General features: G+C 38.5%; 3 protein-coding genes across 10 annotated transcripts; all 3 read left to right on the forward strand.

The window, feature by feature from the left end:
• Positions 1-845: 845 nt before the first annotated feature.
• Positions 846-63,584, forward strand: KLHL2 (kelch like family member 2). Of its 7 annotated transcripts, XM_074905711.1 has the most exons (15): positions 846-1,013; positions 3,970-4,095; positions 8,550-8,656; positions 13,220-13,341; positions 36,311-36,473; positions 50,565-50,674; positions 52,088-52,204; positions 53,178-53,327; positions 54,301-54,418; positions 55,067-55,264; positions 56,028-56,129; positions 57,049-57,177; positions 61,368-61,508; positions 61,671-61,814; positions 62,462-63,584. In XM_074905711.1, exons 1-15 carry the CDS (start codon positions 991-993, stop codon positions 62,488-62,490), a joined length of 1,779 nt encoding a protein of 592 aa, XP_074761812.1. In that variant the 5' UTR covers positions 846-990; the 3' UTR covers positions 62,491-63,584. The 7 variants fall into 7 exon arrangements, 6 of the variants coding, with proteins under 6 accessions (XP_074761812.1, XP_074761814.1, XP_074761815.1 ...); XR_012633609.1 differs by lacking the exons at positions 61,671-61,814; positions 62,462-63,584 and adding an exon at positions 58,078-59,686 and having other exon boundaries at positions 61,368-61,481; XM_074905716.1 differs by lacking the exons at positions 846-1,013; positions 3,970-4,095 and adding an exon at positions 10,344-10,462 and having other exon boundaries at positions 8,569-8,656.
• Positions 63,585-64,739: 1,155 nt separating this feature from the next.
• Positions 64,740-73,769, forward strand: MSMO1 (methylsterol monooxygenase 1). Its single transcript, XM_074905718.1, has 6 exons — positions 64,740-64,877; positions 66,442-66,747; positions 67,771-67,919; positions 68,796-68,922; positions 70,980-71,134; positions 72,779-73,769. Exons 2-6 carry the CDS (start codon positions 66,493-66,495, stop codon positions 72,984-72,986), a joined length of 894 nt encoding a protein of 297 aa, XP_074761819.1. The 5' UTR covers positions 64,740-64,877; positions 66,442-66,492; the 3' UTR covers positions 72,987-73,769.
• An 8,128-nt stretch (positions 73,770-81,897) lies between these two features.
• On the forward strand, positions 81,898-137,148 carry CPE (carboxypeptidase E). Of its 2 annotated transcripts, none has more exons than XM_074905719.1 (9): positions 81,898-82,248; positions 119,918-120,114; positions 121,945-122,112; positions 123,058-123,175; positions 124,164-124,358; positions 130,947-131,086; positions 133,373-133,472; positions 135,808-135,926; positions 136,324-137,148. In XM_074905719.1, exons 1-9 carry the CDS (start codon positions 81,948-81,950, stop codon positions 136,420-136,422), a joined length of 1,437 nt encoding a protein of 478 aa, XP_074761820.1. In that variant the 5' UTR covers positions 81,898-81,947; the 3' UTR covers positions 136,423-137,148. The 2 variants fall into 2 exon arrangements, with proteins under 2 accessions (XP_074761820.1, XP_074761821.1); XM_074905720.1 differs by having other exon boundaries at positions 81,900-82,248; positions 124,164-124,346.
• The last annotated feature ends 7,031 nt before the right edge of the window (positions 137,149-144,179 follow it).

Below are 144,179 nucleotides of genomic sequence, written 5' to 3' on the forward strand. Positions count from 1 at the left end.
AGAGGCTACTTAAGCAAACATTAAAACACAACTCAAGTACTTAATGCTCAACGTCAGCGACGTTTGCGATTGTATGACTAAAGACAGGAGGGCACCCGGTCTGAGCGGCACCGCCGCTGCTTTTCCGCGGGACCGGATCGAATAAAAGCGGACGAGATCCAGCGGGCCACGGGGAGCGGCGCGCCGGTGCTGCAGCCCCTTCAGCGGCAGCGGCCCTCTCCTCCGCTCCGAGGCGCTTCGCTCCGGCCCCTGCGGGAGCTGGAGTCAGGCCGGCTCCGGCCGCCCCTCCATGGCCGTGTGGCTGGGGGCGCATCTTCTCAAGGAGGAGACCTGTGACCATTTTTTTGTTTGTTTGTTTGTTTGTTTTGTTCTGAAAGCAATGCGTCCTGGCTCCAGGGCCTCGAGCAGGTGCGTGTCCCCACGGGAGTGCCCCCAGCCCTCACCGCGGTGCTGAGGACACCCTGACCTGGGCGCTCCGTGGGCCGTGTCCCTGCGCAGGGCAGCTCGGGGGGGTGGTGGGGTGTCTCCGGCCCCGCCCTGAGCCACCGTCCTCCTGGGAGGGGGAGGGCGCGCACCGGGTGTCCTGGGACCGAGGGGCACCGGACCCCGGCTCACGCCCCTCGAAGGCCACGCCGCTTCCAGCAAAGGGCAGCGGCGCCATCCTCCTCTTCCTAAAGCCCCGGGACGGGGCAGCCTGCCCGCCGCGGGGACCGGGGCAGCCGGCACCGCCTGCAGGGCGGCCGCGCCTCGCAGGGGCCGGGCGCCCCCCGCCACCGCCGCCGCGCCTGCGCGCAGCGTCCCGTCGCCGCCGCCGCCCTCCGGCGGGCGGGAACCCGGAAGTGGGCAGCGCCGGCGGCTCCCGGCGGGTAGCGGGGGCTCCGCCGGGCGGGCGCAGCCGGCACCCCGCGGCGGGGGCAGCGGCGGCTGGCATGGTGCTGGCGGCAGCGCGCCGCGCCCGCGTTGCACGGAGGAAGCCTGAGCGGAACCGCGATGGAGATGCTGCTGCCGCCCGTGTGAGTGCGGCGGCGGCGGGGTGGGCGGGGAGGCTGCCGGGCTCCCGGAGCCCACCGGGACGGCGGAGCGGTGCGGAGCGCTGTGTGATGCTGGGGGGGCGCGGGGCCGGGCCTGCCCGCGTAGCAGCGAGCTGAGATGCTGCGGCGCTCCGCAGCGCGCCCGCCCCGGCCCCCTCGGCACCGGGAGCGAGCGGTGTCCGCGGGCGGGGGGGGGACCCAGGCCCGGCGGCGGCGGCGCGGGGCTGCGCTGGCGGGAAGGCGTCGTGTCGGCAACCCGCTGGCGGAGCCGGTGTCTGGTGCCCGCCGGGCTGGGGCTCCCGGGGCCAGCGCGGCCGCCCGGTGCTTTGGAGCGCCCCGTCGCGCCTCTGCCGCCCGCTGCGGTGCCCGCGTCGGCGGGGCGCCGGGTGCTGGGGCGGGCGTGGGGCTGGGCCGCGGGGGAGCGGGCGCCGGGCGCCCCGCGGGTGGGCGGGCAGGGCTGCCGGCACCCCCGCCCCGCCGCCTTCCCGCTTGCGGGGACAGGCTGCTTTTTTTTCTCCCCTCCTCCCCCTCACTCCTTCTGCTTCCTCCATATGTGGTCCCAAATTACTCCCAGTTTGACTCAGCAGTCATGCTCATCACACTCCCGGTTCTCTGGTTATTTAGTTAAGCGTCTTTTCCAGTAGCAGCGCGCTATGGCAAGCCACGTATTTCCAGCTGCGCTTCAGTTGGGTTCATCCAGTCTTTCACATGCTCCAGGTCAGCGTAGCTTCATCCCGCGCCTTCAGGAGGTAGTTTTCAGGTACGCTGTGGGTGAGGCTCTTGAGAACAAACCCAAAGGAACCAGTTGCAGACAGCTTTGACCCAACTGGTGAAATGATAAGGGAGATTCCAGTAACTTCAAGCAGACTAGCAGTTCTCAAAACAGAAGGCATATAACCGGCAGTTTTATAGGCTTCATTACCTTAAAACAAAGTCATCCTTTGTGACAAACTAATGAAACTTCAGCAAATGAATTTATGCTTCATAGGAATTCCTCCATCTGTCCAGGTTGCTTGGCATCTCTATACGGGTAACTCTGACCACTTTTTATTCTTGCATATCTGTTTGTGATGTGTATATAGTCTGTATGCATATGCAGATATGTACACATCAGTATCGGTTGCATTGCTTTGGGATGTAAAAAGAAAAGGGCCATAGCAGAAGTGTTCTTATCTTGGACTTGATAGGTCAGTGGTATAATTGAAAGCTGTGTCTCTTCTTCACAGTTAGTCCTTGGTGTTTTGATTGCTTCCTGAAGTCACTGATTTATGTGTATAATTTTTTTTAAGCTGGTAACTACATATGTCACATAATCTAGAGGAGTAATATTCAGTCTAAAAGAGTTTGCTAAGTAGAATTTCTTTTTTTCTACCTTCATACAGCAGCATGTGTAAGTGCTTTATAACATGTAACTTGATTTTTTTTTTTCTGATTGATGCAAAATTGCTGTCTGTTACTTGGCCTCTTTCAGTAATGAGCTGTATCATATTCAAAATTGAGCATGAAACTTTTAATTCATAGCAGTTTCATGGCACAATATGGTAAGTCGGTAGTGGTTTGAGTTCTGTAGATGGACCCTACTTTGTTAGCTACTGTTTTACAGAGACTTTTTCTGTTCCTTTGTTTCTTGATGCAGTTTTATGCTGTTTAGCTCCAAAATTTTGTAGCTAGTCTTGGAATTATGAGAAGTGGAGCCAACTGCTTTGCCTTATGTGTTGTTTTAGTGCAGCAGAATATAGAGTTCTAGGTTAAAAATCTTAAATTACATTGCTTTTTTCTTTTAAGCTTCTTTAGACATGCCCAAGTAAAAAGTTTCAGGTATGGTAGAAGAGAGGCTGGAATTACGGGAGTCAGTGCACATGTTCAATTTGACTGTTCTTAGCTAAAGCAAGTAAGATTGAGTTTTCACTTGAAATCAGATCTCTGATGTACTAGGATCAGTTGCCCCCCTGAGTGACTTCAGTGACTTTGCTTATTTCCAGCTCAGAGGTTCGGGAATAGGGTTACAATAGTGTATGTGAAAACATCACTGATGCGAAGCATTTTGTAAGTACTGAAACAATGTAATTTGCCTTGTAAGAATAATGCTGTGATTGTAAACACAAAACTCATTGGCTTGGCTTGGCATGAAAAACACACTTGCTGTTTGGACAGCCCTAATGACCAAGGGGTGTACATAATCATTTTTCTGCACAAGTTAGTGTCTGTAGAATTTGGGTATTTCTTATAGAAAGAGATAATTGTAGATGAATGATTTTTCACACTAAGTTGTTCTCTTGCTATTTGGGTGGGTTTTGGAGAGTAAGAAAAATTAAGAGGTTGATCACTTTTGCTTTTCAAAACACTGAGTGGATCTGCAAAACTACCTAGTTTTTCTCATACTCCTACGTCTCATGCTGCTGCTGGGGAAAGCCTGGACAATTACAGTAGTCATCATGTGGTCTTCCTATCAGAGATGAACTGGAAGCTGCACGAACCAAGAAGGGATGTCCTGCTGAAAGGGCAGAGAGTGGCTCTTGTCTTGCAGGTGGTGAAGACATTGACAGACCAGGGTGATGGATGCTGAGTTCTGCCATCGATCTTTACAGGCACCGGGCTAGAAGTTTCGAAACCTCTACTTCTCCCGTCACTTCAGGACTTACTGGAAATATTCTAGGGCATCATCTTCATGTTTTCCTTACTGGAGATTATTGTTAGCCCTGAGTGCCTCTGTCAACCTCACTGGTGTTGGTCACTAACAATGCTTCCTTGGGAATTCCACCTACTCCTCCACACTGTTAGTAATGGGGAAACCAAAATTGCTTGGAGTAAAAAATAAGTTGAAGTGCAAATCTTTTCTTCCTTCCCAAGCTGGAGGTGGAGAAAATAAGAGTGACAGAACTGGAGATTAGACAGAAACCTTAACTCTCTTCCTTTTTTTTTTTCTCTTGCTTTCCAGATGTACCAAACTTTGCCATCAGAAGCCCTTGGATCTGAAAGATGATAACACCGAAATTCACTGTCCTGTTACAGTAAATCCATGGCACATGAAGAAAGCTTTTAAAGTTATGAATGAATTAAGAAGGTATTACTTCACTGTATACATCTGCCTGGAATTCATAATATGTTTTCACTTTCACTTGCATTTATTAAGTTGTTAATAATAGTTTGTTTATTAAGAACATGCAATTCCAGAAGTGTAGCTGATGATAAGAATTAAATATCCAGTGAAGTGATAGCTGAATGTTAGTTATGTGATGATAGCTGCAATGTGTGCAGTATGTTTTTGCCCCTCATAAGTTAATCAAAAGTAGGTTTATGAGACTTGAAAAACACTTAGGGGTTGTATATAAGGAGCTACAGTTACTGATCCTGCCTTTTATAGAGTTGATCCTGGATGAATGAAAAGTAACTCTAGTTGAGCCTAAGGCTCTTTGTATGCCTGTTGTTCTTTTTTTTTTTTTTTTTTTTTTTTTTTTTTTTTTTGTGGTAGGCTGCAAACTGGAAAGATGTTAAAATTTTCTTGTCTGGAGGCTTAGGTCACAGTCTAACAAATGTAAACCAATTGACAGTATGCTTTCATTACTTAGTTATATTCCTCTTGTCCCCAGGGAGAAATTGATGAATTCCCAAATCAAATATTCAAAGTAACTTTTCTCCGTAAAGTTTTGTAAAACTTTGAATGATACTACCATCAGTTTCAGCAAAACTGAGAGACTGGTGCTGATGCCTTTCTTAGCACCCATAGTGATTTATTTTCTACATACGAGTAGGTGAGATGGTGTTGAAAACTGTGACAGCTGGTAATTAGAGCTCACAACTGAGCTCTGGTAATTAGGACTCGCAACTATCACTGACAGTAATTCAGCTTTATAACTAACAGCAACAATGGAGAAATTAAATAAATAAACCACTTCTGTAGCATAGACAATACCCAAGGGTGTGAAAATCCTGTAGTCCTTTTTTATTTCCCATATAAGATGAAAAACTAGAGAGGCTTTACCTGAAAAAAAGATAGCAACTGATACCTATTAAAATATGCCTCTACCTTTGTTCTTTGCTATTCCATATGGGTAAGTCTTTATACTGTGGTAGATACTGTGATCAGATCAATGTATTTATCCGGTTGTGACAGTTTGTACTGTACTGGGAGACTGGAGAAAATCATATGCTGACTATAAATGACTTAGAACCAGCTCTAAGTCTTCCATAGTCTGAAGACAATGGGATAAGAGCAGAGACTATTTTTCTAGTATGTTAACAGCGTAGTTATCTTATCCTGGAAGGACTGATACTTGTTGCTTCACCTTACTTACGTCCTTGGCTTTTTCAAGGATCCCAGTAACCAGATTCTGTGTCGCATGGGGTGTAATAGAGCCTAGCTAGAGCCAGTAGCCATGACTTCTGAAGGATGAGCAAGAGTTTAGATGAAGAAACAGTTTCCCACAATGAATCTTACAGCAGTTTCAGAAGTCAGAAACGTTAACCTGCATTTTCTTGTGTTGTGAATAAAAGATATGTGGTCTTCCAGAGTGCATTGTTGATGGCTGAGGATTATTTTCAGAACATACTTTAGTTTCCATGGTTACTTAAATTTGAATTGCTGTAGAAGCAATTTCTTACATGTATAAATAGTTAAAGTTGGAACAGGAGCAGTTCCATGCAAACCTTAACTGTATTTCTTACTAAATAAGGTAGTTGATGCAGCAATGTTTACTGTTTTAAGCTGGGTACAGCTTATAAAATGGTAAATGCTAATTAGATGAGATTATAAACATTAATATTTGCATTTATTTGTTGGAAATGATAAACCGAAATATTTAAAAAATGTTTCAGACTTCATTACTCTAAATGAAGACCTAACATTAATCAAGTAAATGATATTTTTGATTTTATTTGACTACATTTTTAAGGTGGTTTCTGTTTGAGTTCTTTTCATTAGTAGCACAAGCAGGTAGGTATTTGCCAGAGGCAAATATACTCTCTAGAAAGTGGATAACTACTGAAGAAATCATCTGCTTAAGCATCTAAAATACATTTATTTTGGAGTGCTCAAGTGTGAGTTTATAGTTCATTTTTGGCTGCTGTCAAGTTGCCTGGTTCTATTAGCTCATAAGAGGGTTTTTGTGTGCCTTGTAATTTTGAAAAATTTGAGTAATTTTGTCCTTGGTAGTTTTTGTCATTTCATTACTCACCATCACCTCAACACTGAGTCAGAGAGATCATTAGGATACCTAATTAGTTCTTGACATATGAAGAAATTACCCTCTGATGCCTATCTTTCTTCTTCATTATAATTTGCTTTTATCACAATGGAATTTGTCCTTACCTATATTTGTTAAAATCCTCATTCTTACAAACTAGACTTTAACAAATTCTTTTGAAGGTGTGGGTGATGACCTTTCTCTATATAAACCAATGAAGAATAACCTGCAAGCTGGTGAATGTCACTATTAAATATATACTTTTTTGCCCCCCCAATTTCTCGTTTTCTTATTTCCTTTACCAAGATGGTGTACCCCCCATGGCTCTGTTCATTCAGTCACTGTATACAAGCAAATTAGTACAATAATTTGTACTTCAGAATGCCAGCTTTTCTAAATGTTCTGTCCCCAAAAAATAAAGGTGCTGAGTTGCTGTGGAAGCCACAAGATGCTTGCGGCAGACTACATGAATAAGTTTATAAGCTTGTTTATTTGGTAGTTTATTTAGCTTGTCAGCTTTGTAGTAATGCAGAGCATGTTCATTCACCTAATGCAGTTCCAGACTAGAGATATATCTGGACTACCTCTAAGTTAATATGTCTATATAGGTGTAATGTAACTAATTAGCTGGAGCTTTGCATTGATGTAATTCTGTTGCTTCTGGCTTCATTGTTATCTTTGGTATTTCTGTGCAGCTAAGTATAAAATGTTTTGCTCATGTTGTCAGGGTAAGTGCAGGTGTCTGAAAAAGATGGGTAGCTGATGACCTCTTATGTGCAGCTTTCTGTTTCAGTTTTTGTATAATTAATGTAATGGTTGTTTTCAAGCTCCTCTGAAATGTGTGTTTCATCTGGGTATGGTCATTACCTTACACATCTTTTTTGATAATAGCCATATGGCAGGTTAACTTTAGGAGATTTAGATAATTGCTGTAGGTATTAAGAGCTGAAAGAGGGGAACCCTTCTAATGCCAGGGTTGCAATATGGCCCCAAAGGTTAGTTGTGGCCATCAAAATTTTTGGGGTGTGACCTCTGTGAGGCCATCTTACTCAAAGAAATTGGAGGATTTGCAGAGGTTGAGAGATTGAGGAGTTTTCTTTGGACTGAGGTGAATATATGGGCAGTTTGACTGAGCGTTCTAGCTCTGTCAGAGCAAAATGCAACTGCTCACCCCCAGTCTCTGCTACAACTCTGTGCAGTAGTTGCAAACTATCAGAAAGTCATCACTTGAACTACTGCAATTTGTATTCAGGAAAGGTAAAAAATTATCTTTTGAAAAGTACTGAGAATAGAGATCACTGGATTGATGTATAGCTCTAGCTCTGACCACAAGGAATGTGTTCTGTTAAATTGTACTTTCCCCTCTTCCCTTTGTTGCCCTGGTTCTGAGTTTCATGGATTGTATGTTACTTCTGCAGGGACAGAAGAAGGAAATAAAAGGCAACTGTGGCTGTTTAGATACTGGGAAATTGCAGCCTTTTGGTGCTGTGGTGTGTTTGTTAGTTTTTTTTTTTGTTGTTTTTTTCCCCCCCCTCCTCTTTCCATCTAGAAAATTGGATTATAAAGAGTACATAGTGTGGTGGGTTTGGCTGGAAGAGGTATATCCAATAGCTGTAAACAGCATTGGAAACACCTGTAATAGGAATGATTATAAATGAGATGTTATTTTATTGCCACAGAAGATGGAGGAAATACATATTACAGTCACAAAGGACAGGAATGCAAATGGATGTAATGAAGATAAAATCATCAGGCAAGATATGAAGTTAACCATAATAAATTCTAAACTGGTCAGAGTGGAAAAAATAGTTGCTATTGTGTGCATGGGCTGTGTATGAAAAATGCTTGAAAATATAGAGATGGTCAAGTAGTGATTTTGAACAATTAAGTAAGCATGAGTTTCCAGTGTACTGTGACACAGGCATCACAACTGAAGTCTGGATTCTTTGTTATCTGTAAAGTCTTTTTGTTACCTCAATTTTTTTAGTATTTGTGTATATCAAATACTTTTTTTTCTGTCACAGTTATTCAAAGAGGCTCAGACATGTGGTGAGAAGGTTTATAAACTGGGCTGATACAAATTTTGGTTATTCAATGCAGAAAACTTCTGTGCAAGAAGTCACAATCTAGTTGTTTGATTTTTAGACAGTTCTGTGTACCCAAGCACCATCTGTAATCTGACTAATAGCCATGTGGTTGTGTAATGCATTTAAAAACAATGCTTTGTCTGCTGGACTCTCTTGAGGGCATGGGAAAAGAAATTGTGTGTGATATTATATGCTTTTCTGTTGTAGTTCACTTACGTGAAATTGCCTTCTCTGATATTTCTAAATAGTCAAAACTTGCTGTGTGATGTGACGATAGTAGCTGAAGACATGGAAATTGCAGCGCATAGAGTTGTGCTAGCCGCCTGCAGCCCCTACTTCCATGCCATGTTTACAGGTACCAAATGTTTCAATACTTAATATGTTCTAGTCCAGTTGTATGAATAAATTACTCCTGCTTTTTAGGATCTTGTTTAATTTTTAGATAAACCAATAGGAACATTTGGGTTTCTTAATGAATTATTTTTGCAGGATACAGCAAGGATACACTGACAACTTATTCTTCATTAGTATGATGAATGTTTTAAAAAAGTCTCATTCATTTAAACAAATTTGTGTTAACTAAGCCAGGAATGGTAAAGTTGTTATACTCTTTAAGGCTCTAGTAATTTCACTTGTCCAAAAGAAGGTTAAAATGACTTTCATGTGAATTTTGTAGTAAATTATGTCCTTAACAATTACTGCTGCTATGTTCTTCAGACCCTGAGTACTCTAGGCTTTTAGTAGATACGAAAGCTGTCTGTGGCTTTCGCAGCCTATAGCTGGAGTGTATGTTTCGATATTTTTAGGGTTATTCTCTGTGGCATGTGTACTCTGCATCATTGCCACAACTTTTCTGTGCAGGCTTGATTCTGCCTATGCTCCCTCTGTGCTGGCCAAGTTACGGCTTTGTTGCTACAACAGGAATGCTGAGGGCTTGCAAGGCTAAGATAGGTTCAGGTTCACAGGAGCCTCCAGCTGAATTCCTGTGCTGAGGTTTAATTCCATAATGATTATAAATCACATCTGAACATCATGTGGAATTCGGTGTCAAAGTGAGAATGCTACTAAATGTATGTTAAAATTAACTTCTGAAGTTTTGTCTTTCTCAAATCTCGTGCCAGTTCAATAGTTAATGTTGACTGTCTGAAATTAAAAGAATTCTTTGCAACATAGTGTGACTACCAGCTCAGGTGGAGGCAGAAATGTGACTCTTGATCTGCCAGTATACAAGCAAATTGGAGTTTTAATACTTTAATTGTACGCAACTGGAAGATTGATGAAGTTTGAAGTACTGTTGTGTCCTGGGGAAGCAGCTGAATATTCTTGACTTTATATGCAAATATTTTGACATGACCAAAGCTAGAAATGGAGTCACTACTAGCAGCAACAATACTTTAAAGTTGTGTGTAAAATTAAATATCTAATCCTCTAGTATTTCTTCGAGTTTGCATTTGTGGTTGAGACAAACATTCCAGGTGACTGATAGATTCTTTCTTAATTTTTACTGCTGACCTTAATGTTAGAATGAAAACAGCTGCTTCTACAGTTCTTTTCATCACCTTAGTAACAGAAACACAAGCCTCTTACATTAATTCTGTATTAAAGATTAACTGTTGTTGACTGTCACACTGAAAATATTCATTATTCAGAGTATCGTTTTATATTATGCTTTTTGTGTCCAAGACATTTCTGCTTGCCTTGACTACTCTTTCTTTCTGTGGAGAAGTTTATTACCCATTAGGAGTGCCAGTGCAGCAGTGTCTGTGGACACTCTCCAGATGAAATCACTGAAATCTTGGTTCTTTCCCTGCTTCAGTCCCTTTAAAAATTTTTTTGCTTATTTTATGTTTTCAAATGTAGGTGGTCTTTGACCCCCAGTGGTATGGGAGGTGGGAAGGCTCACCTGAGTAATGGGTGGGAAGTGTTTAACCTGTACATCTATGGCAATGTTTGTGTAGTTGGTGAACCAAATTGGTGGGAGTTTAAATAGAATTCAGCTGTGGCTTCAAGAGTTATCAACAGATTTTATATTACTCTCATAGGTTGCTTTCAGCAAGGCCCAGCTGTGGTGTTGGTGCATTTCAGCCATTCCCCAGAGAAAAAAATCCTGAAGTTCATCATAATTGTTACCTCCATGAACCCTGCAATTTACACTTCTCAGGTGGATTTGTATTCTCATCCAGTAATCTGCAAGTTCAAACAAGCAAGTTTGATCCCTTAACCAGCTACAACCAAATGGAAAAGTATCTTCCTCCATCCAGAGTAAAACAGTGACTGAAAAGACAGTAAAACCAAATTGCACATTTATGCTTCAGGGTTAGTTCTTGACTAGAAATTAGAAGCTTATATTTAGATACGTGTTTGTAGGTTACTTCCATCTTTCTCGGAGTCATTAGTTACTGACTGCTATGCAGGCCGGGATATGGCATTAACTGAGATCAAACCCTCTGCCTGGGGTTTTTTTCCTGTTTGCACTTGTAATGATAGAAGTAGATGTATTAAATATCCATAAAGAAAAAGTTACTGCCTTTTGAAGGTACAAAATTTAGTAAGTTAGTAACAATTGTCCCATAAATGGCAGGGGGTGGGGGGAAGGATGAAACATCTGGGACTCTGTTACTAGGGATAATCCTTCTTTATACAATGAAACTCTTTAGAAATGTGTACAGTGATCTGAATTAAATACACTGAAATGTTTAGAAGAAAGGATTATAAAACAACTGTTAAAGGGACACTTCACTGGCTGTAGGACCTGGCTTGGGACACTTCACTGGCTGTAGGACCTGGCTTGGGACAAGGGTGGCCTGAGTTTAATTTTATCTTCTGTCATGCCAGTTATCCTTAGAGAATTACCTGCTCTCTTTGCTTCCATTCTCCATTAGTAAAATTCTGCTTTAAAAAAATAAAGAAAAAGAAAAGCCTTCCTTACATTACTTTGTGAGGAACCATAAGCTTTCTAGATAGCTTTTTTGTAAGTTCAACTCAATTAGTACTCTGCTTGGGAGGTTGGATCAGCTCAGCGCTTTCCTTTCTGTTCTCAATATGCTTTCCTGTCACTAACAAATCTGAGGAGATACAGTAGTGCAGCTTCACGGTCATAAATTGAATTCTTCCACAGGTTAAAGTCTGAACTGAGACTGCCTAGTGAGGGAATCTATGGTTTCCTGCATGTGATCTGTCAAACAAGTCTGGATCACGAGAGGACTGATCTAGAATCATAGTAAGACTACATGTCTGTTTAGCATGAAAGGTAGAAGCAAGTCTTTGGTCTTGGGGGGGTTTTTTTTGGTGTATATTCTGGGCTCTGTTGTTAAACAGAGAAAGTGCCTATCCATGGCTCTAGAAGCCTTGACACAAAATCTGAAAACAAACCTAATGTGCTGGCAGAATATGAAACTCTGCTCTCCCACACACACAATTTTCCCAAAGGACCACCTCCACAGCAGCTTGCATAATAAATAACTTGAAGTATACATGCTCTGAAGATCAATAGGTTTAATCTGTGTCACACTAGCAGTAGAAACTTGGAATACCGGACCCTACAGAGAACACACTGCAACCACCCTTTAGAGGTGTAGGGAAGTGTTTCAGAAGAGCTGGTAAAAAGAGAAAGTTCTGTGGGGGCTGGATTTTGCTGGTTTCTGATGTGGTTCTTCATCAGTGCTTTCTAGAATGCTAGCAACCTGTGCTGCCATTAAGTAGTAGCATGTTGCTGTAGATGGTCTTCTGCACTCCCTATCACTCAAAGGGTTGATTTAAAATGCCATTCCTCACCCTTCAGCTCAAAAAAAGGCATGAATAATAGTAACAAATTTCCCAGTGATGATCCCTTTGCCAAAAGCACTGAGTAAAATGCACTTGTCTGGCAACAACCCTAGAGACCACCGGATAACAAACAATGAAAATGTGTATGTACTTCATAAGGAAATACCATCTATGGTCAGCATCATCTTGTTCAATGCCCTATCCTGTCATCTTCTGCTGTATACATTAAATTTGTTACCTCATCAATACCCTTATCTCTAGATGCCTAGGGGAAAGAAATAAGGATACATTCCATATAAAAGAATAAAAAAGTGATGTATCCAGAGATTGGGATATAGTCTTCCAAAGTCAAAGTTTATATATCTACCAACATTGTAGTTCATGTTTTGTTTCCCAGTGCAAGTCAATGCAAAAAGAGTTAAAAGTCTGAGATGACTAGATGTGTGGTTGGTAGTTATGGAGAAGGTTATAATCATTACTTCAAAATGTATCTTTGGACAATTATTTCAGGTATAAACAAAATGATACATTTTGAGAAACATATTTTAGAAGGGGAAAGCTATTTTGCAGGCCTTCCTGTGAAGATCAGCTGTGGCATATGGCCAGTATGACAGCCTCCACAAAATGAGATCCAACATTTTCCCTTGCTTACCATTTTATCTTAGCTTGAGTTTTAACTGTTAAATCAGATCTGTAACAGAGGTGAAATTGCTAAGTAGACAAGCAAAGAAATATGTATGTTAATTATTCTGTGGGGATATAATTTTTCTTATTTAAATAAAATTACTACAGGCTGCATTTGGTATGCTTCTTTAAGAAGTTAATAAAGCTAGAGTATATTAATAGCTTGCTTTGCCAGCAAAATGTTTCTGTATGCATTTGAAGAGTCTTATTTGGGTCTGATAACTATTTTCCTGATACTGTACACTGAAGAAAATAGGTTACCTGCAGTAAAAGTATTAACCCAGGTAGCATTTGCATGATGGTAACAGCAAAGTCTGCGTTTTTCATTGGAGGAAGGAAGGAAGGAAATTGAGTTGTGATAGTAAAACAACTTTAATAATAACTAATCATACATGAAGTTCTGCTGTTAAACTTCTACGTTTGTGCTGTATTTCTGTCTTATTTTACTTGACTAAAACTGTATTTGTAGGTGAGATGAGTGAAAGCCGAGCAAAGAGAGTTCGAATAAAGGAAGTTGATGGCTGGACTCTAAGGATGCTTATTGATTATATTTACACTGCTGAAATTCAAGTTACAGAAGAAAATGTGCAGGTAAGAGTGAGAATATTTTTGCAGCAAAAGAGATCTAATGTGCAAAATACACATTTTGTCAGTGTGGTTCAACTCCAACATGGAAAATCTCATCTGCAAACTGGAATTTTTTCAGACCTCGTGCTTACAAAGCAAGTAGCCATGCTGTTTAAATTCTGGGTCAAATTCAAAGACTAGTGGAGTAAATTAAGAGTCAGTTAACTTTAATGGGCTTTGCAACCAAATCTTATGTAATACAATGAAATAGATGGTCTGCTCTGACTAAAATTAATGCTGTCAGCCACCTCTGTACCACCCCCTCTCTGATACTTTAGTGTAATTTACATAAACAAAGTGGATTTGCTCCTAAATGTGAAAACATGTTCTCCAATTAAGCTGTTCTGTTTGTTTTAATATATTTTTTCCCCCTGCTAATCTGCAGAATAAAACACTTTCTTCTTCTCAGTCTCCGTACCTTGCCCGTGGCCAGTTGTGCAGAAATTTTTAGCTACTGCTCTTTTACTTTTCCTCAAATCAACCAATATCTGGCATGAAGGTTTTGCCCATCCCACATATCTAATCAGTTTTTCTAATCAGCTGTACCTTAAGCTGAAGCTTCAACAAGTTTAGAAAACATAGTTTCCTGCCCTTAATATTTTCTAACCACAAATCCTGAAGATGGACAGAGTAGATATTCCTTTCACTACCTTTTGAGATTTGGCACAGATGTTTAGTAAGTTTAAAACTAGTTGCATAACAGGTGATATATTTAATTTTTATGTTTTTCTTCTTGCTGCTATGCCCTTGTTTCTGCTATTGCCCAGTGCCAGATTACTAGGAGTTATTTCACTGCTTTTGCAGGGGACAAAGCAGTGTTGCTGTTATTTGGCATTGAAAATTTCTGTTGTAATTGTATATTCTGAAATCATTGCTTTTATCAGGCATTAGGCTGAAATTAATAGCTTTTTATTGGCTGCTAAATTCAATGGAGTCACTGCTAGTTTTAGCTATGTTTGACTGAAGGCCTAGAAATGAGAAATATTACCAACTTGAAACAAAATATCCAACTACTAAACCTTCCATAGCTTAGGTCATACCATAAATCTTTTAATTTTGCAAGATTAATTTCTTATCACCAACTTCTTAAGGAATTGTTTATTTCTGATCTGATGATGGGTGTATGTAATAAAAAAGCTGACTGAAATTGTTTTATCTTGCCACTCTGGTTGCACAAATCTCTATATCGCTGTGGAAGACTCGGGACAAAATTCAGAGGTGTCAAGATTCCCTAATAGACTTCTTTTTGCTTGGTCATACTGGTTTTTCATCCTTAAAGTAGAATATTCTGTCTTGCTGACACACCTTAATGACCTTAATCTTGTATTTTTGGTCCATAATATCAGACTGCACTTAATAGGCAGCCTCCTGTGTTTTGGCTGTAGGTGCTGCCTGGGAGGATGCATTTTAGCCCATTGTTGGCAATGCTGCCTCTTCTGTGTTTATTGGGGAGGAAAAGTCAGTGTTATGTTTCTTTCTCACGTAGGAATCACTAAAGGCCAGAAATCTCCAGGTTTAAAGCTCCTGAGTCTGATAGGGCTTTCATTTTCACAGCTCCAGATTATCTGTCTGAAGATATGTCTGATGATGTTGGGATGGTAATATAAATAATGTGGCCTGGTGAGTGATATTACAAGTTTGTGGTTACTTGAGTACTGAGAAGACAGTCAAGCTTTTAAGTGGATTTTGATTTATTGCCATATAGTCCCACTTTAATGTTGATACTGAATATACTTGTAATATGGCTGGTAATGAATGTAAAGCTATTCTTATTTTGTCACTTTCATCCTTTTTGCATTTATTAGATATGTAGTGTTTATTTGCATTAGGGCTAAACCAAACACTATGGATAAAAATGAATACACTGATGCAAGTTCTTTTCCTTAAGTTTGAAAGCCAAGGTGGGAACATTGTTACTGTGAATTTCTGAAAACTTAAAACCTAGCACAGACTGTCAGGCCTTAGTTAAAACTATTCTCTCCCTAAATGTGTTGCATGCTCTTGAGATTAATTCTGGCTCTCAATTTCCTGTCTGTATGACAGGAAAAAGTATTGCTCAGAGGTATTGTCGAATTTCAGTAGTGGTTAAGAATTTATCTTGTAGGAGTGCAGAACCATGAAAACCTAAGATGCTCTGTAGTATTGTCTCTCAGCTTGTTTATGTTTATGCAAATATGCTAAACTGGAACTTCAGTTTCTAGGTAGCTGGTTATGAATCTTACTCTGATACCCTTCATGAGATTTCAAGTACATTATTCTGTCTCTTCAGGTTATATATACATCATAAGAATAGGTACTGAACTAATTTCTAATATGTGATACTATGTTTGAAAAGGGCGTGAGCACTTCATGTTTAAGTAGTGTAGAATTACTAAGTACTTTTTGGTATTAAAATAGCTATATTATATATTTATGAAAACTAAATATAAATGAATACTTAATGGATAGCCAAGCTCCCTGGTCTTTCTTAAGGGGCAGGTTAACTATGAGCTGCTTCCATTAGTATCTTACTTGATCTCGATGTGGACAGGAGACTGTTTCTTTACTGTGCTTTTGCAACTTCTGAGTAAGAACCATTCATTTCTACTCCACACTGTTATGTTCTCACTTGTATGTTTTTAGGTGGGGGGGGACATAGAAAAGTCAGTGTAATCAATGATTGAGGAGAAAAAACCATTCATTTAGTGCATAAGCTATCAACATGGGAGGCCCTCAGCACTGGCTGTTATCACTACATTAGTAAAATACAAAAGAACGTTTGTTATTTTTTTCAGTTCTTGGTTCAATAGGTTCCTGCCAGCCCCCAACAGTAAGATAGCTGGTATGCGAATGTGTACATTCATGGTTTTCTTCTAGTATTTGTCCTTCATTTAGAATGAGTTATTTTATCATTCATCTCTAATGGCATCCACTTCACATAGTGCTATACCAGTGGTTCTACTATATTTATCTATTATGTCAAGTTTTCCTGTGTTCTCATCTCACTGCTCCTTTTTTTTTTCCCCAGAAATGAAATTAACTGTCAGACTTAATGCAATATCACATTTTTCATGTTTTAAGAAGGGAACATCAAAGTTAATGTTTTCAGAAGGCAAATCAACTTTCTTGCACATCAAATTTTTTCAATTTCCATATAGGTATTAACTACATGCAGTGCACAATGTGGGAGAGTTAGTTACTATAAGAAGCTCATGCGTGAGTAACTCTCCCACACTATGCGAATGCATTTCAGCACGTATTTAGTCAACTGTATACCTAGGGCCTCTGCTGAGCACAAATATATTGGAGAAGACATTCCTGCATTTATTTGTGTGCTGTGGATTTATTAATGGGCTTTAGAGGTCAGCCAGATACTGGGTGAGTGGGGTGTGATTGGAGTAAACATGGTATAAAGTTGGTTGTGTTCTGTTTTGATTCCCTGCTGCAGTTCTCTGTTCCTGTGGTTGTGCTGATGCAACTGTTTGCTGAACTGCTTTATAAACCAGATCACTGAGCTTCTATAAAAAAACCAACAACACAACACTTCTCTTCCCTCCAGCACTTCTTTTTTGAGTTATTCTTAACTTGGATCACTTCAAGGATCTGGTTTATAACATGGACCTGACAGTGGTTGTGTTCACACAATACTTTTGGGTTAGTGTACTGAAACGTGGGAACAGACACCTGTGTTGGCAGTGAACATTTCCCTGCTGCCTGGGGAAAACATTACACATAGCTTCACTTTGGACCTACTGATAAATGCGCTCTCTTGCTTTTGATCAAGCAGTGTGCACAAGAAATAGCAGAATAGGAAAATCACAAATAATGGTATTTTTACAAAGCTGTCCTGGCACATTTTTCCCTTTCAAGAATGTTGGTAGGTGTAACCAACACAAAGTCCAAAATCCTGAAGAAGATCCTTCTTAATATGTATCATTTTTTGTGTTCATTTTCTGAAATTACTGAAGAACAATGTTTGCATAGTAATAAGCATATTATAAACACATGAACACACAATATGAATGCATCTTTCCTTTGTAAATCTTGCTGTTCATGCAGATTGCCATCTAAAGTATAACAGACACTCTTCTATTTGTATGGTATCATGGGGTGTGGGCATAAGAGTTGACAGCACATTTGATTTGAGGTGCTGTCAAAACAAGGTCCAAAAAAAGCAACTCATTTCCGTAAGAAATCCTCAAAAAATAAAGATTTTCATGTTGCCCACTTTCTACTAAAGCAGTCGTTCTACAGTATGGTTGAACTGTTTGAACAACTTTGCAGGGTTGTTGAGTCCTGAAAAGCCCTCTAGCTTGGAAATGAGCAGACACCTCACACCAAAACCCAGAGAAGTCCCACAGCTTATGAAAACAGATGTGTGCTTTTCAGGATGGTCATCTTCAAAATTTTGTGGCATGACCCAAAAACAGTTGGATAGGCAGGACTGAGGGTATGTTAAGGGAGCACAAAGGGAGAAGGAATGAGAGGTTACAGGGAACACCATAAAAGATAATTGCTGCTGAACTCTGTAAGGTGAAAAAGTCAGTGACTGAATGCATCTAGTCTTGCCAGAGCACAGTTAATCTAACAGTGGAAACTTTATAACAATCCTCATGTAGTTTGTTCCAGTTTCTGTAATAGCTTTTATAGTTAAAAAGATAGTATTTGAATTAAATCTTATTGGGTCTCTAGACCAATTTCTGGTACTTCCTCTGCTGTCTTGTAAAGCAACTTGTTGCTGGTTTTGCTGTAACAGTCATATGTATTGAAAGACTATTCTCATTCATATAACTTTTTTTTTCTTTAGACAGAACATTACAGACTTTTCTTTGGAGGCAATGCTTTCTAAATGTTTTACCATTCTTGCTCTTCTAGACATTTCCCATTTCACCTGTATACACATTTTTAACATGCAGTAGCTAAAATTGGACCCAGTAGTCCATTGAGTCCATTGAGGCCTCATTAATGCAGACTGGAGTGAAATTATTATCCTGTGAGTAAAATACAAGGTTTGTTTCTTTGTCATTGAGTAGGCTCTTTTTTCCAGCTTGTCAGACTTTATCCTCGAAAGTAGTATTTTGTGTGTATGAACTGGTGACTACACTAGCAGTCTTTATATGAGTTAGCAATGCTGAGATGTGTAAAGAGCATAAAATATGTTTTTTGAAACTAGTTTGATTTTAGATACTTAGGATGTTTTTCAAGAGTTTCTAAAGCCTAGCAATTATACCTTTGAACACTAAAGAGCATCTCTCTTCCCTTCTTGGATCAAAAGATGCCTCTCACCTTTTAAAGGGGTATGTTCAGTTTTGTTTATGAACATAGGAAATTTTGTGGTTTAAATGGGGTAGACTCTTATATTTTAGAACCAAAGGCTGACTGTCTTTTACAAATGTGTGATTGGGCATCATAAGAGGAGAGAGTTCATTTCAGTACTTGAACAGAGATGTGCATTCTGTGTCCTGGAAGTAAGCCTGCTGCTGTGTATGTGGGTGGAAGAGATAAAAGAAATATTTATTCAGCTGAACTGAACGCTGTGAAGGTTTCACTGAATCTTATCATACAGTAGGTCCTGTTTAAACATAAAATTGTATATATATTTTATATATAACTGCTTTGAGACAAAGTAATGCTGAAATTGCTTCCACAGGAACTTGGCTGTTCTCCTTCAGAGAGCTTATGAAAGAGATGCCTGGAAAAAAACCACTACTCTTGATTTAGGATCCTAAAAAGGGCAGGAAGGGAAGAAGTTTGATCTTGGTATATTTGCAGATGTGCCTCTTCAATCACCTCTTCTTTAAGGACTTTTTAATACTCAGGGGAAGTGAAACAGCATAAGTGAAAGCATATTTTGAAAAGGGGAAGTGCTAGGTAGACTGGATCTAGGCAGTTACAGACTTATTGGTCATGATTAACACCTCATATGTCATCAAGAGACCAACAGATAATTAATATAGGTCCAGTACTTCCTTAGTTGTGCACTCCACTGAAATGCAGGGCTCCTTAAGAAGAGTTTATCCTGATTTAATAGAAATCACTTATTTTCAAATAGACTATTATACACTAGACAGTGCAGTTTGGTGAAGACAGTATGGGTAATGATAGCAATTTTTCTGGCTGGAAGCAGTCACAATCTTCTAGCAGATGTGGGCAACTTAATAGAACCATTACCGCTGTACTACACAGGTTAAATTCAGCATCCCTCAAGTTTGCAAGCTGGTTATTGATAAAGGCCTTTCGTTTACTTTTATTTGCCTCTATTTACTGACCACGATTGCCTGGTTACAGCATTTAAAAATAATTCTGCAGAGAATACTTGTATTTCGCGCTGAAGTCTTCACTATATTATTAATTGAATATAATTTTGGGTTCCTAGGTGTACGTTTTAAGCCAGTGGGTTCCCCTCCCATTTCTTTGTACAGCTATCCTCTTGCATCTCCACAGTACCTGGACAGCCACCTACAAGTTTTTCATCTTGCTTTAGCTTCCAAAGTCTTTCTTGCAATATGTGGCTGCTTGCATGTTTGATGCTGGAGACAGAATATTGGCCCATGTGAGTATCCTTTTGAGCTGGTTTCTTACTAAGCTCTGGATGCTCCTAAAGAAGAATGAAGTTAAATCAGACAATACCAACACTACTGAAGATAAGTGATACTTCTTTCATTTTTTTCCCTTCTGGAGATAATTTTTTTTGAAGGAATGAGTTTAAGTTATGACTCTTACAGTCCCTAAAAAACTGGAGCAATATTGCACTGATTTCAGTGTCGATAGCTGCAGTAGATTTTTTTTTTTAAAAATGAAAATAGCTCTGACTTTACATTAAAATTTATAAATACCATTGACAGCATCTTTAGAGCTGAAATCTGTGAATTTCTATTTCCTGTGATTTAAATTTAACTTGCCAGAAACTCTCAGCAAAGTATCCTGGTGCAGCACATCATTTTTTGGACAGACTGTTAGGGCAGATCTTCATGAAAACTATACAGCTATTTTTCAAGCTGCTTATAGTTTTATTTTTCTGAGCTGATACTGCATTCTGATACCCAAACAATCTCCTGTAAGCTTAACATTTTGGACAGATTTGGCCGATGACAATTGATACATTTCCTCAAAAATGGATTTTCTCTACATAGAATGTTAGGTAACATGAAATATTAAATTGTCATACTACATAATTTTTCAGCATCATTCAAACAAAAATGGTCTTTGTACTGTGTTCTGATGCCTCATATGGGCACAAATGACATTTTGTTTTGATGTTTTGACCTGTTAGGACTTGATAATCACCTTTCATGCCACAGCAACTTGTCATATCTGCCCCTGAGGCAAGTACATGTGTCTCAATTTTTTTTTAGTTGAAGGGTCAAGTTTTAAACCATATACCTGGGCTCTTTTATTACTTCTGTGAGTTTCTGTAGGTAGATGATAATTTGTCAAGATACAACTTTTACAAATGAGGTACAGGTACCTCATTTCTCATCAGGTAAAAGCAGGTTATGCAGTCACAGACTAAATTGTAAGCTGCATTAATTTTTAGATGAAATACAGTTGTAAAAGATGAGTAATTAACACTGTTGTCTGTAACTGCTGCATTAAGTATTGGACCAGGCACTTAAAAGCAGGGTTAAAATTCAGGAATGCCAATACAAATGTTTCTCCTCCGTCCTAAGAGCGCTGAGGCATTTGAAGACTATGTGGTGCTTCCCAGCATGCAGAGCCATGCAGCTTCACTGGTGATTCTCTTCACTGTGTTTCATGGGTTAAGACCTTGTGAGAACATTTTGGGAAGTCCGAAGGGAGAAAGGTTGAAAGACAGCTGTATGTGTAGAGATCTTAAAGACAGAGGGTATCTCAGCTAATGCTTTCAACTTTCTAATTGATATGACAGTTTTAGTGTTCTTTTAACAATCTTTTATGAGATAATTCTTGTAAAATATTGGCAGACAGCTCCTCCCTGCCTTTAATATATGATGAGTAAGGTGCTAACTATTGAACCCTGAGGTGACAGGTTACAATCCTGCTTGTTTCTGAGGGAATTAAAGTATTTGTCATGATCTTTGACTCCCTCATCTTCCATATCCTCCACTAGTGGGTGCTTGCTGGACTCAGGTTGATCTTGAAACCATCATATTTTCACCATCATATTTCAGCTTATCACTTTTTGCATGGCCTTCAAGGAGACCTAAAACCTTCTGTCCATAAACTTATTTTTTTTCTTTGCTAATACGTTTCAGGCAACTGCACTAATTCGTGAAAGCATTTTTCTTTACAAAAAGTCTTTTATGTAATAGAGCTGTTCAGTGTAAAAGCTAGTGGTAGTTGGTGATCATATTTCCCTGACACAGATATTATTAAAGCTTTAGGAGGAGATGGAATTCTTTATTGGATAGTGTTATGGACCTTTAAAAATAAACAAGTCTTTGGTCTTTCTGCTCATCTCCATTATAGCTGCAGTGGCATAGCTACTAAATTCTGGAAGTTCTTGCAAATTCAGAGTCATTCAGGTTAAAATGTTTTAATAAACTGGCTCATCCTAATGACTTCATGATTAAAACTGAATTAAAAAAATCAGTTAATCCTGATGTGTGTTGAAACCGCTGTTTATATGGTAATCCAAACTTTCACTTTTATTCTTTTATGCCAGCACAGTTCTAATAATATTAGGGGCTTACTGACACTGCAGAGAGGTACTTAAATCCAAGCTGACATGAGTTTCATTACAAACCCTATTCATAGAAACATGTTTAAGTCTTACTGGGCAAGAATTTAATGTTGGACTAAACAGCTTTATAGTATACTGCTTGATTATGTGGTGAAAGAGTACCAGTGGAGTACCACTGTGTTTTGCTGTCATACATATTTTATATATTAGGCCTCAAGCAACCGTCTGGTTACCCCTTTTGACCCATTTTTTTTTGTATTTGTGACAACAGCTTTGAGGATTTTAATAATGTGAGGGCACAACTAATATGTGGCTTAGCTGGAGAAGAGTCAGTGGCACACTTGAATTTACAGGCATTGTGAAACATGTCAGGCAACAGTAAATGATCTGATTTTTTCCAGTGGAATAATCCTACTATGCATTCTTCATTTGCTTATGCATGCCTGCCTGTCAGGAGAGTGAGTGTAGGAGGGAATGGAAAAGAGGAGTGTGATCTTTCTAAAGGCATATTTTATTACCAATACAAACTTCATTAATTTGTGCTTTAGGTGAGTAAGCTTCACATAAAAGAGCTGCTGACCAAAATACTAAGCAAACAACTTTGCAGCAAAGCTTAATATTTTGCTCTCTGTCCGTTTTTAAATGCATACTGAATAGTATGTATTTTTCTCTACTCTTTTTTTTTTTTTTTTCCCCTGTAGCATATATTTGTGACTTTAGCTATTGTGTATGTGCAAAGTAGAAACTGCTTGAGTTTTGGGGCACAATATTATCATGTGCACTGCAGAAATGATACAGTTACCATATTGTCACTCCTCTTTCTATGTTTGTTTTTAAGACTGGGAAACCGGGATTTTTGGTTTTGTTGAAAATGTATTCCACAGCCTCACACCTGGCTGACAGATGTTTGATGCCCTAGTAAAGGATTTCCTTTTCTGCTTTGGCTTAGCTGGGGACACGTGACAGAAAGAGATCACACTGTGTTTAACATGAGGAAAGTGTTAAGGGTTGCTGAATCTGGTAGCCTGATAACAGCAAGGTGGCTGCAGCTCAATGTCCTCAAGCTCCAGCTGATAATGAGGCCGAGCATGTATTTCCAGTAGGTGTATACACAATCACATGTATACGCACACGTACACACGTACACACAGATTGACGCTGACAGGAAACACTCAGCTGTTGTCTTGATTCTGTCTTGAGCTGGGCTGTCATCCTAAAAAGTCTCTTGGACATGTAGGTTCAACACCTTCTTTTGCAGTGTGGTGCTATACCTAGAGCAGATCGTAACAAATTATCACAGAATCATCTAGGTTGGAAAGGACCTTGAAGATCATCTAGTCCAACTGTTATGTTTTAAGCCAAGATGAATAAATACAATTCATACTTCTTCATTTAGGGATAAAATTGTTTACTCTTCTCTCCCCTTGGTTATAGATGGTATGATGAAATTCCAGGAGGTAGGTAGCAAAAGGAATTTGTAGAGAAGGCAACTGCTGTTTCTGTACAGCTGTAGCTTTGCTTAAGGCAGAGAGAAGAATGGTGGCAGGACCATCGGAACCTGGAGAAGCAGATGTTGCATGGATATGGCAACTAGTCTTTCCTGAGGTGTTCACAATTTTACATCACTGCCTTTTTTCCTTTCTGAAGATATCTTGCTGCTATTTGTCTCTGTCCTCCAAGTGATGCTTTATTCACATTTTGCTGGCATTTTCCAGCTTATGAATATTTTTATAACATCTTGTTTTGCTATGGTCTTGCTGAATGCGAGATCCCAGAACTTTGTCCATAAAGAAAATTGGGTAGGCAGAAAGGTGTGAGCCTTGAAAGAATGAAAAGATACCTGAATGGAAGTTTGAACTGTTGTCCACCAGCTTGTAGTTGCTAAAGAGAAATACATAAGGGAGAAGGAGAACTGAGCATGAGCACAAGAGATAAAGGTGAATCTAAAATATGGATCAAAAGGTATGAGGAGTGAATTAAAATTGTTCTGAGGTAGTAAAAGACTATCTTGGACTATCAAATGCCAGTGTGTGTGGGAGGCAGAATGTCTTGAACATCTGGAGAGAGACTGAGGTCTTACGAACTGAATCACAGATTTTCTCTATCTCAAAATCTTTGTTCCTTCAGAAGATGTTTTGAGGGGGGGTGGTAAAAACCACTAATTTCTGCTTATTTGGAAGAGAGACTTCTGGGCAAAGGCGGTGAAGAGGCTTGTAGCTTGGCTGTGTCAGCATGGTCTAAGCAAGAGCCAAGGAATGAATCAGAAACTCATGGAGGTGGTGATGGGGTAAGACAGAAGTGGGGTTGAGGCAGGAGTACATTATAGAAGAGATACTGATCTGTAATCCTGCATTTCAGAAGCATATGATTCTGATTACTGTGGGAGGTGAATGGGAAGTCACTGAGGGATTTAAACAGGCATGTTTAATTTAAATGATAAAAAGAATAAAACACTTTTACTCAGCACTGCAGCTCTAAATATAACAGCTGTTCATTTCCTGCATATTGTTTCTTTAATGAGTGATTTAGGAGAGCATGTAGGCTGCCAGAGCCACGCATAAGCAAGGTGCCAAAAACTAATTAAGGTAGAAAGTCCCAGTTATGCCAACAGGCTGTGCAAGGTGCATCCTTTTACAGATCAAGGACAGGATTAGAAAAAGGGTCAAAAGATGAGGCACTGAAGCAAATGGGTATCAGATCACTACGGCAAAAAGGATTTTATAGTCATGTATGTAAAAAAAAAAAAAGCCTACCCCCAGAGAATAAACTTTGAAAGTGTGGTGGCTGAGACTGTAAAAATATTATATTCTCTAACTGGCTATTCTTACAGTTTCAGCCCACAATTTAGTAATGTCATTAGTGATACTGAGCATTAGAGAGACTATCAAGGATTTTTGGTTTGTTAGTGTCAGGTAACATAAGGGAAGTTCAAATTTTCTGTATGTTTTGGAATTCTACTTATGAGTTGTGCATAGCTTCTAAAAACCTCCTGTAATTCTTTGAGTGGTCCAGAAATAACCATATCAAAGCCTTTTGAAAGTCAAGTTAGTTATAGTCCCTCCTAAACTGTCACATGATGAGCAATAAATAGATCAAAAATCCCTAGGGAGCACAGGAACAAACAGAAATAAATAGTTGATTTTCACCATATCAGAATGGTTCTAATGTGTCACAAGCTTCCGAAGAAGGATGGATTTTCTTTAGTTTTGAAAAGTAGGTAGCAAAAGATGTAGGTGATAAGCTGGTTTAAGGATTTTTTTTTTCAAGACTAGACAAAAATAGAAAATTTCACTGCTTTCTAGCTAAGCTAGATGTCGGGCTAGCATGACTACAGACCAAATTTAATGTTGGAAAGTGTAAAGTAATGCATGAAAAGAGAAAATTGAATTACTCCTACGTATTGCTATGTTTTACATTAACAACTTTTCCCAGAATAGAATTATATACTGTAGTCACCTTAGAAAAACTTCTGCTCATTGTGAAATAGTGGCTTTAAAAAGGAGTATAAAAAATGGCACAGCAGCATCTGTATGTCACTGTATAAATCTGTGTTCTGACCTGTAACACTGCTGGATGGTATGAAGTATGACAGAAATAGCACAGTTTGGGGAAACGCTTAAAGCTGTTAAAGGCATGGAAAACCTATCATTTAAGAGAGGGGAAGAATTCAGGCCTTCTTTAGGTTGACTGTGATATGACTAAAGGAAGAATCTATTTTTCCTCCAATATCTATTTGTTTCAAAGACTCCACATACCCTTTTTAAGGGTCAAAGAGCAAGTTATTTACTTATGCTGAAAGATAAGAAGCATTTCTTTAGGATACCTAGAGAGAAAAGTGCACAAAACCATACATGTGCATACGTATTACTATTAATGCACTTAAGAGTGGATGCCTAATCAGTAGAGCCTGCTGCTACAAAATGCATGAGAAGCTGCCTAGGATGCAGAAGGTGAGCAGTGTGCTTTTCTAGCTATGCTGCTTGGTTTGGAAATGATTACTTGTGAACCTTGGGTTACCATTAGATATACTACATTTCAAAGCAGGTATTTTCACTCTCTGAGGTTTACATCTCTAATTAGGTGAGAGTATGTGAAGTCCAGGTCTGGGTTGGGTTCACCTGTTCTACTTTCCTTCATCCTAGGTTTTCTCTTCCCCATTTTCTTGGAAGAGGGGAAGACAGCTGAAGCGATGGTGCTGATGGAAGCAGAGCAGTGCTGTGAAACTTCATTTCAGTAAATACTGGGTTTAATCACCTATTGGGGAAGGGAGTAGGTCATAACAGATTAAGTCTTGAGCCAGCTGCCAAACTTGCTTCCAGTGTGGTTGATAGTGTGAAGGAGATGCTTGGCTGGTTGCAACAGAGCTAGGCAAAACGTTTTTAAGAAGGGCAAATTTTTGCCATTTCTTCCTTTTTATCTTGAACAACTCTCCTACTCTTAAAAGAATCTTGCATCCCTGACCCACCAACCAGAACCATAGCCACCACCGCAATCTTTTATTGTCCTCTTTCAAACCTGGAAGATTAGGCTCTTGTTCTGTTGTTTATTGTCCCTTATATTTATTTACCTGCAAAGCACTGGGCACTGCCAGTTTTTCTCAAGTGAAGTTTGTTTTTAACTAACTAGACATGCTGTTCTAAAAGGTAAGATGTATCCTTGTGCTTCAAGAGCAGGCTATTCCTTATGTTTCAAGGAAACATTCTCTGTTGTGGCTGATTTATTCCAACTCTAGGGTTTTATGCACTCTGGTACTGGATAAGGATGGATGTTCCTAGACTATATGGGATGAATAGACCATAGATTTGGTCTAATATATAGTTATCCCTCTATTTTCATTATTAGTATGACTTAGGGTTGGTCTTGGAACTGGTTTGAAGTGCTCAGTTTCTACACCAGAGGGGTGTTTGCTTTCTAAATATAGGGTGGGAAGAACATGCAAATTGAAGAGCATGCAGAAGGGAACTCGGAGATTATTTTTTTTATGTCATTGACTAGAGAGGGATACATTACTTTTTCTTTTTAGAAAACAGGGATTTAACTCATTATTATACAAATTATACATTTAGCTAAAAACCTAAAGTTCTAGGCTAGCCTGGAAATTTTTTTAACTGTTTATTTTATGGGCCAGCTATGATTGGGATTGTGTTCTGAGAGGTATTATAGCAACAAGCCGTAAGTATGGTGTGGCCCAAAAGAGTTCACACTTGAATAGACTACTGAGGGGTTTGGGAGGGAGGGGGAAAAGGAAACAGAGAAATCATTGACCCATGAGTAGGTCAGAAGTCCTCAGGACTGAGATCACAAGTTTTTTGATTCTACAAACCTGGTGCCTTCATCCTGCCTCACTTGGATGTAGTTGGCCTTTAACTAGACATTAATGAATAAGTACTTTTGTATGTAAACTGCCTTCTCAGTCTGAACAGCTTGTGCAACTTTTCTGAGTCTGTGATCTTTAAAATCATCACGCTGTTAGGCTGTGTTAGAGACTCTTCTCTGTCAAGTCAGATGAAAGCAGCTACTTTCGCCTCAGCAATGACCTTTACCGTAGGCATCCATGTATCTATTTTTGTGTGTGACCACAAAGCTACCTGTGACAAAACCTGAAAGACAGCCCTTGCCAACTTAAAGCGCAGAGGTCATTTGCTCATTTTTAAAGTGTTCTGTGCAAAAAAATGTGTGCCTTCCATATCCCTGTAAAATTCAAGGTGCTTATTATGAGTAAATTAAGCCACTTAAAGAAGAGACTTCGTGTTTGACCCTTCTTACTTGCAAGTAGTTGCTATACATGAGGTGAAATTTCTGGAGGCTGAATAAAGGCTTTCTTGAAAATGTTTCTGTCTTCTGAATATTGGTCATGCTTTAAATCATGAAATGTATGCATTAAACCTTTATCTGAAAAAAATTTCAAATGGGAGGGTAGAGATGCCATTTGCTGTGGAAATTCTGTCCCTACGTATTTGTTAGATTAAAATGATTATGAAATTTGTCACTAAGCCTAATGCTTTTTTTGGGAAGATATTCCCTTGTGATATTCTAGGAGAATATAAATATGGTCTGCTGTAGGAAACTGATAAGTAAAAGATTATAATAAAAACATAACTGTAACACTAAAAGCTTGGCGTGTCAAATGTCTTTTGAGTCCACTGAAGGGTCATTTATTGCACATTAGATGTTAATCTTGACACAACTTTTGTACTGAAGACAAGCATCGTGCACATGAAACATTTCTACTTCATGCTATTTCTGTTGTCCTTAGTTCTTGGTTTTGTATTAATATAAAACCTAGTACTATAGATGTGTCTTCTGTACCAGAGAATGGGATAATAGTAAAGCAGAGGTTCAATCTACGATCCCAGTTATACTGCTATTTGTTTCCAGCACAGGCTTTAGGGTTTTGCAAACGGTGTTTCAATCCCTCCCTTTAAGATTGCCAGCAAAGCTGCAGTTATACTAGGAGAACAAGCCTTGTTTGTTACAAGTTAGTCAGTATGTAAAGTAGAAAAAAATTCCAACAAACCAACAAAAAATTCCTTCCTCAGTGCCTTCCTGCTTAGTTCTCCTGAAGTTATCTTCTGTACTTTAGAAAACATAGCTTGTGGACATTTCGATTGTCAGCCATTTATGTCTTTAGTTTTAGGGAATATTTAAAAAATATTTGTATCATAGTAATCCTGGGTATAACCAAACTCAGTGTATTTATCCGTTGGGTCTGGTACTGAGGGTGTGAGATGTTATGGGTAAATTCTATAGCTGAAGCACACTAGCTGAATGCATCAGCTGATACAGCGATCTTTTATGTGGGTCAGCCTTTACAGAAAGATTGAAGACCATGTAGTGTGAGTTGTGTTATCCCACCTACTTAACTTTTTGAGCTTCTTTTAATCCTTCTGCAGGGGAGCTTTGTATATTATTGGACTGGCTAGCACTTCAGCTCCTGTAGTTATAGAATAAGTTGTCCAGTTTCTGAATTGACAGCATATCAGCAGCAAGTGGCTTTGTTCAGACTCTAGTTAGTCTTGTTTAAATTATCCTGTCCTTAAGAAAATATGAAGGTATTTTTATGCAGCTATATAATCTTGTGAGCACTGAATTACAGTATGATGAAGTATTCTGAGCTTTCATTTTAGATGACTTGCTATATATATATACTTCAATTCAGTGACCAAACTTCAAATCGAAAACTCTGTTTCTATCAAATCAAAATGTCTACAGTTTCTTCTGAAAGATCTAAAATTTGAACTAACATTATTTTAGGTTCAAGACTGTTCCACTCCAAGTGAGACAATGTTTCATTTCTATTTCCAGTATCTTTTAACAGAAGAAGAGGATATGAAAGGCTAAGCTCATGACTGTTAACAAAAATAACCATCAGAATAGAAAATCAATCTGTCTCTTATGTGGAGGCTTAAGCCAAAATGTGCTGTTCGGTGGTGGTTAGGGCACTGTTCTGTAGGAGATGATGTAGGAGAACTCTTGAACCAAACAAGACTGCATGGTTCTCCCTTGTAGATCAGATGGACGCTGTTAATAGTGTATTACTTGATTAAAGTTACTGTTACTTCGTTTGCTTCATGAATCTTGTTTCTGTGCTCGAGCAACCCCTTACTGCATCTCAAATCCTTTCCAAAATTTCCACACGTACCCCCTTCAAAAAAACAACAAAACCCCCCCATCTCCACCCCAAATGTTTTGTCTTCATGAACCATTTTGTTTGTCTGAATCATTAGTTTAGTCTTGTAAAGTGGTATCTCTTCTAAAATCAGTTTTGGAGCAAATCAGTTACTTTCTATAAATTGTATGTCACTAATTGAAATGGGCTCTTAAGTACAGATTATGATGCTGGTTAAAAAGCAGGAATGTAAACCAGTTAGTTTTTCCTTACACTCTATTTTAATCTGTTACACTGTTTTCCAAGTAGGAAGCTGTTTAGTATTTTGTAGATCATGTCAGACATTCAAAATATTACATTATCATGACTATTTGCTGCTTTTCAACTGAAATGGTGCTCTACCAATTTGTGTCTTGTACTAAGGGAATGTGAAGCAATGGGATTGCATCTTGATTAGTAGCATTCTTTCTCTCATACTATAAAACTGCAACCTGCACCTGATTTTTAATAGAATGAGGCTTATTAAGATAAAGGATAAATTTCTACATCCAAGTCATCACTGTACAATAGCCTATGAAATCAAGGATGTTAAGATGGCCCAGAAGTTATATTTTATAAGGTACATGGTATCACGTTCTAAACTTGCAGCTCATGCACATCTTTAAACCCAGTGCACCATCTTAATTGTGCACATTAAGTGCACCGTTCCAGTGTTAAATACACATGTTGTATGTATAGAATGCTAGCAGAGTTGAATTTTCCAAAATAGGAACTTCTACATTTTATTCCACAGATGCAAGTGTTAAAATACTTGTATCTATTTTAGTGGTTTTGTATGCATACTCCTAAATAACATAATTTCAATGCAGTGCTAAATGATTTCACTAGAACTGAGACTACAGTTAAAAAAGTTGTAATTACAGCACAGATGCTTGTAGATAACAATTAAAAAAATAAGATATTTAGATGATCTTTGACTATTAATTTCCTTCTTCCTTATGCTATGGTAGTATAAACAGCAAGTAAAAGAGTTTAGTTTGCTGAAATGGTTATTTAAACTTGAGAAATAGAGGTTAAACTTCACTGTATTTCCTCAAGAGTTGTTTTATGACAGGCATTAACATAACTGCTTCTCTCTGAAATTTATTTTATGTTAGTGTTGTAACTTTCTCTCCTGTCTGCTTCTGTGTTGCACTGTACTGTGTTTGGATTCTTGCACATCTGCTTTCCTAGGTTAGTCTCTTTTCTAACTTTACAGATTTGTTTTCTTTTGCCTCCATGTGAATAGAGACTGAAATTTTCCTATTTTAGACGCCACATTATTCAATTTTCTTGGCATACACTGCTTTGATTTCTATTGGGTTATTTACTTGCAAAGTACTTTAATGTTCTGAGAAATTTTATTTTTGTTTATGCTGTGGGATCCTTTTCCTAAAGACTGCAATATGTTCTGTCATTATTTTCATATTGACATTATACTGATCTTAATGCATTGTTGATGGGTATCAATTTGAATTTCAGCAAGAATTCATGTCAGATCTTAAAGAAATTCCAGGAAACTTTAAAATACTGGAGATGAAAATATTGCCTTAAGCATCTTCTTACTGCAGGTAGCACAATATATCTGGCTAGGAGAATCTATCAGTACAAAGAGGAGTGCAAAGGTGATAGCATGGATTAATATAATATCATTGAATCAAACTGATTTAAATCAGGCAGAAAGCTTTAATCAATTTAAATTTTATTTTGCATTGAACTTTTTAAAAGCAGGCCCAGTTACAGCAGGTTGAGGGGCCTGTCCATTGAATTTTGAATATCTCTAAGTGTGGAGATCCTGCAACTTCTTGGGGCAACCTATTCTAGGGCTTAACCACTCTCATGGTTTAAAAAAACCTCAAACACCACAACACAAAATAACAAAAACCAACCTAACTCCTTTTTTCTAGACGCATTTCCTGTGTTCCTACTTGCCTCTTGTCCCACTGCTGTGCATCTTCAAGAACAGTCTGGCTCACTCTTCTCAACCCATCCATTAGATAGTTGTGGACAGTAATAAGATCTCCCCATTGTCTTCTCTGTAATGGCTGAATAAATTCAGTCTTCTTAGCCTCTCCTTGTAATATCACATGCTCCAGCCCTCTGCTCATCTTGGTGGTCCCTTCCACTGGACTTCTTCCTCCATCTTCAACTAAAAGGATACTTACTAAAAGCTTATGTGTTGCATAAAGTGGTACCAATTGTGGGAGCAAGGGGCTGTGTGAAGGGGAGTGTGGCACTGAACTTGGGGAAGTGACTACACTGTGAAGGGTTGTCTGTTAGGTCATCTAGCAGGCTTTGGGTAGGATGAACTCCCTTGTCCAGTGTGGAGGCACTCCAGGGCAGCTTCTCTGACTAGCTTTTTCTAGATAGTCCACAAAGAGGGTTTAACATTTGATCTATAATTTAATGTTTTGAAGATATTTGGTGCTACATATTGCTATGTTTTGATTTAGCAGAGTGATACAGCAATATATTGAGGTCACAACACAAGCAAGATAAAGAAACTGCAATATACTTTTGGATCACCATGTAAGAATGATTCTCATTATTGGTCTCTATATGCCCACTGTTAGGATGTTGGGCATCCCCAGTTCATCAGGAGGGAATATGTGGGCTAAAGCCACCTCAAGCCTGTTGCTCTCCTCAGAGCTCCTTCTGTTGGTTGTTTGGTTTTTATACTTTGTGTTGGGCTGAACCACATATACCTCTCCCTCCACTGCTCTGGCTAGCTGGAGAAGACATTGCGCTCTACTAGTTATGTGAGGGAAGTCTGTTTACACAACCTGCTGACTCACTGGTACAGCCATATAACTAAAACAAAGGTTACCTTCCAGCCTCCATGGTGTTGAGATAAGTTCAGTTTTCTTTATGCCACTTGGTTCTCATTCCTTACACTTCTTCCCAGAGTTCATCACCCTTGCCCATCTCCTCTGACCCTTCTTCCATTGTAGGGGTTTGTTGGTTGGTGACACAGGCTGAGACTGTTGTAAACATGTTTCTTGTGAACGGATGAATCACATGTAAATGGAGAGATTTCTGCCTGTACTGGCTGCTCCTTGCTCCAGAGCTCAGTATGTGTATGTTTTGGTCACGTGAGGTAAATATGTCCAGCTGCACAAGGGTGAACAGAGTCATGATGCTGTCTGGAAAACAAGGGAGAAAAGCTACGGGCAACATCAGTACCCTCAGCCCTCAACATATTCCTGGCATGTATCTGAAGGGCCACAAAAGAGGGCAACAGCCTCAGATATGTGTTGATATCCATTTATTTTGAAGGGCTTGAATCTACTCCAGTGAAAACAGGGACCCAAGGTTAGGGCCTTAAGTGGATCCCTTCTGACTGTGCAAGTGACCCTGCAGGTGGGTTTTGAAACAAGTACTTGTACCTGGTCACAATCCTTTTTGTCTCAGTGGGGTTAGAAAGGTGTATTTGGCATGTCAGGTACACACAGCTTTGGAAATAGGAGTGTCACTGCAGGAAGGAGAACCAGGCTAAGATAACCAGGGAATAGACTTCAAAGACTTGTAAGGGTTAAACAGTCTGCTCTAGGAAATCTAGCAGTCATTCCAAGATTCATCACCACAACTTTGACACAAAAAAGAGAATATGTAATTTCTTACTTGCCATCTGTAATAATAATCTGTTCAGTTTCTTCGATTATCAAAACAACCACCGCTGTGATGAGGATGCATTTTCATAGAATAAGCAATCGGAGATGATTTTTTTTTCCCCTGCGTTTCTTGCAGTACAAAGCAGTATGCATGTTCAAATATTTGTGATCTTTAAAGGAAAGTTAGGATACCCTCTACTGGTTGTTTTTGGAAAGAAATCTGAGCTATAGCCTACCAGTTTAGAGTCAGCACCAGTTAAACTTAATCTGTACTGCAGTTTTAATATAGTCTTTTTTGTATGGGTTTGAGAGATATTTGGGTTGTTTTGGTCTTTTTTCCCTATGTAGTTTGTCCCTAGCTTCAGCAGAGTGAATCTGCCTGTGATTAAACTATATTTTTAAATGCAGGTTGTTACAGTTTCCAGGCTAACAGTTCTATAGGTACAAATGAAAATAACTAGATGTTATCACAGCTCTTGTTGCCTAGTAACCAAAGCGCAATGTATAATTTCAATGGGATAAATTTGATGCACTTTGCCTTTCTTTTCCTTTTTAGTAGAGAATACACGTAAATATATTTAGACTTAAATGTCTTACTGTCAGATAACTAAAATGTATTGAAATAACATTACAAACTCAGTTGCAATGTTTTAAGAACTGATGTAAATTTCCCATAATGAGGAGTGATCTTCTTATAACATTTCTTTGATGTTCATATGAGTGAGCAAGCATCTCCATGTGACTTCATACAAATCTTAAATTCTTTTCTTCATATCATTCTCAAATGTCACCTTTCCATTTTGTTTATTGATTTGATGATGATTTTACATATTTTTCTACTGAATTTATTTAAGCAGTCAAGGACTGTTCTCAGACTTATTTGCTCGACTATATTGGTAACATGCCTAAAATTATCTGGGACCGTGCTTGAATTAGTTGTATTTTAAGTTGTATTAGTTGTATTGTAAGCAGGTGTGAAATGTTTGCTTCGTTGGAACAAGTTGTGTGAATAAATACTTGTATTAGATTTCTAGCCTTGATTCTTGGTATGTAATTTCATGACCATATTTTATCCTAGAATTCTCTATTGAATTACCCACTTGCTGCTATAACTAATCATATTGTAGTTCTGGTAATAGAAATTGTATTACTAATATTATCTTTATATTTTCATAAACATACGCTAAAATAAAATGAGTTCACTATACTATACTGTTTTAACCTTGTCATTAGTAAACTTTAAGTTTACTAAATTTGTTTTGAATTGTGCAACTATCTGACACTTGTGCCTATTACATGCAGATCTTCTCCACATATTTCATTATTTATTTGATATTTTCAAGGATTATCTAAGATTTAAACTAGTTTTTAGTGATTTTGCTTAGCAGCAGTCTGTGTATCTCAGTACAATCACATTTATGTTTTCCCTTCATTTCTCTTTCATTAACAGTTGACATTCAAAGCAAACTCTTGTTAAATGTATGATCCTTCTTATTTGCTCCGTACATTGATAGTCAAATGTATAAACCAGAGGCTATAGTGGATTATTGCATCAAATTACAGATTAATATTTTGAGGAACGGAAAGATGGTTTTCATATATAGCAGGCTAAAGGAAGAGGAACAGCCATAAATAGTAGAAGCAGGACCAAAAAATGACATTTAAAGCAGACATTAGCTTTACAAGGTTATATCATCTGTTTTAGTTTGGATAATAATTGTTAGTTATAGTTCAGGAAAAAAAGTTTAAAAAGTAAATAATAACAGTAGCTCTTTAGAAAAGTAGTAGATGCTTACAGAGTTGATGGCAAATATTTGATTCTACAGACAGTTACTAAGATTGAAACTTCTTCCAAAGAGCAACAGAAGTATATTCTACAGCTTTTGTGTACTGTTACACAGGCTTCTCAATTGTTCTACCTTGTTCTTCCAGTGCTTTTTTATTCTTCCAGTTTTCTTCTTGTTTGACTCTCTTCAATTCTACCCAAGTAATTGTTTCAAATACTTTATTAGCAACAGTAGTGCAGCCATTCTTTGGTGTATTTTTTGCTTGTTTATTATTGATGCAGCCCTATAGTATATGTTTTCTCTATATGTAAATGAACAGTTGCAAGACTTCCATGTTAAAATCTTGCCTGTTGTCATCCACTGAAGATTCAAGCTAACATTAATTTCACGCTTGAAAGTTCTAAAATAGAAGTCTCACTAAAATAACTGTCAAAGGCACAGAAAATGAAAATATTGTGAAAAATAAGTTGTAGATAGCAGTATGGAATTTAATTCAAAGGAACAATTATAATTCACCTGTATCTCATGGTTACGTTTTACTGGGCAAATAAAATGTGTGTTATATAGTTTTTTAAATTTCTCTTTACATTCTACTTGCTTTGCGAAAGTTGAAGGACAAATGTGTCATTTACACTAATTCCTTACTGATAGATCTTTAACAAGTTACAGAATATTTTATATGCTCAGGCTTTTAAATGCTTGAATTGTCATTCTTCCAAGAAGGTCACAGATGGCTTTGGAAGCTGAGTCCTTACTGGAATCAGTTGCATAAAGATGCTTATTACTGATGCTAAAAAATGGTACAGTGTCCAGCACTTGCATGCAAACAAGATTTACATATTCTATTATAGTCTAGAAAACTCTGGAAAGAAATATCTAATGCTAAAGGTTTGGAAATGAGATATAATTATGGAGTGTTGGGAACAGTAAGAAAGGAGCTTGTGAATGAATATTGGGAAGAGTTTACATGAAGTGTGAGAATTCTAATCTATGGAATTATTTCCCATTGAACACAGTGGTAGAGATGTCACTTGTTATTTTAAATCTTGAATGGTATTTGCAAGGAAGTAAAATTATATTAATGCTGGGCTTTAAGTTCTTCAGTTATGTAGTGCTGAAATTTTCCTCTCTGTTTTAATCTTTTATTTTTTTAGTGAATTATTCTGTTTTCTTTATTAATACTGAGAATACTGTTGTATAAACTCAGAATTAAATCGGGGCATTAACCACCTGTTTCTTCCTACAGGTACTGCTCCCAGCAGCTGGTCTCTTGCAACTGCAGGATGTGAAAAGGACTTGCTGTGAATTTTTGGAATCCCAGCTTCATCCTATCAACTGCTTGGGGATTCGTGCTTTTGCTGACATGCATGCATGCACAGATCTCTTGAACAAGGCCAACACATACGCAGGCAAGTTATCATTAGTATAGCATATAGCTTGATATCTCTGTGTGTGTACACACACACAGGTTCCATGCCCAGCCAACCCCACCCAGAGGAAACCATGCATTTGATATACCAGTTATAATAAGCACAAAGGGGCAGCATCTTCATGGCCTGTCAGGGCCATACAGGGTCCCAGCAATTTATAATCCAATAGGAAGCTAGCTTGTTTTTTAAAATTTTGCACCATCACTTAGGGGGCGAAATCAGGAAAGAATTAAAATTCTGGCAACTGTCACGAGGCAAAGTCTGTAGGAAGTACATGGGGCAAGAAAGAAGACAAGAGCATGACAGGGGGCCTATCTGTAGCTCCTGTACTGCGCTAACTAAGAAGCAAGAAACATACCATGAATACTGTGTTATCAACTTGTCTTCTGAAAATCCTACTCATCTAGACCAAGACTTGAAATTTCCTACTATAAAGGGTACCTGTAGACTGATTCTTCTACCTTGACACAAAGTAGATAGAGGTGCATCTTCTAACTAACCATGTAGCTTAACCAACAAAATTCTACTTTCCTTGTAAAGAGCACTTGCAATTGGATTTTCTCTTTTTTTCCTGAAAAAAACTTTTCATGGAATTCTTAATTTTATTACTAAAAGTACGTTGTCGTGGTCATCTTAAAGACTGTGTTATTCATATTTGTAAGAGGACTGGCTCATGTCAGGTTTTGATATTATTGAAAATTAGGCTCTTGTTTTGCTTGCTGCTGTTAATGAAAAAGCAATTCTGATTCTATGGTGAAGTAACGATAGTGGTATATGGGGGTAACAAGGAAGAACAATTATTCCCTTTTTTTGATGCTGGTAAGGCCTCAGGTAGAAAGATGCCACCTACAGAGGGTGGAAGCAAGGACAGATAGCCTGGGAGGAATACAGAGAGACTGTCTGAGCAGCCAGAGATCAGGTCAGGAAGGCCAAAGCCCTGATAGAATTAAATTTGGCCAAGGACATCAAGGGCTACAAAAAAAGCTTCTATAGGTACGTTGGTCAAAAAAGGAAGACTAAGGAAAATGTGGGCCCTCTCCAGAGGGAAACAGGAGACCCGGTTACCCAGGATATGGAGAAGGCTGAGGTATTCAATGACTTTACCTCAGTCTTCACCAGCAAGTGCTCCAGCCACACTGTCCAAGACACACAAGGCAAAGGCCAGGGACTGGGAGAATGAAGAACCACCCACTTTATGAGAAGAGCAGGTTTAAGACCATCTAAGGAATCTGAAGGGACACCAGTACATAGAACCTGATGAGATGCATCCACAGGTCTTGAGGAAACTGGAAGATGAAGTGGATAAGCCACTATCCATCCTAATTGAGAGGTCTTGGCAGTCTGATGGAGTTCCTGCTGACTGGAAAAGGGGAAACATAACCCCCATTTGTAAAAAGGAAAATAAGAAGACCCAGGGAACTACAGGCCATTCAGTCTGAGCTCTCTGCCCAGCAAGATCATGGAGCAGATCCTCCTGGAAACTACACTAGGGCACATGGGAAATATGGTGACTGGTGACAGCCAACATGGCTTCACTAAGGGCAGATCATGCCTGACAAATTTGGTGGCCTTCTATGATGGGATTACAGGATTGGTGGATAAGTGAAGAGCAGCTAACATCATCTACCTGGACTTGTGCAAAGCTTTTGATGCTGTCCTTGTCTCAAAATTGGAGAGACATGGATTTCGTGGATGGACCACTTGGTGGATAAGGAATTGGCTGGGTGGTCCCACTCAAAGAGTTACAGTCAACGGCTCCCTGTCCAAGTGGGGAGCAGTAATGAGGGGCATTCCTCAGGAGTCAGTTTAACATCTTTGTTGGCAACGTGGACGGTGGGATTGAGAACACCCTCAGCAAGTTTGCTGATGACACCAAGCTTGGTGATGCAGTTGACACGCTGGAGGGAAGGGATGCTGTCCAGAAGGGCTTAGACAGGATTGAGAGGTGGGCCTGTGCAAACTTCATGAAGGCCAAGTGCTGCACATGGGTCAAGGCAATCCCATTTACAAATACAGGTATTGTGGGCAACAGTCCAGTATTGTGGGCCACAGATAAGTGGTATTCCACTTAGCCAATTGATAGTTCATTCTCTTGCATCTGGGATGGGTACTAAAACTACCACATTAGCAGGATCCATGTAGTTGTTCACAGAAGATGGTGATCTTCAGACTGAAGCAAACAGTATTTTTCTTCATGATCACGCTTACTGCGCATCAGCACAGAATATAAACACCACTAGCATACTCTGTACAAACCTGCATAGGAAAAAAAGATTAAGACATCAACTAAAGAATCTGTGGGCCCCAGACATCTGAGGGGGAAATTCATAGCCACAATAGAAGAATTAAAAAATATGTATGTATTTTTTAGTCCTATGTGCTCTCTGCAGAGTTCAGTGCAGATGTAGTAAGGACAAGTGCAGAGAGAGAACTGGCAGGAAGAGGGCAGGTTGGAAGCAAAACTAAACACACCTCTACACAAGAGAGCAGACACTGCTTGCTTACCCATTTCCATCCCAATAACAAATCAACCAAAAAATTACAGCCCTTCAGTGTTTACAGGCCAAAGAATTACTTGGTAGGAAAAAGGCCCCAGCGTAAGAGAGGCGTTGTGGGCAACAGTCCAGTATTGTGGGCCACAGATAAGTGGGTTGAGAGCAGCCCTGCAGAGAAGGACTTGGGAGTAGTAGTGGATGGAAGACCGTGAGCCAGCAATGTGCACTCACAGCCCAGAAGGCCAACCATATCCTGGGCTGCATCAAGAGAAGTGTGGCCAGCAGGTCGAGGAAGGTGATTCTCCCCTTCTACTCTGCTCTCATGAGACCCCACCTGGAGTACTGTGTCCAGCTCTGGGGCCCCCAATGTAAGAAAGACATGGACCTGTTGGAGCAAGTATAGAGGAGGGCCATGAAGACAGTAAGTGGGCTGGAGCACCTCCCTTATGAGGACAGGCTGAGAGAGTTGGGGTTGGGGTTGTTCAACCTAAGAAGAGAAGGCACCAGGGAGACCTTATAGCAGCTTCCCAATACTTAAAGGGGGCCTACAGGAAAGATGGGGAAGGACTGTTTTATCAGGGATAAGGGGTAACAGGTTTAAGATGAAAGAGGGTAGATTTAGGTTAGACATAAGGAAGAAATTCTTTCCTGTGAGGGTGGTGAGGCACTGGCACAGGTTGTTCAGAGAAGCTGTGGCTGCCCCCTCCCTGGCAGTGTTCCAGGCCAGGTTGGACGGGGCTTTGAGCAGCCTGGTCTAGTGGAAGGTGTCCCTGCCCATGGCAGGGGGGTTGGGACTAGATGATCTTGAAGGTCCCTTTCAACCCAAACCATTCTGTGATTCTGTGAAAAATGCTGAACCAAACTTTAAGATAGGTGCAAATAGTCTGAAGTGAATCCAAGGAAATCTAACATGAATATATTAAGAAAACAGGCTGACCTATGACAAGGACTCTTGAGAGAAGGGAGTCCTTTCAGTCAAGAAACTAAAAGGCTAGGAGGATGAAAAGGAATGAATAAGCTTAACTTGTGAGGTATTTTTAAAGTCGTTTCAGATATTAAGGAAAAATCTAGCTCTTTAAAAATAACACAGATCAGGTAAGCTGTCTGTGGAAGTTATGGACTCTCCACTGTTAGGCAACTTTAGAAAAACTGATTAGACTAACTTTTTATTTAGGTTGATCTAAATCATGCCTATGTGCAAAACTAGATGATTTTAAGTTCTTTCTAGCTTAAATTTGTGCAAGGCTAAAATCCCTTTTTTTCTTTATATTCAAAATACATTTTCTGTTGGAAACTGACATACATGTCGTTTCAGACAGTGTATTACTAAATGGATAATTTTTAACATAATGGATTAAACCCTTGTTTGACTGCTCTTGATGCCAAAAAGGACGCAAAATGTAGATTACTAAAAAGCAAACAAAACATTGTGTAAGTTTGTAGCATAACACTGTAACCAAAACTAAGGCTTTTAATTTGTTCAGGTGGCAATGGTCTTACTGTTCTTTTGTGTGTAGAGTGCCTGGGAGACTTGTTTGAATTGAGACAGAAGATGGTACGCTGAGGAATTACTTTTTAAGGAAGTTTTTTGTAGTGAACAGAAACACTTATTTTATAGGGCTGAACTTACTAGTCAGCAAAGTAGTATATTTTGATTAGAGCCTGGGCATCAAACATTCAGAGAGTAGGACCAATTTATTTGGCAATTCAGAACTCATGGGTTGTCAGAGGTTGAGAGTGACTCTCGGGTATGCCTCCTTACATGCACCTTGTACTATCTGCCCAGCCACAGATCTTTTCCTGTCTTTTCAGTGTCTCTTGGATGTTTCATTTTTACTTCAGGTTCAGCAAAACTGAAATGCTTTCTGTCTAGACATTTTTCCTTTCTTCCTGTATCCTTCTCTCACTGGTGACTGCAAACCTGACAACTTTAACTCTCTTCCACCATTTTCTCTCAACTACTCAGTTGTGTGTTCCTCTATTTTGTTTCTTCTTTCCCTACCAAATCTGTTCTACGTCATGTTTCCCTTTTGCTTCAATGTAAATCTGTCTCTGCTATAACTTCTTCTCTGTCTGCTAAGGTCATTTTACTACTCTTCTAATATTGCTTTTCCCCTGAATCAAATTCCAGCCTGTCATCCTTGACTTTTCCAGTTCAGCAGAATTACCCTCACTTGATTCTTTTATTTCATCTCTCTCTACTACTTTTGTGCTTGGAACTAACCTTCTCTTTCCTCTGTAATCAAACCATCTTCCATTTCTGTCAAATTCTTCCAGAAAGCACTTTCCTTGTCTATGCTTCTTTTTTTGTCACTGAATTCTTGGAGTCCTGCTGGCCTGTACCATGAGCTGCCAGCTCAACTCCTACTGTGTTTTTGCCATATCTGTGTGGTGAATTTTAGAGCAATGCACACTCTGTTCTTACTCTTAAGATAAATATGCTGTGCATAGTCAGAGTGTGAGCTACTTCATTGCATTGCACTCTGTGCTGCATTCCTTAATCCTTAGCACTCTGTCAGGGTTAGGATGAGAGCAATACAGAAAAGAGAATTCAAAACTAAATATCCTGATAAGGCTGCAGAAAAAAAGCATATGCTTGTATTGCTTTTCATAACTTTTTGAAAATGGGCAGTGACCAATTAGCATCACTAACAATTAGTACAGTTAAAACTGAAGATTTCCCTGAAATAGAACACTAAGTGCTTCAATTCATATGTCTAGGTTCAAATAATAGGCCTTTTATTACCTTGAATAATTCTAGACCTTATAAAAAGAAGGCTTTTGATGAATGCTTTCAGTTGCCTTAATTCTTAGAATATCTGTTTTCCAAGTATAGGTTTTTTTACTCACTTCCAGGAGATTATAGTATTTCTATCAAGAATGGATGTTTCAGGAAAAAACATAAATGCATCAAACTCATATGATTAGGTGTCTGTCAACAGAATCCTTGGTTACTGTGTTAAAGTGAGGTATACAAATCAACCATACTCAGAAGTTTTTAATCTCGTGAAATTGTATTCAAATTATTTATATATCAATTTTTAAAAATTCAAAAGCTATTCAGGTTGGTTTTGAAAGTACTAGCTTTGTAATGCATAATACATAATGCACTTACTGGAAAAGTTCTAATGTGTATGTGACTGAATGAATGTGATAACTGTATTTAGACTATTATGCCAAAAGTTTAATTAAAACTTTTTGGCTTTGAGTAATATAATATCAAATCCAAAAAGCTATCATATTTTTGACCTTTTATGCAATAGGAAGTAAGACATACCTTTATTAACGAGAGTTAATATTCAGATATTTAATGTTTTAGGGAACACATTTTTGATATAGCTGTTGCTTAATATTGTATTAGTTTTTCCAACTTCTATTCTGGCTGTGCCATAGTAATTCTAAACTACTTCAGTTAAAGAATCTTTGTTCAGTTTAGTAGCTGAAGCTAATATTTATATAGATTACTTCCTAGAAATATAAAATCTAACACCCTGGCAAGATCTTGAGTGCGATATTTGCTAAATATGTTTGAGAGCACAGGAACTGTGTCCAACTTGTAACCTTCCCTCAGGGATATTTTGTTCAGGCATCTTTTGCTGTGCTCAGAGACACTCTGCAAGCAGGGTACAAGTGAGTGAAAATGAGAAGGAAGCTATTTGTTGGTCCTCGCCGGACTTGCAAGGCACTAGGTTGCGCAGTAGCGTGCTCAGTACTGCTGGTAAAAGCACCCAGCGAGGAAGAGTTTGCATTCATTTCTCCTTGGATCATCAGTGTTGTTGGATTTGTCTGCTGACTCCCTGTTTTCTTCTGTACAGTTTTATAACTTTTCAGGTCAATGTTTTTACTCTTGAATTTTCAAGCTTCTTATTGCCTGTATCTTAGCCATCATAACTTCTTTTTTCCCGTTCTTATCACAAATGTCTCTTTGTCACATTTTTTCTTACAACTGAACAAGTTTTCTCAAAAGTCTGAACCAAAGATACATGGCTGTGCTGTTTCAGAATTAGGCCTTGTGTCACAGACAGCTGAACTCCCAGAGGCAGACATTTTGGGATTAAGGCTTCAAAAACTAGAGTAAGTACAGAAGAGGATTATTAGATTAAAAAAAATCACTGAAAATATTTGTCTGCTAGACAAAATGAAAAGCATTTGGATGTTTAACTTCTCCCAGTCTTTATTTTGTTATGCTTGTTATTATGTTTAGGAAAAAGAGTCAAGGAGATACTTTTGCTAATAGACAATGATAGCATAAAAACAAATGGATGCTGATGTAGATCTGAAGTTATTAGAAAAGTGAAACTCTGGAACTTCCTTTCAGTGGGAGTAGAAACTCCACCTTCATTAAAACTGGAGCTTCGTAATTCTGTGGTGGGGTTGGTCCTCCTGTAGCAGAGTGTGAGATTTCTGTAATTTAGGATAGTCATTTTTATGCATCTATGACGCCTGTGGAGAGATCTGAAAATAGTGGGCAGTTAATACAGGTTATTTGGAATGACCTTCTGTTGCAGTTAAACTTTGAGATGCTACCTGTTCTCATGATGTTCCAGAAAGCAGCCCTGCTTGCACAGTCAGGGGCTACGGACAGCTGAGGCCTCTCATCCTTCTTGCGTGAGGATTCCTATAGAGAGTATGTGGCATGAGTGCTGGTAGTCTGTCCTCAGTTTTAGTCTGGGATACATTTTACATAGTCTTAAAGGATGTTCACAAAATAAAAATGTTTCCTGGAATAGGGTGCATTTTATAGTTGTCATAATGTTATGTACAACCTGAAGATAGATTGGTGAAGCCTTTTAATGAGGAGGGGTATGCCATCTTGGGCTAGAAAGACGCTTGCTTAGTGCTTAGGCCTTGACATATTTCTTAGCTGTGACCAAAGAATAATAATATACTTCCACTCACCGCATAGGCTGGGGCGGGGTTTGGAAACATTGGTTTACCTATGGAGTAAGTGTCTTTTGAGGATGAGCTTTACTCAGCAAACCTTCTTGGCTTTTAGCATCGTGCTGAAGATATGTTGAAGAAACTTTTGTTAGGGGATCTTAGCATGTGTTGTGAAATGAGGATTGCGCTTAACTGTGGGATATGGTGTTCTCAATTCTGGTGCTCTGATTTAAAACTTTGAGCTCTGACTAGACTTGGAAGCATGCATGTGTACGTTCATATGCATGAGATTGAAAGGACATAGTTAAGAGAATCGTTCTTATGATTCTATTCTGAGTAGCAGTGTCTGTTGCTACGCTGCTGTTACCTTGGCTGCTATGAATTTCATGGTGTTCTCAAATCAGTTATTTAAGCATAAAATTGACAAGTAAATTTTATATATATATATATATATATATATATATATATATAAAAATCTGATTCTGCAATGTTTAGCTGCTGCTGGTTCTCCAGCTGTGGCAGAGCTTGTGTCTATCGGTCTAGAATAAGGATGGATTCCTGCTTGACCAGTGCCTTGTGTTAGGCTATTAGCAAAGAGTTTTTGTCCCAGGCCAAAAAACTACATCATGTAGTAATTTCAAGAAAGTAGTTTAAAAACTATTTCTCATTAAATGTTTTTTGTTCATATGCTTGAGAAATTGTCATTGTTCTTTTAATAAAATGTAAGGCTCAGATTTTTTTCAAGCTCCCATGCTCTCCATTGCTGTAAAACAAGACATTATTAGTTTAGAAAGAAGCTACATTTCTGGAAGGTTCCAGCTGGTTTTGTAGTATTATCACATCGGAAAGATTCAGGTACTCCATTTATTTTATTACAATAGATATAATCGTCTGGTTTGTGGAATAGAGATAGTTGGCCTAAACCAGACAAAACACACTTATGAGACTCAAGATACTCGATTGTGATGTTTTGTTTCACAATCTCATAGACATTGGATTACTGTTATGAAAAGATCTAGGGAATACAAGGTTTTTTCCCCTTCTAGCTGCAGCTTCTGGTACTGATAAGCTCTGGCCATGTTTTTCATACATGTTAATGTGGCTTTGGGAAGATCTCTGGGAGATTTCTGAAAGTGTACAAAGTATTAAAAAGGTTTTTGAAAATGGCTATTAAATGTCATCAGCTGCTGGAACACCTCAAAAAGGTTAGAAAATGACAGAAGCTTATTAACGGTGGAACAAAAATTTAGGCAGTCTTCAACAATGTCATACACATAAAGGAGAATATGGGTTACAGTCTCTTATTTTTGGCCACCATGATTCTCTGAAAAGTTTTTAATCTGAGGGAACTTCAACAGACCTTTGCTTCTGTACTTGTTTATTCTATTTAGTAAAGGCAGTTAAGCCAAATAAGGTGTGACTGTGGGTATATAAATGAGTGAAATAGTGTTTGTGAATTAAGCCACAGATGTTTATAGCATAAAATGTGTTGTACAGATTTCAAATGTAGCTTTCCTTCCTATGTAATAGAAAAATATAAAGTTAAGTGTCCATATCTTTATGGCCAGCATGACTATATGCCTTTTGGATAGAATAATTTAGGTTGGAAAAGACCTTTAAGATCGAGTCCAACTGTAAACCTAACACTGCCAAATCCACCACTAAAACCATGTCCCTAAGCACCACATCTACATGTTTTTAAGTACTTCCAGGGATGGTGACTCAACCATTTCCCTGGGCAGCCTGTTCCAATGCTTGCCAACCCTTTCTGTGAATAAATTTTTCCTAATATCCAATCTGAATCCCACCTGGCACAACTTGAGGCTGTTTACTCTTGTCCTATCACTTGTTACTTGGGAGAAGAGATTGACACCCACTTCACTACAACCTCCTTTCAGGTAGTTGTAGAGAGCAATAAGGTCTTCCCTCAGCCCCCTTTTCTTTGGACTAAGCCCCAGTTCCCTCAGGTGCTCTTCATAAGCCTTGTTCTCTAGAACCTTCACGAGCTTCATTGCTCTTCTTTGGACATGCTCCAGAACCTCAGTATCTTCCTTGGAGTGAGGGGCCCAAAACTGAACACAGGATTCAAGTTGCGGCCTCACTAGTGCTGGGTACAGGGGGATGAGCACTTCCCTAGTCCTGCTGGCTATTGCTGACACAAGCCAGGATGCCATTGGCCTTCTTGGCCACCTGGGCACACTGCTGGCTCATATTCAGCCAGCTGTCGACCAATACCCCCAGGTCCTTTTCCACTGCTTTCCAGCCACTCTTCCCCAAGCCTGTAGCACTGCATGGGGTTATTGTGACCCAAGTGCAGAAGCCAGCACTTGGCCTTCTTCCACCTCATACAGTTGGCCTTGGCCCATCGCTCCAGCCTGTCCAGATCCCTTTGTAGACCCTCCCTACCCTCAGGCAGATCAACACTCCTGCCCAACTTGATGTTGTCTGCAAACTTACTGAGGGTGCAGTTGATCCCATTGTCCAGATCATTCATAAAGATATTAAACAGGAGTGGCCCCAACACTGAGCCCTGGGGAACACCACTTGTGACCAGCTTCCAAACAGATTTAACTCCATTCACCACAACTCTTTGGGCCCGGCCATCCAGCCAGATTTTTACCCAGCAAAGCGTGTGCCCATCCAAGCCACGAGCAGCCAGCTTCTTCAGGAGAATGCTGTAGGAAATGGTGTCAAAGGCCTTACTAAAGTCAGGGTAGACAACAACAGCCTTTCCCTCATCCAATAAGCGGGTCACCTTGTCATAGAAGGAGACCGGGTTAGTCAAGCAGGACCTGTCCTTCATAAACCCATGCTGACTGGGCCTGATCATCTGGATGTCCTGTATGTGCCACATGATGGCACTCAGGATGATCTGCTCCATAAGAGGTAGGTCAAGTGCTACTTGACCCAGCTTACTGCTGTGATGTGTATGTATAATACACATCTCCAGACTCATAATGAAAAATACCACAAGGTGGTACATTTACAGCTCTTATTATTTTCTTGTGCTCTCCATGCTAGAACTGTTTATTGTACTTCCAAACATTTTGTTACTATACCCTTTCAGGTTGTTAAGAACTTCCCTTTTGTCTTTTTAGTTTGTCCCTGAAGCTTCCCATCCTACTGGTACAGGGCAGACAAGGACAGTTCCTTAGCTGTTCAGATAGAAACTGTCTCTATCTGTTGCGAAAATGTGAAAATCTGTTTTTCATATGCAATTGGAACAGATATTTTAGAAGTGTCCTAAAATGGAAGGGATTTTTTTTTAAGGCAGATTTTAGTTTTAATAATACAGAAGTAGAATTCTACTTGCTTAGGAAGTGGGAATTTGGGAGCCAAGCCTCTGAGCTACTAAGCCAGCTTGTTTCCAGGCTGCCTGACTCTGGAGCCAGCTGGCTTCAATGCCTGGGTAAAGTGGCAAGAAGTGGGGAGGATTCCAATACAAATTTGTCAAAGTTGCACACTGTGTGGAAAATTCTGATTTGGAAAAAATAAGTATTTTATTCTCTCATGAAAAATTCCAGCCAGATGGTTCTACCTGTTTGCTAATCTAGGAGATGTTCATGAAGGTAGTTGTATGTTACCTAATGCACGAAATAAAAACCAAGCTAGATGGAGATTTTGCAGGGGACAGATACATGAAACATTTGATCATATTTTAAGTTTCATGATGTTTGATGTTAATATCTCCTGATTATCAAAGCTTTCAGGATGTGAGTAATAGTATGGAATAATACAAATCCTAACCCAGAAGGCAAAAAACCAAAACAAAACCCCAATACTATTTTTCTTTCAGGTATTGGGAAAAGAGGATCTAAGTGGGATTTTTGGAACTCTTCGTATGGAGTCATATTATTTCAAAGATGCTGATACCCTTGTTAAAAGGAAGCAGAAAGTTTGCATTTCATAAGCATATAGTTTTATATATAATAAAATAATGCCTTCTGTCTTCAATACTTGAATAGCTTTAGATAAATTGCCGTTGGCAGATTTAAGTGGTGTTTTTGCATTTCCTTGTTCTTTTTCAGTTTCTAATTATTTTGAATAATCCATTTAGCTGTAATTTCAGTTGGCTTCTGCCAAAAGGTTATCTATCAGTCATTTAGGATGGTCTCCTTGACAACAAGAGATCTGGTTCTTAAGAGACAAGTGATTTCACCTTACCTCTTTTTTTGATGAATAAAATTTATATAGCAGTGTAGTCTCCTATTTATCTTTTTTCTGTAATTCATTTGGCTGAGGATTCATTTCCAGGAATTGCTTGAGGACCTGAGCTTTCAGATATTGACTGAGTAGTTTGTTTTAATTTCTCCTTTTTTTCACTCCTCTTTCTTCTCTTGGCCATGTGCCTTATTTTATGCTTTAAGCACAGAGTCTGACATTTAGTAAAATTGTCTTAGTTTTTGTTCAGGTACTGTCTGTTTTTTTCAGATATCCGTCTACAGTTCTCCTCCTAGCATGAAAAGAGAAGACAGCCTCACATTTATTGTATTTGAAAATTCTCAACTTTTCTGCTTTAGAGGCTGGATCTCTTTCTATTTAGAGCATGTCATAAAACAAAATCAACTTTTAAAAAGCAAGGCTTTTGTATATGAGTCTATAAGATCAACTGGGTATTTCTAGTTTATGAAGTGTGTTCTTGTGTTCTGTTGCCTGTGATACACTGTTGGATCAGCTTTCTCAAGGAGATATGGACAAGGCATCTGAACCTCAGATTTGTTTGAGATTTAGATGAGTGTTGCCTCCCCTTTCTGCTTGCTTCCTAACTCAGCCTCTGAGTACAGTCAGTCATGCTGTTTTGTGGCACTGTCACTTGAAATTTTGATTTTATCATAAAACAAAGTTATGCAAGTTACCTTTCTCAATTTCTGTTTACCATATTTAAATAGTAAAATTAATCAGATAATAAATGTACCTCAGAAAATTCTACTTCAGCTTAAACTGCATTATTTGTAGCCTGAACACCAAACAGACATAAAGAGTTGTAAGGAGTGGAAAAGTAATGATCGTGTTACAAAAATCGATAGTATTTCTCCTCCTCCTTTCTCTGCCATCGCCTGAAATACGGCAGAAAACACTATGCATTTATCATAAGAGAATGTTGCAGAATTGGAGGGACTTGTAGTGATGATGACTGCATGAATGAAAAGGCTGGTAGGATGAGGGACTGAAAAGGCAAGGACTGTCTACTTTAAATAGAAATGAAGGCTGAAAAAGAATATAGAATAATGAATGATTTTGAGTAGACAGGTTGCAGCTTTCCCTATCGTCATATTCAGTATTAGAAAATAGGGGTATTAATTGAAAACTGATTAATGGTAAACTGGGTCTTAAATTTAGATGTGCAGCTTTTTATTCAGTGATGCTGTGGCATTATTACTGCGGGAAGGTATTAAAGTCAACAATTTAACAGGATTTAAGGGGACTAGACTGTATCTCACTAAACTCAATGTTTAGTAAAATGTGGTTAAGGTAAAATATCCTTCTGTCTACCAATCTTTAATCTTTCATGGTTATAGTAAGACCTTTATGGGACGAGGTTTTATTATACTTTTCATACATATTCTTGGACTTTTGTCTGAAGCAATTTGTGCTGCCCATTTTGAGGAACGGGATGCTGAACTAGATAAAAGACAAGAATTATACTGTGTTAATCTTTCTATGTTGTCTAATCTGTATTATAGTGCAAAAATAAAGCTGTTGTACTGTGCAAAGTTGACCTGAAAAATTTAGACTTCTTGATCTGGAAGCATTTAGCATTCTTTAATTTTTTTTAACAGCTTAAGACAGTTTGTCAAACACAGAGTCTTAACTATAGTAGCACTAGTGGTGTGATAGAAAAGGCTTTAAAAAGTTCTTTAGTTTGAATATGTTCGATGACCTTTTTTTACTTGTTCTAATATTCAGTGAATTTTTAAATTCCCAGTAACAGTTGTCCCTTCTAACTTCTGTTAAGAATAGCTGAAGAGAGAAAAAATAAGAGTTAACTGGAAGGAGCTACTTTTTAAGCAGTTGAATGGCTAAAAAAGCAATTTTAAGGAAGGGAGAGAACAACTGAATAACTGAACGACAACTTGATAAATGGCTCTACAACCATAACATTGAATTTTGTCAGTTTTGTTTAAGTTGAGGCATTAAAAAAAAGAGGAAAAACTACACATCTTGTACACATTGTAGAGATTGTGATATGTGATATTTTTATGACCTTGGAGAAGCTCTGAGAGGTGCAACAGGATACAGACCTGTTTAATTTGACTTGATGGTTTGTTTTAATGAATCAGCCATTGTTCATGTTGAACTGCAGATTTAAAACATGTTTGTCAGCAGTGTAGAGGGCATATTCTTTTTCTGGAATCTTTTTTTCTGCATTTATGTACAGAGTTAGAAAAGTGATATTTAAGTAATTGTCAAAGACAAGTCCTGAGATGAAGCAATGATGAAAATGTTAATTTGCTATGATTCCTACTGTTTGTATAGTGTGTTTTAATATTTCAATTATTTTCAAAAATCTTTAAATATAAACTCTGTGAGACCAAGCTTTACCTATGTAAAATATTTTAATGAATTGCTTCTAGATATAACAAAATAGCATGCATATTGACTTGTTTTCCTCTATTTTTCCTCTGCTGCTTTAATGCTTGTTTTGGGATACACTTAGCACTGTATGTTAGAGTACTACTTTTCCTCCAAACAGAACAGCACTTTTCTGATGTCGTACTTAGTGAAGAATACCTCAATCTTGGTGTAGAGCAGGTGTGCAGTCTTATATCCAGTGACAAACTCACAATTGCCTCAGAAGAGAAGGTAAGACCATCAGTATCTCAGTATTCTTTTTATCCTTTGGATGAGAGAGCTCTTGCTGCTCTTGTACACTTGTTTGGATGCGTTCTTTGTTTCCTCAGTGAAATTAGGCATGTATTGTGCTCATGTTTAAAGGATTTTTCCCCCACAGTGTTAACAGTTTTTCCCAAAAGTCTTGTCTGTCTGATGTTGAAAATTAATCTCAACTCTTAAAAATCCTAAAATGGTATTACACATAACTCTTTGTTCTTTGAAAATATGGAAACTAAAATAAATGGAAATTCCTCCACATTTTCAAGCAGAACACATGCTGAGAGTCACATACACAGGAGTTTGGTTTGCCAAGGGATAAATAACTCAAAAATAGTAGCTTGAAGAGCAAGTATATGCTATCTAACTTTTAACATCAGCAGTCCCACAAAGGTGTTAAAACTGTATGTAATATGTGGGCTGTTTAGCCTAACTGAACAGATGTGGGTTGCAAAGGAGATGGCTATAGCTTGGTATAACCAAACTTGAGTTTAAATACATGTTGGCTCACCTTTAGCTAGATCTCATTCTTTCAAATGCATTTTTGAAACTCGGTGATCTTCAGTGAGCCCAGTTCACCTCTTTAAACCTCTAATGGTTTTCAGGTTGTAGATGTATTCATTTGGAATCCAGTTGTGATCAATTTAAAATATGTTGGTTTTCTTTTCTCCAAGAAGTATATAGCTGTACTAACACCTGTGTTCAAATGAGGCTAAACTGTATTCAAAAGCATGTTTGAATGCTGATTTGTATGGCTAGTTAGTGTTTTGTGTTAAAACCTTTTTGAAACTTTGAATCTAAGAACTATCTGCTTAAACTGCAACTAGCAAAGTCATGTTGCTGTTCCTATAATACCCTGAAGGTCAGGTTTTATCACTTTGATTTTGATACATGTGATGCTGCTTCTGTGGAGTCCAAGTAAGGTTTTAATGCTCTAGTGTGTGATGAGCTGCTGTGCAATAGAGGAGAAACTAGGCTTGGGATTGCTTCTCCTAGTAAGACTCAATGACAATAAATCATTTGAATGATGATGTGTCAGGTTGATTTCCAAGAAGGGAAAAGTATGAGGACTGTAATATCTCTGCTGCTGTGTGTGTTTACCTAGTTTTATTGGATTTTCAGTATCAAGGAAATTATTGTGTGCATTTAAATGTAGCGTAGCTATCCTTGAAACACCAGTAGAAGAGGGATATAAAGAGACTGGCTACTGCATTTTCAGAATTTTATAGTGGGTAAATATGAAAATAATGGGAGCTGTCACTGCGGTTGTCTTTTTTCATGTTAGGAATTTTAGTATAAGCAAGAACTGTTTTTGAAGGCATACTGATATTTTCATACTACTGAATTTGTAAGTCAAGGGACTTGCATTTGTTTGTTTCCTGGAAGGTATTTGAAGCAGTGATAGCCTGGGTAAACCATGACAAAGATGTAAGGCAGGAGCTAATGGCACGCCTGATGGAACATGTTCGGCTGCCTTTGCTTTCCCGTGAATATTTAGTTCAGGTAAGCAAAAATGAATACTAATTTTTCTGCATGTGAATTTTTCAGTTTATCTTTTTTAATGCCAGATGGATAATTTTAAATTTAAGCAACAGTGTAATGTAGTGTGTTACTGATAGTAAAAATAAACAGACAGCCACCATTACATATGCACGTGCATACACACATACAGAGGATATCATATACAAGTAATTTATCTGTTTGGCTGACTACTTGTCATGCTACACTAGTAATTTGATTTAATTTGCTGAGAACAGGTTAGCTTTCATTTTTAATATGATATTTGATACAACACTTCTTTTTATAAGTGAAGTTTAGGTTTCAGAATTGAATCTATTGTTGGTTCGGACTTGCTGGTAAAGGAAACAGTTCTTTACGTGGTTCAGATATATATCTTTTCAGATTTTATAAGATCATTTTGAATGTTTAGGTGTCGGCTCAAATATTTAAGATTGAAAAATATCGGTTCACTATTAGCATGTTTAGTAGGTGTCGTAGCATGTTGATAGGTGTTTGTTTTAGAAATTCTGGTTTTGTGATATGAATTTCCTGCACTTCATGTGGGTTGTCTTTTTGGTTGGTTTTTGGGTGTCTTGTGGGTTTTTATGTTTTGTTTTGCTGTTGTGGTTTCTTATTGTTGTGGGATGGTTTATTAGTTTGTTAAATTATTCTCTCTCCCCCCAAAGTGTTCTGTACTATCTGTATTTGAAAAGTCAAGAAGTGCACTTCAAGAAATGATTTACCTTGCCTAACACTGTTTCTTCTACTTACTAGTTAGGAGAATCAGCATTCTTTTCAATGACTGCATATTGCCATCACATAAATTTGTGTCTAACTGTGGTTAAATTACAGTCTAAAAAATCAGAGTAATCTGCATTCGTGTGATGTAACACAAGCTTTATTACATTTCAGATTGTTATTTGTGTTTTACTTCCTTAACATGCTCAGACCTTGTTAAACTTCTATTAATAAACAGAGAGTTGAAGAAGAAATATTGGTTAAGAACAGCAGTGCTTGTAAAGATTACCTCATTGAAGCTATGAAGTATCACTTGCTGCCAACTGAGCAACGAGCATTGATGAAAAGCACTCGAACGAAATTGAGAACACCTGCTAGCCTTCCAAAAGTAAGAGCCTTATTTTTCCAATGTACTTATTTCTTCAAACTCTATTTTAACAGATTTCTTGAGAACATGACCATCACTTGGGGTGTTCCAGTAAAAATTCTCATACCAGAATTATTTATCACCAAAAAAGTAACAAGTGATTGCTTTCTACTCCATACTACTTGTGATACAGATGTTTTAGTTTTCCCACCTACCCTCCCTACATCCTGTCTGTGTAGTGTTGTCCTGTGTTGTGCCTCCCCCCTCCTCCCCCCAAAAGGGTTTTTTTAGTAAGTTCTTCAGCATTTGAGAAATATAAAATTATAGGACTGGTGTTAAAGAGGAGGTAATCATGTTTCTTTTTTTTTTTTTTAAAAAAACCAAACCCAAACAAAAAAAACCCAACAACCATAACAAAGTTTGATGCTTCCAAGTTGGGGCATTTATTAAATTTTTACCAAAATATAGTCTTTTGTTCATTTTAGAAGAAGAAAACAGAACATCAGATATTATCTTCTTTACAGTAAAGAAGTTTTCTGATAGCATGGCAACTGCAGTATTGGAACAGGAGATTCTATTCAGCAGATTTAGCACATTTCTCTCAAAGGAATCAGATAAGGCTGTTCTGTGATGGTCATAGTTCCACTGAACATCATAGATGCTGAATTCTCTTATCTGAGGTCAGAGTAGGATGTAAAGATACAGCAGGATCTGCCCCATTCAGGGGAGCTCCACCTAGACTCTAATTGCTTCCTGCTTTTCTATCTCAGAAATTTCCTCTGTACAATGATTACAAATTGCATGTGTGTTTGGAAAAAAAAAAAAAAAAAAAAAAAGAATTTTACCTGTTTTCCAAGACTCAAATTTCTTCTTTTAGGAGAACCATCCTTGAATTAGTTCTTGTACAGAAGCTTGTTTGATTTTTAACACTTTTTGATCTTTCAGGGCTCTCATATTGGCAAACAATTAATGAATATTTTTATCTCCCTTTTAGTTGATGATGGTAGTTGGAGGACAGGCACCCAAGGCAATTCGCAGTGTTGAATGCTATGATTTTAAAGAAGAACGCTGGCATCAGGTAGCTGAATTGCCTTCCAGAAGATGTAGAGCAGGTAAATGATGCTTAATTTTCTGTTGTGGTTGGCAGTGGTTCAGAATTTAGGTGTCTGTATAAAGCGTCGTATGTTCTTTGGAACAATACTTAAGATATTTATCTGAGAAGGGCTAAGCCTTGACTTCAGTGATCGTTATTAAAATTCAGATTACTTGCTAATCTTGAACAATACAAGCTTGATAAATTGATCTTAATTTGTGCTTCTGTTTGTAATCTCTAGAATAAATTGCTTTACTGTGTCACATAGACACAGAGAATAAAGAAATTTAAATATTACTGTATTATAATAATGAGTAATTTTACAATTAAAATACCCTATTATTATTAAATGAGGTTAAGAATGAGACAGTGACCAATTGATACTAAAAATGTGAAAATGTGATCTTAAAAGTAGCTGATATATCTGAGCAAGAAGAAATTCAGCAAGCATGATGTTCAGAAGTGTCAGCTATTAGTAACAAAAGGTGTCAGAACTACTAGTGCTTAATCTGAATGAAGTGTGGCTCTATGACACTGTCAGAAGCCTGATAGTGTAGTGAGCACTGTAAATTGTGTCAAGTATCTGCTTACTCAGGACAGTACAGAATACAATTAATTGACAAAGAGACTAAGACGCTCATCTTTCCTCCCCGTTTCTCTGCTCTAGGAATGGTGTACATGGGAGGCATGGTTTATGCTGTTGGTGGTTTCAATGGTTCTTTGAGAGTTCGCACAGTAGATTCCTATGATCCAGTAAAGGACCAGTGGACAAGTGTTGCCAATATGCAAGATAGGAGAAGCACATTGGGAGCAGCTGTATTAAATGGCCTTCTTTATGCTGTGGGAGGATTTGATGGGAGTACAGGTAGTTTTGCCTTTATATGCTACTGATTAGCTTTGACTGCTCTTGATGTAATAGTATCAGATTTGATCGTCTCTTTCCTGGAAGCTGTGATGAAACCAAGCATAAGGATAGCCTGGCATCTTGTGGTGTTGAATGTGCTTTAGTGTTCACATCCTTCTACCTGAACAATGGACTGTCTGCTCCTGTCTCAGAGTTTAGGCTTAATGACTAGTGAATCTTTGACAAGTTCCCTTTCAGTATTGCTTCTATAGTCATACAGTCCTTAATTCATGGAAGATGTAAGCAGAAAAATTACCTGTCCCTTTTGTCCTGCTTGCGTGTGAAATGTATCTTTGCATTTTGATGTATTTAAATAGGATTACAAACAGCTTTTTCTGACCTGTGAGAAGACTTTGGACGTACACTGTTCATTCTCTTCACAGGTGCATTAAACCATTTGTGCAGAGATGATCCTTTTCCTTAATAACTAATACTGAAGCATATGTAAGAGAGAGTGAATTAATTAAAAAGCAAAAAAAAAAAAATCCATGGAAGAATTTTTCAGAGTTCCACAAAAGCTTTTATTAATTTGCCTGTTTTCAGACACCAAGAATGGGTTGACTGTAATTGGCTATCTAAAGGACATCAGTTGTGCCTTTTGCACAGTAATTAATAGTCCTTAAAATGAAATAATTGGATTTTTCAGATATGAAGAATCTTCTGGAAGTAGACAGTATGTTGCACCTAGATTTATAGAGAAAATAATGTTATATTGTCTTCATAGGTTTATCATCAGTTGAAGTTTACAACTTAAAGACTAATGAGTGGTTTCATGTAGCTCCAATGAACACAAGAAGAAGTAGTGTTGGTGTAGGTGTTGTTGGAGGTAAGTTGACAAATGATACTAAAAAGAAGAGGGGGGAAATGTAATCTTTTACCCTACTACCTTTTCTCACTTTTCAAACATACTTCAGATTCATCTTTTTGTTCAACCTTGTAATTCAAATGGTATGAACAATACATAATTGTTCTACTTGGTTTAGACCAGCTTTTTTTAGCATAGTTGTTTTAAATTTCTTTTCAGACCTTCAGTTGTGCCTGGGGCCAACTAAGGAAAAGCTTGCTAAGCATGCATACTCTAGGTTAGGCATGTCAGCAAAGCTAGAGAGCCTGATTACTGTGATGACCTTTAGTGATGTAGCACTGCACTATTGTTAACTCTGTTACCTGTGGCTGACTTCGCGGGTTGCATGCTGGGGATGATCTCAGGGACACTGCCAGGAAAACTGCTGACTTTCAAGTCAGCTTGGTGGTGAATAGCCTGGATGTCACATGCACAGTTCAGACCTGGGCTTGGCTTTTGAGTGTGGAAACGGTTTTAGGCATGCATTTTAACTGCATGGGAACCCCTGCTGCTTCTGATCTGAAAATGCAGACTATACAAATAATTTTCATCTGAATTTTTGATGTTTCTAGGAGGCATATTTGCAAGCTTCCAGTGTTGGACATACTTGAATTAGCTTGGTTTTCAACAATGTTTAATTAAAACCAGGGTAAAGTACTTTTGTATTTCAGCCAGGCAATTCAAAACCTTTTGAGTCACGTTGTTCTTAAATACTGGCTGCCTTTTCCATCCTATAATGGCAAGAACTATAGCGTACTGTCTTAAACTGTTTGCAAAATAGAAACTCAATAACTGATTGACGACAGATAATGATTGGTAGCTAGTTCAGAGAACAATGACTTCCCCACAGCCTGTGTACCAGTATAGTCTGTGTGCATTAGAAATTTGGTTACCCTTCTAGGTAAACTGTATGCTGTTGGTGGCTACGATGGGGCATCACGTCAGTGCCTTAGTTCAGTAGAATGCTATGATGCTAATACAAATGAGTGGACCTATGTTGCAGAAATGAGCACTAGACGGAGTGGAGCAGGTGAGTGAACAAGAATCAACTAACCTTGTAAAGCAAACAAATTTGTGGGTTTAAAATGTATCTAAAAATATAAAAGGTAAGCTGAAGTCTGAGTTTAATGGAATGTGTTAGTCTTAGACGGCTGATAGATTGCAGGTTATAAACATAAAACTGTCCTACAGAGTAAGATTCAGTCTGTTAATAGTAAATATCTTACCTTGCTTTTTCATACTTCTCATATTCCTCTTCTTCTCATAACTTCTGATGTTTTTAACATACAGACTAATATGCATGGATTGTGACAATATCATCTAAATACTGAAGTATCAAAATATACACGGCCAGGATGAAAAAAATGTCATTTCTTCAAAGATGTCTCTTTGCCAGTGTAGGGCTGATTTTTCTAATAGCATTTTCAGGTTGACTTTACATGTAAACTGTGGCTAGATTTGCACCTCTTTGGAGGACTTGTTCTGCATTTTGATTCACTGCAGGAAACCTTGCCCTTGTTCATTCTTAAGTTAGTATTACTGGTTTCATCCTATTACTTCCACTTATGTACCCTTTGTTTCATCTTCAATAATTCTTCACATCACCAGGTGTTTACATCCTTTGAATATGTATAGGCTATTACATGTTACCCTTCCTTATTGTTGAGCCAAGGTATATCTGTTTATTTCTTTATAATCTTAAAAACTTCTTCTTTACTTTTTTTGTGGATTTTTTTTTCCTTCTTGTGATTCTGAGTATGTATATTTCTCTTCAAAGACATCAAAAGTGCCTGTGGTATTCTGCTTTTGTTTAATGAAATGATGCTTCCACAGCTCCAAACTGATTTTAGCATTTTCATTATCTATTTATATTATGGACTCAAATCTCATTTACTGTTCACTGTCCTCTATTTGTCTTTTGGTATTTCAGGTTTTTTCAACTTGCAGAAGTTGATGTTTTATTTCTCTAGATGCGTTCCCATGGACTTTTTCAAGTCAAATTGCATGATACTATTTTTCTGTGTTTATTTTTTTTAGTTAAGTCACTTTTTTGCCAAGTACTCAATGGTGCTTTTTAGCAACAGCCTTCAAAGATCTACTAGCGATTGCATTAATGTGCTTCATAATTGGAAGAGATGTCACTACAAATAAAACTGGATGGACTTCTAGTATGCTCAGTAGATGATTAACAGTTATGCCAACTTTTCATCTTTCTTTCCATTATTCTTTATTAATTCTGAACAGTTTTTAATCTGTATAATGATGTTTAAGTTAAAATTATTTTGAAAGAAATATATTAAAATTATTAAAATTAAGATACATAGTTTGTGATACTTCCATTATACCCTTAGAAAATCAGCAAGTAGATATGTCTCTTATTGCTAAAAGTAATGATTTGATCATGTTTCTAAACTAAAACTATGATGTTAATGAAGGAAGCATGATGCACTGTATCTCAGGAAAACATAGTTATCTTGTGAAACTTCTTGTTAGTCTGTGCAGCTTGGAAGTAAATTCTGGATTAAAAACTGGCCAGAGTGGCAGTAAGGGTACTGTTACATGCTCCTGCCTAATACTGGCAAGTTTTGAGGAAAATATTTATATAAATAAATGGATAAATTACAAATATCTCTATAAAGATAAATAGCATTGGTGGGTTGTGACAAAGCCTCATTTTGCAATCTGCCCGCACACCCATTTTATCTCAGGTTTTTTTATTTTAAATATTCTCTTTTGCAAACTACTGTTGTGCTTGTAGTGTATTTATACACTAGATATTTTCAGATTTTTTTTTTTAAATGTTGAATTACTTCTACAACTCTCAAATTTAGTGCCTTAGATACACTAACTACTGGGATCTTTCTGCCCCTCTCCTCTGTCCCCTTGTCCCAAAGTTTAGGACTGTGTTTACTCAACTCTCTGCTGCCTTTTATCTTGTCTCTGATTTTAAAAAAAGTGGGAGCGGAAAAGTAGTCAGTTATTTCAGATTCATATAATTGAGTAAAATAACATACTTTTGTGCCACTCTGTTAACATGGAAGATGATATTTGTGCGTGGGGGAGGTGTTGGTGGTAATGTGAAAATCATGACTATTGACTGAGCTTGACTGTAGTGGCCAAATATCCAAAACCACCAGAACTGTTTCAGCTGGTGATCAGTAGTCCTGGTAGTGTTGTGGGTGCTAACTAAAGAGAATTTTGTTCCTGTATGAAACCTTTGGATCTCTGTTCATCTCAAGGAACTTAAGCCTGTCTCTTCTGTTCCTACTGCTTCAGCTTCATTGAAAAGCAACTTCAGAGGTTAACCCTCAGTTATTCTTCTTTAGTACCAACTGCTGCTCAGTTGATCAATACAGGGACAGATCTGTTCCCAGCAACATATTGGGATGAGGAGCTTCAGATCCAGATATAGGCCATTTGGGAGGGATGAGAGATGTAAGACAGGGTCCTGAAAAATGGGCAGGGAAGAAAAATAACAAAGAAAGGAGAACTCGGAAGACGGCAACAAGAGGATACAGACGGAAGGAGCAAGAATTAAGGTAGGACTTGGAAACTGGGTGTGGGATTAAGGGAAAACGAAGCACCAAAGAGCAACAGAGGACATTATCAAAAATAAGGACCTATCAAAGAAAAAATGTCAGTGTGGCAGGGGAAAAGCTCTACACACTGAAAAGGAAGGTCGATAACTATACAGAAAGCCTGGGTGGGGGGATTTACATCACATCACATATTTAAACTAAAAATCTTAGCCGCCCTCCTAGCTCTGTAATGTTTAATCCTACACAAGATGAATGTTGTATTAGCCTGCCTAATAAAGTGTGATCAGAGTGGGAGAAAGAAAATCTGTCACACTATACTGTGACATGATAGCTAGAAATAATAGCAATAAAAGAAATTAAATTAACTGGGAAGGATATGGGGAAATGTTAGTAGTGAATATCACTGATAAAGCATTAGATAGCATGATTTATAAAACAGTGTCTTATTAAGAAGCTATTTTTCAGATTTGTGGTACCAATTAACTCTTCCATGTTTTCTTCTCTCTTCCTTTAATTATTGAAATCTGTCTTTTTAATAAGAAAATGTAGTTATTTCAGCTATTTCTTCCTTTATAGGAATGGCTCTTCCCTACAATATTAGTGATATGTTTTCAAAGATATTTCAGCTGGCTATTAAGTTCTCAGGGTTCTCTTTTTTTTAACCCAGCATTTTTTTTTTCTCTGAAGGACTGAACTGATCTTTCTCATTCATAGTTGCTGTTTCCCTTTATTAATGATTTTAAGCTGTGCCCTTTCCATAAAAACCCTTTAAGAACTATATTTACAAATCTGTCTCAGCTTTGAGTTTAATAATCTTAAAGTGACATATTAGATTTCCCAATGTACTTTCACAGTAGTGTTTTTTTCAGTTGTCTTTATGGTCCATCACTCATAAGTTGTAATGCAAAAACTCTCTACATTTCTGAAATACATGATGTTTGGGTTCTAATAGTGCATTATATAGTGAGGAATAAACAAAACAGGCCTTCCTTTCTGCTTCCTCTATTGCCATCTTTTCAATATGTGCAGCCCAATTAGCAAGTAGATACAGACTGGCTTTATTCCTTCATCCCAAGCTTACAGATTGATAAACTTTTGTTTGAAAGGGAAGCCTAGGAGCAAAGGTATTTTGTAAATCCTGGAGGAGGAAGGTGCTCACTCTAACTGTTTTCTTTTGTTTTATATATATGTTTACAAGGTATTCCAACACTTCAGTGGAAGCATCCCTGTTGTATAATGTCTATCCATTCAGCTTTGCTCCTCCGTACTGCAGTTTTTATGTTCTAAAAATTCACTTATGCTTTATCATCTTGTCAGATTTCCGTTATGCTGGCTGAGCATACTGTCTCATTTACTGTCACTTCTAATTAGTCCTAAATTTCAACAGTCCTCATTTTCCCACACATCATTTTTCATCCAAAATTTTCTAAATATGTTGCAGAACAGCTCTGGTCTTTATATGCTGCAATATGGTAGATGGGCGTGCAAGACATTTTATCCGTGTCTTGCTGTAGTTACTGTCTTTTTGCTTTAAATGCATCCTGACCCAAGTATTTTCTAAAATAGTTCCTAACATTGACTGGATGGAGGATTATGTTAGTGGACATAATATTTGTTGTTTCTCCTTTGTATCAGTCAAACCATTCTCTGGGTAATTTTGAGTATTTTCCTGTGTTCACAGGTGTTGGTGTGTTAAACAATTTATTGTATGCGGTAGGTGGTCATGATGGTCCTTTGGTAAGAAAAAGTGTTGAAGTGTTTGATCCCGTTGCCAGTACGTGGAAGCAGGTTGCAGACATGAACATGTGCAGAAGGAATGCAGGTATACACAACAATTACTTTAAAATAGTGGTAATGTCATTTGGTGTAAATGGTATGTTTCTATATTTCTGCTGCTTTCATGATGTTGCAGAATAGAAACTGTGCTTTTCTGGGGTGAACAAGCCAATCCTGATTTTCATACTGGTTTCCCATCATTTTTTAGGTGTTTGTGCTGTAAATGGTCTCTTGTATGTAGTTGGAGGAGATGATGGTTCCTGTAATTTATCAACAGTGGAATATTATAATCCAACAACTGATAAATGGACAGTTGTGTCATCTTGTATGAGTACAGGAAGGAGCTATGCAGGTAATGCATACAGATATTTTTTTTAACAGACTTTTTACAGTATAACAGCTAGGATAAGAAATTTGATAAAGCATCCAAAGGCCTGTCTAAGGTAAAACCTAAGATACTAGAATGGGTATGAAGAATCTGATGGTACATTTTGAATGATGACTTCAGTTATTCACTACAAGGAAAAAAAATGGTATTAAACTGTACTCAAGGGATTTAGCATGTAAGTGGTGAGTTAGAAAGATGATTCCTTTTTTTAACAAGAGATTTGTTTCAATCTACAGGGCTCCAATTCTGAAGTTCTCTTGGGATTTGAAATTTAGAAAACAAGAACTGTTTCAGGAATCTTTTCTTTCAATAATTATGGTTTCTAAAATGAGTTATTTAAGTGAATGTTAAGGATATATTTCACTGATAACAAAATGAAAGTAAACATGAGTAATGGCAAATTTTTTCAAGTTACAGAAACTTTCCGAACCTTGCCCTGATTCAGACAACTTTCTGTCAGAGAGCAATTAGGGAAAGTATGATCAGTATGCACTGATGCTGGTGCAGTTTTTTGATGTTATGCAACGTATTACATTAAAACTTTATTTTCATATTCTTTAATTTTTGTTAAATACTACCTAAAGATGTATGCCTTTTTTTCCTCACTCTAGGTGTTACAGTTATTGACAAACCATTATGATCAGTAAAAGGATTTTCAATTTGATTATGCACTAGAAGCAGTGTTCAACAAGTGTATTTGAAGTGACTGAGTATCTAAGCACTTCTCTACTTGTAGCTGCACCTTGAGTCACAGTGGAAGATGTGACTGTCTACAATTACAGATGACAGATGATGAAGATTACTCTAGGTAGAAGCAATGTGTAGGATTATTCTGCGATTGAGCAGAAGCTGATTGAATTTTTGAAGTCTAGTGGACCATTTTTTTATTGCAAGGTCTTCAAAAAAAAGCCACTTTCATATGAACCGACTTACGTCAGTCATGACTGAGAAACGGATTGTCAGTGAAGAATGGTGTGTATTCTGGTGAAAGTAAATTTTTGTCTTATTTTTTCCAGAGACTAATAAATATATTTAAAGAAATGAACTGTCAGTCTTCATAGTAGGTATTGAATCCCACCTCAGTAATTCAAGCTGGCATGGGGTAAATTTGTTTCCTTTTATAAAACTTTTGTTATATGACTATACTGTGTGCATATGTTTGTGTGAGCATAAGTTGCTTTCTATTGAAATTCTTCAAAACCTGATTTTACTATTTATAATTTGGCACAGTACTTTGAATATGTCAGTACTATGTTGTAAAACAGAGTTGTATTTTTTGATATGTAACAATGCTTAACACTACTAATTCCCACTGAAGGAGATCAGAGATGGTATAACACTTCTTGAACAGGTGTAATTTCAAGATCTTTTTAATAAAAACGTTGTCTGTACTTACGATTTTTTTTCTGTTCAATTTTGGTCACATTTAGATGTTACTTCTTTCTTACCTTTTTATCCAAAAGGTGATTTGGCATGAAAATAACTGAAAATTTATAATGAATGTATGAAATTGCGTTGAACTTGCATGGTACTAAGGCCTATTTATGCGTGTAACCTTAGCTTCTATTAGCTAATATCTGAATATACTGTATGTGGCCATGCTTATAAAGCAGCTCATTTTTATTCATTCTTGGATGACCTCCTTTTAACATGACCAAAGTTATTGTCATATCTGAGACATTTTCTTCAAATAAAAGTTTGTATATTGTTTCCTAATGCCAACAAGTTGCTTAAAACCTGTGTTTCTCAATACAAGTCTCGAATCAAATAATCTTGACATCAGTGATTTTTTTTTTTTTTTGGGGGGGGGATGTGCAGGGAAGCTGCTGTTCTAAAGATCTGAATGCAAGCAAATTCAGAATTACTAAGGTCTAGGAACTGGTCATGTAAACATCACTGGTTTGTCACAAGTCTGTTCCTGAGAGTTTTGGTTTTCAATTAGTAAGGTAGTGGCCACCTTTAAGTTCCAGTAAAGCTTTAGAGCTGTGAAATTCGTGTGACAGTTGAGAGGTTTTTTTTTGTTTGGTTTTTTTTTTGGCAAATACTGTAATTAAATTGTTACATTTTGCTGTTAGTATTGTACGATGTTTTGTGGGTTGAGGGTAGTGGGTTTCACTAGAGATCATTTATTTGTACATTTGTATTTGTAGCATTTTACCTGCATGATACCGAATGAGCGGGGTCCATTGCTGCCGTGACCTACCCTTGTATTTCAGTCGTTTTATTTACTTAAGCAAGGAAGCCGCAGTGTGGGTGCCTGGACACCAGCGCTCTCCCTCCCCTGCAGCCGCAGGCAGCGCTCTGGCGGCGGCCGAGGCCGTGAGCACGAAGGCGAGGGCCGCGCCTCCCTAAGAAAAAAAAAAATAAAGAGAAGACAAGGACTCGGGGCGCAGCCACGCCGTGCCGTGTGCTCCTGTGAAAGACCCTCGCCGCTTTAAACGAAGCCTCAGGAGCAGCGCGGAGGGAAGCCACGGGCAGCGGCGGCTCTCTCAGGAACGACCCTTTCCCTTGTTACCGGCCGCCGCCGCCCCCGGGGCCGCGCTCAGACTCCCCTTCTCCTCCTGCTGCCACTGTACTTCTCAGCAGCTTCAGCCGCCGGCCGGGCGGAGACACGGCGGGTCCGGGCCCCCCGCCGAGCGGCGCGGCGCACCGGCCCCAGCCCGAGGGACGGGCGGGCGGACGGGCCCCGCCCCGCCCCGCCTGCCGGCGGTGTCGGTCTCCTCCTCATCACGTCGTTGACGTCACCCGCTCTCCCTCCCGCCTCATTGGCCGCGCGCCGAGGTCTCACTATCCTCACTCCACCCCTTCAGCCAATCGGCGTGCGGGGCCGCAGCTCCGTCCCGGCCCTCCTCACGCCTGACTCTCCGCCGCTGCCGCCCGCCAGCCAATGGGCGCCGCGCCGGGGCTCTGCGGCGCGGCCAATGGGAGGGCGCCCTTGAAGAGCCGGCGGCCCCGGCGGTTGTTAGTCCGGGCGCGGGCGCTGCCACTGCCTCCGCCGCGGCGTGAGGGGCCGCCGCTGTCACCCAGGTGAGGGGGCGCGTGGGGCCCACCGCGGGAAGGCGGCCGGGCCCGCCGGGGGAAGGCGGCCGGGCGGGCGCTGCCCGACGCGGGGATGCCCGTGCCGTTGCCGCGGTGCGGGCGCCCGCCCGCCGGGCCGTGGGGCTCCTCCTGGTGACGCCCCCGTGCCGTGGCTGCGGGTGGAGGCCCGGCTGTGCGCGGCTGCCGCCGGCCGGGCGTTTCCCTGGGCATTGCCCGCGGCGTGTGCCGGGGTCTGTCCGCCTCCGCGCAGGGTCCTCGCACGGGCTGGGCGGGACGGGCGAGCCCGATCCAGGCGCAGCCTGGCCGCTGGCCCCTCGGCTAGTCGGCGCCTTTCTCGGGAAGGTGGGCAGCCTTGCGTGCCCATCGGTTCAGGAGCCGGGGTCGTACGCTTCTCCGGCGTCTGCTGTGATGTACTTACCGTTAATAAAATGGCATCTGCTGTGCTGTATTTGCTGTTGATAAGAAGTGGTAGCATCTTGATGCTGTTTCTAAGACAGACAAATGGTAACTGATGTTGTTGCACACCGAGCTTGGTGCGTTATTTATGGTGGACGTAGTCTGAGTGTATCAGCTAGGGAGTAACCAGCGTCCTCGTGCCTGTGGATGGCACATGCGTGTTAGAGAGGTCCAGAGGAGGGCCGGGAAGACGGTCAGAGGGCACCTCCCCTGTGAGGACAGGCTGAGAGAGTTGGGGTTGTTCAGCCTGGAGAAGAGAAGACTCAGGGGAGACTTTACTGTGGCCTTTCAGTATATAAAGGGGCCTTATAAGAAAGACGGAGAAAGACTTTTTGCTGAGGTCTGTAGTTACAAGACGAGGGGTGATGGTTTTAAACTAAAAAAGGGTAGGTTTAGATTGCACATAAGGATGACACTTTTTACCATGAGAGTGGTGAGACGCTGGGACAGGTTGCCCAGAGAAGCTGTGGGTGCCTCATCATTGGAGGTGGTCAAGGTCAGGTTGGACGGGGCTTTGAGCAACCTGATCTAGTGAAAAATGACCCTGCCTATCCCAAGGGGTTTGGACTAGATGACCTTTTTAAGGGTTCCTTCCAACCCAACAGGCAGCCTGTTCTGTGGAAATGGCAGAAGTTTGGGTCACCAGCAGGAATGCTGCCTCTGTGCTTTTGGGAGCTGTGATGAAAACTCCATTACTTATGGGAAGGTGGATTGCCCCAAACTAGCTACAGTCTAAAGGCAGGCTGCTGTGTTGTAGTTTGCATGGATTCTGGCTCATAGCTATGAATGAGGATGGATAATCAAGAGATCACAGTTAACTTAATTTCTAAATCAAAATACAATTATTTTGAAAAAAAAATGAAATAAAACTGAGTAATAATAAATATTTCTTTATCCTTTTGCTTCCTTAATCTCAAAACTTGAGAGCTGATTACCTCTCAAACCAATCTTAGGTTTTGTTCTTTTACACGGTTCTGTAGAAAGAAAATTGGTCTTTCCCTTCACTGTTTGTACTTCAAAACTAGGCAACAACTAAGATAGGGGTGGTTTTTTTAGTATTAACTGTTGTTTTTTCAATTTTTCTCAAAATTTGCAGGTTACTTACAACTGTAGAAGAAGTGTAATTGTGATGTTTTATGTTTGAACGATGGCAATGAACGACAGCGTTAATATCTTGAACTCTGCTTATCTGGCGGTGGAATATATAGACTCTTTCTTGCCTGACAATCCCCTGCAGCAACCATTTAAAAATGCCTGGAATTACATGCTGGATAACTACACAAAGTTCCAGATTGCAACTTGGGGATCACTTATAGTTCATGAAGTTGCATACTTTTTGCTCTGTGTACCTGGATTTGTCTTTCAGTTTATACCATACATGCAAAAGTATAAAATTCAGCAGGTAAGACAAAAGTTGTGAACGACACACTTCCTGATTTGTGTTTGAACATGTGAAGTAGAACATATAACTGCAGCATCCTAGTTTCCAATTTATATGACTCCATTTCCTCTATGACTTGGACATCCTGGAAGTAACAGAGCAAAATTACAATGTGTATGAGGAGAGAAGAAGTGGATTTTGAGGAAGGAAAGGAGATTTTTCTGAGGGAGGGTATCCTTTTCATCATGGTGGTGTAGAGAGAAAAGGGTATGTCAGTCTTTGCTAACAAGGTTGCATATATGGTTTATGTATCATCAGGGGATTGTGTAATAGTACCATAACATCTGGTGGTAGAGGTGTGTCTTAGTATTATAAAAGAATTACGTGGTGTGCTTATTTAATAGCAAGTGTCTCTTTCAAAAGGATTTTGAAGTATTTTAACAGTGGAGAAAGCCTGGGATGGACTGCACGCTTGCAGTTGGTATTAAAGGCACATCTAGTAACTAAAGATGATTGTTTTCCCCCAGTTTGTCATAATATGAATTGGATATTAATAACACCAGCTTCTGAAATTACTACAGTAATTGGTAAAATGTCTCCCTGCGAAACCCAAATGTTTTCAAGACAACTTACTTCTTCACAAGCTTGTATCTTCAGCTTCTCTTTGTATTACTTTAGCTACGGAGATGCATTCTGTTGTGTGAAGAAGAAAAGCAAACTTGGATTTGGGTTAAACTGTTGAATTTTAAGTGTTCCTACTAATTACAAACACTGAAACAACAAGAATAGTTTGGGGCGACTGACAAAGACAAAGACAACTTCTGTTGAGAAGCTTACTTTAAATTTTATAGAAAGCTAGTTTAGAAAAAGAGGTTTTGATGAAACTGAATCCCATGTAATTTGTATTGCCTGCATTAATTTGTGTTATTGGGGGACCTGCTATGTGTCTTCCAAAGTGAAATGAAACTGCCTCCAAAGTAATTTTTGCAGCACTTCAGTTATGGGCAATCGATATACGTAACACAACTTTTTGCTTCTTCTTAGGATAAACCAGAAACATGGGAAAAACAGTGGAAGTGTTTCAAAACTCTCCTCTTCAATCACTTTTTCATTCAGCTTCCTCTGATTTGTGGCACCTATTACTTCACGGAGTATTTTAACATCCCATATGAGTGGGAGGAGATGCCTAGATGGTAGGTAGATTTTTCTCATAAGTTGATGCTGAGTTACATACAGTTGGAGGTGCGGAAACTTAACAGTAATTTTTTTGGTGATGTAAACTGTTTGTTAATGGTGATGTAAACTGTTTGTTAATTTGCTTCTGTTGATGCTTAAATGCTATTAAGAGCTAATTAGAACTTCCTAGATATTTTTTTTTTAAATGGCTCCAATATTCTGATACTCAGAAGCAGAGAGATCAGGATAGAGTTTATAGAAGCAAAGCAAGATTCATCATGGTGTGGCTTAAATATTGGACTTTCTGGGTTTTTTTATCCAAAATTTTTTGGCTCTTCCTAAGTGTTTCTTCTCTCCACCTTGTTTTAGATCATAGCAGCAGTGTGTTCCTTAAAGGAGAGAATCTACCACCTGCTTCACATTCTCCTTTTTTTTAGTAAATGATACACTAAACAAAGCTGAATTAGTTGTAAATGCCACCTCCTCACCCAACCCCCACCCCTAGAGTGGTTCTTTACAGCAGAAGGTTGTCTTTCTTGGAAAGCTATTTTGTGTCTGGTTTAGATAGCTGATGTAGCTCTATATTTTTATATCTGGGTCTTACACAGTCTATGAGTGTTCTCCGTAGACTGTGTGTGTAACATTGAAATGACAACTTGTTATACCCAATGCTAACTCACTTCAGCATATCAGCAGATGAGCTGATAAGCACAGTAGCCCTCGTAACAGGTTAATATTTTTAGCATGTTAAAAAGGTAGCGTCAGCGCGCTGTTATTTAGTCAGTAATAGGCATAAACATTTCCCACCCTTACTAGCATATAAACTATTTTCTCTTTAGGATTGTGTGTCTGCTAGTATGTTTTATAACTAATAGCTCTTCTGCTTTTTAAAGGTACGTTCTGGTTGCCCAGTGTTTTGGATGTGCAGTGATTGAGGATGCCTGGCACTATTTCCTGCATAGATTGCTGCATCACAAGAGAATATACAAGTATATCCATAAGGTTCACCATGAGTTTGTTGTATGTATTCTTTCATCTTCTTTTTTAATATCTTTTTTAGTATATGTGGTTTCATACAACTTATTTAAATGTCTTATTTGAAAGAATTAAGAATTTTGCATCCCTCTGACAGTAGGATAGATGTCTGGACTGTTTGTCAAGAACAGTCATCCATTTTGTTTCTGAAAACACCTTTATTTCATTTAATGGGAATGAAAGATCACACTCTTGCCAAAGTTTGATCGTATCTGTTGGGCTGGGTGAAGCAGGCTTTTTAAAACGTGTTTATAGGCCTCATTGTTAGGGGATAGGAAACAGCAGGTTTCTGGGTTTGATGCCTTGCCAGTTCTCTACCACCTAGGGTGTTATCCAGAGCATACGTATCTCCAGAACATGATCCAGACAGGCAGCTCCAGCAAGGCCTGGGTGTGTGCATCATACTTAGAGCGTACTTGATTCAGGGAGGGACTATAGCTCTGGAAATGGGCCTCTGGAAGCAGTATAGCCAGTTGTGTGATACTGCATCAAGAGCACAGTGCAGTACAGAGATTTTGGGTGGTTCTGCATTTAACGGTGTTGGAGCCAACATTGAGCACAAGGTAATGAGCCACACTTGACTGAAGGTGGCACTGTTCTGAGCCAGGTAGGGTCCAGCAGTGCTTAGACCTTATAGTTTGTATAGTTGTGTTTAGATGGCACTGTCTCTGGATCGCAGAAGTCAGTGCTACTGTGTTTTGGTGTGTAACCTATAGTGTGCATAAGATAAACTGCAAGCTACCGGGTCAGGAGTGGTTTATACAGACTGTTGGCAATAGAGAAGTTTGGTATTGATTGATGCGTGCATAGATATGTACATCTGCAGCAGCAGCTGCTGTTTTCCTCTTGCTGTTGGCAGCCCCTCAGGTCTCTAGCAGGAGCGGCTTCTGGCCATTATTCTTGAGAGTGGTTAGCAGTTCACACAGAGTTGATCTTATAGGCTAGTGGCGGTTTCGCTAAACTTTGCCTGATCACTCTCTAGAGTTACCTGAAAGGACATTGTAGAGAGGTTGGTGCTGGTCTCTTCTCACGGGTAATTAGTGATAGAACAAGAGGGAGTGGCTTTAAATTGCAACAGGGGAGGTTTAGACTGAACATTAGGAAAAAATTTTCACAGCAAGAGTGGTCAGACAGTGGAATAGGCTGCCCAGGGAGGTGGTGGAATCACCATCCCTGGATGTGTTTAAGAGTCATTTAGATGAGATGTTGGGGGGATATGGTGTAGGGGAGAACTTTGCAGAGTAGGGCTGATGGTTGCACTCTATGATCCTAAGGGTCTTTTCCAACCTGAGTGATTCTGTGATAGTAAAAGGTGACAATGTTAAAATCGCCCTTAGGCCAAAGTGGATTTTATTTTTTTCTGATAATCAAATTTACAACCTTCAGCATTAGGTTAAATTTTTTTAAACCATTCCTTATGTGGTGTTCTGCTTTTGAAAACTGTCTATGGAATGTCTTTTTTGGTAAACCAAAGGTAGGAATGACTGGTGTGTGTGTGTGTGTATACATAAAGGAAAGAAAATGTTTTATTTCAATCTCACAATAACATTTGAACAGTGCAAATTTACTTAAAAACAATCATCAAAGATGAGGCTTTTTTTGTTTTTAAAATAAAAGTGAATCCTGATTCTGAGAATATTTTGATTTCCTTTCTTCTGCTTCCAAGACTGGAAGTATAACAAAGCTGATAGGAGCTTGCCAAACACTTTAATATTCCTGAAATAACGCTTCGGCCTGGGGTAATGGTAAGCCTAAATAAAAGTTTTCAACTTTTCACCTAGTAGTAGAAGTGTTGGAGTCACTAATGGAATGATAATACTTATGACCCTGGAATACTTTTTTCCCAGTGAGGATCTGAACACCTGTGTTAAGGCCCTTGCTCAATCATACCATTTCCTTCGCCCACAACATCATTCCATTTTGTCCTATTGTAGTTTTGTGGGGAAATGGGAAGATGAGAGTACCACAGAATGCTGATTCTGATTTTGGGGTATGTAAAATTGAAAATGGTGACTGTGTTCCTGTCTGCTATCTCTTTCTAGTCTCCGTTTGGAATGCAAGCAGAATATGCACATCCTCTGGAAACACTTATCCTTGGAACTGGCTTTTTTATTGGAATTGTGGTTTTCTGTAACCATGTGATTCTTCTGTGGGCATGGGTGATATGTCGCTTAATGGAAACCATTGACGTACACAGGTGAAATCCTCATTGCTTTTTAATAATTGCTTTTTCTCTTCCTCCTAAGTCTGTCTCAAACTTACCTGCCTCTTTCAGGTTTACTGTTTATTTTGCACTGAAATGCTTTTATGCATCTTACAAAGAATGATACAACCTGAACAGTTACCACTGTTTTTGATTTTGAGATAGTGTTAATAGCAAATCTTGCTGATTTAAAAGAGTGCAGACTATCAGCTAGAGCATCTCAAAGAGGGTTTCGGAAGCTAGGTCCCTCATCAGGATGTCTGGCTCTTGATGTTTGGTGTACAAGTGATCTTATACACATTAGAATGCCAAAAATTAATTACAAATAGCAACATTCCAGCCATGAGTTCTTTCCACTTAATAATACTTTGTCAGAGAGTTTTCCTGGACACAAGAAATTTTAGGCAATACAACCACTGAGTGTCTTTAAAATAAATATATAAATTACTTTCATTTATTTGCTCATTAATTTATTTGTTGTAGATATAAAGGACAAGACTTCTTGTCTCTGTAGTAAAACTGACTTCTTTCTAATTTGGCTCCAAAATGCTAATGAATACCCCAGTAGGCTTAGTTGCGTTCATCTGCAAATGAATGAGTTTTTCTTACCTGTGTTCAAGAGGAAGGGGACAGTAAGAGTTCATTTTTTGAATGCTAGTATTACACTTGACCTTGTGTCTGTAAATATATTATGAAGCATATACTGCCTTAATGTAAGCTGAGTGTCAAGTGCTTTAGTGGAACATAAGCTACTAATGAACTCAGCGTACAGATCATTGCTGGTTTAGTTATATATTGCTTATAGGCTGAGAAGTATATGTTGTGACATACCATAAAGTGATTGATGCAAAATATGAATCTGCTTTGATAATTATCATTTTAGTTTGTTGTCTGCATGAGGTGTTTCTAAGAAATTACCTTGCGCTTTCCCCACTAGGTGGCGGTAAGATGCTTTCCGGTACTACTAAGCAAAAGGGTTGAAATCCCTTTAAAGCAAACTGTTCTGGTTTTAATATTACTTTAATTGTATATTTTGAATGTTAAACATATTGAGAACTTGCAGTAAGCTGAAAATAAGAGTAAAACCACTAAAATTGTAGTTGATTTGAGATGCCGCTTGATGAGCAGCTGAGTTAATGTTCATAGATTGTTGCTAAAAGATACTGTTATTTCTTGTTCCTCCTTCCTGCTGGGCTATCTTGTCTAGACCACACTTTTGCCAAGAAAGGTTGGACCAGATGATCCTTGAGATCCCTTCCAACCTGGTATTCTATGATTCTGTGATTCCTAACATCACTCTTGAGTCAGTTAAAGCTGATAAGCCAGCAGGAAGTCAGCTACTGTGATTTTTTAGGTGACTTGCTTAAATTTTTTTGTATTGCCCACTAAACTGAGATGAAAAGGTCAGAAAGTGCCAAAGCCGTTGTGGGATAGTTTACAGGGGCATTTGGCTAGGATAGGAGGAATCTTGTTTTCCTATTAAGCCAGTATTACAAGTGATTACCTCAGGGCCTTACCATACCAAAAAATCATTTTATAAAAATAATAAGTTACATGTCTATATTTTCTGGTTTATATCTGGGAAAAATCCTTACTGTGGTTGTTTTTGTTTTTTTTTTTTTTTATTCTTCCTTGTAGTGGCTATGATGTTCCGCTGAACCCTCTTCATTTGGTGCCTTTCTATGCTGGGGCCCGCTTTCATGATTTCCATCACATGAACTTTATCGGCAATTATGCTTCAACCTTCACGTGGTGGGACAGAATCTTTGGTACAGACTCTCAATTCATTGCCTATAAAGAAAAAGAGAAGAAGCAACAACTCATAATGAAGAAGAAGGCTAACTAAATTTCCAGTGTAAAAATTCTGATGCTAATACTGGTAGTCAACTTTTGCTTTTCTGTAAAGCAATATAGTGATTGGGTGTTAAGCATAAATCTTGTTCCTTGGCTACTAAGTGGTAGGGAAAAAAGGCTAATTACACTGCAGTATCTTCCTAATGGGAATGCTTTCTATTTTATACTTAAGTACTGCATATATTTTAACTACAGATTTAAAGATGATGCAAAAAAACCTGAGATGACTTGTGTCTATCCTTTTTTCTTTTTTTTCAATAAAAAAAAAATATCAATTTTATCTTTAATGATGCCCACTTTGGATCCAGACAGAATTGTATATGTACACTGAAATTGGACTTAGTTTTTTTAAATATATATTCTTAAATTTGTACTATCAAATAGCAGAAGATATTAACTAGTATCAGCACTGTACTGTTTAAATATTGGGTAAAATTCGCTTAAAACCAAAACATCTGTTAATAAGAAGCTTGGACAGACCTTTTGCACACTGGATAATGCAAACTCTTAATAACAGAATACCTGGATAAACACGAGTTAGCAGAGACATTCCTTATCTAGATTTATTATGTCATTTTAGATTACAGGTAAAAAGAATAGAAGTTTTTATTTGAAGAAACTGGTTTTTGCTGCTCTTTTGATGTTGGTTTGTCAGTGTACTTAGCATTTACATTACATTCTTCTCTATGTGTTGTAATTTGCTGAACTGACTTGTTGCTATATTTGCACTTGTGACTGATGAAATAAATGTGGTTGGTTTGATGCGTGTATTATACCTTTCATATGTTTTTTAATACAAAATTGTGTCTTACTCTGTTCATCCCTTTAATGAAGAAGCATTATTCCTGTTAGTGTGGTCTACAACAGTTCCATCTGTTTAACTACTTAGAGGCAGCAGTAAGAGATGGAAATGGAGAACATCTTATAAATTCTGCTGGTTTGTATTTTGAAGGACTTGGATACATAGCTACTCAGGGTAGGGACAACTTTTGGGCCAAGTGTATTCTCAAGTTAAGCTTCAGCTTTCACAAACTAGAATCTCAAAATCTATTACCCGAGTTGTACTAGTAACAGAAGCAGTAGTCTAATATTGTTGAATCTACTCTAAATACTTGTCTGTTGCACAGGAAGTAACAGTGGAAGTAGATAAGAAGGGCTTAAACCCTTATAAAGATTTTGCACTTTGTGTTTTCCTGTCATCTGCTTTTCAGACTTCAAATACCACTTCATCTACCAGGTAAGTCCTTTAGAGATGCTTTCAGCATTTTTTTTGAGTTGAGACCACCTGAATTTTCATGCTGCTTCACGTACAGTCTGGTGTAATACTCAAAACAGGCAGTCCTATGAAAGTGCAGATGAAATCAGGCTTCTAACAAAAAAACAAGACGTTAATGATATTCGGAGTGATTCAAATATTACTTGAGATGGAGGAGTCGTTCAGATTCCTCTTCTGCATGTGTTTTATAGAAGCTTTTATTTCTCTATCCGTATCCGTGTTGAAATTAGGTGTTCTCCTTCCCTCGGAAAGAGACTGACTGTGGCAGGTGAATGGAAGCTGAAATTTCTGCATTGTTTATTTTTTAGCAGGGACCGGTACTTAAAGACTTCCTGAATCCATATGCACTGCCAGCCTGAACTCTCCATGGTGGAAGCGACCTCTTTAATCAGATTTCAAAGATGGCCATTATCTGCTTGGCTTTGTCAACTCCCACTCTTATCCTGCAGCTGCAGCTATACCTTATTTTACTGAATCCCTAGCCTAAAAATACAAGGAGCTTTGTGCTTCAGATTTTCCCTGTGTACTTGATTCTGTTCACTGGTTCTCAGCCCACTGGCTTGAGCCTATACACACACAGTCGCAAATTGTTTACAACTGTGAGTTAATTGTGTAAATACTCTGGTAGAGGTATTTGTAAAAGTGTGGTGTCTCTTCAGCTACTGGAGAGCTTAATCAGAGCACTAAAAGCTTGATAGGATGACTTACAAAGTTATAATGTATATTCCATTCTTTAAGAAATTTTTAAAATAAATGTCATTTTAACATATTGCTCATGCCATCTTTGTAGGTGGTGTGCATGGGGTTTTTTTGGTTCTTTGTTCATGACTTGAATCTGTATTTTTCTGACACCCTTTGCTATTTCATTTTTTTGGGTTATTTTATGTACATCCTTAGTGTGCAATGTGATCACATCATTGCTTTTGAGCCTCTAACAAATCTCAAGAGAATTATGCAAGCTGTGCTTTATACATTTATTTTTGGCTGAAAAAATGTGCCAGCTGAACCTTTCTTAACACAGGATCTTGCATTTGGAAGCCACAGGCTTGTTTTGCTGTAGGACTCAGATAGACCTACATTCTACCACCACCCCATCACCTTTTCAAGCGCAGAACCTTGTATTTATTACTGAAGATGATGCTGGCTACTAAATGACCTACCTCATTACTATGTATCTTTTATGCATGTCAGAACTGTGTTAGGCAATTACATATTTTAGGTTTTAGGCCATTATTAAATAAGGCTTCACTGATTTTTTTCCTATATTTAGTGAGAGAGACTATAGAGTATGTATAGTTCTGAAAACTAAGGTTTTTGTGCGATAGAAGAAAATGAGAGCAGCATATGAGTAACAGGTTTTGGTTCTTCACAAGGCACAACAAAACCTTACACGATCTGTTGTCTTTTATCCTCTTTAGCAAGGAGACAGATTTAACTCTTCAAAGTGGTAAGATAGGGGAATAAGTGGGGGAGGAACATTTTCCACAACTTAGTTTTTTCCTGAAAGACCAGTTTAGTTTAAGTAAGGCTCATCTGTGGGAAATAGCAGCTTGTCCCTTTAGGATATGACAATAATTAAGCCCTATGAAAGTGATTAATTAATTTCTTGGGTCCTGTGTCCAAAAAACGTGGACACTTGGAAAGTGTAATAAAGTCTTAAGATCAGGATTGCATAATAGTCAACTGCTTGTGGCTGCTGATGTGAAATGCTAAGTAAGGAAGTTTATATTACACTACAGCACAGCTTGCCAGAAAATACTAATAATTGTTGATACTATATTTGTAGATTATATGACTTTATTTTCCTCACTGAGTTTATAATAAATGACTGTTGAGTGGCTTAAGATAATTTTAAAGAAAAGTGTGATATGTTGCTAGATTTTTAACATGAATTGTTATTGAAAAATTATATTGAAACCTACATTATGGCTACAGATAGTTATTGCTGACTACAGTTTCTGGTTCACTGCCTCCAAATCTCCATTCTGTTGCTGCTGTCTTTCTCTCTGTCAGCTGCAGCCTTTGGGTAAATCTCAGCCATAGAAACCTGTAACTGGCAGTTCCAGGGAGAAGGCAACTTTTGCCATTGGTTTTTGCTATAATTTTCTATCTGGTGAAGGTAATAAATAAAGCTTTTCACTTGTATTTTTCACCAGCTAAATGGATTATATCATGTCCTCTGCAGTAAGGCATTTCCTCTATTTCTGAAATCACTTCTGTGGCTTGTCTCTGAATTTTTGATGTCTTGTTTCAGCTGTAGATAGCAGAACTGCATGTCCAAATTATTCTCTCTAATACCACCTTGGTGCTATAATCACATCCTTCCTCGTAACCATTGTCCTTTTGTCTAAACATTCAAAGATAGAATTAGCTGTTCTGCAGCATTGTGCTGGAAAATACAGTCAGGTTACCCATCTGCTTGATCTCTCAATGCTTCTAGAAATCCTTCTTGCCAGACTATTACAGATGTTTTATATTTCTTGCTCTTAAGTGTAATTTGCAATTTGCTGCTCTGACAACATATTTAAAGGTGTTTGATTTACCAAGTGATCTAAATCACATTCCAGTGCTGCTGTATCCTTATTATTCACCATTCTTTGTCATCTGCAAATTTTAATCAGTTTTGATTCACGTTTATGTAATCACTGAATAAATTAACCCCCAGACTTGAAATGCCAGTCCCTGTGGAAGACCAGAAGAAAGTTCCTGTTAGATAATGACTCACCACTTTTCAAAAAACCCGGTCAGATAGTTTTGCGAACTTTCACAATGATCCGGCACGGTTGTTTCTCGGTGAGAGTGTTCGGCGCTATAGCCATGCCATCTCTCAGAAACAGCATTGCAGTTCTGTATCCAGGACCCAGTATCACCACAGGAGCAGTGATTACTCCTGCAAACTGAAACAAGGGGTAGCAATAAGCCATGGCCTTTTGTGTAGGTATGCAGTGTGTGAATGTCAGGTACTTGTATGAAATTTAAGTTACAGTCTATAAAGAGGCTCTGTGCAGAATTGTTAGACGTATAGGATGTTCATCACCCCAGCAAGAGCACAGTAAGCTCTTAAATACCTGATAGGGTAGAGTTTCAGTAGCATGGATGAGTCATTGAATGGGTGGAGACCATAAATGATTCAGTCTTGTAATATGTAACTGGAAGGTGTTTTTTTTTTCCTTTCCATTTCTGTTACCTCCTGCATAACTGCCTCGTCTGTAATTGGATTTTTAAAAATTAATTATTTTTTTGTTTATATTTCCTTTGACCTGTCTTATGTTAAGCCTGTTCTCAAGGTACTGGAAAAACTTTCCATATCTCAACCTCATTTTGCAAGCATCCAAGAAATAGAGCCATGAGTTGTGCAAGACGTTTTGGAGGTTAGTAACAGAAGCTTCTGTATTAAAGACAGCTTCAAGTGACCAGAGCTACCAGATATAGTGTGTGCATATAATCAGCATTCAGATAAGTTTTGTAAAAGCTTCTTACAACTCGCATGTTATCCCTACCTACTTGCCCACTAATTTGTCAACACTGAGATCAACTGTTCTCTTTTTGAAATTGCTTGAAGCTATTCTATTCCTACCATTAATTTATTGATTGAAACCCTTTCCAGCTTTTACTTGGTCTTAGGACATATATGGTATATAGCTGTTTTTTTCTGAACTATTGTGCTAATACCCTAATTAGCCTCTCAGAATTTCTCTTAGGCTTGAAAATGCAATATAACTGGATTTTAGCAGGCCAAAGATAGCCCTTCTAAGGCGGGAGCTTAAAAATCAGCTAGTAGAGGAAGGACATAGACCTGCTGGAGCAGGTCCAGAAGAGACCACAAAGATCATCAAAGGGCTGGAGCACCTCCCTTATGACGACAGGCTGAGAGAGTTGGGGTTGTTCAGCCCAGAGAAGAGAAGGCTCCAGGGAGACCTTATAGCGGCCTTTTAGTACTTAAAGGGGGCCTGCAGGAAAGATGGGGAGGGACTCTATCACACAATGTAGGGATAGGACAAGGGGTAACAGTTTCAAACTGAAAGAGCACAGATTTAGGTCAGACATAATGAAGAAATTCTTCCCTGTGAGGGTGGTGAGGCACTGGCACAGGTTGCCCAGAGAAGCTGTGGCTGCCCCCTCCCTGGCAGTGTTCAAGGCCAGGTTGGACGGGGCTTTGAGCAACCTGGTCTAGTGGAAGGTGTCCCTGCCCATGGCAGGGGGTTGAAATTAGATGGTCTTTAACATCCCTTTCAACCTAAACCATTCTGTGATAGTGATTTGGTCTTGGTGATCTGAATATGCTTCTTCCCTACAGATTAGGTTCAGCATTTTACTTGTTCATGGGCATGTTAGAAAACACTGTCTTCCTCATGCAGTGTAATGCACCCTCTCACTTCTTTCCAAATACAAACCGGAGAAGTTTACTGAATATCTCCATGGTGTAATTATTAACAGCACTTTATTATTAATAATGTAAATATCTAATCTCTATCATAGAGTAGTTTTAGGATTTCTGTTTTTCCTAATGTACTTCTATTGTTTTTAATGGACATAACTTTAGGGTTCACATTCTGGCTTATAAAAGAAAATAGTTGCCTCAGCTGCTTGTCTTGCAACACAAATAAAAAAAGTGCAGAATTACTCAAGTCTTGTAAGCAGAACTCTGTGAGTATGAGTTTTCTGGGGTTTTTTTTGAAGATAGATTTACATACTTGCTGGTGAATCATGATTTGCTGAAAAAGATTTAGGCAAGTCAAAAATATCTGAAAATTTGAATCACATTCAGCAAATTATTTTGGCCAAAAGAATGGAGTGATATGTAAATATATGTGACATATATATGCTCATGTATATATATATATATATTTGTCTATAAATAAGTATTTTTTGAAATGTCAGTGAAGTTTTCTTCACCATTATCAGATTATTTGCTGCACCTATTAGTGAAATATAATCTACTATTCAGTGTTATATACAGGTATAAGAGAGAGGTAAACCAGATTTGAAATCTGCCGATCAGGACATTTTCTGGATAGGGAGCACATGAGCTTTACTCCCTGCTCTAATTAGTAGTATTAGTTTACAAGGCCATACCCAGGAGCCTGGTCATGCATATAGGCTGGGAACACCCTTGGGCTTAGGATATTCCTCTGAGACTAAGGCAAATTCAAAGCCTTTTTCCATATTACAAGGAAATGGGGCCTTTGCCTGTGATGATAGTTGTCATCTCTGAACTGTGGAAAATAGGAGGAGGGATCACTTACAAAGGAAGTAATCAATCTATTCCTCCGGTTCTGCGAACACTCCTAAACTCTCTTAGAATCTAATCATTGTTTCTTAATCCCTTATCAGAAAGAAATTAGTAAGTGTGAACTCAAAATGAAATAACTGGTATTATCTAAAATGACCTGTTTTACACAAGTTGTGTATGTGCATGTGTTTTTATAGTTACTCATTCTCTTAATTTCTTTAGGGGTGGGGGGGGTTTCATAAGTATGGAAATTAATGTAAATCCATTCAGATCTAGTTGTGAGACTAATTTTGTGTAGTGGGATAATAATTCACTGCTCGAAGAGATGAAAAGAAAGATAATTTCTGAGCCTACTTGTATCTTTTAGCAACATTGTATTTTGCACAAATAAATTTGAAGGGAAGACAATGAGAGCTGCTATACTGCACAAAGGTTTTTTGACTGATCAGAAAGTTCTCCCAGAAAATGATACTGTAAGTCTAAAACCACAGCATCTGCAGATTTGTTTACTTTATGTATGTGGCACAAGGGAAAGTGATGAAGAAAACAAGGAATATTTAGCCTGTGATGAATGTAGCCAACAAAACTGATAAAGAATGTGAATCTTTTGAATGCTAGGTCAGTTACCTTTATTTGCATTTCATTTTGGAGCTCTGAGAGCATTGCGCATATTGCACATAATTCTAAAGCGGTGTGAAGTCATAAACAAATTCATAATACAATTCATGCTGTTAGGGAGGAAAGAAGTCAGAGGGATGGCACTTCTGTGTTCCTAAATCTGAAGAGTGATCTTGCTAAGAGAAAACACTTATCAGGGAGTTTCTGTACATGCAAGTCTTGCAAAATGCTTCAAGCGAATTTGCATTTGCATTGTCATAACCCCAGAGCTAATGTGACATGATATGATAGGCATCTCCCAAAGTTTTCTAGCAATAAGAATGGAGAGCTGAAGGCACCAGGAAGGGCTCTGAAGGTGCCTTTGCACATGGTTGCATTCTTGTAACCCTGGAATTAAACTGGGCAGAGAAGCTTCTGAACCCAGTTGTCTTTGAAAGATGGTGAGGACTGGGTGAGCTGACCTTTGGTTCTTGCTATGAAGAAATGCATCAACTCATCCAGAACTGACAATCAGGACACTGAAAGATAACAAGTATAGGTAAATATAGGGAAATAGATCTATAAGTATTTATATATATATAGTAGTTGCATTTTCAGGTCTGAGTTTCGGATGCTGTGGATGAGTTTCCGAGCTGGTCTATCACCTAGCATCAATGGAGATGTTCTAGAAGACATTATTTCCATTATCTTCTTGGTTGGAACTAGGCAACCCATAATTTAGGAAAATATCCATAGGATCACAAAAGCTTAACAAATCTTCCTGAAAATTGATTTGGTATAAGTCGGTGATGGAAGGGGATGTTATACAGGCTCACCCTTTTAGATTAGAAGATCAGGGTAAAACATGTATTAAATCATTGGGGGCAAGATTCTATCTGTAGAAGGATGAATTGAATGTGTGATTTTTTTAAACTTTTCAAACTTTTGAACCTCTCAAAATTTTCCAGTGAGGCTTTGTGTCCTTCAAAAATAATTTAAAAAACCTGATATGGAGGTTGCTCTTTAACATTTAGCCTTTTGCTTCTATCAGTTTTCCTTTAGAGGCTGTTTTGACATAGTCTAAACACTTATGCCTATAAAAACAGGTTGAAAAAACAGAGGGCTTCGGAAGTCCTGTCATATCTGTGGTCTAGAGGAGACTGTGATGTATTAGTATCCAGCGAATTGTTCCTCACAAGGGCATTCCCACTAAACATAGTGGGACGTGCTCGTTAAGTAGGTATTCTCAGTATTGGAAAGTAAATCTTGCTTTATCTTTTGCTTTCTGTGATGCAGCAAAGCTACTTTATAGGTGATAAGCAAGAGAACCTTACAGATGATTGTTTATATAGTTTTCCCTGTGAGGTCAAATACATTTGTTTTATTCTGCAGTAGTACTGTTTGAACCTTTCACGGCGCGCTCTGTTCCTCCAGATTTTTGGCAGTGGGTTTAACTCTGCGGGGCTGCAGGAATGCCGTGCAGGGTAAAAGGATGTCACCGAATAAAACCAAGCGGCAATGTAGAAAACGCGCCCCCGGACCCTTCCAATGATTTTTTTTTTTGTTTTGTTTTTTTTTTTTCCCATCTGGTTGATGACACCAGCTTTAGTGACTTTCGCCCTCCCCTTGCGGCTCCGGCACTGCGGGGCCGCGCACCCACCGCCGCCCTCCGCGGGGAGCTCTCGCTCCCCCCGCCGCGGCCCGCGGAGAGGGGCGGAGGGGCCGGTCCCTCCCCTCCCCTCCCCTCGCCACCGCCTCCGCCCGCCCCCCGCTCCCTCCCTCCCTCCCTCCTCCGTCCCTCCCGCCGGGGCCGGCGGCAGCTGCGCGGCCGCGGGCAGGGGTGCGGGATGGCGGCGCTGGTGCGGGTGCTGCTGGCGCTCTGCGGGCTGCTGGCTGCCTGCCGGGCGGCGGAGCCGGCGGCGGGGGGGGCGGCGGCGGCGGCGGGGGGCTCCAGCCGGAGGCGGCGGCTGAGCGCCGAGGAGGGCATCTCCTTCGAGTACCACCGCTACGCCGAGCTGCGGGAGGCGCTGGTGGCCGTGTGGCTGCAGTGCCCCGCCATCAGCAGGATCTACACGGTGGGGCGCAGCGCCGAGGGCCGGGAGCTCCTGGTCATCGAGGTCTCTGACCGCCCCGGCGAGCATGAGCCCGGTAAGGGGCGGGGGGGTGCCCGCACCTCGCGGCAGGTACCGGCGGAGCGTAGCGGGGCTGCTGCCGTGGGCCCGGGATGCGGCGGCAGCGGGCAGAGCCTGCCCCTGAAATACCCGCTGCGGGTGCCAGCGGTGGCGCGCAGAGCGCCTTCAGCCGCCGCCGCTGGGTTCAGCGCCTCGTGAAGAGAGAAACGCGCTGAATTCCCCACAGAATCTCGGAAGATGCAGCAGCCGCCGGGAGCGGGCGCGCTCTGCAGGCGAAGCCCGGGTGCGGCTGTGCGGGAGGGGCGGCCTTGGCCGCCGGGAGTGCCGGGGAAAGCCGGGGCACGGCTCTCCGTGTCCCCGCGACCTGCGTGGCGTGGGCAGGCTCCTGCCGAAACCGCCTTGCCGCGGCCTTGGCACAGACGTCTCGGGGCTTGTGGTTATGTGTACCTGGGCTCTGAGCCGTGTCTTATCAAAGGGGATGCGACTGACGCCGTGCATTCGTTCTGCGCCTACGAGGGTGCGTTCTTCACCGTTTCCAGTTTCAGAACTGATAGTATCGCTTTTGTCTCTGCTGAAGAGGCTTAGGCTTGAAAAGCTGCTCAGGACCCGAGGCCCAGCCGTAAGCCACCTGCAGCCACGTCTTCACACTTCCCTTGGCGGGTTACAGAACAGGTCGGGAACTCTCTGCTTTTTAGGTGGAGAAGTAGCTTCTGTTGGTCTCTGGGGACTTGGTCTGCACAGTTGGTGCTTCATGTTCTGCTTTATGACCTGAATATAACTTTGCCTTGCATCCTCAAGGGCCTTCCATTTTTACTGACTGCGTTAGGTCTACTGATAAAACTTATACATTATAGGATATCAGATGTAAAGAAGAGATAAGAGGAAGGCAGGGTAGCAAAGCATTGTCTTGAAGCGAAAAATGTAGGAATTGCAGTGAATTTTGCAAAATTTCTTTGTGGTATGTTGCCATCTTGATATAAGGGGTGATACTGAAGCTAAGAATTAATCTACTGCCACTATGTAATTTGCTCTCTAGGATGATAGGCCATTATTATTGTGACTTTGTGCTACTGTCAGGTGACAGTTGCTGCAGCTCATTTATTTGGCACTTCTGTCAAGCCAACAGAAACAGGGACAAAAAGAGCACTCTGTGCAGTCTGAGGTGGGGCCGTGGCTCTTCCTAGAGACACACTGCTTCTCCTGCTGGCGTCAGTGACGTGAGAAAGGGTTTGTCGTTGAGCCCGAGCAAAAGAGAATCCAACTGTGTATCCATGAGCGATAACAAAACGCAGAAAAGAACATTTTCTATGGTTTGCATCCACATATAAGCGACAGTGAGTGTCAAACATTCCTTAGAATGTGCTCGGTCCCTCACAAAAGGAGCCCTATAGCCAAAAATGCCACATGTTGTAACGTCTGAAATCACATGTCAGGGAATGTGATGAGTCCTGGCAATCTTCAGTGGTGGATGCTGAAAACGCTGGGTTTTGCAGACAATTAACCAGGGTTTGAACCAGAGCAAATTCATTGTTTTATTTCAATCCTCAGTTTCGTTCTGCAAGGTACTGTGAGCACTTGTCAAAAAGCGGGGAACTGCTGCAGCTTTTGCTATCTGCAGCAGCACATGAGAGAAACTCAGGATCTTTTAGGAAGGGCAGCGAGCCAGACCCCATGCCTAGTTATGGTTGTGCTCCTTTGAAATAATTGTAAAGGTATGGATAACACCCCTGCTGCTTTGTTACAGAGCCTAAGCACCTACATATGATGCTAATGGTTGCATTAGAGGTGTTTTCTTCTTAATAAAGTGCCCTTTTTTCTAGCGTGTAGTAAGAGGTAGTACTGTTTATTTTTTTATGTGAGCTTTTTTAAGCTGTTCAGTAAAAGAAGTAGAGCCTTGTACCAGCCTTGGCAGGAAATACAAGGCTGATTCTGCAGCTCGTACCTGAGGGGGAATCCTCGCTCACTCTCAGCATCCATGCTTGATTCCCAGGGCAACAACAAGAACAAGGATGTTTTGTGCGATTGAAATTTGCAGGATCAGAACCTGATTTATCATCATCTATTATTAAAAAATGATATAGAAATTTACAAGACACACACATGTAGTTTTCTTTTTTCACAACAGCCTAGGAAGTTGTTATTCCTGAACATAATTTGTTCCTACAAGATATCCTAATTGTCACTGGGTTTATTTTTAAATATATAAATGAAATATAAATGAAATACACGCTGTGTCTCATAGGTTTACCATTTGTAGAGATCTCATGCTTCTAGAAGCCTGGTGAGTATGCAGGGATGATACCTGAATAGTGAGCTGCTGCGAAAACAAAAAAATGTTTCTGTTCACTTAGTGAGCAAGTTGATGACAAAATAAATTAGGAAAGTGTCAGCAGAGCATCAATAAAGACTCTTTGTACTGAGCAAAGAGTCTTTGTACTGAGTGAATCAAATACTGCACATGCATGCTTACATTGCATAATCACGCATCTTACATGGCTGTGCAGCGTTGTGTAAATGCTTTTGATCATATGCAAGCATATAAATCAACTTTAATTTTAGAATATCAGCTATTTTTGGAAATGAGTTTGTAATATATGTGCAGTATTTGAAAAAAAATGCATGAGAGAAGTAGGAAAATTTTAGAAATGTATTTTAAGCTTTCAAAACAACTGGAACAAATTCTTAGTGAACGAAGCAACTGGAACAAATCGTTAAGGCCTCATCTTTTGTTGGGGTAAATACATTATGAGGATTTTTTTAAAAAAAGTCCTGATCCTGCACTGGAAACCAGAAAGACTCCATATGAGCCAGTCTAGTTTCTTGCATAAGCATACAAAGTGTCTTTGCAAATCTTGGAAACAGATTAGTCATTTGGAAGATGTGAACTGAGCCTTCACTGAGCTCTTCCCAGGGACATGCTAAATGCCAGAAGCGTGAGACTGCCTAAAGTTTCTGATCCTACATTAAATTCTTGGAGAATATGCTGCCTTCTCCACAAACTTGAACACCATGATGCCTGTGCTTCCTTCGTGGTTAATGCCAAACAGAATTTGGTCTAATCTTTTGGAATTTTGGTTTTTGGTGGCAGCAGCTTCTTTAGAGTGATACTGTACCCTTATGGGAGATTAGAGCCTTTAATTGCTGGTGGAAAAGAAGCCCTTGAATAAGAAGCAGCAAAACCAGGAGTTGAAGATGTTTGAACTTTAACAAACAGTTTTATATTGAAGCAGCTTTTCCATGTAGATAACCTCACTTTGAGTCGGTGAGGATTAGATGGTTAAGGCAAAAGGAAGACTTGAATAAGACTGTATCAGTGGTTAGCTCTAGAAGGGGTTCTGTGAACCTAGACTGGAATTGATCAAAATGTTTTAGAGTAGCTTTGATTACGTGAGAAGATACAATTTTGTCCCCATGCTTGCCAAAACTTGGCAAAGTTGACAGAAGATGGTGAATGGCAAGGTGTGATAAAGTGAGGAGAAAGAGATTGTGGGAAGTTGATGGTGCACCAAAGGAAAACAGAGGACAGTTGATAGTAAAGCACAGATTATTTCTGTGACAAACTAAACAATGTTTTGCCTTAATTCAGATGCGAGGGAATACTGACTCCTCCTGAGAGAGGCTCTTACTTTGGATATCTGATGTTCTGTTGAACAAACACCCAATGGATCCTGATCTCTTGAGGCTTTTTTAATAACCATAACTAAGCTCATTTTGAGCATAAGTTTGTATTCTTTAATAGCAAGGAAATATATTTAGAATTGATTAATACAAAAGCAGTTCCTCCACTGTTAATGTTCAGCCACTTGTTTAGGCATGCTGCCATTTCTGACTCATTTGTACCATTGATTTTGGTGGTGCAAGATCAGTCCCCTCTATTAACTCTTCACTTTGAATGTGAAAATGAAGGTTTCTGACACTTTCCAGATTCCTAAGTTGGTTTCTTCTGTTTACATGAAAAAATTGCAGATAAAAACTTCTCTCAACTCCTACTTTTTTTAAAAAAAAACCCTAAGATTCTTATAGTGATTATTTTTCAGTGTTTAGTTTTGTGAAGATATCTTCAATGTAAGGCTTATTAATTGACTAGTTACATGTGTTATGGATACAGGCTCTGAAAATGACTTTGCATGGAGAGGAGAGAGAGTGTGGATGAAAATACGGATTTTGTGGCGACAAAATGATCTGCAAATGACACCTTCATCAAAATGCTCATGCTAGAGAAAAGGAAACAGAAATCCCGAAAATATCAGAATAATAGCATTTTGGAAACAAAATATGATTTTTCAAAGCAACATTTCATTTAGAAGTTTTTTTTCAATGTTAATGATTTTATTGATCATCCTTCTCCCCACAAGCGTCTTTAAAAATACACTGAATAGAAGGAAAAGGTTTGTTTGTAGTTGAGCGAGACATCTGATTTTCCAGAAAATGATGTACTTCAGACTTCTCAGTTTTGAACAACAACACATTGTGTGACAGTGAGGCAGGAGCACACTGTGCATGAGGTGAGGAGCACAGTTGTGACTTGGAGCATTTGCAGGACCCAGTGGGTGTGACTTCGGTTGATTTTATGAGGTGCAATTTGGTTACGTTAATTCTTGTACCCGTCACTTTATCAAAGACCCCCCTTGGCATGGTGAGGAAATGGGTTGGGTGGGTCAGTGCTGGCACTGAGCCTAAATAAGCTTCTTGATTTCCAAAATTGCAGCTCCTGACAGGCCCCCCCCCCAAAGTTGCCCAGCGTTAGGCTCTCAGTTTCACACTCCAGCCCTGCAGTGCTGGAGCTGTTTCTTACTGCAAAAACATAATTAAAGGGTGGTTGAAAGAGAAATCATGACTCTACTTTATATTAATGAATGGGGAAATCCAAGATCTGGCCACTAATACAGAAACCATACCTAGGGTTTTTTTCTGTTGTTGAAGGGCTCACCCATTCAGCTGTGACACCAGCCATGGTGACCTAATACTTTCTGTGGTAAGAAACTGTGAAAAGTAAAGCCAACAAATTCACAGGGAAAAAAATTGTTGCTGGTAATGTTTGTATTTCACTGTTGCACAAACCCCATTTTTTAATATTTTAAAAAATTATTGTAATTTAAATGACCATGCAGCCATTACAGAGAACTGTGAGCAAGTGCTGCTCTTTGAAAAAGCGAAATGGCAGCAGCAAGAAGAAACAACCATGTAGGAGGCTGCCGTGATTTCAGCCCGACGTGGTGCTGTGCCACCTTAGCATGGTAGCCCAGAAGCAGGGAGACCACTTGATACCACCTGTGGGTCCTGCGGGCTGCCCCGCGTTGGGCGGTCAAGTGCAGCCCTCGTGTTGGCGATAGGGCGTTTCAGCGGGGCTCAGAAAGCATGCAGCTTGTCTCTTGGTTATGGTCTTGTCATCAGATGCAGGTGTTCTAATATTGTCACTTACAATTCATTGCGCTTGATTTTCTCAAGGTTCTTTTCCTTACATTAGGAATTTGCAAGTAAAAATCCTGTGAGCTCTTTGATGGGCCCTGTTAGTGTTTCCCAGTTGTGCAGAGCATTTATACAAATTGTACATGGCGAAAGCTTGTTATTAAATCTAGATATTAGAGAGAAAAACTAATTTTTACATGTTTGAGGTTTAAGCAAACGCCATTTTCTATCAGTGGCCAGTCATTTACCTTTCCCTTTCTCAAGGGAGGTGTTGAAGGATACAGGGCTGGTTGCTGGGTAAATGCGAGTGCAGCGAAGTCGTATTCATCCAGCTGCATTGCATAAGGGTAGGGGCTGTAAATGGGTGAAAATAAGCAAAATACTTTGTATCAGGAGTACAGGAGCTGCTGTGCTGACCAGGTTATGGTGTCACATTTTTCTGACGGCTGTGGTTCAGCTTCTTTCCTTCTCTCGTGGCTTACATTTGCAATCCTCTTTAAAGGTGAGCTGCTCTTCAGGCAGCAGGGTAACAGGAGCACCTGCAGTGCCAAACCGAGAGCATGAGCAGGGCAGCTGCTCGTGTCTCTACAGGGATGTTTAAAATAAAATGTAGAATAAAACATGGTTGAACCCATTATTCATGTAGCCTTCTGCATTTGGATTTTTTCTTTCCTTTGTGCATCAGGGAACAGATTTTCTTTCAGAGCTTGTGAGGCCGTTCTGGCTTCTCCATCAAACACTGCAGGGGCTACGCTACCGACTTGCCTTCTGGGAGTGCAAATCTGGGGCTGGTTGTACCTCATTCATTCTGCAGAAGACTGAGAGTCTGTAATTAACTTTACAGTGAAATCCCTTTCAGGCTGTAGTGCCATTTAGGGTAGTTCCCCTAGAGTCTCCTAGCCAGGATTTGGCCCGGGGTAGTCTCTGGCAGCATGATTTTAATGCTGCCTGCGTTCAGAGTGGGATGTCCAGTGTCCCTCACAGACTCTGTAGGTTCCACAGGTCTTGGGAGGGCTGTAGGATTTGCTGGCAATAAGATGGCTGTCTGTACATGCTGAGTGAGCTTTTTAAAAGCATCTGGTTTATTTTCAAGAACCTTGAATAACTTTATATTTTTTAGAATGTACTTCGTAACACTTCTTTTTTTTTTGATAATAGATTTTTCTTCCTTAATATTGTCTTTCTTGAATAATCTTTCCTTAATATTTATTATTTCATCCTATCTCAGTTTTAATGTTCAGCTAAAAATAGAGATGTAGCATACCAAGAGAAAACGGTGCTTACAAAACTGGTGAAAATCAAGGAGAGGTAGGCACCTTTATAGGTCACATTCGCAGCTAATTGTTAATGCCATTCACGATCCCATTGAAGTCAATGGAAATTCACAGTAAGTGTGGTGAGGCAGCTGTGTTAGGCAGTCTCTGCAGTGTTTCCTAGAGATACAATACCCTTACTCCAAATTGCTTCACTGGCAGAAGTGTTTAAAGACTTCCCTTTTTGTTAGATTATTTTTAAGAGAGGCTGAGTGCTACCTGGGAAAACACAGTTACCACCTCTCAGAAATTTCTCTTTGCTGGAAAAACACAAAGGGCAAACAAGCTGTAGTAAAAAGGGCTGTAATCATTAAGAATAAACATGACTCCACAGAAGGCTGTTGTTTTATTTTTCAGACTTAGAATTAGCTTGAGTATGCAGAGCATTCAGAGTTTGTTGATCTGACCCAGGCTGGTTTTGACAATCCCACTCTCTTTGAAAGAGTTGATTAATTTCTTTTAAAGAGAAGAGTTGTCATCACCTCCCACTTCTGCAGAATGCCTTAGCAGTCCCCAATGAAAACAGGAGGTGAGCCAGTTTTGTTGTTGGCTTGAATTAAAGGGATGTTTTATTATGGTGACAATAATGCAAGCTCCAGAGAATTAGTGAGAAGTCTAGAAAGTGCAGGGATTTCCTAAGATTTTGTGAGACATTTTGTTAAAGGCAGTAAATTGTAAATGTGTGACTTACCAAAAAGTGACCTTGTTACTATATTAATTATTCATTTACTTTATTTAGGAGAAGCTGTTTACTTTTCTATAATGTAATGATCAATAGCTCAAGCCTTTAAATTACACAGAGGGTGAAAAGGACAAGACAGTTCTTCCTATTTCAGAATAAACACAAGTTTTTGGTTGTAACAGTGGAGTTGCTACTACGCTCAGACAACAATTTAGAATTAAAACTAATTTAGAATTAGTTCTATGTTCATTCCACCTAATTTTTGTTTTCAAAGGTGGTACGTGATTTAGAAGCCTATGTGCTGTGCATGCATATTCATGCTATAACCTTGCTTTGCTGATTAGCGGGTAGAACTCTTCATTGGGCTGCGGTGTCCTCTGAAAAAGTCTATCCGACACTGGGCAGGCTTCTAACTTAGGAGTGTGTGCAAGAGCTTATGGTTAAGACCTGATGAATCACAAGCCTTTGTGTGTCATCATCTAAAGTACCTTGTTGTGCTTTATATGCTTGCTTTGTGAAACATACTATTTATGAACCTTATCTGATCTTTTCTCAGCAGATTAATTTATATTGTTAAGTCTTCATACCTAGTTTATTTCATGTTCCTCTTAAAAAGAAAAAAAGTCATATGTCATCTTTTTTGGTCTACATTTTCTTTTTAAACAGAAGTCTCATGCATGTATTACCACAGACTCAATTTTCCATTAAGTTGGGAATTGAACTGGAAAGAAGGTTTGTAGCTGAATTCACTTTAACATTTTGTGGATTGAAGGAAAAGTGAAAACTGCAGTGTGTACTATAAGGCTTCTGGGTCAGTTAATTAAAATGATGGGTAGAGTTATGAGCATTAGAAATGTGTGTGTGTAGCTACAGTGGCCAGGTAAGAGAGAATCTTGAATCATAAACTCGTGGTTGGTGGTTTGAAGGCAGTAAATGTTTGGTTTATTTAATTCTTTTTTTGAAGTGAGACATTTATAACTGTAAGATAGTAGCTGCTTCCCGCTAGTTGTTCATACAGAATTATGAGCAAAACCTGACATCCTTGTTTACTCACGAATTAAGTCCCATGGGGCAAGCTGAGATAGTTATTCATTGTATGGAGCTTTTCATGACTGTGGAGCGTGAGCTGCCTGATTTATGACCAAAGAAAGATACTGCTCTGGCTGCAGAGTCTGCCTGCAGTGAGAACGGCCATCGTATGCCATTTTGAATGCTTATCCTTAGGTATGGATCTGCCTTAAAGCTGAGTGGAAAAAATTGTTTGATCAGGTGGGATGTCTGACTGGCCAGGATTTAATGAGCTGTTTTCTTGGCAAAGACATGCTTGCTGGTATACGAGTCTAATGATCCGGTAAATTATTTTGTTATCTAGAAAGTATGACCTGGGCCTCTGCCATATTAGTTCTCCAAACAAAAGAGAAATCATGCAGTACTTTGCTATGAGAAATACAACTAATAATAGTTGAAAGATGCAAAGAAAGTGGAAGGACAGCGAGACATTTCAAAGATCGAAACTTTTTGTGTACTTGTGTTTCCGATACCCTAACATTAGACATAACTAGATAACAATGTGTGTGGGTCACTGCATGTTTTTCCTCTGAGATTTGTAGCTGCAAGACATCATTTGGATGTCTTTTTGTGTCCCTCAAAAGTAAAGGGAGCCCACAGTGTGACTGTCCTTCAGTCACACATTGCTGTCCATCAGTGTTATGAAAGACATACTCCTTCACAATTACCATTCAAAATTAACTTCTTTTCTTATGCTAAATTGAATGTTTTGCAGTTTTGGCTGGCTCTGCGTCTTGGCTTATTTTACAAAAGCACAGTTCTAGAACTATAAGCAAAATTGGTGTGAGTCTAAGATCTAAATACACACTTTTTACACACGTGAAAAATTATTACTTCAAAGAGAGCTTTATGACTATGGTAAGATGACTCTCCATGTCAGATCTTCACCTCATATAGACTAGACAGTGCTTTAATTTCTCCTCCCATCCAGCCGCTGAGCATCCACAAATCAAACTGAAGTCAATGGGAGCTGTAAATCTGAATCTTCATTATAAGCAGGTGGTTTATAAATGCTAATGTTCAAGTCAATTTGTGTGCGTGACCTTAACAAAGACGGCTAAATGTGACTTTGATTCTGTAATAGCCTGCATCTAAGGAATGAGTGATCACTGTTTGTGCCTTTCTGAATGAAATGTCTTAATTCTTTTTGGTGACATCAGTACATAGTGGGATGGAGAGAAGAAGAAAGCTGTAGGGTTGGGAGCTGTCACGTGTTTAAACTTTAAGCATTGTCACTGTAGGAAGTTGTTTCACGGGGAAGAAAAGTTGTTTTGTGATAAAGGATGTCTGGCTTCTTTCCTGGCTCTGCTGTGTATTCTTGATCTTTCTGGATAAGAACATTCTTTTGATATGCTTCAGATTCTCATCTGTGTGCCTAGGTTCTCATCTTCCGTGATGCAGGTTAGCATGTAGCTGTGCCATGTACCCCGTATATAGGTACTTGATAGATAGCATGTGGTTCAGCATTTGGTCTGTCTTTAAGATGAGGTTCCTACCAGCTTCCTGTCAGATTTTCCCCTTGGAGCAAATAGCCCTAGTATTTGTGCTGACTCAGCTATGCTAATGGACATACGGTGAAGAGTGGTCCAGAGTTTCCCTGTTTACCTGTTGTTGCAGATACACTTTTTTTTTTTCTTTTTTTTTTTTTTTTTTTAAATATCTGCTTTGATAGCAGAGGAGTGTGAAGAAGGTACCAGTTCTTACTTTTCTTCCAGTGCTGGTAGGTAGAGTCACAACACAGACATCTATATTTGTAAGGTTTCTGTGTGCTACAGTTACGGGAACAAATCCATAGTGGAAATAAATAGTACAGACCTTTAATGGAAGCCTTATAGTACAAATCTTTAGTGGAAAAGACTATATACAGAAACAGAGGAGCATCTGTTCCTTGATACTTCATGGAGCAGCTGGTAAAAATAAATTCTGTATTATAATGGTAGCCAGTACAAAGTGAAAAAGTACCTGACAGCAGAAGTCCCCCTGAATAGAGAAGTTTAAGGGCCAGCAAGCTCATCTGACTTGAAAATTGAAGAATTGTCTGAAATAGATGTTGCCATGGAGACAGAGCGGATTAGCAGCCTGGGACTGATTTCATTGGTCTGTTGCTAGCACAAGTTGCTTGTTTGAGTAGCATTAATATGTTGTCTCATGCTGCTTTATATGCTGAGACCATCTGGCATTACTGGTATTTAAAGGTGCAGTTCTTGTTATGGAAGAATTGGCCAACATGGTTTGATTTATGCTTGTAAGACAAGTTATGAAAGTTAAGAGGTCTTTGCAAAGCTGCCTCATGCACTGAAAATATTATGAAAAGTCACAGCACACACAGAGATGAAGTGGGGCTTTGGGAAGTGACATGGGGAATTTCAGAAATTTGTTTTATACTCAGCGCACATTTAAAGTGTTCACTATACAAACATGCACTTTTGCATGTTTCTTCAGGTGTGTATGTGCAGACAGCTACATTCTTCTTTTCAAAAATAAGCCTTTTCACTGTACACTATGAAGCTGCTTGGGAGCTACAGCTCCACCACCTTGAAAAAGCATGAGATCACGTTGCTCATCATATTGTGTATTAAGGAAAAGTATGTCGTAGAGTTAATGAACAAGATAAGGTCTAACCAAACAGAGCTGCTCTATGTTACTTCAGAGTCTATGCTTTCAAGAAGAAATATTTTCTTTAAGTTTGACTATACCATTGAAAACATATTTTGTAGCAAAGTATTTGATAAGAAAAACAGTTTGTAGAGACTAACATAAACCTTATCTTTGATCTATTTATAGCTGTGAGTCTTCATCTGCTTTCCTTAATACCATTCTCAAGTGGGAGTTATCTTCCAAAGGAGCTTATATGACAGTGCTGACATTCCTCAGATGCTTGTAAATTTTCACTGTTTTTTTCTTTGGTAATTATTATCATGATACCTTATTATTCTCAAGAGTTTTTCCACAGGCAGAAACGGATAGTTACAAAGTGACCAAATAATAGCCAGAAAATGTTCCTGTCTGAGCTAATGAGGTCCAGTGTAGAGGTCTGTCTGTGGGCTGAACGTCATAGGAAAAGTGGCTGGAGTTAAAACTAGCTGGAGGCTTTGTTCTCCTGGACAGACTTAAAACTGAATGGAATTTGAAGTTAAATCTTGGTAATAAACACTATGAAAGCATAGGAATGGAAGCATTTTTACTTTCTCAAGTTACCGATGTTCTGAAGTTACTGATGGAAAGCATTCCTAATGGTCTTCTGCAGCTGTGTAACACTTGTCCACAGATATTGATGTGATATTCATTGGATATTGATGATGTGCTATGTAGTACAATAATAAAATGAAACAAGGACTTGGGATCTATTTCACAAACCTTTAGGTTTTAAGCTTTTATTCCGGAGCTTTGGCTTTGATGTCAAAATAAATTCTTTGTATACTTTCACTTCAAATGCAAGACCCAAGAAATATATAGCTGCGGATGTCCTAGCTCCCTTAAATAGCTTTAGAATGATTACATTTGATGCTTAATGTTTTTACAGCTTAGTCCTGTTTTAACTCTGTCGGAATGAATATAGGGCACATGAAGAAAGCCAAATAATTTATTTCCCCAGCCCACTCCCAACCCCCAGCTCCTTGTTTGCACGTCAGTTCTCTCCCTGTTTTTTTTTTTTTTTTTTTGAAGCTGGTCATCCAGTTCTCTATGAGACAAAGCTTGTGTGCAGTTTTGGGGATCAATCCACCCCAAGACCCACCTCACAGTGATATGGACAGGACTGCTTGATGCTGTTGTCCCTGAGCAGTCTCGTGTTACCTTGTCATGTCCCAGAGTATCACATACATCTACCTACTCTCACAACACACCCAGGGTATTCCACACACTTTCACAGTGTTATGCTATTAAAATCAGCCTGAGAGGCTGTGACACAGCCCTCACATGATTTCAGGCACTTTGAACTAGATAAACCCACAAGTAATTACTTCTTAAAGACACCCTGTGAGGCCCATTGTAGCCTTGTCCAACCATGGGTATGGTCAGATGGGTCTAGCCCTGAGGAACGAGGATGTAAGCCACCTACACCGTTTGGCACGAGGGGCCTCCTGGGTGCTCTTAGCAATGTAGGCTAACTGCTTTCCAGTTTTATAATCAGAAGTTATAGTTTCTTGAAAATTATCTGTACTTAATTTCTGAAGGTATGGATTTTGGCCAGATTCCTTCACAGTATTTGGTTTGTTTCAGTTCTCCAGATACTGAAATTTGACATACCAGTATTTACAGTCTGGAAATGTACTTTTTTTTTCTCCTTTCTGTTTATTTCCAAGGATGGAATGCTATTTCTACTCTTGCTGCATTTCCATGGCAGTTAAGTGAGCCTACTGCAGCTGATTAAACTATTGACAGATTATTTCAGTGTGAGGAAAGATGATAGAAATTAGAAACAGTAACATATGGAATAGTGCTTGAACTATATAACATTATACTGAGTTGCGAAGTCTGGTGACTTGGAGTCTCTGCAATTGAAATAGTTGCAACTGGGCTTTCTTGTCTGGAGTGTACAACAGTTCTTTAAATTTATTGTTAATGTGAAGTGGAATGAACATAGATAAATTTATCATGTATTTTGTGGTCTATTTTATTGGTAGCCCTGCAGACTAATGATATGGAAATGTGCTTTTGAAACAACGAGCCATAAATGACTAATGCCAAGTTATTCTCACAATACCATTACAATAACTGTAGATCCAACAGATCTATTTTAACAATAAATTTTCTACATCCAGTGGATTAATTAATATAATTCCATATTATGGGAGCAGTTTCAGAAACCCGTAGTTAGAAATAGCTGAATCATCAGAAGGTGAAATGTCTCCTGTACAAAGAATCAGTAAAAGGCTCCAGAAATGCTCTGTTTAAATGTAAACAGAGCTGCTATTAGATTTACGCTTCCTAAACTTTGCTCTGTGTAAACTGCACCTTTGGATAGCATTCCAGTGCTATTCCTATAATCCCAGTGAAATCTCTATATAAGGTCACTCTGGAGTGCTTAGGTATTACGCTAAGACTTGGCAAAGATTTAGTGCTCATCTATACCTCTGACTTCCTCTGCAACTTTAGAGAAGGGCGTTTGTTCTGCCTGAACTTCAGTTCACCCTCTGGGACCCTGGAGCAGTAGTGCTTCCACAGCTCATGGGAGTCTGTGAGAGGGAATCTTTTGATGGCTGTGTTGCTCGAACACCACAGAAACTAGAGATATTGGTTAGTGCAGTCCAATCCATTTTTCATTTTCTCTTTCCTAGGAACTGAAAGGGTTAGGATAATCTAAACAAACAAACAAACAAACAAAAGATTTGACATGGCCAGAGGAGGTTGAATCTCCTCTTGCAGGTCCTGCTTAAGGCTTCTTTAGGATCCTCTCTAATGACGAGTGGCATTGCCTTCTACTCTTATTCATCATCCGCTATGTAAGAACTGGCTAGTACAGAGCCTGGTGTCTCTATGAGTTCCTTATTCTCTTGGTAGCAAAATTTACTTTAAATGGCTTTAAATATATATCACAGATCTCATGTTTTTTTCCAGCATAAAACAGATTGGTGGTGAGGCAGAACCTTGAGCATCATGCTCTTAACCAGTTAGAAAGGGGGCTGTATTTTGCAAAGGACAGGTGATCATCCAGAGCGAACAATTTACAATTTGCTTATTGCTGGTACCTGTCATCTAGGAGCACTTTCCAGATTATTTCTATTAAAATTAATTGTATGACATTGAGTTAGATAGACCTTAGCCTATTGGTGGTATAACAAATGTAGCTTATGAGGTCCCAGTTGTAATTGAAACTCATTGCACCCTAGAAAGATGTGAATGGCATGTATTTTTTTGATACAAAGATTCATTTAAAACATTTTTCTCTTTCCTTTCTTCCTCCTCCTTTCTTTTCACTATTCCTATCCTTTTATTTCTGTTTGTTTGTTTTTTGTTTGGTTGGTTTTTTGTTTTTGTTTTTGTAATCACTGCAGTTGTCTTTTAAATGCTGCCTCTCAAAATCCAGCAAAGGTGAAATAGATGGGAGGAAACAGAAAAGACTAAAGAAAATGTGGTTTTGCTACAGATTCTGTAGACTTTCAGTTTTCTCCAGCCGTAAGGCTGCATTATAGGGTGTATCTAGATTGTACTGTCTAGAAGGATGCTGTAGCTGTAATTTACAACAAGAACATGAGATGTTAGTCAGCAATCTGTTTATAACATTGTGGTTTAGAGCAGAACTTGCCCTTTCTGTAGGAGGATCTCCAGCAGAATGTCAGGAAAATTGAAGCAGCTGTGTCTGTAAAAGGAAATGTACATTAAAAATGCCAGAGAGAAACCACAGGCAGGGATCCTCCTCTGCCACTTATAGCCCTGTTGTTAAATGTCCCTTTCAAAGCTTTGAGCGGAGATAGAAATCCCACTTACGTTTATATACATAAAAGGAATAGACAAATAATGACATCAGTGGTTCAGCTGATGATGAGAAGGTTGCTGCAGTCTGTAATAAACTGGGATCTCTCATTGCAGTTAGTGCCTGAATAGAAATCTCCGAGCATACGAGCATGGGAGCGCAAGGGGCAGTAAGAGTACAGGGTCTTACCTAGCATATAGGAATGGAAGCAAGCAAACAAAACATTGCCATAATTAACATTTTTACAGGAAAACGCTGATTTGGTTATTGAGATTTTCATGTGCGGAGTCAACGGAAGTGTGGGTCAAACTCTTCCCTCTGCTTTAGGTGAGGGATAGGTTGATTTCAATGCAGTCATACTGCTTTTCTGTTACGGTGCCCTTATGTTACTCTCTGTTCTTTCAAAATACATTGAAATTAATGCAGCATAATTTTTATTTATGTTTACTTGTCAAATTGGGTAATATATGTTTAATTTTTGAAACAGTTTATCACTATGTACATTTCAAGAAGTGTATGTCAAGAGTTATTTCTTCCAGCTTTCCCATTAACTGGTTTACAGTGATGAATGTGTCTTCCAGGAAAACTGTCACAATGAAATAGCATGAAAGTCTATATGGGTTTCAGTTCTGCACACAGTGAAGTTCATTGAAGCTTTGCCAGTGACATCAAGCGATCTAGGGTGTAATGTATTACCTACACTGTTGAGCACTATGGAAGTGAGATGAGAGGGTGGGCTATATGTGTCTTCATAAGTCATTACTAATGATATCAAATAAAGCGTAATAGATTTAAATAATACGTGATTGCGTGTGTGTATTAATGTATATGTGTACATTTTATATAAAAAATTTTCCTTGTAGAAAGGAAAATTGAAATCTTTCAACCACTGGCTGTGTAGAAGATCCGTTTCTTGGGAGCTGTAGCAGAAGCTTATCAATGTGGAAGTGAAGGTTCATCGATCAGTGGGGTAATTGCTGAGCTGATCTTTAAAGCTCATTGAACACTCAAGAGGGGAAAGTAAATTTAAAAGACTGGAAAAAAACCTTATGCTAGTCCTTATTTTAGACAGGATTCCACAGTAAAAAGTAGATACTAGATAAACTTCCCAGGCCTTCGTATTCATGCTGCAATTACCTTTTCATAAATCAATGATATGAAAATTTGAAAAGCAGCATGGCAAATGTTCTTTTTTAACATTATTAAAATATCACTGATGGCATTCATTGACCACAGCAGGGAAGTCTCATGGAGACTTCTGAGTTATTACGGGAAGAGCAGGCCAAGAAGCAACCAGTGGTTTTGAGATTTTGTTAATTCTTTCATTCAATAAGCAAGTTAATCCCAGATCATTTGAAGATAATAACAGATACAAATTAACACACAATTGTGCCTGATCTTGTGTTGCAAATTGGCTTATATTGTTAATAGTGTGCACAGTCAGAGGTTTAACAACAGCTACAATACATGAAGCACATGGTCTTCCCTCTTTTTTAGTCAGTTACATAGCTAATTTCTACATGTTCTACCTTTCCTAATGTTATTAGCAAGGCTTTCATGGTCTTCAGTGTGTGCAAAATTGATGTTCTGATTGATTTTCTTTCCTGTTTGCTTGGCTATCCTTAGTAGCAATTATAATTTTAAATTACTTCAAAACCCAGTCTTTTTTACTAAACTCTTGGGGTCTTCAAAAAAAAAAAAAAAGGGCAAAAAACCCAAACACCAAAACCAAACAAGAAACTCTTTCCAAATCTTCTTTCTAATTATTTTTAAAGTCTATTTTTAAAGTCTTTCAAAGCAAAAATGTAATTTTTTATCCCTTTCAATTTTGCTCTGTGAAAAATTACCAGAAGAGGAAAAGAGAAATAATAATATCCATATAAAAATCATGACAGTCTTGTGGGTTTTTAAAAGAAAATATTGTTTACTCTGAAAAATCAAAAATCAAAAGTCTTGTGTCTCTTATTTGTATTTATTGATTTTCTGGATTGATCAAGACTGTGGAGTGATCTTTCCTGGAGTGGTCATAGTTCTCGAGTGGCAAGGTTTCACTTTGAAGAAAGAGGTTTTTTTTTTTCCTAATATAGTTTGGTTAAAGAAGTTCGAATAAAAATTAATAAACGTAAAATTACCCAACTATGAATCAGAGTTTAAAGTATGAAAGTACAGTTGAAATTCAAGTCTCAGTTTTGCCATTCTTGCGTGGTGCATCAAAATTCTCCAGTTGTTTATTAAGTCTTTTTGCAGATGATTTCCTGACATATGTTGACCCATCTTTCAAAACTTCAAGCATTATTTTAAGTTGTAGAAGAAGATCTTTTGAACTTTGTGGCAACTCTATACAAGTTACTCAGATCAGCCTGCTTGCTTGACTTGCAAGAGTGAGGCCAGTATCTGTAACACTAGACACAGTGTTCCTGTCTCACCAGAAGATCAAGGCAAACCAGAACACCATTGGTAGGTGGCAGAATGAAAGATACCCTCAGAAAACAGAATTTCAAATGTTCACATTGGGCTCAAAAGCCTTTAAGATCCACTAAGCTTAAACTGTGTTTAAGTCAAGAGCTTGCTTTGTTTGCAATTCAGTAATTTCAAAGGGAAAAAACATAAATAACTTCAAAAAGGAAGCAGTCTTAGAGAATGGGAACAAAAATATCAAAGGTAACTTTCTAAAACTTTCTCATGTATTGAAGGGGTAAGAGCAGATAGGTTAGAGGCATATAGTGCATCTTGAATAACTGCTTTATTTATTTCTCTACAAATAGAGAAAAGAAATAAAAGAACCTACCTAATGTTAAAGTCTGTGAAAACCCTTTAGATAAAAAGAAACAGAATTCTCCCAAGAGTGTTAGTGTGTTGCTATGTGAACAATTATAATGCAGTAGCAGAAAATGTTTACTGAGTGCCCACTGTTCTAGGAAGGATTTTCTGTAGGCTATATCAAAAGAGAAAGAAGTGTTTTGTTGCCAGTTAGAGATCTGTCCATGTTGTGAGATTTGTTCAGTTTTGTTTACTCTAGAGAATCATGGCAAGCCTATTTACCAAGACTCAAACAGACTCTAAAATTGCTAAAGAGTCAAGAAAACATTCAAGAGCAACTTCATTATTTTTAATTATTGATATATGGATAATATATATGTGTGGAGGACAAATTTATTCAGAAGAGAGAATAACCCACCCTTTGTAGGGTGTCTACCAAATAAGTAAAAGTGCAGTTGTACCAGAAAGTATGCTTATACTTTTAGTCCAGTGGCTGAATCCAATGATGTTGATGAAAATAGGTTAATAGAGGTTTTCCTCTATGTTAATAGATCTTTTCCTGAGGGTGTTTTGAGCTGACAGGGATTTTGAGGTGCTTATTCATATTGCTAGCCTGTGCTTAAACCTGCATCTTCATCACTGTTGTCACCCATTTCAGTAGATTAAATTTGTCCATGCTGCTGTCACACCTCCATTTACAAGATTTCCTCATGTAGTGTGGTTGTTGAAATTGGAACCTGCAGAGAGGATCAGGATAAACAACCCATTCATTAAAGAAGTGTCACAGAATTTTTAATAGGACAGATATGGGTTTATTATGTTTCCTAATAATCTGTGGGTTGACACCCTCAGAAAGAGATGATCTTTGGCAATGTGAGGCATTCATTCCCAATGGGATTGGAGATATTGGAATATCCAGGTATTCTGTGAAGACAGGCAAGGAAAGAAATCTTTATTGAAATGTCTTGCTTTGTCAGTGCTGATGACATTATTGTTATTAGGTTTTCTGTGATATTTTTGCATGAAATAATGTCTCCAGTGATATCACAGAGATGATGTTGAATGTTCCCCTTGTCTTGTTGATGCCACTGTATTATTCAACTTAAAATGGATTTTTTCATGTTCCTAATAATTTAAATAAATATATTTTATTAAAGTATTCAAATTGAATATAATTATACTTACGATTTAGTTCATGTTTTCTTTCTTCAAGGAAAGTTTTGGAAGTTAGTATGAAACTTAACTATAATTTAAAAGTTTTTTCTCTGCTCCTTTAATCAGAACTCTGGAAGGAAATTCCTGACCTTTTGATATTTCCCATGTAAGTGCTGAACTACATTTGACATGTCAACTCATAAAGTTGTCATAATGTCATGACTGTGGTTTCAAACCTGTGTCTCTGTGGGATTTCCTCAGGAACCAGGAATCATAATCAGTGTTTGTAGATACACTCTATGGAATTACATTTCACTGATGAGTGGAATGCAAACAATGAATTAAGAAGTGCTCTTAGTCAATTACTAAACGTTATAATTTTTAGAATGATCAGAAAGAGGAGCTGAGCAAAACTCTTCATAATTTTAGTAAAATGAAATCACAGTATGTATAATTTCTTGATTAATTTGACTTTTGAGTGTGATCTGTAATTGCAACATATTTTTGGTACATATTGTGAACCAAAATATCACTCTTAAGGATACTTTCTCCTTAATTCGAGTTTATTCTACTTGTAACAAAAAGGATGCATTGTTCCTGGATAGTAAAGTCAACACATCAGTGGAAAAATGAGATGGCTTTTGTACAAAGTTACGTACTACACAGCTACTTAAGTGGAAGCAGAGATTGGTAGGAAGATTTTTTTTTCCAGAGGTAATACTGTGATGTTGACTATAATGTAAAAATATAACAGAGGAAGGTTAAACATGATTCACAAGGAGCAGTGTGTAATTTTAAAGCACTAAACCTGTAGAGGTAGCAGCTAGATTAATTTCACCTCTTGACACATAAACTGGGACAATGCATGTCCCATCATTGTCCCAATGCATGTGATGTTGGGGTTTTTTTCAAGTGCTAGGAACTGATGGAACATTATGATCATCTGGGAGGCTAAGCAGTAGTTTTACTTTACCATTTACCAAGGCAATGAAGAGAATAAATGCAGATATATTAGTTTGGCAGTCACCTGGGAGACTTAGAAGCTGCTGTCTTGGGTATCCAGCAGGTCTCCAGTGAACAGATGCTAATTACTGTGCCAAATGGAATATTTTTCAAGGTGGATGGACAGAAAGCAAAGGGTAAGGATTAGGATTAAGCAGTGGTGAGGTCACATATGGAAACTACTTTTCAGTGTGGAATGCCTCATCAGAGAGAAAGTAATAAACTGGGTGAACTTAGTAGTAGTGAGAAGGTGGTTTATGAGAAAAAGGTAAAAACATGAAATAAGAAAGTAGTAATATAAAAAAAGACAGGATAAATATCTAGTAATATTCAAATCAGGAAATTAATTTAGGAAAACAAATATGAGCAATTCCCAGAAGTGTTCTCTCCCCATTTGTTCTTAGGTGCCTGTTGGTCTTGTTAGGTCTGTGGCATGAGACACCAATGAAGACTTTCTTTTTCCCCCCTTTTTTTTTGTCTTCTGATTACCAGCATAACAATTCTTTGTAGTTTTAGATGGTGTGAAAACAGCAGGATGCTCCACATGGTGTGATCTCACAGGGTGAATGATGATGGAAAATTGGTGCTGTGGTCACTATGTTATAATGAGGTCGTGGCAACGTTAACTTTGTGGCCTGATGTTTCCTGTTGCCAAGTCTGAGTGCAGCACTTGGACTGAACCAGCTGCTGTCCAGGAACATGCGGCACTAAGGAACTGCTTCTTTGAGGTCCACGCGTCTGGATTGCTCTGTACCTGGCACCTCTATTTCTCTGGCTCCAGAAGGGAGCACTGTTTCAGAGTGCAGGCTGCTGGGTTGGCACCTTCTGCCTGTTGTCCTCTCTCTTTTTGGGTCTCATGCAGTGTAACTTCCTTCTCCCCCACCCCTTTACTTCAGAGTATTTATTTGCTGTTCTCAAAAACATCAGCTTGAATCATGGAATAGCCTTCTGGGTGAGTGACTGAATTTCAGAGTGCTGTTTTCCAGCTGCTGGGATGCTGTGAGACTACTCCCTTTGTTTGCTGACAAGCCTTGCAGCAGAATTGAACTCAAGCCTTTCAGAGGCTGACATGATATGCTGTTATTTCTTATTTCATCTTATTGTCTGCCTTGGGTAACTTATCCTGGTCTTGTATTCTTCTCTGAAATTGCCTTTATTAATTGGCCTTTATTGGCAGCTTGCTTAACTCTCCCTGAAGTCCACATTAGCTTCTGAAATATTTTGACTTGGTGGAAGAAGTCTAGTGTCACTATCTTCTGAATTGTATTTTAAACTCAGGAAATCCTGGTCTCCCATTCCTCAAAATGAAGGACATGTAAGTGCTACAGCAGCATAGCAGTATTTGTATTTCCAAAGTGATTTCCAGAGGAAAATCTTAGTGTGCATTAAACATTTTCTTCATTTTAATTTTTTAAAAGTGTGTTCTATGCTTCTCCTCCAAGTTAGCCATTTAAATATGCCTCTCTTTTTCTTCTATTTCTAGCATTCTGTAAAAGGGTAAGATAAATTAAAAACCCACAAGTGTTTCTGAAGAAAGATGAGTGCTTGGAAGTTATTGGAAGAAACATACTTTGTCTTAATGCAACACGATATAAATATGAAATGGTTCATGAAAACAATTATAATACCATAACCTTACAATTTTTAAAGGAGAAAAAGCATATTATTCTATACCTGCTTCAATCCCATTATGATGTGAAATAAAGTTTGTGTGCACTGCAGTGTAAAGCAGGATTTATAGCTACTGTGTAAACATTGGTAGAATGCTTTTGGCTTGCTGAACTGTCCCAACACTTCATTACTTCGTGGATAATTTCTGCAATGTATAGATCCAGTGGAGAGATTTGAGGGCAAATTAGGCATAGTACATTAGGCATGGTGATAACGAGTCATAGATTCTCTTCCTAATGTCTAAATCTTTGCTTTTTTGGAAGATACCCATATATACTATAGGGCATATATGAATAAACTCTGTCTTTTCTCTGCTGTATGCCAGTGTTCATTACTCTATAAACATCAAGGTATAGTGCAATTCCTCTTGAAGGCAATTAAAGTGCACTAGGTAACAACGAGTAGAATAGATCCCAAATCCCATACCTATATACATCTGCATAGCAGGAGGACGAAGTTGTCAAGGACCTTAAATGCCTGTTGCTAGTAGGACAGTGTAGCAACTTGCACTGAACAGGCCCTCTTAGAAGAAGTGGAGTTTAGCTTGGTCTCCTACTAAGTATTCTGCTTCTAGAATAATTCTGTGAAATTACTTACAGGGTTTGTGTAAGAAAAAAATAGCATTAGGAATTTGTGCAGGTTCATTATCCAGTATCCTCAGGCATAGAATATTGATGCCAAAGTAAAGTCGAAATTTCCTATATTTGACAGGAAAATACATCTAACATAGAAAATGTGCTCTGAGGGGAATCTATCTTGCCTCTTCATTGCTCTGAAATGTACAAGTGTCACTGCAAACTGTATCTTCAGAGTGAATTATTTATGGAAGGCATACCTGTGTTACTTGGGTTGCTCATTAGATCAGTAGTGTGCTGCTTCTGTGGTTTGCTGCCGCCCATACTCAGTTGTGTCCATCATCTTTAAGTCTATTATGCCTTTATAACTGATAACTAGTTGCAGACAAATCTCTGAGTGATAGAGCAATCCCATACCACAAAACTGAATGAATAAAACCACCAGAATAACCATAACAAAAAGTCCAGCATGGCAAACTTCCAAAGAGCAAATTCCTCTTTCTATATGAAATAATACAGCACCACATGTAATTAAAAAAAAAAAAAATTAAAAAATGTGAAATATTACTTATCCTGGTCTTACCCACATCCTTCTTACATATGGGCTTATAAATTTGAAATGTGGAAGCTTTGCACTTTCAAACATTGAAAAGTACAAAAACACCGCCAACTATATAGTGTTATTATACTATACTAAAACATAGCCTTGTTTTTATTAAGAAGTGTGTACTAAAGTTAAAATAAACAAATAAATAAATCACTACTGTGAACCAATATGGTGATTTCTATGCCAGCTCTTTTCTAAACTGAGTTCAGGCTACTTTTCTGCTCACTATCAGAAACAGGTTTAAGTGTGGTATTGAACTGGAGTCTGATTACTTCAGGCCATGATCCTTCTTTAATTCATGGACAATTTGGTACAGAATTTGAAGTAACCTAGTTTGATGCTGTTTTGTCAGAATTCAGATGTACTAAAACATTTCCATATTCTGTAGAATGTTAAATGTTTTAATTATTTTAAAATTATTATTCAATTTCCTTCTTCTGGTAGAAGGAAAATACACAGTATCCATGTAGACCTTGCCAGTTTCTCTGGCTTCTTCACTTAGCTGGTTAAAAACCCCCACGTTGTCTTTCACTCTTGTATGTTGAGATTTAGAATATTCATGGAATTTAAATTAAAGTACACATAAAGGGCATAATGAAAACACAGTCTCTCCTCTAGTGGAAAAAATACTATGTTCAGCAGGTGTGACATTGCTTTTCACAAAACCTGTGTTTTCTTTTGTTTTTGTTTTTTTTTGTTTCTTTTCATATTTGGTTTGTTTTATTTTTGTTTCCTTTGTAGGTGGATTTGTGTGGGTGTAATCCCGATTCAGCAATCCTGAAATAAAACAGCAAGATAGCACATTTCTTTCCTTCATTTAAATAGAAACATACAGCTATAAAGCCCAGTGATAAGCAAATAGCAGCTGAACATCACATGTCATCCTGCTTTCTCTCATGTGCATCGATGTGGTACCAAAATGACATCTGTTAGGGTATTTGTGTAGTCAAAATCCATGAAGAAAGAGCTCTGCAGTACAGCTGCCCAGTCTGTCAAAAATGTTGTAACACCCTTAAATTTTTGTTTAGTGGAAACAATGTACTTGGGAACAATTGCAGTGTAATGAGGAGTGCTATATATTTTGTCCTCTGCCAATATTCACTTGCTTTTATACTAATTGTGCAGTGAACTGATTTTCATTTTTTCAGCCTTGCTTTTCTTACACAAACCTGTCCGTTTCTTCTTTTTTTTTCATTACATAGGAAAATGAACTGTTCCTTAAGAAAAAATGTACTCGTATTCAGTTGTCTGCTTGAGCTAAATGTTGCTTATTCTGCCTATTTTGGAGGTTTCCTTGAGTCCAAAGGCTTGGAGCATCATTTAGGAACGGTACTCAATTTTGTTGTTGTTGAGACATTAACTGCCAAACAATTAGTAAACATTAAAATATTAGTTTGTAATTCTGAGCCATTAATTATAATTTCTGTTGTCCACTGAGCAAATTTTCAAACCATCTTCCTTGCACTTGCTCCTGTGGTGACATCTGTGGTAGGAAACAGCTTCCTCACAACAGTGTCAGAGGCCATGATTTGATGCCTTTCTTCAGATCTCCCCAAAATATTTACTTTTTTCAGAGCAGTTCCTAAAAGTAAGGGAGGAAGAGGGGTTGAGATCTAAGGTAAGATCATTGCCTGCCCTGTGCTTGCCGTATGCTTCTATATGCTTTTCTTCTTTTGCTTAGATAGCAAATTCTGTGAGAGCAGGTACAATCTTTGTTCAGTGACAGCACAGTGGTGTCTGTTCTGTCATGTAGGCTGTTAAGGATTCGTGATAATAGTATTAATACTCATATGGAAAGTCTCACGCTGCTGGAATGGCAGCTTTGGGTAACTCACAGTTAAGATCCCCATGTGGCTTTCTGCATTGCAACTGTTCCTTGTAGTAGTGGTTGCATATGTGTTGGGAAAGAGGGCTGTTGGCTCCAGCTGATGTTTTTTTTTAAAAAAAGTTTGTTGTTTAGAAATCAATATAGTAAACAATATAGATTTTTTTTTCATATTTCTATACACAACTCAAGCCACTCACCATCGACAACCAATCTAAAATAGGAATCTTTCTGGGAGAAAAGTCATGGTCAGACTATTTTTGTCTGGTTGGAAAGAGCTGTAAGCCAAAACATGAACTGCTTCTAAGAGATGTGTATAATATGTAGCTCAGAAAGCCTGATAAATTCTGGTTTCCTATGTTACACAGTGTTATGCTTTAGCTTGGTCTTTCTAAGTTACACAGTCGTGACAGAACAACATCTCAATGGAAGTCTGGGAGCTGTTCCTAGTTAGGAAACTCTTACGGTTCCTGAAGTTATCTCTTGGGTGTTTGGGTGTGGGTTTTTTTTTTCCTTCTTGCTATAAAAGACTTAGGTTTGCCCTCATATCCTGCTTCCTTTGACACTTTGAGTTGATTATTTGGATCTAATGGGGCCTTCTGAATAGTGTGAGATGTGATAACAGCGTTGTTCCCAACATGAAATATTTTATGAGCGAACCTTGGTTTTGAGTTTGTCGCTTTCATGGGGTTACAGCAGTAGACTACCATGTCCAGTGGGGGAAATAAAGATTACCCTGAGAGCCTAGCACACATTTGTTCCCAGTGTAGTTTTATTGCTAAGGGCTGCTTTGTTTTCCCTCTGTAAAAAAGTGTCATTTTCTAACACTGAAGAGTTTGCAGTACTATGTCTTAGCATAGCAATAGTATCATATAGATGTAATTTTCCTTTTTGTCTCCCTTTTAAAGCAAAATAAGAGAAAAAAGGCTTAATGTTATACTAACCTCAGTGTGCTTTTCTACAGCTGGTTACCAGATAGGAGCCTGCAGAGCAGGCAGTTAAGCCTTAATGCCCGACTACAACTGTGTGCCTAGCACTGATACTTTATATGAACTTTTCTAGTAGCTTTTCAAATAGTATCATGATTCTAAATTTCATATTGCCTGCTGCAAGATGAAGTTTTCAAACTTTTAGACATCTCTTGTTTGTTACCTGGTGTGAAAAGAAGCTGTCAATGAAAACAAGCTACTTGGAGAATTTTAACATGAAAAACTAATTTGTTTTCTGGGTTACACAAATGCAAAGAAAATATCTCTGCAAAAAAATGTTGCCTTAATAGGGCCTACATTTTTTTACCCCCAGCTTTTGCTTAAAAAAAAAAAAAAAAAAGTAGTAGTTAAATACGTACAGAAAACAAATGTGAAAAAATTGCATCCAGAAAGAAATTTTTCAGAAATAAAAGCTTGGTCCACAATTTACAGGAGCCAGTGGAAATAAACTTCTCAAAGTTGTTGCTTTTGCATAAATCCATAGTGCCTTATTCTGGCAAACTCCTGAGCATGTGTTTGACTTGACGTTCCAAACTAAACCTTCTGATGTTAATATGCTGAAGGTAAGTATATGTTTAATGTGCTTCACTGGTTCAAGTCCTAAATATAGGGAAAAGATTATAAAACTGAGCTCTCAATGTAATTTCAATGGCAGTTTTTGCTACAAGCAAAGTTAAAAAGGAAAATGTCTTTATTGTGTGCATACGGAAGTCTTTATGGGTAAAGAGCCATATTAGGTCAAATATCACCAGGATGTTCTGGGAAGAAAAGTATTGTACCTCCCTGCTGGGTTAGTAGCATATCTTGGTGAGTTTTATGTGCTCTTTCCTAAATTTACCGCCTTTCATTAGGTGCAGTCTTTAATGGACAAAGTGGTAATCTTCAGTCCTTTGCCCTCCCATTTCTGCGTTCCTATAATCTGAACACAATTTTTTACTTACGTTTTGTAACTGGTTTTTGGTTTGGTGTTTTTTTTTTTTTTTTTCTTTATGGCTTAGCAGTCTGCTGGAAAAATATACGGAAACGTGCTTTTGGCAGTCATCACACTGTGATCATAAAAGTTAAACACAAGATGAAGGAGAAAGTTAAGTGCACATAAAAAAGAAGTAGAAAATATGGCAAAGACTGGATAGCTAGCATTTTATGAAACAATCCAAGCGGCTTTAAATTTGTCTTTTAATGCAAAAATATAATAATTTTATAAAAAAGACTTTTCTTGCAGATTGTTTGATTAAATAAGAATGAACTACTGAATCACAAGGTGTAAGAGGATTAATAAAGACAGGGAATACTGGGTTGCTTCCTAGAGGGTTCAGTTTCTTTCTTCAAGAGAGTCATGTGGTTTTGATTTTGTTTGTGAACTGTGCCAGATCTGTCTTTTCATATGATTTTGAATATCTGCAAATGCAGTTTCTTTAGTTAGAATTAGAAATGTGCTTTAGATCTAAGAAGATGTTAGCGAACAAAAACACGAAAAGTATTTTTGTGACCTGTGGATGACCTCCTTGGTGCCTCTCAGTGAGGGACGTTCAGTGCGTGTCTGTAAGATGTACATGTGCACATACACACACACTAGTAGAGAAGTGCTTGTATACAGTCAGAAAAGATTTTGCATCCACACTACTCAGTACTGTTCCTCTGTTGTTTCTTGAATTACTGTCCTTGAATTTAGAGCTTGTCAAATACATATTGGATCAGGTACCACTTCTTATTATTCAATTAGAATCGTTATTTCCAAAAAGCCTCAAATGCCTGAAACCTCAAAGTGAAAATACTGCTGTAGAGCTTCTCAGGAGATGCCTTTTGGCTGTATTATGCTTTCCTCTGTGGGATGGCTAGTTAGCTACTGCATGGGATCTCTAGCCATGGAGAATGACAGTAAGTATGAGAAAAGTAATTTCAGCAATCTCAGAATATTTGTTAATAAAGAAAGGTACAAAGTGCATGAAACCAGCTTTTACTATACCTCTTCATCATACCTCACTAGCCTTCTACACCTGCATAAAATTAAAATAAAATGCAGTAGATCTGGAAGGTATGGCACAGTTTTCCTCTCACTTTCACTGCTTTAATACTGCTGTGAATTACAGAAGTATGGGACAATATTTCAGCTCCTAGTGTTTTATTATGCTTACAAAAAAGTTTAGATGATTACACAGGAATCGTGGTGAATAAACGGAGACTGATGCCAGATACCACTGATATCAGTAACAAAAGCCCTTTGGACTCTTACTTAGTGAAGGGGTTTGCCCTTGGATAACATGCACATTTTCACTAACATGTTGTTTCCTTCTGCACCGACAGGAAAGAACTTGTCTGATGTACTGCTAGTAACACAGAAGAGAAAAAAGTTTCAAGTGAGATGAAAAGGACCACAAAAGATGGATTTTCTGTAGCTTTTTGTATTGCTCAGAGGAAGCAATAATTAGACAGTACTTGGAAGAGCTACTTGGTTTCTAATCCTGCTCAGCGTGTTGGAGGCATAGTGGATATAATTGTAGGAAATTGCTATTATTTGCCCTTTTGTGAGGAACATGCCTTGTTGCTTTGAACTAACCTTTCTGCTTGCTCTTAGAATAAACCCTAGGCAGGTTCATTTTATATCAAATTCATGAAGCTATATTGCCATACATAGAGCTCATTATAAAATATCTACTTGCTCTGCTGCTGGTTCATTTTCTGCACTTTATAGGTGCTGTTCAAGGACAGGATTGTGATTTCTGTTGTCCTTGACTGTAGACTATATGGGCAACAGGTACCCCTCTCTCCTTTCTCTTAACACAGAGCTATCTTATTACTCTTTAGAGGGAAAACCCAGTGTAAGCTCTGAGGAAAGCTGAGAAGATACCAAGCTTTTATATTTGTTCCCTGTAGAAGGAAAAAATCTGTCTGTTTTTAGGACACTGGGATGTGTGCCCCTGGGCAGACCCAAAAGCCGTTACAGGTTTTTTGTTAAACATTTGTTTCTATCTTACGAAGGCTGTTCCGTGTCTTGCAGCTATACAGCTGTGCTTGCAGTGTAGGGGTCAGTATCCATATGGGATTTTTTGTCTGGTGCTCCCTCACCTGAAGGCAAAACATCTCTTGAAAGCCTTCTGGATCCAATCCCATCTGCTATTGAGACAAAGGATTTGCCTGGTTCAGTCACTTCCATCATTATTCCTGAGTCAACAAGCTGTTATATGATTCACTTCTTCCTGTAATGGACTAAGGTTGATTTTATTAGCCTCTGCACGAGTTTAGCTTCCTCTCCTTTTATCGTCTTGCTAGGAATCATCACCTTTTTTCTTTTTTTTTAATGTTTAAGATGATATGGGGGGCATTTTCTATAGAGTGTTTATATTTCAAACATATGTGAGTATGAAGCGATAGATCCCCACTAAGCATCCATGTCTGCATTTCTACCTAAACTGGCTATAAATAAATCATTAAGGTACAATACCAATTTTAAATAAAATTTTACGTACCTTTGAAAAATTCTGAAGCCCAGTGTTGCAATGTTTGGAGATGTAGTGTTTCACTACCGATCTTGACCACTCTCTATACACTTAACCTTTATTGTCTTCTGCTTCATACCGATTTGATTTAATCATTGCTATCTCAGGAACAAGTACAATCAAGATTTACTGGTGGTTATCACATAGCATTCATACCTCAACTGCAGAAACTTGAGAGAGTATTAGCTGCCGAAGTCAGGCTGGAAGTGAAGTACAGCAGGAGAACAGATCTCAATGAACCACTTTTTCATCAGGGTTTCACACAGTTTACCAAATTTTTAAGCCTATGATGCAGCTGCAATTTTTCTGTCAAAAAACACCCCCCCCCCCCAACTTCTAAAATGATGAAATCGTGTTTTTAAAAATTATTTATACCAAAAGGGTGATGCTAAAATAGTATTATGCCTAAAAGAAACTACTTGGTTATTTGTTGGTTTCTGAGGATATTGACGTAAATCATGTTGTTTATGTTCTGACGTAAATGGTGTCCTTTGTTAAGTCAATCTTTCATGTTTTTTTCCACAAAGGAGCAAAGTAACAGCATAATTAGCTTTGCAGTTTGCCTATGTCTTTCTTACTGTAATTTATTTTAAAAGGGCACTTTATAAATCTTTCTGTAAACTCCATGGCCAATACTCACAGAAGTTAAGATCAATAAATATTAGGGCTCATATAAGCAAGGGAAGCAAAATAAATACTCTAGTGCAAAAGAAACTCTTATGCTGTCTACATGAGGGGCTTGTTACAGATGTACATTTATGGGGAGATTGTATCCCTCTCCAACTGTTAGCAATGGCCAATGCACTTAAGCATCATCTGTCTGAATCATAGATCTGCAGCCCACAGGTTTTTTCTCACAGTCAAGTTGTGACAAAACAGCAGTGGAATAAAATAATGTTCCAGTTACCAGTAAATGTAGCTGCAGTAGAGTAACAGGTGCCATTGCAATGCCTCAGAAAGACTCCTGGAAATCAAGGGAGGAAGTCTGGTGGCTTACTACTAGTTATTCCTAGATCCTTAGGCACAGAAAATATTTTTCTTAGGGACCCAGAATGTCCTCATGAAGGGAATTTTAATCCTTTTCAGTCAGAAATCTCTCTCCTCTGTGGAGAGAAAAATGCAGAGTTTTTCTAGGTGAAATGAACTCTGTGAGTGTGCTTCCCTTGCACACGCTGGTGCAGCCTGGGCACTGAAGGTAGCATAGCCCTGAAAGTGACCCCAGCTTGCTTTTCTCCTGAAACATGGCCTTGCAGCAAGTACCAGGGCACGATGCTACAGAGGAGGAACCCTGGCCTGACGTTACTCCCTCAGCTAGAGCTCTTCAGATGTGCTTTCTGCTCTGGGCACTGCTGGGGAAATCACAGCACCTGTTGTTTCCAGCCTGGAAATTGCTGTCTGTGCTTACATGCTTTTGGCCACCCGTTTGGCAGAGGGAAGCCACATGGCAATGTTGAATTGGGCCTGTATAACTTACTGGAAAAGAATTATTTATATATTTTCATTGACTTTTTGTATGTTTTCAGTAAAAAGGAAGAGCTTACTTTTGTTTCTTCACCTTATTTGTCCAGCATTTCTGTCTACCTCTTTACCTTTAGAGTCTGAATATAAACTGGTTATTTCTGACTTCTTCATCCTCATTTCGTGAAGAGAAGAAATAAAAGCAGAGCCCAAATATGTCTTCTTCTGGCAGCAGGTGTTTGAACTAGTTTAGCTTTGAAATTTCCATATATTTGTTACATTCAAAAGGAGTGAGATAGAGAAGCTCAGTTCATTTGAAGTGCTCTGATGGCTGACAAATACTTTCATAGCTGAAATGAAAAAAAGGATTCTAGAGTTTGCTGAAGAGAGAAAAGTCATTAAGTGAACTTGATAAGGAAACATCATAATACACATCTAAATGATGTATCAACTCTCTCTTCATCAGAGGTCTATTTCAATGAGGAATCAATGGATTAAAAAAAAAAAAAATCTTTATATGCCAACCAAAACTTCAGGGATACAGTGAGTGCCTTTGAAATGAAAATTCACTTGGTCACACATAGTTATAAATGGAAAAGCTCCCTCTCTTACTGAGCACAGTGGAAAAGATGAATTGAATCTGTTATATACCACAGCCAGCATCACAGTGGACATAGAGAGAGTTTTTCATGGTATCTCTGTACTTCCAGTGTCCTTCACAATGAAACCCAGGATTTGTTTTGGTCTGGATTTTTTCCTAGCAGTGTGAGCAAAAACTGAGAGGTGAAAAAACTGTACCTGTCTTTTACTCTGCCATAAACTGGTGATGGTGGTTCAGGACAGTTCATTTCACAGTTGGTTTCTTAGGAACCTCATCTTCAATGCTCAGCTAACGATAGATACTTGCTGCTGTAATGCTGTCTGTAAATGTAAAGTCCTGTTCAGTTTGCCTAGAGCATGAAAAATGCAATTTATTGTAAAACTGATCTACCTAATCCAGTTGGATATACAGATGGTTATTTGTTATTTCTAAAATTCTGGTAATTTTTTAAAATCTACTTTGAACATCAGGGAGAGCTTTTTAATACATTTACACAAAATGAGGGGTTTGTGCATATCACATTTCAGTGTTTCTTATTAAGTTAAAGGTTTTGATGAAATAAGTAAACTTGTTTTGCTTTTAAAATGACTAGTTATGATTTAAAGAATCATCATCAGTTCTATTGGATAGCAGCATCAGTTTGCACAGTAACACAAATCTAGTAGGCAAAAAATGTTCTACTATTTGATAAAGCAAGGGGGCTTTACTTGAAATACTGTGTATTACTTCAGTGTAAGCACAGGGTGTTGTGGAAAGATCAGCACAGGGATGTGCCAGCAGAGAGCTGTAGGTGGGGACTGCAGGAGCTGAGCAGATGCTTTGCCCACTTGTCGTGGGAGGCAGTGCCAAGTCCTGTAGCTGCAGGGGTGAGAGTGGGCTGTTGAAAACCTGAAGAAAGCATCGAGTCATGCAGAACATTTTTAGTGGAAATAACTGTCTTGAGCATGAGGTAATCTGTCTGCAGAATTTAATTTCCAGTGCAGAGACATATAAGATCCTATTCTGAAGCTGATTTGACAGACTTTGTACTCAGTAGAATGGAGATCACATCTGAATTTGTACGTGTCAAGGCCAGCAGAAACATAGCTGCTCTTAGTGAGCTTGCACTCCAAGTTTAATGTGCTCTACAGACTTTGTTGTTAACTTTAATTTTAAGCAGTAGCGTTCAAATAATTATGAAAATTTCCAGAAAGAGCTTGAAACCACTCTTGAATCATAGATGTTAAAAAATGCCTGTATTTTTTTAAAGCATGAGGTTGCCAAAAAATCCTTGATTTTCTTTTCCTCTTGTTTTCTTCTCAGTGTATTTTCTAGCAGTTAATGTCGAGAAAGTGAAAGAGGATTTTTCAAAGGCCTTCAGTGTTGACCCGTTTCTGCTTTCATGTAAGCCACCTGTGAAACTTCCAGTAGTTTCCACAAGGTTAGACCAATGCTACATCTTAGTAAATGTTGCCCTAAGATTATATAAGGCCTATACAATGATTTAGAAACTAATACTGCATTGCAGTTCTATCTTTCAGTGCTGGTTTTGCACAGGTTGTGGAGGTCAACATTTGTATTGAAATACTGTTGAGGCAGACTGCAGACATTTAGTTTACAGGGTGTTAGAAATCTAAATTTTCTAATTCTTTCACGTCCCTATCTTACCACCTCATTTATTTTCTTCTTTCCCTCTCATGTTTTTCATATTCAAAGGAGAAACCCATTTTATAAGCTTTGGTTTTCCATGTAGTTGATCTCCAAAAAATTTCTTTCTCTATAAGCTACTAACAAAAATGTGGAGCATAAGAAAGTCTTCAATCACATTTAATGAATGAATTTCTTGCCAGCAGGGGTTCTGAGATTTTCCATGCCATTTATCTACAATAAAAGTTTACTGGTTGCCGTATAAAAAATGACAAGCAACTGTAAGTAATCAAAAACACTAAGTCTGTTATTTCAGGAACGTTGCTGCGTTTCCATAAGGAATACAGGAAAGCAGAAGAAAGACTCTGTTTTTTAAGGGTATTTGAAGCTGATTTGCAAAACAGTTCATTAAGCACTTAAACTTTCCAGTAGTTTGTTTTTTTTGTTTTTTTTTTTTTCTGCCATATGGCTTGCACTTCCACGGGTGAAATACTGCATGTTTTAAGGTTAACTGCTTGACATTAGACCATGACTAGTGGCATGACATTACCTTGACTCATAGTATATATAATTAGTAGGTGCTAAACTTTTTGTCCCTACATTTTAGAAAATTACTGTCTTTACTTCACAAATACAACCTGACCTGAAAATGGCAGTGGTTAGTCATACTTAATTGGATGACCTGTCTAATTTTAATGATGTACATGCTGTTCCTAGGAAACTGCAGAAGACCTTAGCTGACAGTAACTGCAGAAGCAAATGGTGACATTTCACAATGTTTGTCAGGCACCAGAAAGGCACGATATTTTAAAATACATTTTCCTCAATCGTTTATGAGGTTGTAATGTACCACGTAGTCAATCTAAGAGGGATGTAAAAGCTTTCTAAAAGCCATAATGATGTGATGACTTAGGATTCACCAGAGATACTAAGATATTTATAAACTTGATTGCTGCATTTCATTTCTTATGACTTGCCCCAAAAGATGTTAGTATCCACTCATTCATTCGTTATCACAAACCTTGGTGTCTGAGCTGAAATTACATGTAAGCATTTATAACTGTCATAGTTGCATTGTTACACAAGACATACTTTTGTTATTGCGAATGGGAGGTTATAATTTGTCAAGTTACAGCATCAGAAATTTAATAAAATTCATTAAATAAGAATTTTAAATATTCAGCCAACAGAAATATTCCTTTGTGTTTATCGTATCTTGGACCATGGGAATCCATTAAAATAATTTTACTTTTTTGTGGGTGTCAAATAAATGAGAAAAGCCAATTATGTTCTTCAGGCTTCTTCTCCCTTAAAGCTACCTCCACTTCTGCAGTGGAACAGAAGTGTTTCTACTGGTTTGAAGAAACAGTTTAAAGGTTCTTAATCAAATTGACATTTACAGAGTCTTTTCATTAAAAAAAAAAAAATAAATCAGGCAATTACATTTACAGAATCCTGTGAAGGGTGGTTAAAATCTGCATTAAATGACTCCTGAAGGATTGATGGGAAGAGCAGCTCCTCCTTTAGTTAAGTAGCATGCTAGCAACAGGTGACTGAAGGCTGTTTTCCCCATGAGGGGAGCTATTCTCCAGAGGAGCCTGAAGCTCATAGAAATGGTGTGGCAGGACATATTCAATGAATAGACCAGAGAACCCTCCAAGTGTTAAGGCTTAAGGGCCAGATGGCCGGCAGCCTCAGGCTTGAGGTATCTGTGTTAGCCCATGCTGTGAAGGAGAAGGAGCTGGTTCCTCTGGGAGCTGTAGTGGGCCTGGGATGTGGGCTTCAGCACAGTGTCATTCACTAAATCTCGGGCAACTCAGCCAACAGTGATGGGTGTTTTTCTGTCAGCCTCAGCTAGCAGTCTGCCCTCCAGCTTGAACGTCATTGTTCTAGAGAAAAAGATGATTAAGAGAGAATTTAAACTCAGAAAAAAGGTTTCTGGAAGGTACACCCTGAGTTGCAGTTTTTATTCTAACAGGAAAGGCAGAAATGCAAATTAAGGGCTTTATTAGCTGCAAAGTTGTATCAGCAGGTAGTAGCCTGTGGAAGCTCCCTGAGCTTTTTGGGCACTGTGATGATACCTAATGATTTTAGCAGCATTGTTTCTTTTTCCAGAATGGATTCCCTGACTTTGCCCCTGATGAGCACAGGCAACTAATGAGTGAACTCCTAATTCCAGCCCGCCCCCCTCCCCAGACAGCTTGTAGTGTTAATTTGTTTCAGCTGAAATAAACAGAAAAAATAGACTTTGTTTCCCTTGAAGCAGCTGCCAAGTTTAGATATGAGAAAGATCAATTTTTTCAATTGTTCTTTTAAATTACTATTACACTGTTGAAATGATGAAGAGTTTTCCTAACATTTTTGGGTACAGTCTGAAATTTAATATATTCTGATACTAAGCAGAAACCCAGTATTTTTTTTGATTTCTGTGCCCAGAAGTAAGAAAGTGCACAGGGCTGGGGGCTGGCAGAGAAGGGTTCCCACACATGTGGATCACGCAGCCGCCTTCTCTGCAGCCGGAGGATCTATAGGAGATGGATTTATTTGCTTCAGAGAAAGGTGTAAGAAAGTTCCCCGTGGACCTAAAATACGAACACAAAGTTTTGAAGTGGGTCTGTTACTCAGCTCTCTGTTTTCTTTCCATTCTTTTGCCTTCACTTTTAGACCAGTTTTTTAACTCTCTGTTTGCTAGCAAAACTTGAAGTTCTGCTGACACCTCACTGCCAAGAGGATTTTTTGAATACTGATTTCACACTTTGTGTTATAAGTACTGTTATTTTCCTTTATCAGTCCAAAAATAGTCATTGTTCCCTTTCACTGGAAATGTCTGTCTCTTGCGGTGTAGGGAAGTGTTGCTTTCCAGATCAATTCCTCCATGCCATAATGGTCGGTATATTTGACTGTTCCTTATTATTCTTCCTAAGAAAAATGGGGCTGATCTCTTGAATCACTTTTCATAGGAAAGACTTTCCATATTTCCAATTACTCTCTTTACCTTTTCCTGAACTCCTTTTAACTCCTTTAATGCTCATTTGAGATGGGTCATTACCACTGAAGATATGCTGTAGATGAGGCTGTACTCTTGGTTCACTATAGACTCCGTGGTTGTTTACATGAACCCTTCCAAAAACTGTTAATGATTCTCTGGGGAGGGGGCCAAGCAGTACCCTAGGGGAAACATGTGTTTCTATTTTTCATTTGAACCAGGTCTGTAAAATTCAAGTGGGAGAGAAAGGTAGGTGATGAATACACAGGGCTGGGAATCAGGAGAAATTATTTCTCCTTCAGACTTCCTTAGTGATGTCTTAGGGAAAATCACAAATGCAAAATGCCAACTGTGTTCATATTTACCACAGTAACAGATTTGCCTGTTAGCTTGTGAAGCACTTTTCCCATAAGTAACATGCAAATATACGTATGCATGAGTTTTCTAATTATGAGTGTATGTGCTGCGTATTTTATTAAATAGCATCCATCCGTTTTAATGGGATTGGGTTGATTGCCTAGTCTGATTACTCTTGCTAATTAGGCCTCTTGCACTCCCTGGTATTAACAGATAGGAAGAAACAGTAAATAGGAGCTAGTGTCAAAAGAGGAAATGGAGGTTTTTAGTCACAATAATGTCATTGTGTCAGTCAGGCAAAATGAAGCCATTTCACTGAAACTAGAAAACTTTTTAACCTATCTGACAAAAAAATTTTGGAGACAAATCCGTATGTACAAAACCATTTTAGCTGGAAGGAAAGAAGTCACGGTATTAGTAGCATTGTGTCTGCTAGCATCTTACCACTGGATTAAAGTTGACAAGCACTGACTGAAGAGTTTTAAGTTGATGCGGCCATATGCTTGATTAGCAATTATTTAGGTCTCATTTGTGTAACACTCTTGGCTTGAATTTGTGCCTGTGATAAGTGCTAAAGGCTTTTGCAAAGTATGTTCAAAGGCTACTCAGAGCATATAAACAGCATAATGTTTGATTAAAGCTGTTGCAACAGAACTGCATTTAAGAAAGATAAGTAAAAAGGAGTCTGAACCCAGAAAACAGCATATTCTTCATTTTAATTCCAGGACAAACCTTTTAACGTCATAGGTATTTGCTTGCATACTAAAACCTCTCTGGAATTAGGGACCAAAATGTGTTCTTTTAAAATGTAAATCCTTCACAGCTCTGTAAGACATATCTTGTGTGGTTTTTTATGGCTGTGGTCATGAGAATGAGACTAATTAAAAACTGGGAATATTGGATGACTTATATATATTGTCTCTATATATAATATATATTGCATATATATTATATATCAAATATTGTGTATGACTATGCAATATATATTAAGTCAACATTAAATATATGCTTAAGCATCCCATACATATATTCATTAATATATTCACATTAATATATATTAATATTTATTTTAATATATATTTAACATTGCACAGTTTATTGTAATGTTAAGTGGGAATAATTCATTTTATATGTTGGGTTATTACACTTGCTTTGTAAAGTTGAGCTGACTATCCAAACCACCAGCATGCTAAATAAGATTTTTCAGATCACTAGGATCAACAGCAGTTCACTGGCAATGCTTTAGTAAAATAATTGCAGTTTAATGCATGTATAGTGTGATAACCTTAACCTAATCTTGGAGAGAACATTAAAGGTAAGAAGCTCTGTTAGTGTCAGTTTATATATTTAAAAAGCTAATCAAGATACTCTTTGAGGCATCAGTTGCATTAGATCTCAACAGTAGTAATGTTAATGGCAGTCCTTAGCATTTATTTTTGCATATTTTGTTATCCTCTGGTGTTCTTTCTCTGTGTTTGGCAAACAGCTGAATATAAACTATTAATTGTTCAGCCAGAGTTTAGAAAAAAATCTGAATCTACTTTTCTGAAGGAGGCTTGTAGCTTCCTGGGGATACTATGACCCATTGTAATAGTGATACTCACATCTCAGGTGTGCTGTGTGATCCAGTCCATAGGTGATTTTTCTATGTTGTTCTAAAACACGTCTTTTTTTTTTTTTTTTTTCCAGGAGAACCAGAATTTAAATATGTTGGGAATATGCATGGGAATGAAGCTGTTGGAAGGGAGTTGCTCATCTTCTTGGCTCAGTACTTGTGTAATGAATACCAGAAAGGAAATGAAACTATTATCAACTTGATCCATAGCACACGTATCCATATCATGCCCTCTTTGAACCCAGATGGCTTTGAGAAGGCAGCATCCCAGGTTTGTAAGGCTATGTATAGAAGAAAAGTTATCAATGTCTGTATCCACCTTAGGATCATAATAACACTTGGACTAGAGTTTTACATATACATGAACTCTTGGTGGTCATTGTTGAATGGAACAGCATAACTGAAGTATTTCCTTATAGTTCAGTAGGCTTGTTCTGTTTAACAAGGAGGTTTTCATGCTTAAGTTTTCAAGAAATAGCTGTCTCTCTTGTGAGTTCACTGTATTTTAAAATACAGTAATGTTTAAGTTCATGCATATTCTTTAAGTTCATTAACCAAACTGCTTCCTAAACAAGTAATTTCTAGTAACACATGATGTTTCAAAAGTGGTAGAAAAGGGAAAGTTGACGTTTCCTTTAAGAATATTCTCATGTAAACGCACTTATATGATTTTTTCATAATCATCAGAGCATGATCCCAAAACAAGCAAACTTTGTGAACCATCTTGTTAATTAACATGAATAACTTTGATTCTAAATTTCAGGCATGAAGTACTTTAATGAAGCTATTAGTCAAGAAAATTTAAAATGTATTTTAGGATGAAGACTCAATAAAGAAACATGTAATGTGTTAATGCATAATTAGCAAATAGAGGCCAAATAGGACCCTGTTAGATATAGTTTCTGGTGTATATTATGTTCTAAACAAAAATAAGAATTTTCTTGTTTTACAAGGTGTATTTATTTTTTAAATCATTATGGAATTGTTGAACCTTTTTGTGTGTCTATTTATTTATTATGATTAAATAAGTCAAACCTTATTAAACCTTTATTAAAGTGATTCTCATGAAGTCTTTAAAAAAACCTCGACTTCTTTTAAATCATATTTGGTCGTATGTCTCCCTCTTGTGGCAGTGAAGCAGCTGTCCTCAAATTGGTGCAGTATTTTACTTTGAAATCTCTCTGTAGAGATTCTGTAATACTATTTGGAACTTTTGCTCCTTAATCAAAGTACACTTGTTTCTACATGGTTGCCTTACAAGTTACATATGACTTAGAATACAATTTGCTTTAGTGCCACTGTTATTCTAATTTAGAAGTATTTTGATCTTCACGCAGTGTGTGACAGATTCAATATACCCCAAGATTAAAACCAGTAATCAAACTTAACCTACTTTAGAGAGTACTGAAAGCTTATAGAGACAAGCTAGGGAAAGCTATGTGCTCTGAAGGCATTTCCTTAATGCACCCAACACCTATTTGAGAGAATCAGCTTAAAGAACAGATTTTGCAAAATTTCTCATTGCTTCTTTATTCAGTGGTACCATTTCAGTGAAAAAATCTGACAGACACCATAAAAAGAAAAATTTCAGGTAAATAAAGATTAAAATCCTTCTTTACCTTGGAGCTATTTAGAGGAACTTTGAAGTGAGTGCCAACGTTCCTTATGGTTGGCTGATAAACCTACAGCTGCTCTGCGCTCACTAAAATGAGGTCTGTAATTCACAACCGTGGGCATGAGGCAAGAGGGAAAAGTCAGTTCTCAGGGGAAGACTCAGCAGGCACTGAAAAATCTGATGCTGCTGGTAATTTTTCCCATCCTTAGTCCAGATTTGCCACTATGAGAATGATCCTCTCCTCCAAGATGCTGAGGGAAACAGAGGTTTGTTTTGTTCACTCAGAGCTCTAGGAAGAAATAGGAGTGACTCGGCTCCTGGTGTTTTAGGATTCTTTACTCCCACATGATCCCTTCTTACTCTTGAGAACATGAGAAGTAAACCCATGATTTGAATTTACGTGGCTAAATATACCCGTATGAAGCTTGACATGTAATTTTCTGACTCTACTCATCTCCCTTCTTTCTGTTCCCTTTCCTCATTCAGCCTGGTGAACTTAAAGACTGGTTTGTTGGTCGAAGTAACGCCCAAGGGATAGATCTAAACCGGAATTTTCCTGATCTTGATAGAATAGTCTATGTTAATGAGAAAGAAGGTGGCCCAAACAACCATCTGCTGAAAAACATGAAAAAAGCTGTGGACCAGAATCCTAAGGTAAGTAGGGACTGAATATTGGGTCACTTACATGCCCCTCTCTTTCCTTTTACCCAAGCAGACAAATAGCAACCTCTACAAGCTGTGTGCATGGTCTTTACGATTCACATTCTTCTAAATATTTTATTAATTTTGTTAAATTTATCTGTCTGGTGCTTCCTGAATTTCTTCCCAAAATGGCTTTCTGTACTAAACCCTTTTGATCCACATTGCTTAATCCTTAGACATTTCCTTGTTCAAAGCATGTTTTATTTTTAAGGCCAGAGATTGCATAGCCTTCTCCCTTGGTTTGAAGCTATTCTTTCAGATATTCTGCATTTTTACCATTGCCAGAAATTCACTTGTGTCTTGTACTTAATTACATTGCTGGCTAGATAGTTATTCTTACATATAGCACATGCATTTTTGTTAAGCTGAAGCCTTAAATATACAGGTGTACGTCTGGAGGGATTTTCATCTGCTTGTGTTTACCCCCACAGGAGGTTCTAGAAAATATAGTGTTGTGACTGCAGTCTCATAGGGTTGTGGCCTTAATAGCCATCCATATCCTGTCTTCAATTTCAAATTATTAAATGAAGCAATTTTACTTTCTATGCAGAGAATAGACTGCATTCTGCCAACATTTATTTTGAATTAGTTTATTTTCTGTGGTCTTAAATTTGGTAGGCTTTTTTTTTAGCTGTAACGGGACAGAAGTAGAAGATGGATTTATTTTTCATCTCATTCTGAACTAATTTGCACCTGTTTTAGACCTACATTAATCTATTTAGACTAGTTCTGATGTAAAGGACTGCTTCAGTTCTCTCTGAAGCTAAAATAAAATTGCTGTTTGTTTAAATGTCTTCTACAATATATGTGGTAATAATTAAGCCCACTATATATAACTGAATAAGTTTCTACATTGAATTATCAATTTTTAACTGCTGGTAATGCTATTTGTTGTAGCTTGCTCCTGAAACGAAAGGTGTCATTCACTGGATTATGGATATTCCCTTTGTGCTCTCTGCCAATCTTCATGGAGGAGACCTTGTTGCAAACTATCCTTATGATGAGACTCGGAGTGGTACGTAATAGAATTTAACATGAAATAGTAGGAGATACAAATTACATTCTATACTTATTTCAGTGCTACTGAAGATCCACTTTGTAAACATCATGTTATGGCTTTGTAATGACTTATTTTAGCATATTAATCACATATAAAGCTAGTCACTCCATGGCCATGTTTTCTAGTTTTGAAGATAGATAGCTTGTTTCAATAGAGTTACATTACAAAAATGATGTAATGCCTGAGGGAATGATGGTCCCTCAGATATTTTAATCAAGGTGATTTAGCAGTTAAATTAGCTGGGCCTGTTTGTGCCCTGTTAAGTGAAACAAAAGATATGTGTCTAGACTGCCTGTACGATTTAAGGTTTCTCTACTTGCACCTTTAAAAAATAAATTTCTGGAAGTGGTAGTGTGCTAAACAACTATCATTGTTTCCACTTCCTCAGTATTGGTCACATATAAAAGGGATTACATTGTGGCATAGATATTATAATTTAGCACACAGCAGCATCAGTTTGTTTCTTCTGCCACTAGGGGATGTGCACATGACTGAAATGGTCATGAGATGATCGTATTGTTTGTGATTATCTTCCTTCAATATACTTTCTCACAGTTTAACTGCAAATTCTTTTAATATCAGACTGTAAAACTCTAGAGAGAGACCTTTTTCTATGTACTGTGTGTTCTTCTAAGAAAATATCTAAAGCCTAGAATATCTTAGATTTTGCAGTGCACTTTGAAATTAATATTTTCATAACTATTAGGACTGATAGTCACCTTAATAATGGGGCAAGTTGGTACAGGCAATTGAAGTACTAGGGAAATGTTAATGTTATTAAGATAATGCTGTATTAATTTGTGATGCTGTAGGACGCTTACCCATGTACAGAGAATTTCCAGGCACGGTCCTGCTGTGCAGTGCTGGTAATCTAGGTTGTGAGCCCAGTCAGTATGACTGTACTTTTAATAATCCTTGTTCCTGGACTTTTTTTCCTCCCTAGGCAGTGCTCATGAATACAGCTCCTGCCCCGATGATGCTATCTTTCAAAGCCTGGCTCGCAGTTATTCTTCTTTTAATCCCGCTATGTCTGATCCAAACAGACCACCATGTCGTAAAAATGACGATGACAGCAGCTTTGTGGATGGAACAACTAATGGTGGCGCATGGTACAGTGTCCCAGGAGGTGGGTCCCACGGTGTGTGGATTCAGTGTCACTGGTGGTTGTTTTAAGCTTGAGTTTTCACTGGTTTAATTACAGACTGGAATACCACCAGGTTATTCACAACTTTTGGTCCAGTTAAGGCTATATCAGAGAAAGATCACTCACCACAGTACATCTACACAATCCCGTAAAGCTCATCATGATGCTTAATAAAATATTCCTCCTTCGCTGCTTTTTATACAGTGTTTCTCCACTCAGGGTTTGCAAATTTACTAGTTCTACAGTGGGTGAGTGATTGCTATGCTATTATGAGAGCTTAAGGGGTTTTTTAATTAAAAAAATGAGTGAAAAATCTCCCAGCAAACCCTGATGAGAGAGAGCAGGCTACTGACTGTTCATTTTAACCTCAATAATGAAAGCATCCACCCCTGAAAGAGGTGGGGAGGCCTGATTTTGCAATGTTACTGACAATGGGAGTTTGGCCTTTGATTTCCATGGGAACAAAATCCAGCCACAAAGATACTTGCATATCCATACTTTGTGGCTTAATTAGTGCCCAAGTCCTACCCAAGTAGTATTGTCCTAGACTTTGGTAGAGCCTTCTGTGTTAAGAGGAACAGCAGAGCTACTATGGCCACTTCAACACTAATTTTCTAGGAGAAGTCTAGAAGAGTAGTCTAAAATGAGAGATTTCATTCCTTTTACTAAGAATTTTGATATGTCATTTTCTTTGTAAACTGAGGCAAAAAGGTATTGAGATATCTAAATTTTTGAGTCTTCTGTGTCTGCTAAACTTGGACAAAACTTCAAAGTGAAAACTGAGCTGGGGATTTGTGAGCCAGAAACTCATCTTGAGTCGGAGCGATTTGCTTGTGCATTGGCTTTGTTGATTTGTACCAGAAAACTTTGAACACATACCAGTTCTATTGTTTGCTTTCTTCTTAGTATTCAATTACAGTCCCTGAATGAATTTTATATTTTTACCTGGAGTAAGTAGGAATCTCTCAATGTGATAGTACAGCTTAGGTGGTAGCTGCATTCTGCTGCTGTTACAGTAAAGGGAGTAATAGAAAAGGAAAATAATTAAGCTTGTGTGAAGAAATTAGAAGCAGAATGACTGGTAGTGCTCACACAGCCAGCAATTACCTGCTAAAACTTAGAGTAGATATTCCCAAACTTTACAGGAGCAGCAAGTTTCCTTTGTAATACAGGTACCAGGGACTGGGTGTAAGGGGAAATGTTGACATTTCTGAAGATAACTGAAAAGTAACAATTTCTCTCTGTGTGAAGCTTTCCACAGACTTCAAATTGGAACCATTAAAACACCCTTGACAAAACAGAGTTTGCATAATTTGAAAAAACCTGAATATAAACAAAATATTGAGATATTTAATAGTTAAATTTTGTTTAAATTCAGTCCAAAAATTATCTTAATGAAATATTAACCATAAAAATATGGACATTTTTAACTTCAGCTTCTTTTTCCTTAAGAAAATGCTATAAAAACCAATCTTTCCATTGTTTTGATGACAGGCTTTGATTCTGACTAAACTGCACATGCCAAAGGCATATTTTTCCATTGGAAAAACTTGTTGGAAAGTTTGAATTATTTCCTCCTTTTGGATCTTATTTTAAGTTAGACTGCAAATTCCCCAAGAGAACCCTTACTTTTTCTCATGTATTTGTACAGAAGTTAGTAGACAGGAATCCTAGTTCTAACAAGGATCTATGATCCTAATATGGTAGAAGTAATAAAAAATAGAGTGGCGACAATATCCTTTGGACAGTACAGCATGAATCTGTTTTGTTTTTTTTTTTTTTTTCCAAGTGTAGAAATCAGCTGGCAAGCTGCGACTTTTGAACAAAACCTCCATGGTAATGTTTGCCACAGGCTGACTTAAAAAAACAAAAATAATTCAGCAGAAACAGTTCTGTTGTTTCCATGTCTAGTGCTAAGGAAAATAACTAAACATTGCTTGGTTCAAGTGAAAATTTTCTTGGAAGCTTTATTCTGAAGAGCTGTCTGGAAACTGAAATGTGGCATGTAAATTATCTGTGGTATCAGTGCTATTTTACTATCTGTATGATAATGGACTCAAAGTTAGCAGTGGTGTAAGATATTGAAAAGCCATTTGTATTGCTTTAGGAAAAGTATTTCACTGTATATCCTTACCAGAGTTCAGAATTTATCAAGAGAAACTCTCCAAAGACCTTGTCTGTGTGGCATCTGCTCTGGTTCAGAGCTAAGGTGCTGCTTTTCTGCCTTTGAACCTCTGGGTTGCTGTAGGCTGTTCTGGGTCCTGCAAGAGGATGTGAGAGTAGCTCTGTGTCCTCTGGGCATCTACAGGTTAAGCTCTCGTCCCTGCCTGATCCCCCTGGGTTGAATGGAAACAAAATGAAGGAGGACTTGCTGCAGCTTTATAGAGAAAGGAGGAGAAGTGGAGCAAAGTGACTGAGAACAGAGATAGAAAATAGGTGAGAGCAGGTACTGGAGCTATGTTTGGTGTAGAAAGGAGTGCACAGCTTTAGCAGAGTAGTGGTGAGGGAAAGAAAAGGAGAGAGTAGAGGACAGCTCAGCTAAGTGACAGGCTGTGGTCTGTCCTAGATACTGCCTTGGACAGTACCTCATCAGACCAGGAGCTCTGACCTAGAAAAGTCTGTTTTTTCTTTCTAATAATTACTAAAGTTGCTATTGCTCTATAGCGCTTATTATGGTGCCCCCAGTTGTGCAGCATCAATTTCTTTGCTCGTATCATTCACCCAAAGGAACTTCTGCCTTCTGTAAAAGACAGCACTACATGGTAGGCCAGCAGCTGTCTTCATTGGTTCAGGGAGGTGCAATATATGGGTGGCTCTCTTGCCGCGTTGCTTTTGCATATGTTTTTCTGAATACCTGGGTTCTTTCATTAGGAAGGTTGAACAGAAACGTGGCAGAAATGTCTGGCAGCAACCCTTGTCTCAAACTGGAAGTAAGGATGAAGTCTTTGTTGCATTCATGTTCTGTCCTTCCCTCTTGTCAAACCTCAGGATTTCCTCATAACCTCCGACAAAGTGGCAATTCTCCATTTAGTTTTTGAGGTAGAGAGAACAGATGATGTACAGGAATATCTGACACTTGTTTCCGGGTCTTATTACACTTAGCTGTGAGGTTTTTCTCACCATTACCTGCTTAGTAGTTACTTTCTTCTGTGGAGCAGGGGCAGAGAAAAAATATCTTCCCCAACAGTGTCTTTGTGCTAAATATGAGACCATGATGCCTGTTACACTTGCTTTGTATTAGTGGCCATCTGTAATTAGTTGATCCTTGTAGGTTTTTCAGAGAGCAGTAAGCAAAGGCAAAGAGGTTGTTCTGTGTTCAGGAAGAGCCCTTTTAGCCACCAGACCGTGGGGAAAAACAAGGATGTACATAAAATCCGTGCTATTTTTAACACTGGTCTTCACCCTATCAGTGTGTAATTAATGATTTCATTTATGCACAAGAGAGCCAAATTAAATTTGCACAAACAGCTTTAATTTTGGCATTTCCTTAGCTGTTGAGTACCTAATCTTTTAACATTGTTTTTTTTTGTTGTTTTTTTTTTTTTTTTTTTTTAATGTACCTTTTGTGTGGAATATCTGTTTGGAAATATAAATGAGAAGAGCAGATAGCAATGAATACTAGCTAGCCACATGCCTGTTCTGCTTGTTCTGTCATTACAGAGTTACCTGAGACTAATCAGATTCATGTTATTACAAAAATAGCTTCCAAGCAGCTTACATTGCTATACTATTAGGCTTTTGTTTAAGTGTTGTTTTATTTTCAGATACTCTCAAATCACTCTTGACACTCAGTTTGTTCCTAACTTGGTTTACCTTTCTTGTTACCAGTTTTAGAAGCAATGTCAGGTAATTTTTTTCAGGATTTTATATGATGTGTAGGTGGCACATGTTCTCCTATTATGCACAAGGCTCAAGTTCATCCTGTCCTGCTAAAAGTTACTGCCTTTATATGTGTAGAAGCTGCACTAGCTTAGTGCTGTAGCTTGCAGTTCAAAGTCTAAGTGATTCTGATGCCTGATGTCAGAGACATACCCTAATCTCCACTTTGTGAAGGTTGGATTTCCTTCTTTTAAAAGCAGAAGAAATTAATTTTGTTCTATAGTCTAATCTTACTTATGTGAGTATGAACATAGAGACGCTGTAGTTCTTCAGGACAGTAGAGCGGTCCAACAGAAGAGTGTTCGTCTTGCTCAGTTTCAAAGTCTTACTTGTGGTCAGCAGTGAAGGGCATGAATCTCAGTTATATCTGAGGTCTGCTAAGCCCTTCTGATCTTCAGAGGGTGGTCCCTGTTAAAGTATAGGAAAGTTAGTTTTGTGCTATTCTCTGTTAAAACAAGAGGCTTTGGGAGTGTGGAGGTCTGTATGCATGTGATGTATGCCATGTGCATAACAAGAAGGAATAGGGCAGTTAGAGAGCTTGACCAGTGGCAGCAAAGTTGCCACAATGTTGAATAAATCTTTTGAAATGTGTTGATTTCTTGGATATTGCACCTAATCACCATGCTGAACAGGCAGGTAAAGAGTGCAAATTGTTTGTAGTCAGCCTGATGCTTTCCAGATTACAGATGTAGTAGGCCACATCTTAGATCTAGGTTATCTTCACCCCATGCTCCATCCTAGAGATTCGGATCGTTATCTGTAGCTCAGTGATGCAAACTGAATTTTTACAGAAGCAACACATATAAGTTCAGCCAGGAGATGGAAAACAAACTATAGGATATGGACATCATGCAGAAAACTGGAAAATATGTTGCTTCTTTATTCTGTCCTTGAGAAACTAGGGTATCCCTGTGTATCACCTTGCTTTGGGAGGTGAGGAGGAGGGAGAAACTTCCAGAGAATTGGAGCAGTAGTGGACAAAAGTTGTTGGCACCACAGTAAAATTACATCATGCCCTTCGGCTCCCCGCTCTCCTCTTCATTTATTCGCTCTTTCTTCTGGAAGAAAGGCAAAAAATCAAGAAAAACAACATTATCTAGTGTCTTGAACAGATGCCTGGTGTCAGGATTTTACTCATGACTCCACTGCTCTCTCGCTGTGTACTGCTGAATGGCCTGTCTTGCATTCTGCCTGGTGGGACATCAAAGCTGTCCCTCCCAGGAGCACCTTTGCCTTCTGTGTCCTCACTTTTCAGACATCTAAAAAAGACTTAGAAATAAAAATGTTTTTTTAGGAATCTGAAAAGTCCCTGCTCCTATCAGTAGTTCGAAGTCTTGTTGCCTGGTTGGCAGAAAATAGCTTCACCCTAATATTTTGGCACTATTATTTGCCTAATAAATTGGCAAAATCCCACCTTACTCAATCTGTTGCCTTTGGTGTTCTCTTTGGATGTGACATCAGCTCTCTGGACATTTCTGGACCGGTGCACAACACCGGTGCTTCGGTAAAGATACTGTGTTAAGTCTCGTATGTAGCTTGCATGGGGGAACATAGGGCTGAATGAATTAGCTGTGTCTGAAGCACTTTTAAATCCCTCAGCGACCTTCATGGGGATGCTCAAAATGATTGGTAACCTTTTTCTTTTCAGTCCTCCATTTTTGAATCCACTGACTCTGCTAGCTGGAAAGGCAAGAGCTTATTCTACATCAGCTTCTACAAAGAATGTGTTTATATTTATAACCCTCCCGGGAACAGCCACAGTCCCTCTTCAGCTGGTTGATCCAGTTACAAAACTGGAAACTGCTTTGGTTATCGGTTGACTGATTCAAGAAAATAGACAATATTTCCATGTAGTAAGAGGAGGGGCTCAGAAATGTAAGAGAGTGCATCTTTCCCATGAAGTTTTATTTCTAGTGATGATGCTACTATATATATATTTTTAAAGTCCTATGATTAAAGTTGCATTAATAATAATGTTTCTCTTCTATGTTGAAGACTATCCAGTATTAATTCTGAAGAGGCATGAAATGGGTGGGAAATACCCCTATCCATGGAAAAATTTCCACGTAAATAAAGTTTATAGGAAGTTTGCTTTTGTAATTTTTTTTTGGTGGAAAGTATTTGGAATCTATGCAGAAAAGCTTGACAAAGAATAGAAAACAGATGCTTTTCATATAAAATGTTACTAAATTGAAACCCCTCTATTTTCAGAAAAAAATCCATGTTTTTGACCCATCTTTGTAAACCTTTTTTTCCAGATCACTTTTATCAGGTTTCATTTGCTTCATAATTAGTTGTCATTCTTCTTGGCTTACGAAGTGATAAGCCTTTACTTTCATAGGGAAATAGCTTAGCCATAATCAGAAATAATTTTCTCTTCCTGAAGAGAAAAATAGTAATTTATATGTTAGCTGTCCAAGGACATCTGTGAGGTAGGAGTATACAGGCCAGGTGAAGTGTCAGGTAGAAGTATACAGGCCAGGTGTCAAGTCTTTTCTAAACTTTCCTCAGGAGGAAAATGGTTTGGGGAATTAATTGTCATGTTGGTTTCTCTGATTTAAAGCTTCTGAATTCAGAACTAATCTGCATCAACTGTATTTATTGCTATTCTTTTCTTAATAGTCCCAGCATCTCATGTGCCCCCCTTTATTTACTTCGGAACAACTCAAAATGCATCTCTAACTCTCTTTTCTGGCATTGCAGGAATGCAGGATTTCAATTACCTCAGCAGCAACTGCTTTGAAATCACAGTGGAGCTTAGCTGTGAAAAATTCCCACCTGAAGAAACTCTGAAAGGCTACTGGGAGGACAACAAGAACTCCCTTATCAATTACATTGAGCAGGTAACAAAAAAGAAGATGGCAAAACTCTAGTTATTGTACATAAATCTTCTAAACTTTGTGCTGTGTGAACATCTCATTCAAGATTTCATATTAGTCCAATTGGTGCACCATAATTCTTATATATCTCTAAGGTGGTAAATCCTATGTGATCTTTCTAAATATGTGGAATAGGGGAAAAGAAAGAAGATGTTACAGTATGGAATTCATCTCACCTTACTTAAGCTGTTGCAGATATTTAATTTAAATTATTTGTTTCAGCTTCCTCAATGAAAAGCAAATACACATCACCATAGTGTATAATTCATTCCCTCAGCACTGGTGTGTGTATACTCGCAGAGGTGGATTGCCCTCTACAGATATGAAAGTGTGCGTACGGATGTGGGGTGATTCACTCTGGATGTAGAGGGAGCCTCGGCAGCTGGATTGGACTGGCCACCTGGCAGCTCAGTGTAACATCGGGGGACATCGCTAATCCCGATTTTGTAGATACTCTGCTGCTCTCCAATAGCATGAACTGCTGATATTCAGCATAAAGCTGTCAGTGTGACGATTCCATTAAAAATGATACAAAATCTGGTTAGAAGTGTAAAGTGTAGTCATGGGTTTAGATAATCTTGTGCTAAAGGGTTGTTAGAAGTTAAGACTCCTGAAACAGATCTACGTGCTTTTTCAGGGTTTTTTGTTGTTGTTGGGTTTTGGTGGAGGTTTTTTGTTGGTTTTTTTTCTTTTTTAATGTAACAGGCTGCACTGAAATGATAGTTCCAAGCAGTGTGGGAGTATTGAATATTTGAAACCTGGATATTGTTAAAGATCACAAATATATCTGATATCATTAATGGCTGCACAGCTGGGATTGTGAAATCGGAAACATAGTTTTTAGTGGAGCTGGTCAATTTATTTAAGAACCTGTTTGTGCAGAAAAGCTTCAGTTAACCAGAAATTCTTGAATATTTGAGATGTTTGAGTTATACCATTCTATTAGTAAGGTGTATGTGGACTGAGGAAAAAGCTGCACCTGCCCTGCAGCTTTTTACCCATTTATTATGGGATCCATCTCGGATTGTTCAGCACCTTTGTACATGGGTTAATTTTCTCTGACTCATGGAAAAGTATGGTGTCACTCTATTTTCAAAATTATTAATGTGTGAGAGATTATTTTGCCAACTTCCTTTGCTCCTGTGGAGCTGCTGGCTTTATCCTTGAAGTTCAGATGGTTCTATCTGGCATTGTTTTTTATCCTCTTACAGGATAAGAAGCTCAGTTCCATGCTCCAGCTCCCCTGTGATTGCTAAGGATGGTGCAAATACGTACTTTCTGCTTTACTAAGCTGATCTGTGTCAGGCTTCTCCCACAATGTAAATTAGAGGAATTTGTGAACTAAATTATAGCAGCTGAATACACCGTATAGGTTCATAAAGGGGAATATAAAAATCTCAAAATAAAATTTGTGATCCACAAGTCTTTTCAAATACCACAGAATCAGAGAGAATCCTGAACTCCACAGTACTTCCCTGCTTAATTTCCAGGCTCCCAGTAAGATGCATCCCCTCAGTCTCTTGCCTCTGAGGAGCTCAGTCTGCTTTCAGACCATGCTTAAGAAATACCAGCAGGACTGGTCTCCACACATTGCAGTCAAATCAGTGCTTTAATTTCGTATATGCCAGGAACAGACAGATTAGGTATTTCTGGTGCGATTGTCTAGAGCGTGTTGCCTAAGAGGCAAGAAGGATGGTGGGACATGACCCACCATCACCTTTCTCTCACAGGCCATGTGGGGAGTGTTGTGACTCTGTGTGGTCCCAGGTCAAACATCTCACACAGTGATTGCCCATCATAGTCCAAGTGCCTGCATTTAACCTTGTCAATGTTTCTCTTTTAAGCAGTTATGTCCACTATTAGCCCTAAATTCTTACATTGACTAAAGTTTTTTTTTTTTAAAAAAGGTTTTATTTAGGCTATCTTTCAGAGCTTATCCGCACATTCATTAATCCTCAGCGACAACAAAGACTTTCAAGTCAGTGTTCACATATATTATGTTTTGCTGCGTATTTCAGAGAAATGCATGCATTGCACCGAGAAATTAGTATAACTACCAGCTGAATTATTTTTTCTCTTCGCTGTTTGTTCCATTATTACGTTTATCCTTGATAGCTGTCGGTATGTAGACTGTGGGATCCAAAACATGCATCTTTAGATGTGTCAGTAGATACTTCACTGGTGAAAATGTCATCTTAAGAATTTTCCAGTGAGTTCCCATATGTTGCTGACTTTATTTATTTGTTTTAGATTCATCGAGGGGTGAAGGGGTTTGTTAAAGATCTTCAGGGCAATCCAATAGCAAATGCTACAATTTCTGTGGAGGGGATAAGCCATGACATTACATCAGGTGAGTGTTGTACCTTGGCAAAACAAGAAGTGCTGGAATATACTGCTTCTCCATCTGCGTGGCAACCTGGAACTATGTCATATCTTATTAGCTGAAGCTTTAATGGAGCAAAATTTTGAATCCAAGAAAGCATGTTGTGCCTCAAGAAGCTTGTTTTCTGCAGGATTTAATGAATCTTTCTCTTGTATTTTGCTCTCAAAGTAGCTGGAGACTGGTTGTTGGGACTTCATGGATCTCTGGCGTGAATTGGTTCTGGTGGCTCTTGGTTGTTCATGCTTAGTTTGTCTTCTGATTTGTGGTACAAGTAGTGTTTCACAGCTCTGCCAGGATTTAAAGTCATTGTCAGCAGTGCCATTTTGAGTTTGAAGGCTAAGTGGTAGTCTAAAAGTGTTATATTACTTACAATGCGATCACACGTTTTGGTATGTAAATTCTTGCCAGATTATCAGTTTACATAACTACCCCCTGCAAAGTAAATACTCTCTGCTATTTACAATTATGTGACTTATTTTTAGAAGGGTCATTCTAAAAGAGGAAAGTATTGTGTTGATGTGCATAGAAAATTGTGTGTCACCTCTTCGATGGTGTTGTGCTTTATTCTAGGAATGAATTCAAAAGTAGCTCCAACAGTCCCAATTTGCAGTCTTCCCTGTAGACATGTGCTTTCTTATTCTGAATGACAATTTTTTTTTATTAGCACAAGATGCTAATTAGAAGAACAATAATAAAATGTCATTGCTTTATGCATGAGCTTATGCTATGGTCATTTTCTCAATGATATGTTACAGAAATGCAGAGTACTGTGAAACAGGACTGGTAGACCCTTCAGTTGGCTTTGATTTGTGTTTGTTCTCACATCCTCTGCAAAGAGGCCAGCCTTTCTGCCAAGCAGGAGAACAGTCTGTGATGACATTAGCCACCAACCTTCACTGTATATAACAAGGCAAAAAGTATAGAGGCTGAAAATAAATTTTCAGGGATAATAAGGGAATAAGCTGTGCAAAGATGTATTTTGAGTTATGAGAGTGATGCATAGAGCTTATGCTTCTACGGTACAAAAAAGCATCTAATCATGAATCCTCTCACATCATTGTGTGTTTATAAGCCTGGAAGTCCTGTATTGTCAAAACAGTGAGGAAAACAAGTACTTGAATTTTAGCACATTCAATAGAAGGATAAATATTCTTTGGCTTTTTTTTCCTTGCTCCTTTGTGAGTTAAAATTCAGCTTTGTTCTGGTGCCAGGAATTAGAACAGATCATTATCATAGCTCAGCAGCAGTATTTTTTTCCTTTCTGTTTTATGAAGAGAAAAGTCTTGGAACAACTGGACTGACTACTGACATTTTTTAACTGTGCGAATTGCAGACATTTAAGTAATATTTCCCTCTGTGCACTGTGTAGCTGCAGATGTGCTGAAATACCATTTAAGGAACTGGCAGTAAGAGCATGGCCAAGTCCTTAAATGGCACTGCTAACTGACCTTTAGAACAGCTTTGCAGTGTTTTTTGGAGATAGAGAAATTCAGAGTATTAATCTGTGACAAATTAGATAATTGTCCACTGCTGGTGCAGGGAGGATCTGAGTCTTTGTGAAAATGGGAGAGGGTCATTCCTAGAGAAGAGGATGATGTGTTTTTATTCTATGACTGAAAAAGATGATCTGCGGTAACATTCAGTGCAGTAGGAGCCTTTGTTTGGCCTGAGTGGATGAAACTTTCATTTCTTTGTTTAGCTAAACAGAAGAAAAAAGCCCTAGACATTGCCTGGATACTGAAACATGTAGATAATGATGCTTCAGGGGTGAAAACACATCAAGGAAAAGATGATTTATAGCTTTCTCTGCAAGATAAATTGAGAAGGGTGGTCCCATTTATTTAAATTTGATGTAAGATGTATTTACATTTGGATTTTCAGAATACTAGGGGACATTAAAAATTGACATTGCATTGCAAACAAACTCGGACACTTAACAGGAGCTATACATTGGTTGGGGAGTGCTTCTAATGGAAAATAATGTCCCATATTGTCCTTCTCTTCAGTGTGCTTGGAGAGCCTTCAGCCTTAGCATACAAAATCTTTCATGCAGGCTACAGCACAACTTCACAGTTTAAATCTGTATTTTGGTTACTGGAAGAGAGGAAAATCTGTAATGATAGATTTTATATATATATATATATATATATATATACAACCCTTACAGAAGAGTCCTTTCAGACAGACAAAAGGAAAGCTGATAGGAATATGAAAGACTCTGACAAGATATATGGTCTCTTCTCCTTAACTGTGTATTTAGTTTTATAGATATTTATTTGGATTTTTTTCTGCTTCTCTACAGCCAAGGATGGTGATTACTGGAGATTGCTTGTGCCTGGAAATTACAAACTTACAGCCTCAGCACCAGGCTATCTAGCAATAACTAAAAAAGTGGCTGTGCCCTTTAGCCCTGCAGTTGTGGTACGTACTCACATGTGTGTTGGTTTATTGTCTATTATATATAAAAAAGAATTCTTTTTTTCCTTCATGATATATATGTGAACAGGAGGTGATTTTTCAGAATATTTCAGAATATGCTAATTTAGAAGACAGTCTGGAAATCTACTCTTCTAGTACTTGCTGCACAAGCCTCTGAGAGTAATCTCATTGTAAACTCACTTCATCTCCTGATGGTCTTTTTTAAAATGAAATGACACAGGAAAGGGTAATATTGAGATACTTAAACTTTTTCTATTGGTTTATGTGTGAATCGCCAATCAGATAGAAGATTACAGAATATCTTTAAATAGCACAAGATGTTGAGGTTTTCATCTCTCTACAAGTCTTACTGATGTTTTTGGTTGTTTCTCTTACTCAGGTTGATTTTGAACTGGAGTCATTATCTGAAAGAAAAGAAGAGGAGAAAGAAGAGTTGATGGAATGGTGGAAGATGATGTCAGAAACACTAAATTTTTAAATGATAATTTTAACTTTAGAGCGTTTAATCTATTATATGTTGACTTAGTATAATGTACTGTGGAAAGTCCCTATATTCTAGGTTTTGTGCACTTCACAACAATTAACTTTGAATTTTTCAGTCATCTTTTGATTAATATGATTACAAATAACTGCTAGCCTCCTAGCTAGATAAATAAGTTATTAATTTTCTTTCATATTGTTATAGAAAATTTACTCTTATATACAAATCAGAAAAAAATGAGTGAATGTCTCTGCAGCCTATACGGAAGTACAATCTGTTGTGTATTATTTGCAAGTTCAGAATATATAGGTTAACTCTTGATTTTAAAACAGAAATATGCTGTAGTCAATTCCCAATACTGCCAGAAATACTTGACAGTGCATAGTAGTAGATAGAGCTCTTTACTGAGTTCTATAATGGATGTTAATGAAAAGATTTATAATAACAGTGTGTGGTGTAATAATATTTACAAGGATTAAAATTCAGTATAACATTTAGTATGTCTCTGGTGTTTGGGCTATTTAAATATGTAAGAAGCATAAGCTGACTTCATTTTAGTAAGCAGAAGGAATCTGTGTAAGCTCTTTTATTAAAGATGCCATGGAGTGAATTCAGGAAATAGCAGAGCTTTATTCCTTAAACTGTTAATGATATTTCAAGATCAGATTTTAATTATTTCTTATTACTTATTAAGCAAATTAAAAATTCTGAATGGGCAAAGGAGAGCTTGTGCATCTTGTTAATATGCTGCTTGTGTTTGCTTTATAGCAAGAAAAAAAAAATCGGTTTAGGTGATGTCTGTCTTAAAACTGCCTGTCCAACAATCTACATGTGTCAGTAGTATTTAGATAATGTCAGAAGTTCATATGTTCACCGAAAGCTACCAAAACATCACAGTTTAAACAATAAACTGGAAGTCTACTGAGGACATGCATTTAGTCTCACAAGCCAAGAATGGTTTTGTTTCCAACTTTGTTTCTTCTACTGGTTACTCTTATCTAAAACTAGAAGCAAGATAAGTGAATTTTTTTTCAGTGTGGTGAAATTTTCCCAAAATACTTGAGGATGATACAAAAAGCAACTTTGATATAAAAAGTTCCTTCTCGTGGTTTTTTTTAGTATACTTGAATTAACTTGCTTTAGTATTTTGCCTGAGTGACATTTAAAGAGTCAGAGAATACGCATGAACCATAGTGGGTGCATGTTTGGTGAAATTCTTCTGAAACCACTGCTGGTATGCTTACTTGATAGTAGCTAAGCATCTCATCTGTTTGAAATCTTACACAATATAGATTGTCTATTTTAATTCAAGATCAGGTGTTTGATATAGATTTCTTTCCTCTGTTTCTTTCTTATCACTGTCTGTGTTTTGATTAACATTATTTTAGCTGATGCTATAGGAGTTCAGTACCATTCAGAACCAACCCACCATGACTTACCATTCTCTGACCGTAAATGAAAAATCACATGTTCAAGTGTAGGATCCAAATTTACCTCCTTTGGGTATTTAGAAATCTACCGAAAATACTGTTTTATGGGAATCTGAAATTCTTTAGTAAAAATAGCTTTTGATCCTTTAAAGTAACAGGCTTAAGGTTTGACACATTGATAAACTGAACAGCAATAAAAAGCCATGAGCTTTCTCTCTCTGATCAAGGCTTTGCTATGTAACCTGTAGCTCACTGGAGTAGTAGATATTTAGTTCCAAACTTCAGGGGAACTTCACTTGCTGTAAGTCATTATGCAACGATGAACTTCGAATCTCCATTGTGATGAGGAACCCCTGTGTCAAACAAGGAATCATATCTGAACATGTCTCGGTAGCAACTTGTGGCTAGCTGTGCACAAGAGTATGCATAAAGGATGCCCGGTTACACACCAGATCAGGTGTTCATGACAATTCGAACTGCTAAGACAATAGCACAGAATACACTCTGTGTCTGGAAGTAATGATACTGTTTTCAGCTGAACCAGGTGACATAGAAGCAAACAGTATGAAAATTAATTATAACAAGAGACTGCTGGCATGTGGGCAAATGGCTACAGGAGTGTTTCTGTAATAAGGCAAGTGTGTATTTGTATAGAACACACTGCTCTGCCCCTTCCAAACCTAACAATTTAAATCCAAATGATATTAGTACATGGTGTGATGCCTGTCATGCATCCAGTCTTCCTGTGTGGTGGATTGTGTGGCATAGTTATTGCAGACATTACATCAAAATTATCTCGTAACAGATTTTTAATCCATACTTGTATTATGTGTGTGAGATCCTCTGGTCTATTGTTTCATGCATTTGCAATTAAATGTGATGTCCCTTAAATGAGCTCTTCGTTTTGCTCTAGATGACTGCTTGCTATTACTGTGCTGAGAACAGGTTAAAGTGATTAAATGTTACAACACCAGAACCACTGCCACTGTTCTTGCTGTAGGTAAACCTCCTTAAGAACAGCATAGCCAGGACTCTCAACAAATTAATTCATTATGTAGCTTTCCTAGCTGAACTGAGCTGTGTTGTAGGACTGTGTATGATTAAATGGAAGATTAAAGTGTTGTGTGATGCTGAGCTTTTGGTTAAAAAGGCACATGCTGTACTATTGTACAATAAATCTACAGGTTTATTTAAAATGTAAAATGTGTGAGTAATTTACAGGTTTAAAACTTGACCTCTCTGGCTGTGCATGTCTGCAAAGTATGCCATAAACATCCTCAGTGAGGTGCATGTGCCAATTAATTTGCTGTTTGAACAGAGAAACGAGACTGGGATTAGTGCCAATATCCCATTGAGAGCCATCCATAGCCCCTTAACTTTGTGTCGGAACATTTTCCTTTTGTAGTATACATCTTTCTGAGCCCTTTCCCCATGCAGGTGTTCAAGTCATGAATAAGAATGAGATACTCTGCATCTATGCGGGGTCGGTGGGACAGGGCATACATTTTTGTGTGTCTCTCCCACAGTATTTACAAACTGGTGCTTTTTCCGTATCAGTCTTTAGGATTAGAAACCACAGCGTGCTTGCAAACCTGTGGTACTATGCATTCCTTATAACTACAGTGGTCAGGATTATAATAGCAAGGTAAGTCAAACAAAATCACTGCATCTGAATTATGTTTCCTTTTTCCTAGGTTGTGGTGTTCATGTCAATATATGTTAATTCACATGTAGTCCTGGCTATTCCTGAGCTGATAATAACATACATTAATGTGTAAAATAAAACTGAGATGGTATGTAAGGAAGAATTGCTACCAAGTTTCTTTCTCTTGAGTTTTTTTTTTAGCGAATCTAAGAGGTGTGTTAGGAACACTTAACTACCCAATGAAAAGGAGAGGATTCAGAGAAGAATGACAGGTAGGTTTAGAGGAGCTTGAATTTAAAGTTACAAGTCATGATTCCCATGAACCTGATTCTCTCCCGTATCTGAGCTTAATTTGACTCAGCAGAGGCTGTAGAGTTGCAGCAGATTATTGACTGCCTTCCTGCAAGTTAGAGCAGCTGTCTAGAGCTTCTCAGTAAACCTGCTCCACTGGAGGAGTGCCTTGTTTCCTAGTTGTAGTTAGCACTGGAAATGCAGGATCCAGAAACATCACTGCAGTGCTTGCTTTCTGCCTTCCTGAGCCTTGCAAAGAGCTCATTCTGATGGTCTTCTTGCAGGTATTTTATTCCCCCTGTACGTTTCTGTTTATGTAGAGCTACATCTGTTGTGAATAATTTACTGCTTGTTAATTTGACTCATAAGGTCGGTCATTGACACAGCCTCTGTTCCAGTATTTCTGACTCCTATAATTAAACCCAGAAAACAAAAATACTCGGGAGATTTTCTGAAAGTCATGGCATAAAAAAAACGAGTGGGTTGGTTTGTCTCCTGGCTTGTGAGGGTTTTGAGTGAGCTTGCTTCAAGTTTTCAATTTTAAAGCCTACTTTAGGGGGAGAAGAAAATGTCAACTGAGAAGTTGATGTAATCCTGTGCCTCCAGGGTCTAAGTTTTTGAGCAGTATAGCAAGTATTCGAATAGGCAGTATAAAAAATGAGATATTTAGAAACAACTGCTGTTTACTTTTGCTAACTGTGATAATGGGAGTATATTGAGTTAAATGGCCTTGCAGTGCTGGTCTTTCTTCAGCCCTCCTTATTTTGCCTCTCTATGCTCCAGGCATTATATTTTAGCCATGACTTAAACACATTCATGATTAGGCACCATTTATCACAGTGCTAGATTTTCCCTGAATTAGTAGTTAATACTTCATGTTATTTTATCTTTGTTCTACTTTCATATTCAGTTAAGCCACCACAGATTTTTGTTATCACGTGTCCCTCTGTGCACAGTGGAAATTGTCAAAGAGAGAAGCCGAAGAGTTTGGCTCCTGCATTGGGAATGTAGGGGGAATTTTACATCTGGGAATGCACTGGAAGCAGTTTAGTATTGTGAAATAAGTAGATTTTGTAGAGCTTTTTGCTAATCATTCTTTAGTAAAGCACTGAATAGGATTATGTGCCTATGGGATTCTAGGAGTGCAGTGTGTCTGTACCTTTAGACTTTAGGTAAAGCTACTCTGGAAAGATTCCTGTTGGTTTCGCTAAGGTTTTTATCAGACCCTCAAGCCTGGCATCTGAGTGGTCAAGACTATCTGGTGCCAAGACTGCTTATTTTGCATTAGCAGTAATTGTTCTTCATCTTTTCCAGAAGAAAGATGCAAAATAATAAACAAGAAGTCCACTTTCATAAAGTGCAGAAATGGTTGTGGAACTTGTTAAGAGTCCTTGCAAGACCTAAAGTAGAAATAATGGATATTAGCTGGACCAGTGGTCACTTACAGCTTACTAAGCCTCTGAACTGCTACTCAGTGGAAGATAGGAGGGTAGATTAGGGTGCCATTTTTGTTACATTCACCCACTGAGGCTGTTGTCAGGGCCATAATATATATAGCTAGATGAACTTCTCACCTGACAGACAGCAGCATGGCAGCAATAGAGGGGTTCACAGTGTTGCAATACCATCCAGTTATGTGAGAATCCAGTTCATGGACTCGGAGGAGCATCTGTACTGCTCCTCTACTGTGGTGCATGTGCTGGTGTCCAAGGGTGCAGAACCAACATCCCTCCTCCACATTCCACCACCTCTTGCACAAAAGGTAAATTAAACACATTTCGGAGACTATGGACAAGATTCAAGAGGGGACTTGGCTGCCAAGAACAGTATAAAATTACAGTTTGACTTCCCTCCCTTCAGCTCACTAAATATCCACTTGTGGCTTTCCTTTGCTGCTTCCAGTTCTCTCTCTGGGTGTGTCAAAAACTAGCCCAGCCTGAGCAGTTCAAGGATCACTTGTGCCAAGACCCATCAGGAGTGGGTTACAGGGCTTTATTGAGTCTAAAGATCCCAAGTTTACACTTGCACTGTGAGGCAGGTCTCCTGGCATGGCCTGGCGTCCTGAATTTTCAGGTCTCCAGAATGGGGACCCCACCAGTAGCTTGCTTTTGGCCTGCGTGCTTAGATTTCTTCCAATGGAGGCAGAAGACAGCTGCTACCCCTCCCTGGTGGTATAAGAGGAAGGATCTGTCCTATGCATTTGACTCCACATCAAAGCATGGCAGGCATACATTGAGGCTTGGAGGCTGGGAAGTGCTTCTGGATCCCGTAGGTTAGACATAGACTGAGATGTGGTTTCTGAGACATGGTTTTAGAAGCTCAATCTGAGAAAGAATACCAGTAAAGCTGATACTGCCTTCTTTCCACTTCAGATTCAGGTAATTTATTTGAAGGTTTGTCATGATAGTGATATTTATTCTTGTATACACATATATCAGCATATCTGCTTGTGTTTTCCATGGGGGTTGGAATGCTTTTTAGTTTAAAGATGTTTTGGATAAAATACAGAAGCACCTTTGAGAGCAGGTGCTGCATAACATATATTATTGCTGTGTGGTAAATGAGGGGCATTCATTCCAGTCCTGGTGTTACCAGGTTTTAACAGATGCAATAAAAACTTTTGGGAGGCAGTTTTTGCAGATGTTTAGTATAAAAAACCTCAGACTCCAGAAAGATCTTACTGCAAAGAAAAGACTTAGATGCTGCAAAGTTTATCTTTTGTATTCACTGTGTGCATACATACATAAATGTGTGTAAGGACAAGAATGTACATCACCTCTCTAGGCTATTTTAGGCTTAATGGCTCAGAAATCCTTAAAGGCACCTATTCTGTTTGCCATAAAGGGAATGCAGACTCCTGGTTTTATGAGTCACGTCTAAATTATATGCCTGTTAGACAGGTGAATCCCAGGCAGACCCTTGTGTCATGGGGCTAGGTGACCCCAAAAGCCAAAGAAGGTGCCTCTCAGTGGGGTGGACCAGGCAGCCACTTACCAAAGAGGCCAGGGAAGCCTGGGGTCCAGTTACTGCTTACAGAAATATTTTAAAATGTATAGCATACAGTTCTAATGTGTCCAGTGACTATGTCAAAACAACAATGGTGGCTGCTGACTCGGCATGCAGGCTGCCCTGCATCATGTCCGATGGTCCAGATACCCTTCATGCACTGTGCTGAAGCCTGTAGACCTGAATCTTCTACTGCATTTTGACCTAAAAATCCTATTTATTGCTGTTTTAGTAGGGCTTTTGCAAAAGAAACTTCTGAAGGGAATGCTTTCTTGTGCCTTGCTCAGGGAACTGAAAGACTAAATGAAATGAAATGGGTTCTGAACTTTTATGTACCAAGACATGATACATGCTTTTCCAAATAAATACAGATTTTGTCTTCAACTCTCTATTTCCACACATGTCTGACAGGCCTTAACATCGGATGTCTGTTAACATATGTGGTAATATGCAAGATGTTAAACGTCTGCAAAATCTTCTGATCATTTTTGTAATGTCTCAAAAGTTAGACATAGCTTGCAGGGGATTTCCACTGAAAAGAAACAAAATTTGGAGGACACTCTAAGTTAGGTCATTCAATATTTGATGCCAATGCACTGAATGGTATTAAAAGATGCCAAGATAAATTCAAATTAACGTGAAAAATATTCAGTACTAGTGGCTGTGGGTTTACATAAGTTGCTGGAAAATTATGTTAAGAATTCCCAGATAAATAGTTGCCAGGAAAACAAAGTCCAAATGAAAAAAATAATAATTACATATAATACACTTGACAAGTGTCATAGAAGAATGAAAGTTTTACCCAGTGGAATTTTGCTTCAGCAAAGCAATTAAACATGGTGATGTGTTTACAGACTGTTTCAAAATTAATTGATCTCAAAAACCTCATTTTAAATTTAAGAAATTTAAAAGCCAAGATAAAAATAGAAAACATGAATTCCAAAATAAAAATACCATAAATACAAATTTAAAAGACTGTAAAAAGATTGCAGTGAATATTTGTGTACTGAAACAATTCACTTATGATAAAGCTTCCTAGATGCCTTAGGGGCCTTTGAAAACTGTAGGCTGAAAAATAATCTTAAAACAGGGTTATTGAAAGGTGGATAACAAAATTTCGAAGAACATACTATTCTGCTTCTACTTGAATATTTCATTCATAAAAATATCAATTCAGACTTGATATTTTATTGTATAATGCTTACACTTAAAAGCATTTTTACTAGTTTCATAGTTTTTTTTAATGTAGCTACATAATTGAACTCACAGTCCAGCAAAGAAAGACAGAACAAGATCAAACTGAAAACTAGGGAAATTCAGAAGCAGAACTAATGTTCAGTATTTTCTTAGTGAGGTTAATTCACCTTTGCAATAGTTCATGT

This window comes from Athene noctua, chromosome 4, assembly GCF_965140245.1.
Source record: "Athene noctua chromosome 4, bAthNoc1.hap1.1, whole genome shotgun sequence".
Classification (NCBI taxonomy): domain Eukaryota; kingdom Metazoa; phylum Chordata; class Aves; order Strigiformes; family Strigidae; genus Athene; species Athene noctua.

Bases quoted from the DNA above. Each gene is read 5' to 3' on its own strand.
- KLHL2 (XM_074905711.1), top strand. From the start codon at position 991: ATGGAGATGCTGCTGCCGCCCGT. The intron at 50,675-52,087 runs GTAAGACCATCA...GTTTCCTGGAAG, and splicing joins CAATTGCCTCAGAAGAGAAG to GTATTTGAAGCAGTGATAGC. The intron at 53,328-54,300 runs GTAAGAGCCTTA...TCTCCCTTTTAG, and splicing joins CACCTGCTAGCCTTCCAAAA to TTGATGATGGTAGTTGGAGG.
- MSMO1 (XM_074905718.1), top strand. From the start codon at position 66,493: ATGGCAATGAACGACAGCGTTAATATCTTGAACTCTGCTTATCTGGCG. The intron at 67,920-68,795 runs GTAGGTAGATTT...TGCTTTTTAAAG, and splicing joins TGGGAGGAGATGCCTAGATG to GTACGTTCTGGTTGCCCAGT. The intron at 71,135-72,778 runs GTGAAATCCTCA...TCTTCCTTGTAG, and splicing joins GAAACCATTGACGTACACAG to TGGCTATGATGTTCCGCTGA.
- CPE (XM_074905719.1), top strand. From the start codon at position 81,948: ATGGCGGCGCTGGTGCGGGTGCTGCTGGCGCTCTGCGGGCTGCTGGCT. The intron at 120,115-121,944 runs GTTTGTAAGGCT...TTCCTCATTCAG, and splicing joins TTGAGAAGGCAGCATCCCAG to CCTGGTGAACTTAAAGACTG. The intron at 123,176-124,163 runs GTACGTAATAGA...TTTCCTCCCTAG, and splicing joins TTATGATGAGACTCGGAGTG to GCAGTGCTCATGAATACAGC.